The sequence below is a fragment of the Phragmites australis genome, chromosome 15 (genome assembly GCF_958298935.1).
Source record: "Phragmites australis chromosome 15, lpPhrAust1.1, whole genome shotgun sequence".
NCBI lineage: Eukaryota > Viridiplantae > Streptophyta > Magnoliopsida > Poales > Poaceae > Phragmites > Phragmites australis.
The window spans coordinates 26163767-26295142 of record NC_084935.1 but is presented as its reverse complement, the minus strand read 5'-3'; the positions used below and the strand labels follow the sequence as shown (position 1 = coordinate 26295142).

General features: G+C 44.7%; 6 protein-coding genes and 2 pseudogenes across 7 annotated transcripts; 4 read left to right on the top strand and 4 right to left on the bottom strand.

The window, feature by feature from the left end:
- The first annotated feature begins 8262 nt into the window (after positions 1 to 8262).
- Positions 8263 to 20373, top strand: LOC133892922 (DNA (cytosine-5)-methyltransferase 1B-like). 2 transcript variants are annotated; one of them, XM_062333914.1, is made up of 14 exons: positions 8263 to 8563; positions 9595 to 9721; positions 10757 to 10796; positions 14482 to 15952; positions 16119 to 17601; positions 17756 to 17920; positions 18006 to 18195; positions 18282 to 18393; positions 18468 to 18615; positions 18708 to 18905; positions 19004 to 19282; positions 19360 to 19521; positions 19621 to 19839; positions 19932 to 20373. In XM_062333914.1, exons 3-14 carry the CDS (start codon positions 10763 to 10765, stop codon positions 20079 to 20081), a joined length of 4611 nt encoding a protein of 1536 aa, XP_062189898.1. In that variant the 5' UTR covers positions 8263 to 8563; positions 9595 to 9721; positions 10757 to 10762; the 3' UTR covers positions 20082 to 20373. The 2 variants fall into 2 exon arrangements, with proteins under 2 accessions (XP_062189898.1, XP_062189899.1); XM_062333915.1 differs by having other exon boundaries at positions 8263 to 8588.
- A 4174-nt stretch (positions 20374 to 24547) lies between these two features.
- On the bottom strand, positions 24548 to 29057 carry LOC133892251 (uncharacterized; annotated as a pseudogene).
- Positions 29058 to 49170: 20113 nt separating this feature from the next.
- Positions 49171 to 51778, bottom strand: LOC133893179 (small ribosomal subunit protein uS19). The gene is made up of 4 exons (XM_062334152.1): positions 51651 to 51778; positions 51402 to 51556; positions 51265 to 51322; positions 49171 to 49681 (listed from the first exon to the last, which is right to left on the bottom strand). Exons 1-4 carry the CDS (start codon positions 51651 to 51653, stop codon positions 49433 to 49435), a joined length of 465 nt encoding a protein of 154 aa, XP_062190136.1. The 5' UTR covers positions 51654 to 51778; the 3' UTR covers positions 49171 to 49432.
- An 819-nt stretch (positions 51779 to 52597) lies between these two features.
- On the top strand, positions 52598 to 53632 carry LOC133892250 (uncharacterized). The gene has a single exon (XM_062332939.1). It carries the CDS (start codon positions 52598 to 52600, stop codon positions 53630 to 53632), a length of 1035 nt encoding a protein of 344 aa, XP_062188923.1.
- Positions 53633 to 74767: 21135 nt separating this feature from the next.
- On the top strand, positions 74768 to 75949 carry LOC133893104 (histone H1-like). Its single transcript, XM_062334068.1, has 2 exons — positions 74768 to 75059; positions 75174 to 75949. Exons 1-2 carry the CDS (start codon positions 74871 to 74873, stop codon positions 75690 to 75692), a joined length of 708 nt encoding a protein of 235 aa, XP_062190052.1. The 5' UTR covers positions 74768 to 74870; the 3' UTR covers positions 75693 to 75949.
- On the top strand, positions 75848 to 98281 carry LOC133892248 (ATP-dependent DNA helicase 2 subunit KU70-like; annotated as a pseudogene).
- A 6281-nt stretch (positions 98282 to 104562) lies between these two features.
- On the bottom strand, positions 104563 to 107389 carry LOC133893180 (probable serine/threonine-protein kinase WNK3). Its single transcript, XM_062334153.1, has 6 exons — positions 107035 to 107389; positions 106816 to 106853; positions 106440 to 106667; positions 106142 to 106362; positions 105898 to 106055; positions 104563 to 105769 (listed from the first exon to the last, which is right to left on the bottom strand). Exons 1-6 carry the CDS (start codon positions 107137 to 107139, stop codon positions 104870 to 104872), a joined length of 1650 nt encoding a protein of 549 aa, XP_062190137.1. The 5' UTR covers positions 107140 to 107389; the 3' UTR covers positions 104563 to 104869.
- Positions 107390 to 111755: 4366 nt separating this feature from the next.
- Positions 111756 to 115941, bottom strand: LOC133892884 (uncharacterized). The gene is made up of 6 exons (XM_062333871.1): positions 115493 to 115941; positions 114402 to 114561; positions 113682 to 113858; positions 113522 to 113605; positions 112566 to 112647; positions 111756 to 112432 (listed from the first exon to the last, which is right to left on the bottom strand). The coding sequence occupies exons 1-6, from the start codon at positions 115852 to 115854 to the stop codon at positions 111996 to 111998; spliced, it is 1302 nt and encodes a 433-aa protein (XP_062189855.1). The 5' UTR covers positions 115855 to 115941; the 3' UTR covers positions 111756 to 111995.
- Between the last annotated feature and the right edge of the window lie 15435 nt (positions 115942 to 131376).

Sequence of the window (131376 nt, the reverse complement as noted above, 5' to 3'; positions counted from 1 at the left end):
AGCATAGTTTGGATCTCGATCACAATTATCGAAGTCAAATCCTCACTCCCATGTTCATGAATGAAATTGTGAAGCACCATAGCAATAGCAACAATCATTTTTTTGCTTCTGGATTGGATAGATTGGCATCTTGAATAGAATTTTTCACTTCATCTTCAATACTCCAAATGATCTCTTGATTACATTATGCACAGATGAGTGAAGTCGATTGAATTTTTCCTTTGGGCTACTTGGTTCCAAACCTCTATGAAATTGAGGTAAATGATACGTTTCACCCTTGTATGGGGCTAGGTACCCCGGACGATTAGGATAGCCCACATCGACAATGTAGTAGTTACCTAATGATTGAAAACAAGTTATTTGTTGCCATATAGTATTTACTTGTCCAAGAAAATTTGGATTCACATAGATAAGAGTGTGATACCTAGTGGGGATGTGGAAAGACATTTCGATCAACTTGAATTGCATGGAAAAGCACACTTGTGTCATGCATAGATCCCAATTGACCCGTAGCCATATATTTGAAGCGCATGTTGAAGTCACATACCGCAAGAACGTTTTGAGTTGTTGTTCCAAATCTTCCAATATACTACACTTGCTCATCTAGTGGAAGAGATACACGTGTGTGAGTCCCATCAAGAGCACCAATGCAATCCTTGAAGTGAGGATAAACCCTACGGTCATCTCTAATCCTCTTACGGACAATGGAAAAGTTAGGGTCTTTAGGTCTTAGATAATATTCCGCCATTGCAATCACATAGTTAAGTACCTCATCAAACTTTCTACTAACCGTTTCACCTGGATGCTTGAATCAGTTTTGTGTACAACTATTGGACTGACATCCACCCAATGTGTATAGAAACATAGCAAGCATATCATAAGTACTCATGTGTACAGATGGTGTCTGTCCATAGCTTGAAAGGACAATGATGTCGCCTAGAGGAAGGGTGAATAGGCGTTTTTTCTAAAAATTCGTCCCCTTTTACCGTTGGCCTAAACTTGCAGCAGAATATAAACTAACGGATTTTTCACAAGTGAAAAACTTAAATATGCTAGGCTCAACTAGTGCACAATCACCCTAAATAAGTGTGAAAGTTACAATCCTAAGGTGACAAAAATTATTCAATTCTAGCGAAAGATATGCAATAAAACATTAATTGAAAAATCCTGAAAACACTGTTCACAGGAGTATCTGGGTTGATCCGGATACTCCGGGTTGTACAGTTCCGGAATCTCCGAGCAAATCTGGAATCTTCGGGGTCTATACAGAAACTTGCCCGAAACTAAAATTAAACAGCGGGTAAAGAGTTCTAGCTCAAACCAAATGAAGTCGTGTGTTCCAAGTGATGATTCCAAATAGATCCACGGAGAACCTACAATCAAATTCACACGAGCAAGTAGATAGAGCAATATGTATAAATATTGAGCAAGAACACAAGAACGAGGAAACAAAAGAGGAGACACAATGTTTGTTTCCCGAAGTTCAAACACCTCCTCTAGAGATTCCTATATCTCCGTTGAGGAAGCTCCAACGAGCCGGGTCTTTTTCAACCGCTTTCCTCGATCCACTAGCTTTATCTCTTCTTTTGCGGAGGCGAGATCGACCTTCACAAACTTTCCCACGGCTCACCACACGCACGGGAGCTCACCGGGCAACACCTAGCCGGCTACGAGGCTTCACCTCCAAAAGTAACAAATGCTTCACGAACTTCTTGCCGATGAACTCAAGTGCTTAAGAACGAATTTAGCTCACTTGCACTCAATCTTCCAATCTCACAACCCAACTCACTTTTCTTCTCAAATCACACACTAGATTGGAGTGAGAAGGAGTTCTTTTGGCTCTAAAAATATTTTTCTTTCGTGCTCTTGCAACAGCCCCAAAGGATGGGGTTGAGGGGGTATAAATAGTCCACCTCAAAAAACTAACCGTTACAGCACTTTTTTTACTGACCTGGAGTCTCCGTGTCAACCCGGAGTATCCGGGTAAGCTAAAGAAGGCAAAACCAAGCACCCAGACTCGGAACCTCACCTGGAGTATCCGGAACTCGGAGTATCCGGGTCAACTAAAAGTGGCCAAACCGAGAACTCTCCCTGGAACCTCACCCGGAGACTCCGGACAACCCGGATAATCCGGGTTAACCCAGAATATCCGGATTCAACACAGCTAACCTTCGAAAAACGGCGATAACTTTTGATCCTGAAGTCCGATTTCAACGATTTTGGACTCTATGGAAAGCTTATTCAGAGGGCTACACATACCAACTGAATTCATGACCTCAAACACATTGGATCAAATTAGAAACACTTTGAAATCTAATTTGGACACTTTCCACACGTTCCACACCGGGATTTCTAAAAAGAACTCTCACTTGGGTTTGGTTAGAAACTCTTGAGTACTGAGACACGACAATTAGTTCTACATTGCATTCCTCTTAATAGTGCGGCATACCTATACTCAAATTCAAAGATAAAACTCGTCTAAACCACCTTGAGCCTTTGAATAACTTTTAAGTACCGCTTCTTTCATTCAAATCTTGAGGGTTGCCAACTTTCATATAATCTTCACTCTATCTCTTCTTGATTCTTCATATGATTGATGCGAATCACTCATAGCTTCACATGGCCTCACACGGTCTATTGACGCAAAGCCTTCACTCGCTCTTCACCACCACCTTGGTCCTTCGGTGCCAAGCCATTTACTTGCCCTTCACCACCAGTTGGTTCATCGCAGCCGAGTCTTGCTTAACCTTTACCGTCTTGCCATAGAAAACCACTTTATAGTCGACATCTTCAAGAAATTCACTTTATCAAATATGGATTCCACTCTTGTTCTTCACTCTTGGCATATATGATTTCAATTCAACTGATACCTTCTTATGGATCCTAACCCCATCTCACTTTCAAGCACAAAACACATGGGTTAGTCCATAAAACATAATTGACAACTTTTATACTTTAAGTTACTTGATTTCCACATGTAACTTATGAGCCTTCATGCATATTGTCAATCTTCATATAGAACCTAACCCCACTTATTTTCAAGCACATAGTACACGGGTAAATCTATAAAACTCTATTGACAATGTCATACCTTTAGTTACTTGATCTCCACAAATAACTTAATCTTCAAGTTTATTGTCAATCTTATTGAGCTTTTCCTTCTCCTTATGAGCATCACTAGAAGCTCAATAACAACAATGTATTTCTTTTGTTCTCATGGCATTTCTCAGGAAATTCATGATTCATCACTTATGCATCTCCTATGAAATAACCTAGAGCTCATTTATTTTGATGCATTTTCAATCTCCCCATTAACCTAGAGCTCATGCATATCTCTCAATGCATTGCCTATGGAACAACCTACTAACAAACTCAACACCATTGTTAGTTCATAGGTATTGTCATTAATTACCAAAACTACACATAAGGGCTATATGCACTTTCATAGCTATCCACCAATAAGCCATGAAGATCCATGAAGATGTGGTCGTTCATATGAAGCATATTATGACATTCTCCAGGAGTGTTGAGTGTTTCTTGTAGCCAACCCATCCCACTCAGGTTTGATGTCCTTGGTGCTGCTTTATTAAGATACATGTCACAATGTATTTGTGCAACTGCAGCCCCACTTTGACAAAGATGAAAGAATTTCCTAGTCTCATCATTAGAGTCATCAAAATCATCACTATTATTATTTGATATATGTACATGAAACACAAATGCATATGAGTCAGCAATATAGATAACAAACACTATTTTATTAATAGAATTAACATGATAATCACATGAATATAGCATAAGGAGGTTCTCGAATACAAAATGTGACAACAAACAATAATAGGCTTACGATACATCACATGAATGGTCTTACAATACATCACATGATAGTACAACATTAGTTGCCATACTTGTCTTGATACTTCCTCTGAAGCCACTGAAACCTTATCTCAAGAGTGGGCAAGGTAATAAACATCTCCCTTCGCTCATTTTTCACAAACAAATTGGTGGCTATGTAATGCTCACTTGAACCATAGTTTGCACCACAAGAAAGCACAAGGTCCATCACTTTAATGATAGTGGTTGTTCCAACTTTATTAGTAGCGACAGAAGTGGCAGAATCAGTTGTGCTTTGGTTTGCTTGTTGAATGACCAATGCTGAACTTATCTTCGGCTTCTTGCCCTTGTCAAGAATAGCAGGAGCTGCTCGCCTGTCATTTGCATTCGCAGGAGAAACCTCATGAACCTCATCCTCATTCCCCTCACCGCCCTCTTGTTCCTATCCATCTATATTGTTTGCGCTAATACCTTCAATGGGTTGTGTCCCTATTGGACACCAATTGTAACATCCTGAGTTTAAGCATGTTGATTAATTACTAAATTCACTCCAAATAAAAACTTTTTATAATTAATTAAGGTAATTAAAGTCAAATGAGTATATGTGTATGTATGTATGTGTATCCCAGTATGTATACATTCATATGTGTGTTAAGGGTGTCAAGTTGAATAGGTATTCCCAAAATGCACTAGAATCAATTTCAAAATAATCTCTGCTTTAAGATGGATCATATGCATTAGTTGAGATTTTGTGGTTCTTTGTGTGGAGAATTGAAATTGAATGTCTCTCAATTTCAATTCTACTCGTAGATTCTATTCAACACAAATCCAAATTCGAGTTCGGATCCTTTGATTCAAATCATCTTAGAAAGTCTCGAGATCTAAGTTCAAATATTCCAAATGAAGTTGATCTGAATCCAAAGTAGAAACCAAATTCAAATTCTACAATTTAAATTATTCCAAAACCTTTTTCTTTCTCTCTTTCCTTTTCTCCTCCTATTTCTCTCTCGAGCCGGTTTTCTTTTCCCTCTCTCTTTCTTGGCCCGGCCCTTTCTCCTTCTCTCCCTCTCCTGCAACTGGGCCGCAGCCAAGCCACCGACCCACTCCACCGTTTCCCTCACTCTGGACGCCGGTCGGCTCGTGCGTGCGCTCACGCGCCCTCGACCGTCCGCTGGGCCACGTGTCGCTCATCCGATCGTCGCCCGCGCGCCTCCTCTCCCTCTCCTCCCTCCTTCCCTTTCCAGCGCATCACGCTCACCGCCGACCACCATTCCCTCTGGGAAAATCCCCTGACTGGCTTCCCCTTTCTCCGCTCTCTCTCTTCTCTCTCCCTCCCTCTCTCTCTCTATCGCCCATGCCTCTACATGTGCGACTTCTGCGCCCCACTTGCGCATGGACGGCGCAGAGCACGCCCATGCTCCGGGAAACAAGGTAGGCGTCGACCGCCACCTCACCGCTGACGTCCCGTGACGCCAGCAACTCGCACCGTCTCTCTCCAGCTCTCCCTCCCCTCTATAAATAGAGCCCGTCCACTACCTCTCTCTCTCTTTTCTCCATCTTGCCTCACCCCACGCTCCCGCCGTCACCATTGCCGCTGCTGCATCCTCACCGTCATCGTCTTGCCATTGACTTGCTGTCGAGGAGCCCTAGGAGCTCGACGCCATCCTTGTGCCACCACCTGTTCGCCGAAAGCCGACGTGAGCCGCCCGTGCAACGGAGCCGAGCCGCCCGTCGCCGCCTCTTCAACAAACGTCGGTCGCCGCGATCAACCCGCCGCCGTTCGTCCCCCCGGTGAGCCTCTTGTCCCCCTAGCACCGCGTAGATAGCATGTAGGCGTCCTCGTGCCCCTCTCTTAGCTAGATGTCGCGCGCCACTGTGAGCTTGCTTTCCACCGCTGTGTAGCTGTCACCGTCGGCATGTTCCTTGCCCTGTGTTGTCACCGGCCATCGCGTCGTGTTGCCGGGGGCCCAGTGGCCCCGTTTTCTTGCAAGTTGGCACTTCCACATGCAGGGGAGGTGCTATCCAAATTATGTTGTGCCGCTGTCTCCTCTCCGGCCGTGATCTGGCACCGCATTCGCCGCCGGCCGCCATCGAGATGCTCCCAACCGAGTCTGCCATGTTGAGTAGAAGCCCGGCGTCGAACTCCCGTCGATGAACTCCGACGAGAGCCTCCCTCTAGCGAGCTTTCTTGAACGCGTTGCCGTAGGATTCCTCGCCGCTGGCCAAATCCCCTCCCCTCCGCCGCTCTCACGCGCCCGCACACCTGCGTGCTCGCGCAGACCAACCAGTGGGCTATGACTCGGCCCAGTGGCTGGCTGGCTGGCCGAGCCGCCATGACGGGCCGCTTAGTGGACCGGCCTACCTCCGTGGCCCGTTGGCCAATCAGCCCAACCCGAGTGGGCCAATATTGTGTGGCCTAGTACTGTGCAGCCCAGGCCTGGATCCAGTCCAATCCAAGCTCATTTCGGCCCAACCAATTACTGTTCATGTGGGTCATATTGAGTTACTATTCACATGGGCCCAGGCTACTGTTTAGTGGGCCCCACCTATGGGTCCCACCTATGAACAGTACCATTTTGTAATTTTCCGATTTAATTTCTGATCAAATCTTTTGGGAGCAATAACTTTTTTGTTCTGGTTCTGATTTCGGTGATTCTTTTGTTGAAATTCATCTAAAATCAAGATCTACTCATCTATCACATTGTGATATCTATTATGGCTCATTTGGATTTTCATTTGGTATTATTTGATTCTTCTCTAGTATAGCTTGTTATTGATCGTGGTTATAACTGCAGAAAAGCACAACTTCTACGAGTTCTGCGCAGGAAGTGTCAAAAGCGTGTAAGATCCTGATTTCAACCAAGACTTCGAGGAAAACTCCGAAGAAGGCAAGTCCTAATTCCTTGATCATATTGAACCTATAATTTCAAATAATCTACATGAACAACTAAAACTTAACCTATTATCGCATGTGCTATGTATTGCGCTTTTACATACCACTTGCAGTAGTTAATCCTATTAAACACTTACTATGCTATGAATGTTATCATCTAGTATACATATCACCCTAGGATTACCTATTGTTAACTATAATAACAATAGACGATGTATTGATACTGAGCATGCTTAGGATTAAATACGTCTTCTCGGAGACGTTGCTTTTAAAATGCATCTCTTCGGAGATGACGATTTACCATAATCAATATTAACTCATATACCATGAATCGTTGATGGTTGTGAAATCTTTTGATGTCGTATGGGATATGTTGGGAGATATGTAAAAATGGGTGAAAACTGTTTTCGCGTGGGCAGACAGAGTGGTCCTCCAGGGAGGATACTGTTGGTGGTTTGAGATACCTGATAGTATTCATTGCAAATGAAGATGTCTGATCCGACCGCTCAAGGACCGAGTCTTGCGTTGTCTTGCTATAACATACTGAACAAAATTAGAAAAAACAACAGCATCAAAAGAATTCATTACTTAATTCCCTCTATCAATTTCCACCGATCAACCAGGCGAGAAAGGTCAAAGAATATAAAGAAACAAATACAACTGTCATGCTTATCTCATATCGAGAAAACACAAAAATAAACAACAAAGACCGGAGGCTAGAAAATAAAATCTATCGCGCACCCAACGTTTGAATTCTGAAACGCAGTAAACTTGGAACCAACTAACTCATACCCCCGAATCCAATACCAGGAATAGAATTAGAAAAATATGAACAAGGGATTCATTTATTTGTTGCCCTATGCCACTCTCTAGCGGTGAATCCAGCGAGTTGGGTCCTGGAAATAGGTACATAGAAACAAACTTTTGCCTTTTAATACAAATAAGCAACTCTTAACTCTCCTATATGGTTAGTTTAAAAAAAAATATAGAAACAAAAACGACTCATGGTTATCTCATCCCAAAAAACAGAACAGGCAACAAGACCATATAATCATCCAAGGGACGGGAAAATGGTACCCAGGCCCTAACGTTTGATTCGAAATTCGACAAAATTGGATCCAATTAATTCATCGGATTTACTATTTTTCAATCGACTGAAATCAGAGCTTTGTTTCACTCGACGCGTTATCCGTCCGATCGTACATCTATCTTTCGATCTGTACTTAGTCAAGTATTTTTATATGGCATGCATCAAAAAATTATATATATCTCTATTATAGAAAAATATTGTTTACTTGTGAATCAGTTTTTTTCAGCAATTACATCTTCATCCAACGATTATGATTGTTAAGTAAAATATACTCTTATTTTCACTCGATTAAAAATTAGAAACTCCCTTTCATACCCCAAATACTAATGAATTGGCAGAAACAAAACAAGGGGCGAATTAATTCATTCCCAAAACACCCCCCTCTAGTCAGCGCAAGGAGCCTGGCTGGCTGGCGTGGTTGGTTGGTGGCCAGCGCGCCCGTGGGAACGGAACGGGAAATTTTTGGGTTTTGGGGCGCGTCTCCCGCCAAAAGCCTCCGTCCACCCCCGCGTCTCCACGTGCTCCCCGCCCACCCTCGCCGCCGCGGCCGCGGCCGCGGCCGCGGCCGAAGCCGAAACCGAAACCCCCATACCGGGCGGGGGCTGCCTGGAGCACGCGCTCGCTCCGCTATAAATCGCCCGCTACCCAACGCTTCCCCGTTTCCCCCTTTCCGCTTGTCGCCTTGCCCCGCCCCAGCGCGCCTCCCGTGCCGCCTCGACGCCGACGGCGAGGGCGCCGCCGCGTCGGTAAGTCCGCCGGCCCGCCTCCTCGGTCAGTTCCCTTCCCCTCCTTTGTGGGCGTGCGTGGTTGTTCGGGGCTCTCCCCTGCGCGCTCCGGTAGGCGCTGTCCGTCCCGTTGGGTTGGGTTGGGGAAGTATCGGGGCTCTGTTGTCCCGTCGGCGAGCAGTGCCGCCCCCGCCGCTGCTCGGATTTTCCGTCCGTATGGGGGTTTAGCCGGAGCCGTTTCTGGATTATTTTTCCTGCTTACGTGCTGGTGCTGGTCAAGCTATGGTGCGATTTTGGGAGGGGATCCGCTAGGAGTCGCTTGAGGATTTTGTTGGTGCGTTGCTACGACAGAGTTCTGCTTCGCTCCGCGTTGGGGGGGGGGGGGGATGGGGGTTCAGGAGAAATTTCATGCTGTGGTGGTGTGATTCAGGCGAGATTTCATGCCGTTGCGATCGATTCGCGAGGGATCTTAGAAGGTGCAGGCTTTGGGGATGGATTAGCGAGCGGAATCGCATCGATTGCTCCGCTTTCCCTAATTCCACGGAACTGGAATGGGGAGCGTTTGGAGGAGTTGGGGGTTAATGCTTCTGTTGCCTCGGTAGTCGCGCATGCCCCATCTCGGCCATCTTTTGGTCGATTTTTTTACCCTGTGTGTCAAACCCCGTGGTTTCCGGCTTGTGATGTGGAGGTGTATCTAGTGGTCTTTGCGGTTTGGGAGCTGCCGATTTAGGGTTGCTTCAGCGTGCTTAACTTTGCGGAGTCCGCCACCGCCACTGTCTATCTGTGTAGTCCTCTCTTACCCCTTGTATTTGATACGCTCTTTGTAGGGGTTTAAGAGATTGTTTGGAGAGATCTTTTGGAGTGGTTGAGTGGAGATTTAGGGGTGGTGATTCAGGGCTGGATTAATTTAAGTTCTTGTCCATCCCGTCTTCCTCAGTAATAGTGCCGCTTCGCTTTCGCCATATTCGTCAACTCCTAGTGTCTGGTTTAGTAGATATTTTTTGCCCATTTACTGGTGTACTTTTCTTAAATTCTGTATTACTGCAATGCAGGAGCAGCGGATCTGTGCGTGGAATCTCTGACCTTCCCCATCAATCGTCTGCCACCATGATACCGTCCAGGATTTCCTGTCACTAATTGCCTGCAGCTGGTGATTTTGTTCTTCAGTCTACTCGCCAGGTGCACAATGCACTCTCTATCTCTTCAAACTGCCGAGCTATTTCATCGGTTTATGTTATAACGTGTAGAGATAGTGATTAGTAGGTTTGTTCGTGGAATGGGGCCACTCATGCTTGTTGTTTGTGCTGCTGACTGTTGAGTACCGTTGCCAAATCCAATTGATAACCTGATGTGATTATCTCGTGTCTTCTTGTGCTTTCCCAGTTCCTGTGATTAGATTGATTTCGTTCTTTTTGTTTTTGTAATTCGTTTGCCTTAGGTGTGAAGTGTACCAAGTGCAGATATAGAAATGCTGCTTTCATGATTTATGATACGTTTGGGAATGAACCAATCGGTCGGGTAGTTAATACTGCTACATTGCTTTCTGTTTTCTGGGTTTTCTAGTAACACCGTATGTACATGATTATTCTTGGAGTTCAGAGCAATTAAGGCGGAGGATGAGTCATGCTTCCATTTCTAAAAGTTCTTTTGTTGAATTTGAATGTGATCTCTTTCTGCATGTCTCGAGGAAAAAATATCCTTGATTTTACAACATTCTGTTCTGTTATCTGTGAAGTAATATGTGCACATGGAAAAATTAGTTCAGACCATAACACATTACAAAAGTCTAGCGTGCTTGATTTCTGTGCATGCTTTTACAAATGGAAGATATTATACTATTTATAGCTCTGTTGCCTTATAACTTCGCCTTTTCTATTAGTCCAATTTGCTGCTTGATTCAATGAAAACTGCAAATCACATTGAGTATCCAGATATTACTTCCATGCCATTGTAAACATAAATGATTACATTTTTTGTCTGATTTGCTGAAAGCAAAATCTCAACCCCTATAATAGATTATGTGTGGTCCCACCATTCTACTCCAGATTTTATTTTTGAGTACTAAAGAAGTATGCTGCTACATCTTTGTGCTTTTGATAACTTGTCTTGCTTATTTGATCATCTCACATATTTCCTTCAAATTGGAGCTGGTAATGAGTTTCCTGCTTTTATCTGCTAGTTCTTGGCATGGTTGACTAATATTAATATTTGCAGGGAGACATGGTGAAAAGTCCGCGATCTCCTCTTAGCACAGGTCTTGTTCTTAATTACCTAGTTTACTTGATTTGTATGACTTTAATTTTCAAACTATTACTGTTTCTGTTTATAGCATGCTTTAATCTTCTCCCTCTATTTTGAGGGATAAGTTGTAATATTTGTAATATATACTATTTCATTTCCACCTGATTGTATTAGTAGGGGTGAAGGGTAGTGTAGGCCATCTCAGCTCCGCCCCCCCAGCCCATGAAGACTTTTTGAGTAGCCATGTATACTACCGAGGGACCATAGGCTCACAGGCACTAGCAAAAGCCTAAGCTCGCTGCAAACTACAAACAAAAGGCTTTATGGCCTATGGATCTCCAGAGCAGCGAGACTTCACGCACAACCACATTGTCACACGGAGCAGAGTGGCGGCATGAGTCAGATCGTCAGGAGCTCGCTCGCCCTGCTCGTGTCCTCCACCTGGGCGTTGAGCGCCCAACTTCATTGCCTCTTATGACGCTTGTCGGCCACTTTATCGTCCGCGACGCTCGTCGGCTAGCAGGTGCCATCCGCTCGAGCACCCAATGCCATATTTGTCGTCACACTTTTGAGCCACATCGACATGGTTGTAGCGATAATTACCACCAGTGGCCCAATGGCACATGACGTCTGTCATGCTCATCCCTAGCACTCCTTGCCGCGCACCAAGATCCCCTTCATGCTTTAGGATAAGGCTAGCTTGTTGTGGAGCTTTAGGGTAACCTAGAGTCCATGGAGGGCATGTTGCAAGTTGTCTAGGTAGCGCTCAAGAACATTGTTCGACTGGTCCATTGTACCATTGAAGCCTTTCGAATACCAAAAATAATGGTAGTCTTGAAAATGTACAAGAATGCCTTTTTTGATAGTTCAACTAAGGCCCACATCTCAGTCTCCAACTCCGTCTAATCGTATATGCAAACTATTATACCAAACCAAAATTCCAGATGTTCCATGCTTCTACATGCATATATTTGAAGACATGAGCTATGCTTTACCGGAAGCCGCTGAGGCGCTCCACCTCATTTGAGCGAGGAGTGTATCCGTGAAGAGGTTGGAGGTGCGTTCTGCTCGGTTGGGCAGTGGTGGTGCCCATCGATGGCAAGGGCTTTACGCATTGGTAGTAAGGTGGATGAGAAGCTGAGATGAAGAGGAAGGAGAGCGTGACAGGTGATTTATACCGGTTTGCCGAGTTGAGGGGATTAGGCAACCGGTTGTGTACTTGAAGGTCCAATTGGACTTTGTGAAAGTAAAAGGGGCTAACGTGAATTTTTTCCTCATTGTTTGCTTTTGAAATGTAAATTGGTGATGGTGTTTCAATCTTGCTTCAGAGAAAGAGCCGAATGACAAAAACAAGGAAACAAAAGGGTTGGGTTGGCTCAATCGACATCTCCCAATAAGGTTGCCCTAGGGCACCCCTTGTTGCCTTTCATAATCTTGCTTGTGCACAATTGTGGTTGGTGGTGAAGTGGTCATCTTAGCGTCATTGATTGCCTTCTCACTAGAGATCTTGTGTCACTTGTTTTCTCTTAGTCGACTAGATCTAGCAACCATGGCCATTGTAGGTGTGGTAGGAGGCGATCGCAAGCTTTTGAGGGTAATAATGGCAAAGGCGAGGAAAGGCCAATCATTGGTGGTGATGGAGCAACAAGTACTAGATGTGGAGTAGTTGGCTAGTCATCTAGTCGCTACCTTGGCCTTTGGATTCACTACGATGAACGAACCTATGTAACACTTAAGTGGAAGTTTAGCATCGCACTTGCATAAAGTACTTATTCATTTATGTTCATGACGCAACAACGACACAATTTATCCATTCGTTATAGGCTTAAGCAACCTTTGTAAGAAATCTTTCTTCCAAAGCAATTTTTATGTGACGTTTTGAATGATAAGGATAGAAAAAAAAAAGAAGATACCGTATATTATATGTTAGGGAAAGGAACAACTAACAAAAATAGATTCCATATATCAATGAGTCACATATTATGAAACTAATAAGAATATTGGTCCCTTTGTGAAAACCCATGTTGTTTGGTTTGTCATGATTGATTTTTGAAAATATTTTCTGGTGACTCCTAGCAAATTTTTTTTTGGTGATTCCCTTGTCGCATAATGAAGGCCCACTCATGTGAATCCACTGCGACATGCACCATGGGCATCTTCTCCCCTTTCGAATAGAGGGCGATGCATGGTGACCATGCAGGTTTATAGAACCATGCCTCCCCTGTTCTTTGCTCCTACTCCACATCACGCTTCCACTGTTCAGTCATGTACTCATCAAAATACAAAAATGAAGAACATAGGGCAATGTCATAGTAAGGCAAAATATAACTATATGTGGAGTTAATGTTCCTTCCATAGGTGTGGTCTTGAAATCTTAGATTCATGTTCTAGTTAGTTGGAAGGGGTGGTATCCCAGCCGCCGACTATGGTCCGCCTCAATTCTTTTCTTGTCCACAATCTTGCCCATACTTGGCCCACCTAAATAGCTTTGTGTCTAAGGAGGGTAAAGATCAACTGTTGGGCTTTGATGACCTGTGAGAAATGACCGCTAAAGTACTCAACAGTAGTATGCATGTCGGTCCACCATCAACAATAGTGTCATTTTAAGGCAAAATCCTCGAAATTTACTCACCAATAGTATGCATGTTGGTCCATCCTTCAAATTTCACAGTGAACCTATTGGGGATGATGAATCCATTATGAGAAACACGAGGGTATGGTGAGTTTGGTAACTACGATACATACCATTGGTTGTAATATCTATTTGCCTTATCTTGGAGTGTAGAATGAACACTAAGATTTTGTGTGGCATTCTGCTGACTTCTATAAAAAGCTTCTTTTGTTTTCTAGTTTTGGATCAATCATATAGTTGGAAGCATCTTTATTTTGGAGTCTAATAGCAAATCCTTACTAGAATTATTAAAGGTTACCGTAACTAATTGGATTCTGCAGCCCACCAATTACCAACTAGCCCTTATGCGTTGCTTCCCATCATGTATCTAGCTCCAAACCTATTTATGCCCCGCTGCTTCTTTTTATATGAATGCTTCTTTGCTATTATATTTAGGACTACTTTCAATGTTCTGAATCATCATTATATTTCTACTCCTTTTCTGTTAATTGATTATACCAATGCACGTGACTTATTTTAGTGTGTTTCAAGTGAAAGTGATTAACACCGTATCGTGTATTTGACACTGATGTCTATATCGCTAAATCTGTGAGCTGAATATCAACTGTGTACCTTTTGGAACATGGCCTCCCGATGTAGTCTCGTGACTCATGTAGTTTTGAATTAGGTAAAGGAAGTGCCAGTTGCAACTGCATTTGTCACCATTGGATGTGGATCAGAAGAAATTTAGACTGTTCCACAGATATATTCATTGTTACTTTTTTCTTAAATATTTTCGCTGTTGCTGCACCTTCTACTTTCTACAGGCCTATATTTTGCTAGTTTACTTATAGCAGGCATTGATAACTGGTTGAGGCTTACTTGGTGAACATTTATTGTGTTGCTTTATTACAGTCAGCTACCTCTACCTTCCTATTTTGTTGAGTTTGTGTTTGTCTCTGCTCTGCATCTCTGTGCTCTGAGTGCTGTATTTTGCATTCTTAATTCTTCTCAATTTGTTCAGTGTTCTTAGTTTTCCTTTTGTTCCCTATCTAGTTGATTGATATGCTGAACACTGATTTTTCAGGAACAAAAAGGTGCAGAGCAAAGCCGCAAAAGAAGGGGAAGGAATCCACTGAAGACTGCGGATTGGAGAATGGATCTCAGCATGCTACAAAAGAGGTGCATCATGGAGTTGAAAATGGTGATGGCCCTGCTACCCGCAAAAGACCAAGGAGAGCAGCGGCTTGTTGTAATTTCAAAGAGAAATCCATACGCTTATCTGACAAAACCTCTGTTGTCACGGTCAAGAAAAATCGGATGGAAGAGGAGGAAATAGATGCTGTCAATCTGACAAAACATGGATCGGAAGATCAACCACCTTGCCGGAAATTGATTGATTTCATCTTGCATGATGCAGATGGGAATCTGCAACCCTTTGAAATGTCAGAAATTGATGACTTCTTTATAACAGCTCTTATCATGCCCATGGATGATGATCTAGAAAAAGAGCATGAACAAGGAGTACGCTGTGAAGGATTTGGGCGAATTGAGGACTGGGCAATATCTGGTTATGAAGAAGGTACTGCTGTTGTCTGGGTGTCGACGGAACTTGCTGACTACGAATGTGTGAAACCAGCAAGCAGTTACAAATCTTACTTTGACCATTTTTATGAGAAGGCACAGGTGTGTGTTGAAGTTTGCAGAAAGCTTACAAGATCAGCAGGTGGGAATCCTGACCAGAGTCTGGAAGAATTACTTGCCAGTGTTGTTCGTTCCATTAATGCCATCAAAGGATATAGTGGAACAATGAGCAAAGATTTGGTGATCTCCATCGGGGAGTTCATATACAACCAGCTTATTGGATTGGATCAGACAGCAGGCAATGATGATGAGAAGTTTGCTACCCTGCCAGTTCTTCTTGCTCTAAGAGATCAGTGCAAATCAAGGGTGGAATTAACCAAGCTGCCATCTAACATCTCGAATGCAAGTCTGAAAATTAAGGACACAGACTGTGAAGAGATAACTGAAGATGATGATGCGAAATTAGCTAGGTTACTGCAACAAGAAGAAGAATGGAAAATGATGAAGAATCAGAGAGGTAGACGTGGAACACCAGCCCAGAAAAACGTCTACATCAAAATTAGTGAAGCTGAGATTGCCAATGACTATCCTCTTCCTGCATACTATAAACCTTCGAGCCAAGAAATGGATGAATACATATTTGACAGTGATGACAACATGTTTTCTGATGATGTGCCAGCGAGAATACTCGATAACTGGGCTTTGTACAACGCGGATTCCAGGCTTATATCTTTGGAATTAATCCCTATGAAATCAGGAGCAGAGAATGATATAGTTGTCTTTGGGTCTGGTTTCATGAGAGAGGATGATGACAGTTGCTGTTCTACAGCTGAGTCTGCGAAATTATCTTCTTCCTCGAGCAAAGCTGACCAACTGGATGCAGGAGTCCCTATTTATCTGAGCCCAATAAAGGAATGGCTTATAGAATTTGGTGGCTCAATGATTTGTATAAGCATTCGAACAGATGTGGCCTGGTAAGTACCCAGCCACTTTCTGTAGCATACTACTTCATTATTCAGTTTTATTCAATTATATGCTCAGCAGTTGTGTCACTGAATCCTCTTATACCTTTTTGGGCATCAATTCTAATTCCTGTCCAGCTATACTCCATTAAAACTTACATTTGGCATGTGATTACAGGTACAAGCTACGCCAGCCAACAAAACAATATGCTCCTTGGTGTGAGCCTGTACTGAGAACAGCAAGGCTTGCTGTTAGCATCATCACCCTGTTAAAAGAGCAAAGTCGTGCTTCAAAGCTTTCTTTTGCTGATGTCATAAAAAAGGTGGCGGAATTTGACAAAGGGAACCCCTCATTTATATCGTCGAACATTGCACTAGTTGAGAGATATATTGTGGTACATGGACAGATAATACTTCAGCAGTTTGCAGATTTTCCAGATGAGACTATCCGTCGGAGTGCATTTGTCACTGGTCTTTTAATGAAGATGGAACAGAGGAGACATACAAAGTTGGTCATGAAGAAAAAAACTCAAGTAATGAGGGGAGAGAATCTGAACCCAAGTGCAGCTATTGGCCCAGCATCAAGAAGAAAAGTTATGCGTGCAACGACAACAAAGTTGATCAACAGGATATGGAGTGATTACTATGCACACCATTTCCCTGAAGATTCCAAGGAGGGAGATGGAAATGAAACAAAAGAAATCGATGAAGAACAAGAAGAAAATGAGGATGAGGATGCTGAAGAGGATGTACAGACTGAAGAGGAAAAAATCTCAAAGGCTCCACCTTCAACACGGTCTCGAAAGTTAGTGCCACAAACTTGTAAAGAAATTAGATGGGAAGGTGAAGCATCAGGGAAAACATCTTCTGGAGAATCTTTATACAAATGTGCTTATGTTAGAGAACTCAGGATAGCTGTTGGAGGAGTGGTGGCACTAGAAGATGATTCCAGAGAAACAGTCATGTGCTTTGTTGAGTACATGTTTCAGAAACTTGATGGTGCACAAATGGTTCATGGAAGGATACTGCAAAAAGGTTCGCATACAGTTCTTGGCAATGCTGCAAATGAGAGGGAGGTATTCTTAACTAATGATTGTTTAGAATTTGAATTAGACGACATCAAGGATTTGGTTACTGTCAATATCCAATCAATGCCTTGGGGTCACAAGTATAGAAAAGAGAATTCTGAAGCTGATAAAGTTGAGCAGGCCAAAGCGGAAGAGAGGAAGAAGAAGGGCCTGCCAATAGAATATTTCTGTAAAAGCTTATCCTGGCCTGAGAAGGGAGCCTTCTTCTCCCTTCCCTGTGATAAACTGGGTCTTGGTAGCGGTGTTTGTAGTTCTTGTGATCATGTAGAACCAGATTGTGATGGATTGAAAATACTCTCCAAGACCAGCTTCGTCTACAGAAAGGTTACCTATAATGTCAATGACTTTTTATACATTAGGCCTGATTTTTTCTCCCAAGATGAGGATCGTGCAACCTTCAAGGCTGGCAGAAACGTGGGCCTAAAGCCCTATGCAGTTTGCCATCTACTGGCCATCCACGAAGCAGCTGTATCTAAAAAACTTAATCCAGCATCAGCAAAAGTCAGTGCTAGAAGATTTTACAGACCAGATGACATTTCATCAGCCAAAGCTTATGCATCGGACATCAGAGAGGTCTTCTTCATTTTCCTTTTCCTATATGTTTTGTGTGTCATATTTATAGCATCTTTGCTACTTTATATTTTCAAACATTTGCGAGCAAATTGTAGAGTCCTGAGCAAGGTCATTCACATATTGTTTCTTGTTAACCTTTATTTTCTCAATTCAGGTCTACTATAGTGAAGATGTAGTTGATGTGCCTGTGGATATGATAGAGGGAAAATGCAAGGTCAGAAAGAAGGTTGATCTCTCAAATTCAGACCTTCCAGTGATGATTGAACATGTATTTTTCTGCGAACATTTGTATGATCGTGCCACTGGAGCTCTCAAGCAGGTTAGTTATAGTGAAGTTGTTCTGATTCAATAAGAGCTAGTTTCGATAGTTAACTGACTGAATTTGTATTGCGTATCTGGAGCAGTTGCCTCCAAATGTTATGTCCATGGTGCAAAAGACAACTGGTGCTTTGAGAAAGAACAAAGGAAAACAGATCTGTGAGAGTGATCAAGTAGATTCAGGTAAATGGGTGGATGTGCCCAAGGAGAACCGTCTAGCAACTCTTGACATTTTTGCTGGATGTGGAGGTTTATCAGAAGGACTGCAGCAAGCTGGTACGTATTGGTACTATTAATGCTGCATACCACAAACACAATGGACTTCAATCAAATCTTTTCCCCCTCATTGTTCAATTATGTAGGTGTATCTTTTACAAAATGGGCAATTGAATATGAGGAGCCGGCTGTTGAAGCATTTCGCAAAAATCATCCAGAGGCTGTGGTGTTTGTAGATAACTGCAATGTGATTCTGAAGTAAGAGCAATTTTCTTGATTTCATTAATGTTTTTTTTGTTGAGCTTAATCAATACTCCTTTGTGATCATGTAGGGCAATTATGGACAAATGTGGGGATACTGATGATTGCATTTCAACTTCTGATGCTGCTGAACAAGCAGCAAAACTTGGTGAAGAGAACATTAATAACCTTCCAGTCCCTGGTGAAGTAGAATTCATAAATGGTGGTCCTCCGTGTCAGGTTTTTTATTTTCTACACCTAGGCCAGAAAATTGTCGTCACTTGTTCAGTGCTGATCATATGCTTGACTTGTTTATCCTTTTCTCTCGTCAGGGCTTTTCTGGGATGAATAGATTCAATCAAAGCCCATGGAGTAAAGTTCAGTGTGAGATGATTCTAGCATTTCTCTCATTCGCAGAATATTTCCGTCCCAAATTCTTTCTTTTAGAAAATGTCCGGAACTTTGTTTCTTTCAACAAAGGGCAGACCTTCCGACTAGCAGTTGCATCTCTTCTGGAGATGGGATACCAGGTGTCAATTATTTTCATTCATTATCTACTAAAGAACTACAGCTTACTTTTTTCTGTGCGATTATGTGTATATTCAGAAGTTGTTTACCTTTTGGTTAGGTTCGGTTTGGAATTCTAGAAGCAGGGGCTTTCGGTGTTGCTCAGTCCAGGAAAAGGGCATTCATTTGGGCTGCCGCACCTGGAGAGACTCTTCCTGATTGGCCAGAGCCGATGCATGTGTTTGCTAGTCCTGAGCTAAAAATAACACTGCCTGATGGCCAATACTATGCAGCTGCCAGAAGCACTGCCGGTGGGGCACCTTTCCGTGCGATAACTGTTAGAGATACAATCGGGGATCTGCCTGAAGTGGAAAATGGTGCCAGTAAACTCACACTTGAGGTATTTGCTACCTCCAACCAACGATTTTCTTTTCGTTCTATGGTTTATATGCTAAATGAACTTTTTTTCTGATGCAGTATGTTGGTGAGCCTGTCTCTTGGTTCCAGAAGAAGATTCGAGGGAACATGATCGCCTTGAATGATCACATATCCAAGGAGATGAATGAACTGAATCTGATAAGGTGCCAACACATTCCTAAGCGACCTGGTTGCGATTGGCATAACCTGCCAGATGAGAAGGTACTGTTCTCCACCCTGCTGTTGCATTTCCTTGCTGTTTCTGTTGTTCTACACCTTCCTGCTGTCCGTGGAGTACTAACTCTGATGCTATGCTTACAGGTCAAGCTGTCAAGCGGGCAAATGGTGGACCTGATACCTTGGTGCCTGCCCAACACAGCCAAGAGGCACAATCAGTGGAAAGGCTTGTACGGGAGGCTGGATTGGGAGGGCAACTTCCCCACATCTGTAACAGATCCCCAGCCAATGGGCAAGGTCGGCATGTGCTTCCACCCTGACCAGGACAGGATCATCACCGTCCGTGAATGCGCTCGGTCTCAGGCAAGCTGATGCTCTGCACATCCATCCCCATCTGCAAAGAAATGGCACTCAGGATTATCTTTCGTTTAACCCAATCCATTCTGTGCGTGCAGGGCTTCCCTGACAGCTACCAGTTCGCGGGCAACATCCAGAGCAAGCACCGGCAGATTGGCAACGCCGTGCCGCCGCCTCTCGCCTACGCGCTCGGGAGGAAGCTGAAGGAGGCCGTCGACGCCAATTGCGACTCCGGCGAGACCGCATAGAGAAGCCTTTCTCCAGTGGCCCGTGAAGCTAAGGGCCGAGGCCGTCCTTTCTCCCGTACAAACAGCGAAGAGCAGAGTAGCTTACTTTAACAGAATTGCGCGCAGCTAGCACTGGAGCTGGCATGTGTGTGAACTGTAGTAACTCCGCGAGTTGATCGCGATTTTATCGTAGTCGAGTGGATCCCCCGAATGTATATGCTATACAAGTGTCTATTGCCGATTGCACCCTGATTCAGGGCTGTGGTTGTATTCATCGGAGTACCTAATAAGGAATTTTCGTCTAAAAAAACTTAAGAAACTTTAATTGTTGCCTTGTGCTCGTATGGTTGGTTGGGGATGGATGCAGGTGCAGGCAGCTTCTCATGGCATGTACAATAAATAGCGTAACTCACTTGTCCTAGTCTTATCATCTAAAACGTTTTGATTTGGGGACTCGCATCCTTTGATATTGCTAGAGCAATGTCACCTATGAACAGTAGTGGTGATATTAAACTTTCACCAATCTAAAGTAGAATCACTACAGTAAATAATATTATGATACTATTTATTCAAACTCAAATCACTGTTCATTCGGTTACATTGCTTAAACGATGTCAGAAGGTACGAGTTCATTTGGAGGAATCCCCCACTCCGCTCTACAATCACTGATTTCAGATGTATGTATGGTGTGGAAAAGGATAATAAAAGTGAATTTCGATCACGGATAGCATTAGAGGAATAGACTTCTACGCTTGCGCCAAGATGGTGATACAAGGAGCTATTCATTAGCAAATAAAGATTTTTACTGTATCAATTAACGTAGTGATAACTGAAATCGTCGCAGGCTGCTCAAATACTTCTACTTAAAACTCCTTGAAGCAAAAAACAAGTAATCCAAACTGCGCAGTCATCCTGCCATGGGAAGCGAGTAGCTGCTGTCCACGACGGAGGCGAGGTCACTTGCGGCGCCGGCGGCGACCGCTCCTCCTGGTCCACGTACACATCGACCCGGAACGCGGCGTGCAAGCCGATGACACCCGCGGCGAGGGCCAGCGACAGGAGCAGGTTGGCCGCGGCGCCGGTGAGCGCAAGCGCGAGGACGGTGGCGGCGCCGGTGCGTTGGCCGCGGCCGGAGTAGATGAGGGTCCACGCCACGAGGAGCGCGAGGAAGGCCAGCATGGACACCAGGCGCGCAGGAGGCCGAGGAAGTCGAGCACCAGAACCGGGACCGCGCCAACTACGCCGCGAAGGAGGCCAGATTCCGGCCGCGGCTCCCTGGGACCGCGAACGCCGAGGAGTCCATGACCTCCTCTCCGTTGACGGCGGTTACAGGAGGCAGGGAGGCATGGATTGTGCCGTAGCTCCGCGGCGTGGCTATTGTTACTGGTTGTGTTCGACGAAATGCTTCTTGACGTCGGTTCTCCGGTTATAAATACTTATGTATTAACAAAAATTCAATCCAACTTTTATAATTTTGATCGTTAATAGTTTTTAAAATTTAGTTTAAAAATATAAAAATCACACGTGTAAATTTGTATTGAAAAATATTTTTATAACATTATATTTTTTATTAGATATTATAACTATATTTTAATAAAAAGTAATAGTGAAAGCTGTAGTAACACTTAATGACCATAAAAAATAAAAAACCACAAATATTAATGACCGGGGAGTAAAACTTACTGTGCAGGGTAAGTAAATGGGAATCTGTCGAATGATTCGAATCTTGTATTCATGCGGGTGGTATACGGATGTGAATTTTGATACGGGTACACACGAGATGTATCCACAATGAGAGTCCGGCAATTATTAGGGATGGTTAAGACTTACTAGTAGCTGAATGGAAGATGAGAGTTAATCAAGAAACAGATTCAGATCACAGGGTTTTGGATCCCAATCCCATCTCTCTGCGAACATGCCCTTGGGAGGAGTGAAAGAAGATATACGAGGGACGTCAAGAGCGAGGCTACAATTCTTCAAATTTTGAAAATGATTTCGAGACAATGCATGAATATTTCTTAGAGTACATAGTAGGTAGCAGGGCTGAAGAATATGGACACGGATCCTCTGTAGTACTGCAGAGTGCATTGAAAGTTACTAACATATCGATTTGACCCACATATTAGCGACTATAGTACTATAGAGGATCCGGATCCGAAGAACATAGCGATTGAGGAGTGACCACCTAGAACAATTGGGACTTGAGTACGGATGGCAATGTTTACTCACGTGTTCGCGAGTAAAAATCTTAATGGGTACATACTTGGGAGGTATTCTTTACCCGTGAGTCTAGGTGCAGGTTTGATATTAAACCTAACGAGTAGAGAGAAACGAAGATGAAATAGTCGCACCCCTACCCAATTCACCTGTGTACCCGCTCCATACATTTGACATGTTGGCTCAAATCATTTGGTGGTATATAAACTAGCAACCGTGCCAGCCGCCCCGTCCACCCCATCGCGTTGGCCTTCGTCAGCCACCCCACCTCGTTGTCCCCCTCCCCTCGCATACGGGCGTGCTTTCGAGTATGTGATGCCCATGGGTGGCGGGTGAGAGTGTCAGTTCTTACCCGTAGTGGGTAATGGGTGCAGACGTGAATTTGGAAATTAGCTTACGGGTATAGGTTTGTATAGCTCCAACCCGCGAGTATTGTGTATGTTGCCATCTCTAAACTTGAGTGGTTCTACCAAAAATCGTTTAACTTCTATTTAAACACCCCAAATGAATAATAGTTTTCTGACGATTGAAAATAAGAGAGATTGCACTTTAAGTTGGAGGCAACATTTAGATTCGGGGGTTGGGGTTAGGGTTTGGGAGGTCCCTCAGAGGTTTGAGGGATGTCGGGGGGTCACAGCCGGACCAGTTTAGGTGGGCAGTGTCGGAGCCATGGGCGTTCAGATGGTGGTGGGCATTGCCAGTGAGGACGATTGCGGATCTGTTGGTAGGAGCGTCGCTAAAGATAGAGGAGGAAGGCAAGAGGGGCAAGGCATTGTTGTAGAAGTTGAGATAGAAAGAGACATGTGGCAGGAAGAAGATGAACAATAGTTGAGCTGACATGTGCAAATAAATGAATTAAAGTATGGACATCGAGTAGACATACAATGTGAAATCCACATCTACTCTATCTATTACTATTCTCATGTTTAGAGCGAAAAAAGGTATCATTGTTAGGAATAGAAAATAGCAATTCACAAAAAATCTCTGCTGGAACTGGCCAAGGATTCCTAGTGTGACCCGGTCTGACTCTAAGTCTAGAGTTGAGTACGAACCGGATTTGACCAAACCTCGACATGCACACATACATCAGTGCAAGCATTGTGCCATATGTAACATACTCCTGTAGGGGCAAGTACATTGTGTCGTCTTATAGGCCATCTCATGCATTGACAACTTATAGGCATGTCATAGGCTACATCTTCCACCACCTAGCTAAAACTCTTGGGTGATGGCCCCACCGTTTTCAACGAGCTGTAGTTGGGTCATGTCGGGGTTATTGCACCATAAGGACCGTGCACTCAATACCAGCACCCGTTGCTTCCTCGGCCTCACCGACTGGAAGCTAAATGACATCACCTTTCCACGTTCCGACCGTGGTGCGTGGTGCATCTGTAGTGCATGCGGGTGGGTCGTCATGCTTAGGAGGGGCACACCTAGCATAGCCGACGTTACGGGGACAGACACCATCCACGTCGTGCTCCCACTACTGCTAGGGTAGGAGGTCTAGCTCCTCGATGAGTTCTCTCTGAACTCTGTTTGAGGCCTAGGTCAGCCCGACGGAGGAGCGCCACATCATGTGCCCATTCTCCCCAGAGCATGCGTACAAGGTGGCCTCCCCATTGAGACTAATGATGAGCTGTTGTTGTGTGTGTTCAAGGCCGAGGAGGCTGCGTCAGCTACTACCCTTACATTTGTGAGATTGCGCTCTCGTGCAGCCCCGCCGTAGCGGTGTCCAGTGGCTTTGACTGTGTCGCACTCTGCGTCTACCGCATGCGTCACTGCGTATCATGGGTGCGCGTCAACGTGGGTTAGGAGTACATGTAGCCATGAGAGTACAACCACAACATCATAAGCGTGACACACGGCAAGGGAAACTTCTACGCCATATGCTCATGTGTCACTTCACCACAACTCAAGTAGAAGGATGGCCATGGTGCTAGCTTCAGCTCAGCACATGTGCCATTGCATTTGAACCCAGAAGGGGGTGGCCACAGTTGTACAAACTTCACCACCACACCTCTGCTGCTCCGACATGACTATGGATCAGGCCACGGTTTCATCACCACCTTAGCACTGAGCTTGTCGATGTCGATGATGTGATGGTCGTAGACGAGGACACCAACGGTCTTGGCGATGTCCCCGCACGCGTTCAGCACCACGTGAGGTGTCAATGTGTTGAGGTAAACTCCATGCTTTGTGACCATGCAGACCAGTGTCGACCAAGCACATGGCTGCAACGCACCTGTTGTGAGAAGGAATGCCTTTGCAGCCTAGTCGATGTCGTTGTCAACGTCGAGGTTGAACGTCGAACATTTGATGCACAACCCGGTGGGGATGCCGGTGTCAAGATGGTCGACGCCATGGATGAAAGGCTCGATGACGAGGTCGCTAATGGGTGATGGAATGACCTCGGGCGCGCTCGCCATGGGCAGGAGCACACCCGTGTCCAGGTTGGTGTCAATGCTGATGTTAGGGGTCAACATTGAATACTTGATGGGTGTCACCTTAGAGAGGTCGTTGGTACCACCATGCTTGGTGGATGCCGCCTCCATGGCCACTTTTCTGCTCCGTGGAGGCCACAGAAGTAGTGCTAGAGCAAGGAGACATCGCAGCCACAACAAGATCCTTGCCCATGGCGGGGGAAGTGGTGTTGGGGTTGATGTCACAGGTGCCCTCGTGCATGTGGGTCAGTGTGGTGAGTATCTTCATGCACAACTCTTGAACCGTATCCTTTGGCTCCTCCGAAACTTCATCCACATCACCCTCGTCATCATGAGTCAGAGACGCAACAATAGGCACATTTGACATCGTGGCTAGGGTAGTCATGGACGTCACCAAGATGGTCAGTAGCATGAGTGTTGCTGCTATCAGGGTATCCACATCCATCATCATGCCATCATCACAGCTCAGTCCTATCATCAAACACGTGATGAGCATCGTGACGATGCTAGCGTGGGGAAAGGGCTGCACATGCTGGATGTCCAACAGGTAGCACCCATCGTAGATGTTGTGCCCATGGGTGTCACGGCAAGCTTGCTCAGGGCCATGCCTTGTCTGGAACTAGACGAGAGCATCAACCTACAGAGCGTTCATCATTGCAAGCACTTGCACCGCCATTGCACCGTAGACATTGTAGACTTAGTGCAGCACCTCATTGATCACCGGGTAGAGCACATGGCTCACGGCGGTGAGAAGGCCAGTGCCCACGGAGCCCTCCAGCTAGCCTGACATTTCACCCAACACACGGTAGGCACCGACTCCATGAACACCATCACTGAGTTGCTGGCCACTGCTCCCGCAACTGGAGATCTCCCAATCCCTCCTTAAGCTCGTAATTCCATGGATCAATAGCTCTGATGCCATTGTTACAAACCCTTTCCATGATTCAACAGCAAATAGGTTGGATTAAATACAAATTGGATTACAATGACCTCAGAAAGACGGAGGTCTCGGTTAACAAGCAGGGGACCGGATCAGAGAAGCTCAGCAAAGGGGGTCTAGAGAAGGGGAGCACAACCAGGTTCTACAGAGGAAGAGTTACAGTAGAGATAAAACATCATTGCTAGAAGAGTAAGGCCAGCACGGGGAGGAAGAAGAACATGAGCTGGAGAGGTGGGATCGGTTCAATCCCATCATGGTTTGGTTCATTTGATTGCTCCCTTAATTTTGTAATGCCATTCCCTTCTTGTACTTCGCGTTCAGGCAAGCCCATCTCAGCACGGCCCAAGTATGGACCTATGTGATGGCTCACTCCAACATACACACATCCCTAATACAGAACCCCAGTGCCTCGTCCTACCAGTACATGTGGAGGAACCACGGCTCGTTGCTGATCAAGAAATAGTCCAACCCGACAAACATGTCACCGGCGAGCCATCACCGCTGGCTAAACAGGTACCACCAGTCCCTCTCTGGCTTGTCCGCGAACCTCTCCACTTGTGGCTCCCCAACGGGAGGGCACGGAGATGCGCAGCACAGTGCCCTCATAGTAGACAACGTAGAAGCTACCCCTGTGGTTCACCACGCTCAAGATCTGGTGCTCGCACTCGCGAGGCCGCATGTACTTCCAGGCCACATTGACGCGCGCCCATGATGCATCACCAAGGCGTGCGACGCCGAGGTAGCCGTGTTGGTTGTAGACGCAGAGCGCAACACAGTTAGAGCCTACCACCGTGGGACTGCACGAGAGCGTGATCTTGCTGATATAAGTGCAGCGGCTGGCCACCTCATCGTTCTTGAAGACTTGAACACGCACTGCAGAAACTCGGCTCTGGTCTCGATGTGCTCACCGGCCTTGTAATCCTGCTCTGACAAGAGGGACCATAGGAGGTGGCGCTCCTCCTCGGCGCTGACCTTGGCCATGAATAGTGAGAACTCATCGGGGAGCCGAAACTCCTACCATGGCAGAAGCGGGTGCATGACATGGATGGTGTCCGTGCCCACGGCGCTCGCAATGCCCAGGTCACCCCTCTTGATCATGATGACCCACCCGCGCGTGCTGCCGATGCAATGCACGCCGCAGCTGGCTTGCGGGAAGGCGACTGTAGAATGAGATTGGTGACTAGATGGGGTGAATAGGCGCCTCAACAAATTTCTTGCGAAATTGATGGCCTTCTCATATTTGGATCACCTAACACACTCAAAACTCAAGCGAAAACAAAATTGAGAGAAGTTTTAACAAGAGAAAATCATGGCAACACAACTCCACGAATGATATATGAACCATAAGTTCCATTTAAAATCAATCCATGTGTCTTAATACTCAAAAGATCACAACTAGCAAAGAGATAAGAAAAGATAAACACCGAACAACGAAACTCTCTAAGTTGATTGTCTAGAGGCAAGAGAATTCAAAACTCCATCACATAAGCATGTGTATACGAATTTTATACCTCTAGCAACAAGAAGAATAAACTCACGTGGTGCTGAAATTTTAGCTCAAAAACAAAAACAAAAATCAAAACCAAAAAAAAAAACTTGCACACAAGGCAAGAGAACCAAGAGAGTGAAACTAGAAGGAGGAGAATTCAAGCATATGAAATAAAATAAACTTCATTGCTCAAAGAGGTTAGCCCTATTTTAGACGGATTACAAAGATTTTTCTCTCAAAACTCTCACATATTACATAGCCTATGCACTCATCCCCCTCTCCATTAAAACCCTAGCACAATGCTCTCATATAGGTGGCACAAGTGTCTCAAATGGTTGGTTCTACCTATCCCATAGCTCTACCTCTCTATTTATAGGCCTAGGAAACAAGTTTCCTAGCTTTTTTCCAAAATACATTTCTCTTGTAGTATACTTTTACCTACCACCGAGGGCATTTTAGTCCATTTTCTTCTCCATTCATCGGACGGTCGCGACGCCTTTACAACTTAGCTACACCTCGACGCAAGCTTCGCGATGGTGCCATATACTCTTCCAGTCCTCCAACGTTTTTGAGGCAAAACCACGAAACCCTAGCACGCTTCTCAAAGCATGACTAGCCGCCACTTGTTTCCACCTGAAGCTAGCGCTTTGATGATGACACGTGTTCTCTGTCTTGCGATCTTGATCACCGGTCCCGCTCCTGATCCCTCAGGTCGCCTTATCACTTACACCAACATCTCATTCGCTTGACTTTGTCAACACGTCATCTTCATCCTCTATTTCATGCTTTGCTTGACCTTCATGTTTACAGCTAGAATCACCATTGACTCCGCTCGGCCCTCCTTGATTGTTCAGTACCAAGAACCCACTTAGCCCCGATCACCGCCGTCGACCGCCAAGTTGCATCCGTCACTTGCACACCTTGAAACAAGCAAACATATTTCTTCACACTCCAAAACATCTCCAGGTTAGCATTAAATCAAAAACTTCAACTCAAAGCACATCCTGCAAAAAAATGTGAACACCAGATGTTCCGGTGTGTTATGCTCCTGAACACCGGACCATCTGGTGAGTGTAACACTATCTGTTCCAGGAAAACTTTGCTCTCTGTAAGAAAAGGTCCGGTGAAAGCTTCCGGTGATCTCATGTCCATCACCAGATAATCTGGTATGTGCCAATCCACTGAACAACCCTTCTGCAATCTCTCTACAACAAAAGATCTGGTGCATTTTCTGATGTTCACAATCTCAGCACTGAAAATGCTCCAGTGATACCCTCCGGTGTAGCCACCACACTCATCAGACCTTCTGGTGCATTGATCTCCAATTTTGCCCAAAAAATTACTCTCTACAAGAAATAGTCTGGCGAGTATACACTGCCCACACCGGAACTTCCGGTGAACACTGGAACATCCAGTGTGTCTAATTTTTACGTACATAGAAGAATTCGCCAATTCCAAACACCGCCAACTCAAGTTAGACACGAACAAGAACAAGCATCCACAAACACATGCTCACCAAGTTCAAGATACATCAGCTATTGTCAATGTCTCATCACATGCAAACCAAGGCACTTCTCCACTTGGTTTCTTAGCAACATTGTGCCATCGTGGAGCCGCCCATCGGCGAGGCTGAGGAAGCGGCGGGCGGCAAGGTCGAGCGCGTGGTCCTTCGGGTGTAGTAGCCCTGGCATGACTCGCTGCGGGGCGACGACGGCGCCGTCATGTCCGGGCAGTGTGAGCCATGGCTTCCAGACGAAGGTGGCACCAGCGAAGTCTGGGTTGCGCGACAGCCAGTGGAATATGTTGGGCAGGATGTGTCGCGACGACAGCTCCCACCTGGTGGCTAGAAGGAGGTGGTGGCCATCGTCGTAGAAGTCTTCTTCTTGCCAATACGCTGCCGCCGCCACCATCAGAGCACGTAACAGCTACACATGCGTGTGCTCGGCGGGGTGTTCAATTTATAGGTGTACGAAGCGCAGGGCATGATGATGCTTGCATGGATGTGTCACGTGTGCGTGACAGAGTCCGGTTGAGTTTGGTTCGAACTCGAGTAAGGATGGACTAGAGTCGCACTAAGACCATCTTCAGTAGATATTTTAAAAATTAATCATCTAACACTATTATAACATCTCCTATTTTTTTTCATCTCCGGCAGCTACTCTATTTCCTAACTTTCATTACTCTTATCATTCCTTCAAACTCACATGTCAATCTCTGTGAATAGTGATGAGGGAAGGAAAGAGAGTACTCCCTCATCCATGTAGCACTAGAAAACCAGAGCTACTAGAGATGCTTACTGGTGCCCTTGATTGGCAAAAAGTGCAATAGTGATTCCACACAGTGCTTTGAGGGCTCTGCTGGCCAACAAGAGTAATATTGAAAATTTCTATTTTGATGTCCCAATAGCCAAATATAAAATTGCAGGACTTCATCGCTCTAAATAAATAATGTGATTCAAGATCTTTCATTCTAAACATGAGAACATTTATGATTACTCCATCGGCTGAAAACTCCATCCGATTTCAAATATAAGTCTACAAAACATATAGATTGACAAGATTGATTTGTTAGTCATCATGAAAAATACTTTCACAATGTATAACTCTTTCTATTTAAGATAACATATTTATAGAAATAATATTAATCAAAGTATCGCATCTGAGACCATGTCAATGCTTTAATGGATTTCTATTTGGACTATTATCTGCTCGTGCATTGCAACGAACGTCAAAAATTTGCAAGCTGGTCTTGTCCCATCGGAACGTTACAAACGAGGGCCGATGCAGTGCTTGTGGACGATCTGCATGACAGAAGGAAAGTTATGAATGAGGGCCAGTGTCGTGCTTGCGGATGATCTACGTTGGATTGCGGGCGTGAATTTGGGAGCCAATCTTCACGGATTTTCATGGGAAAAATTTGACGGGAGCGGAGGAGCCAAATGAGAGGATCATAGGAGATGCGGGGGAGTGGACGAGACGCACGAGGAGAAGAAAAGTTACAAATATTTTAAGTAGGAGAGATAATTTTTTGTTTGTGGATCTATCTTATCCGAAGTTCAAGTTTTAGATTGGGAGCCAATCTTCACGGATTTTCATGGGAAAAAATTGATGGGAGCGGAGGAGCCAAATGAGAGGAGCATAGGAGATGCGGGGGAGCGGACAAGACGCAAGAGGAGAAGGAAAGTTACAAATATTTTAAGTAGGAGAGAGAATTTTTTGTTTGTGGATCTATCTTATCCGAAGTTCAAGTTTTAGATAATATTATATTATAGAAATATATCGGAGGTTGGAGTTTGGTACAAATTTATATCTGTTCCATTAAAAATAATCTCTCTGCGGTGCATGTTGAAATCTGATAGTATATTTAATTCAATGGGTTAGGATTTTCCGCGTCACGCGAGACGTGACATCGTTCTTTCGCAAGATTTTCAGTTGCAGCTGAAATTTTCAGCTTGACTACATCGCCCTGCTCTGGATCCTCAACACTCCTATCCCGTTTTGTAGTTTCCTGCACCAATTTTACCGACTATTGTAGCCGTTTGATTGTACTACCAAGGCTGCATTGTTTGTTAGTCGGTAGCTCTTGTTCATAGAATTTATCAATGTTAAATTGTTGATGCGATCTCTCAAATCACGCTCAAAGTCAAGCCTCTGATCAGGATTGATCTAATTGGACGCAGAACCATCGAAGATCTCATTACAATACCTGAACAGTGATCAGTAAATATCAAGCCTTCTAGCAAGCAATGAATTTAGCTACCAGTGTCGAATTGGACAAAATTATTCTCTTGCATACTACCAGCATCAAAGTAGGATAAAAAAACATCTGTTTAACAAGCTTCTGATGGGTAAGCAAACCCTATCATATGTGTTAAACCTGCAAGGCAGTTGACCCGCACAAATGAAAATAACTAAAATTAGATGGATATAATTAAAAAAGCAAATCATGATTATAGAGAGTATAAATGACAAATAAGCAAGGAATACTTCACCTATGCCATAAGGACCTCTCTGTAGATGATGTTCCTCATGTATGTCCCGCTTTGCTTTGAGCATTTTTTTTTTGTCATCAGTCCGGACGACGAGGATCCTGATGTTCGCTTTGGCGGTGGCTCTAGATAGCATGACATATAACTGACCATGAGAGAACATTGGCTCGGGCAAGTAAATGTCGACGTTAGAGATGGTCTACCCCTGTGCCTTGTTGACTGTCATGGTGAAGCCGATACTAACAGAAAACTGCTTCCATTTAAGTTGGAAAGGGAACATCTCATCATCAGAGGGGCACAAGGGGATCCGAGGTAGAAAAACCCTCTTTCCAGCATGCGCCCCAGCATAATATCTGGATCGATGACATTTCTCTGGAACCCCTGGACCACCAGCCTCATCCCATTGCAAAGTCCGTTCACGGGGTCAATGTTCCTAAGTAATATGATAGGGTAGTTCATCTCTAGCTTCTGAACATGTGGAGACAACCTGTTAGGTGCCAGTGAGTTAAGAAATTCATGGGGGTAGTAGTTATGGGGATCGTCTTCTACACGATCAAAGCTATATAAGATACACCACCTCCTCCCCTCGGAAGCGGCCAATCATCTTCATGTTAATCCTATCCACACAATCATTCCGTGTGGACAAGATGAATCTCAAGGTGATGTAGTTTGGCTCCGACATATTATCATCAAGCATAAAAAAAATGTAATCTATCAGTTTATCAAGGTCAGTGTCCTCCCCTATATACGGCACGCATATCTCATCAGGAAGACGCACGTCACCATCACCATTGGCCTCCTCGATGCCACCACCGATGCGCAGAAGGTATTCCGCAAACCACAGCACGCGTACAAGTTTTAGGTGACGCATGCAACTCCATAGGTACGGCCTATGCAACGGTGCATTGATTATCTGAGCCCTTGACCCCTTTCTGACAATAGGGATGACCTGCCTGAAATCTCCACCAAACACACCCATCTTCCCACTAAACGACAGTTCTGGTTAGCTCATTATGTCACGCATGATGTTGTCTAATGCCTTCACCGTCTGTCTCTTAGTCATGGGGCCTAGTCCCAAATAATGAGTGAAGCCATCCGCATGAGCTTGGTAGCCCCACTCTGTTTTGTGAAGCTACAGAATGCACCATCGTCAAGACTCGGTGGTATTTGAAGCACGAGTGCGCGGTTTTTCCTCCATGCATTATGGAAGCTGCAACACCAGATGTAGTTGTTGCCACAGCAATCTTCTCATGCCCGCATATCTTTGTGAGCAACACTTTGTACAGAAAAGTCTTCCCTATCCCTCCTGTTCCATCCATAAAAAACACACCGCCCTCGTCACTGTCAACAACAGATAGAATCTCATCATAGGCACCCCTCTGTTCGGTGTCAAGGGAGTCCAACAGAGTTGTGTCCTCATGGTCAAGCTCGATGGTGGACTTGTCAAAGATCTCCCTAGGCAAACCGTTTGCCATGTCATGTGATGAGGGAAGAGGGAACGATCTTATGTCCTTCCTCATTGACTGTAGAATACTCCTGATATCTATCAAAACCATCTATTCTACATCGACTGTGCATGGATTATTGTGGCGATAGTCCTCCGACATTGCCTCTAGGTGCTTGTGCCAGAGTCCTCGCACGTCGTTGGGCTCACAGAATATCAATATTGTTGCAAAGAGCCTTCGAAGCGATGGTGGTATCCGGAATAACTCGGCTTCTGTAAGGCACTCGTCTAGTGTGTTTTCTGCTTTCATCAGGCCCCTTCTTTCTATAGCTTCATGAAAGGTTGGTAGGATCTCACTGTCAACCATCCTTAGATCATCGTAGGAGGTGGCGCCAGTCACATGATTTAGGAGAACCCGGAGATAGTAGTGTTCCCCCTCAGCTGGATGAGCTAGCACGATTCTACCAACCTGTCCATCTGTTTCTCGTACCCTTCTTTGTCAGATTTTTTTTCTTGCCTTTCTGCCAAGTATACCACTCGGGGAAATCTCAATACAAGATACCCCGAGCATGCTCATGTAATCTGTTAACCTCGAAGTACTATGTCAGCATTGACTTCTTAACACCTTCACAGTTTACCATTTGTCGGATATCTAGGCCCTCTTGAAACGAAACCATGTGCATGTTTGAGAGATGAAGTTGCAACTACATCACATGTGGCAAGTTCTTGCTCAATTCAAAGCCGTATATCCTCCACAAGGCTTCTGGAGTGGTCACCCACCTCGCATCTCTATACTGCCTGATCTCATCGATTGCCATTGCTATCTAGTTTGTCATCCTCGCTCACAGTCACAGATGACCGATCATGACCCTTGTATATATATTTGAATAGATATTTAATGGCCTTTATGCTCGAGCACGCCTTAACATTGATGTGGCAGTTGAATAGTCACATAAGGTAAGGGTTGTAAGGGATGAGCCACCTATTGTCCAGCAGGTGTTTTCAAACCATTGTACAACGACCATCTTCACGTCTCCTATGCACCGGGTAGGAGTCCTTGCCCTGTAAGGTAGTTGCATTAAAAGGACATGGACAATGATTCATGCATGATGCATGGTCCTCTGTGCACGGGCAATCACAGTTTAGCACACCACAAGGGCCATGTATCATATGCTTGACGACCATCTTTTACAGCTTTGGATACTTATGCTTGTTCTGGAGCTTGGCTGAGATGAGACAATCATACTGCTTGGGACACATGAGCTTGTACCACCGTGCATGATGAGCAGGAAGTGGGCATGCGGTAGACCCCCCTTCTAGAACTCCACCACATAGACATAGGCCCTCACCTTGCCAAGAATGTCTTTTTCAAGCAACTGCTTTTTTAATTCCTCTAGCTTCACCCTGAAAACATTCACAATGAGATCTAAACTATCCTGGGGTATCTGGCCAGGGTAGAGTTCGTGCGTGATCTCATCCTAGTTTGGGTTGCATGTCATTGTGAGGAAGACATCCAGCTTCTCGTACTTTTGCACTAAAGCCATGGCATCCATGTACCGATGTCTCTTGTCCCGAGGTCCTCCAATAAATGACGTAGCCAGAACAATCCATTTTCCAATAGTGTCTGCTCTTCCCTCACTGGCATGCAAGCTGTCCACCAAGCCCTGGTACAGGTGGGCCCTTAACTCCTTCTGATGAGCCTATATGTAGTCCAGCCACGAGCTCTCAATCTTGATGTATGGTCGACCCCGAATTTCTAAAAAAGACACTTGCCAAACAGCATTGGGTTGAATATCCCTGATCGAATATGGAATTTGTAGCAGTAGTAACCCTGCACGGACACACATATAGCCTGCCACCAAAATCTACATAGAGCATATGATGTTAGAAGTTAGTGTTGTACATAAGAGAGTACAATGCCAAGAATTGATAGTGCAAACACCATCTTTTGAGAACACTAACCTGGGTCCTCATCATGTTTACCACGAGCCTTACAAGCCACATGAGCTGTGTTCACATCTTTGATGGACACACCAACCTTTGGGATGTTGGTATGCCAGTCGAGTTTGCCTCTAGGGAAGAAGATGGAGTATGATAGTGCATCATAGCATCCATGATACGGTTGGATGTCATATACTTCCCTGTTCTTCCCTTGCAAGATAACGTTATTCTCAAACCACCTTTGACGTTCGCTCCCCTCAACTCAAACAACGACAACCTCTAAAGTGGCTGGCACGTTATATGTTCTTTGGTCCAACCTATGGTCAATGTTCAATGTCACACGAGAGTCATCAAGGTCCTTAACTTGTCCCATACTCCGGAGTTGTTCAGAGTACGGGTTGCCACAAAGTATGTCAACTGACTTTTTGATGATATCCTTGTCTTGCTGGTATTGCCCTTCGTGGCAGCAACGATACCAAAGCTCTAGACTAGGATCATCATTAAAGAAGTAAAGTTCCAGGTGCTTGGGTTCTGAAATATCTCTACCGAATGATCGTATGTTGTGGTACATTTGGCCATGGGCACGAAACGTGTAAATACCATATTTTCTCATTTTAGTGGTCTCACTGTCAAGGCGACAGTAAAGTGAGGTGAATGAGAAATGATCATTGAAAAACCTAATATTGTCATAGAAGTACCTAGCATCAGCATATGCACTCGACCAGAACCTCATGAGCTCGGGTGGCGTATCTGGGGTGGATAGTTTAATCTTTCCATTACGGCAATAGAACCCCTTTGTCTCATGCTCGAACTTCTTCGCATTGAAATATTGGCAGTTTTCAATAGGCTTCAGCATGTGCGTGGCTAGGGGTATATTGCTATACACATGGTCGTATGAATCGGGTACGCTAGAGATATAAGCAGATGCATCATCATCTTGATCGAATTCGACATCCTCGTTGGTTTCCCCGTATGAAGATATTTTTAGAATCAAGTAGTTAGATAAGGCTATACAAGATATGGACAGAAGGCGAAACAATGTCAAAAGTACCTTGACCACCGAACATGTAGCCCTCCTCCTCTTCGGAGTCCTCCTCGAATATGGCGCCATCATCATCACCTATCATGTAATATAATTTTTTATGAGGGTCTTGATTTCATTTGAAATATAAAATGAATACAATTAAGGAAATTAAAGTCATTGTTAACTGGTGGTCGTGTTGGAGGCGTGGTGGCGGTGTCAATTTGAGGGGTTGGAGGGGTATTTTCTATCAATACAAAACTAGTACCGTATATTAGTACCTATTGTATTGGATTTTGAGGAAAGAGCAACACAGGTAAGAACAATACCATTGTTAATGATGACTGATTGTGTTGTTGGTTCTAAACCATTGATGTCTTCTGCAGTCACAGTTGGATTTTATTCTATCAAGGCAGACTGTTTCTTGTCACGCCTTGTTGCAAAGTGATCGTTACGACGGGCTAGCAATGTTTGCCTTTCTCCAGGTGTTACACGTTGTCTATGTGATGAGTGGATTGCAGCCATATCAGGGATCTCCACATCCGGCATCTGCTCACAAGCTGATTGGATGCAAATAGGGGTACCTTTGACCGCAGGAATCAACCAATCACGTGTGATTGTAGATCCATGTGGACCAGATGCATCCACAGTGAGGGGAATAACCTCAGGGACATACATTGGGTTCTGCATGGTGATAGAATCTTGTCTTAGAGTGTTGTGGTGCAAATCTTTCCATGATTTTTTGCAATCCCTCTTTGCTTGCTCGTCATCGGGTGTCATATTATGCACCCTTTGACACTCGTGACTTGCTTCAATCTGCTCCTCACTAAGGGTTTTTCTTCGCATTGCATAGGACACCTTTTGATGAACGAGTCTTGCTTGCCTATGTTCAAGTGTCATATTTGCATATTGCGCACAATCCCTCACTCGTTTAGCTTCAACTTGCTTGTTTGCTAACTCTCCCATCTGTGAATTATTAGCCGGTGGAGTATGGGTGGCACAATCATCAACGGTCACTGTCTTGATGATACCAGTAGTACATTGTAGTGGTATTTGCTCTTCTGACATGGTACTATGTTGCTCTGAGATGCGAGCACACTTCTTTCCTAAAATGGGATCAGATGCCAACATCAGGAATTTAATAACGTGCATTTGTGTGTGTCACAATTGTGGGATGCTTACACACTACAAATTACCATCAAACGAATGACAACAATTTCAATATAGTAGCATGCAAAAATAGGTCAATATATGTACTTGAGATATGGCAGTTTGGAGTTGTAGTGACGTCAATGATGCTTTAGTGTCCACTTTCTACTCCAGATGTACATGTGCAAGTCACCTACAACATGTCCTACTTTTAATAGTCATGCAATTAACATTGAACCAGATAGTATGTTGAAATTTATAACATGAGCAGATAAATATTCATGGAACCTGGTAATTGATCAGAGTTGGTATTTGTTATCTTCGCACTATCCATGATGTTTTATTGACCCTTATACGATGTACAAACTTGTTGCCAATTTGTACTTTTGCTAGGAGCCACATTTTCTTGTTGATAATGTTGGGGTCAACTAAGAAAATACAACATGCATTTAGTTGCTTCAACTAATAAGTACAATCTTCCATAACAATAACGATCGTTGATTACTTTTCAAAGTACCTGGTAAATAGATAGAGGTATTTGTTGTAGTACTTTGATGCTGTTGGGCATTTATAAGGGTGGCTTTAGCTTTCTTTTGATGGTATGCTTCACATTGCTTCTTTAATGTTTCATCTTTTTTCCGTGTATTCCGTTCCCGCTCCTATTGGCTTTTACGTTCTTTAGGATTTGCGAGGGCCACCTGTGAACAAGTTGTGATTGGTCCACCAACATTGATATTGTTAACAGTACATATAAAGACACGACATGCATTTAGTTGTGAAGTATCAAACGATACATAATGCACTTGAAGTAGACAAGTTCTTTTACAATACCTGTGCTGGTGGTATTGGATATGTCTCTGAATGGTGTGCGACATCCGGGGACTTCTTTGAAGATGACATATGCGAGGAAGAACACTTATGGTAACAACATCTCCGCTGGGTAGATTAATATAAAACTAAGAAACCGATCAAAGTTTCGTATCCATCATTACATGTACAAGGTAATCATTTTAGTCTACATGGCTTTGGATACTAAAATTTTAAGCAAAAAGATACTAAAATACAGCTTTAGAACATGTAAAATAGGAATGAACATTTATGGTAGGAAAGGCAATTAGCCAACTAAACTATCGCATTGACATATTACACTCCAGTAAATAAACTAACAATATAGCTCTAGATCTCTGGCTGCAATTAGCCAACTAAACTATCGCATTGAAAATCTACAATGAAACTCTATTAATCTGAGCAAAAATTGACGGAACAAGAGCATAAATCGTTAAGCTCGAAACTTTATGCCACAGTCCTCAAATGTTATAAAAACATTATCCCATTCAGTACTCTAAGTAAAGAAGTGGGCCTACTCAAGCACTTGGTGCCAAAGTAGTCTACAAGACCCAGGTGTTTACATGCAATGTTTACATAGTGCTTTTCATCATAACAGAAGGTGCAGTTCAGAGGATTTGCAATGCAAATGATTAAATCTCCACAGCAGAAAAAATAAAGCCAACAGAAATAGACCAATGATGATTAAATTAGAGAACTTGTAATACACAGACAAGCAAGACAAGCAAATTTGCACAATTGCAATTCCAGCAACCGCAGTTCCTTCAGTGAGATGCGAACCAACTAAACTCTAGTTTTCCAGAATGGTCAACCACCTAGCAAATAAAAAAGAATTAAATGATCAATAGGCAAACATTCAGAGTTTTAGACAAAAAATGACCTGTGGCGAATCATTTTCAGTGGTATAAGTAGAATATATGCACATAAATGGGCACCTCAGCTCCCTGTTTCTACCCAAAAGAAATCAACACCCGGCTCCAAAAGACACCACACTCATGCAAATTTAGCTTCCGGGAAAGGTGCGGAATTCAAAATAATAACACCATGGAAGGAAAATTGTTTCAGCGAATTGTATCCTCTAACTTTTAAAAACCAGAGGAGAAACTTTTTCTTAAGAGAATATTCAAGAGTTCGGTATATAAGGAAGCCGTGAAGAAGATAAACAAATATATTGCTCACAGAAATCGGGGTTTTAAATTAAAGAATTTGAGAAATCATGTTGTTGTATAAAAAGTAAATTCGCTACAATCTCAGTTCACTGTTACCAAACCGTGATTGAATAAATATGTAACATCAAAATTATTGCCAAACTGTTGCTTCATTTTTCTAACAGAAAAAAATGAGGAAATTATGATATTGTTGTTGTGTGCTAACAGAAGATAAATCTGGAATAGTATGTAGGATTTCACATTCCAAAAGTAAGAATAAATTGATATACCAGTTTTCCAAAGCTTAACTCATACTTGAGATCTCCAACAAAAGAATATATTGCATTATTGCCTATCAGATTGAGTATACCAGAACCCATGTTTCTTAATCAGAATACATCCAAAGATTAGAACATATCTAGTGAAAATATCAACATGCAACAGTACTCATGTGCCTTTTTGAAGAACAGGTCCATAACTATTTCTATACAGCTTTGAGTAAAGCAATGATAAGTGGACATACAGGGCTTATAGTTTTTATTAAAACTGCATAGAAACAACGCCTTATGGAAGCGCCACATTGTCTCGATTTCAAGTGTCATATGCATTCCTCCTGGCCTTTAGCAGAATTCTAATTTGCATAGGGAAAAAAAAAGGCAAAATTCTAAGCTTGCGAGTCTCAGCCTAACACACACATATATCATGTATTCGTAGCACTTGTTGAAAAAGAAAGACACACATATGGATAACAAATATATAAATCATAATGAAATAAACAACCAAGGGAACAAGTTTGTGGACACTTTATAGAATTTTTTTAACAAGACATGATAATCAAAATTAGAAATCACAACAAAATAAACATCCATTTAAACAAATAAAAAAATATCATGTCTGACTTTAAATTACAAATCATTAACATTATCTAGCATCGTCTACTAAGAAATGCCTTCGAGTAGAACTTGCAGGCATTAGTCTCCAACATTAGCTCACACCATCGTTGTCAGGTATGCCCACCTTTTTTCTAAAAATCTATTCACAAAACTGAGGTTGATGGAGCCCGTGACTAACGATGACCGAAAGGCTGCATTATCCAATTAGACCTGTTTCAATTAATATATTTGGTTTGAAATAAGTTTCTTAGTTTGTACTTGGGTTCATGTAAAACAATTTATAAATAGTGTTGGAACTACTAACCCTGTAGTTCACGGGTTGCATGATGATATGGATTGAATGTCAAAATTGTATGATTTGAACTCTTCAAACACCCTGTTATAAAATGAATTTTTTTAGTACTAAGAAATTATATGTATAGAAATTTTATTAATTAGAGAGGAAGGTGGCGATGCATGACTTACTGTGTATCTTATTCTTTTTTAGCATAGTTCCAAGAATAATGTGTTTATTATCAGCCGCAGATGGCAAGCTTACCGCATATCGCACCAAAAGATTACACCATATGCCAACAACTATAAGGTTGAACCTACAATTTTAAAATCAAAAACATTTATTTTTAGATGAAATACATATCTTTACTATATATAGATGTTAACAATTTTTCATTCCTATCAACAAAAGTTTACCTAGTGTCCATGATTATGACCTCTTTGGGTCTCCCAATATGCTCAAGTTGACCCCAATGTACAATAATCCCAGCTATTTTTGTATGATGATTATCACTTATCAGTTTCTTTAATAAACATTCTACTCATCTTGTTATAGTAGGCAACATATAAGATTTCTATAATTAAAACTTACCTAGAAAAGTCTTGTTAGGACGTTGGCATGAGATGCTTCAGATATAGTGGAAATTGAATGACCACTGTACACGGCTCAACTCTAGTGCGGTGGCCGAAATAACACTCATAAGGGTGGGCAATATTATGAAATTCAACTTCCTCGTAATTAGGGTTGAATTTCACTTCATGCATTGTACAACTACACCCTTCTGTGAGTAACCCGTTGAATCTATTGACCTTTCTGTTTCACCCAATGACTTCAATTTTTGACCCCTTAAAATCAATAGCAAACAATATTAGCTTCTTATGGAATTTGTTTGTACATATTCTTATTGCTTCTATAAATATGCACAATGACTTACAATGATATCCATGAGGATAAATCGTTGCATATCACCATGATCTTTGACGGGGGATTTCATCTATCTGTAGAAAATAACAAGTTTTAGATCTATTTGTTTAAGATTTTTTTTTAGCTTCATGTTGATAGGTGAATGTTAATGCACCTAGGCACTACCGGTTTGTGAGAGAAGTCTGCATATGTTCTCTTTCAACTAAGATTCATTGATGCTATCTGTTCAAGTAGGAAGAATCATGCTCTAGAAAATAATATTGTGTAATCTTTGCACTCTTTTTCAGTCGACCAACAAAAAAAAGTACCACTAAAAAAACTCACACAAATTTGTAAGAGCAATTCATAAAAAAACAACACAAAGGCACTTAGTATAGCAGCCAAGTAAAAAATAATGCATCCAAATCAAACTATCTCAAAAAGCACTTAATCTCACCGCTCGCCCGCTAGGGCCGGCCCTCCCCTTTCTCTCTCTTGCCCCTCTCTATCTTTCCTGCCGCCGAGCGTCCCCTCCTCCCGAAATCTCTCATCGGCCAAGCTCCGCAATCGTTAGTATACTCAGTTTATAGTAGCAGTCAATTATGGCCCATTGCCCTCTTCGTCCCATCAATCGTTTAGTATACTCAATTTTATAATAGTAGTCTCATTTAGCCATCCATACTCCTCCCTAAATCTTTAAACAGGTAAAAACTAATCCTAAAGGCAGAGAGACTTCCATCCTCATCGGTATGTCATGATATTCCATCCTCACTGGTATGCCGCTATCGCTACAACACGTGCAAATTCTTTTTTTTTCTCGAACACGTAGGAGAGCTACGTATCATTATATTAAAAAAGGAGAAAGAGGGTAGGACCCCTTACAACACACACCCAAAACACCAAAGATTTAAAAGTTACATGCTCGCCCCTGATAATAAAAAAGAATGACCTCAAACTAAGAATGCTCCTCTACGTGCAAATTCAGCTAGTATAAATAAGCATTTAATTTGGCGTGGAAGGAGAGGGCACATTTTTTTTCGAGTTCTTGATGAATGATGACAACAACTTCTGTCATAATTCTTGATGAAACCACACCTTAGATCAAGCAAGCAGCAACATTGGCATACTCAGATGTCACTGTATTTGTTTGACTGTTTCCCTGATTTATCACATTGGCATAACAGTATGATGATGAGTTACATATATATCAACTTACCATCAACCATGTAACAAAGAGTTTATCAAGTCTGTTATTACAAACAAAACTAAGAATAGTTCTGATTATGCGAAGTGCATACAGTTGAAAGACACCTCAAACTAATTAACCCCTAAAACCTCACTTAAGATACTTTATGCTCCAGATGGATTAATGTAAATACAAAACGCTATCGATCATAAATCTACCAAGCAATCAACAGCAGGCGGACTGCACCATATATACCTATCCATCTCTACGATCCACATGTAAAACACACCCCTTTCTGCTCACCAGGGAATTCATCGAACACCTAGAGCACACTACAGTACATCACATCACATCACATCACTATCTATCACCACCACCAGACTGCACCTACACAAGTAACAAGATGAACGACAAAATAGAACAAGGAGAAGCAAAGCCACCTTCTCAGAGGAAGACAATCTTCAAATCAGCATAAATTGAGCAAACATCAATGCATGATAGTGTCATGATTTCATAGTACAACAAATTAAAATAGAAGCATTAGCAATTGTATCTTTTAAATGTACCTACAATTACTGATATACCAAGGGGCAATTACTGGCAAAGGCCCCAGGGCTTTGGGTCCATTCCTCAAACCCTTCTTGTATTTGGAGACCTGAAATGAACAAGAAAGTATAAGGGCGTCATCCAACATCATTGCCACAACAAGCATAACCAAAGAACAATTTTCTAAGAGCTAAAATCCACTATTGAAGCATATAAAGCTGACGAAATGATGCAGATTTTACTGAAGAACAAACATAAAGCAGGCAAAATTAAAATATGATTATCCTAGAAATAGTTGAGGTACAGAACTATAGATTCATATGTTGTTACGATAGAAGGCAGTACAAGTCAATTATTTGATTTCTCTCAAAAATCTGCCAGCTACATATATGAATGGCGAAATGTGTTATATGTTCATAACTTATGCCTGAAATCAGCATACTTTCTACATACTCAGATGTCACTGTATTTGTTTGACTGTTTCCCTGATTTATCACATTGGCATAATAGTATGATGATGAGTTACATATATATCGACTTACCATCAACCATGTAACAAAGAGTTTATCAAGTCTGTTATTACAAACAAAACTAAGAATAGTTCTAATTATGTGAAGTGCATACAGTTGAAAGGCACCTAAAACTAATTAACCACTAAAACCTCACTTAAGATACTTTATGCTCCAGCTGGATTAATGTAAATACAAAATACTATCGGTCATAAATCTACCAAGCAATCAACAGCAGGCGGAGTCGGCACCATATATACCTATCCATCTCTATGATCCACGGGTAAAACACACCCCTTTCTGCCCACCACGGAATTCATCGAACACCTAGAGCACAATACAATACATCACATCACATCACATCACCATCTATCACCATGACCAGACTGTACCTACACAAGTAACAAGACAAACGACGAAAGGGAACAAGGAGAAGCAAAGCCACCTTCTCAAAGGAAGGAAGACAATCTTCAAATCAACATAAACTGGGCAAACATCAATGCATGATAGTATCATGATTGCATAGTTGATATGAATATTGATTATGAGAAGGGGAATAGCAGATAGATAGAAAACTCACCCTCTCTTAGGGGCTCTGAGCCTTTTTTTTATCTATTTTCTACTTGCCTTTAACCGATACCTCTCCTCTCTCTATATAGAGAGGATTACTTGACTCCTAATGGCCTATTTGGAAGCCCAGTTTTGGATCCAAAACCGGTGTAAAACACGAGCCCTATCTTTTTTCCGAAGTAGACAGAAAAATTTGTTTGGATGACTGGTAGCACACTATATTTCCAGCTCGTTTTTGACCATTCCGTTAGATTAGGAAATAGAGCCCACGATGTCTGGAAAAGAAAATGATAACTATCAGGCTCGGGCGTGTCTCATCCTCGTCTCGTCCTCGCCTCGTCTCGGCTGCGAGGGCGGCGACCGGTGTGCGAGCGCACCGGACCGCCGTTCATCCGCCACCTCCCTCCCGAGACTTCCACGGCGACGACTCCAGTCAAGGAAGCGATAGCGACTCGGAGGGCGTGGAGAGCACAGAGCTCGACAAGGAGTACAGCGCCACCTCGACCTTCATCACGATCTCCGCCGCTTCTGGCACCAGTATCCCTGAGGAGGCGTAACTTCAGCCGTCCTCCCTCAAGCTCTCAAGCAGCACCACACCATAGCCGTCTTCCCTCAAGATCTCCACGGCCTCTACAAGATCTCCACCGAGGGGCCCTGCGGGGAGATCTACGGCCTCTACAAGATCTCCACCGAGGGGCTCTACAAGATCTACGGAGCTCTCAAGCTGAAGACTCATGCCAAGTGGTAAGATTACTTCCTCCCTTTCTGTTGCTAATATGTCCACCTCATTCCTGATTGCTGAAATAAAAAGAGCTTCCCGTGTGTTGTTCGTCCCTGATCAGCTCAAATCGAGTTCGTCCTGATAGAGGCCACCTTTGTTCTCGGAATTTCATCTCTAATTTGCACTCGAGAAAGGAAAACATTCTGATCACTAATTGCTGGACCGATCTCCACACTGATAGTTACCGATGTAAGCTTAGTTTCATAGTAGATTTTGCTCAGTTCCTGATCACCGTTACCAACATGGACATTAAGTTCTTTTCTGAGGTTGGTGTGTTTCTCACTCGGGTTTATAATGTTGTATTGCAGGTTGGCAGCTGTAAGCTATCGATTGTTCATACATGTGACATGGAAGATGATACATTCTTTTGCTTAGGCAGTACGGTTCAGTTTTGAATCAATGATGTACTTTTTTCTTTTCTTTTTGAGATCTAAATTAATGATGTACTGTCAACAAATTTTAGCTTTGCCCTTGTTATTGCTTTTTATTTAGTATATTTGCATGTATGTTCTAAAGTGGTATATTTGGAATTGAGGTGGTAATTGAGAGAAGGCTGCATGCGTGCTAATGTTAGCCACATTGCTTTGTATTCAGCATTTCCCATTGACGGTTCCCTTACCCAAACAACCTTTTCTAGGGGTAAAAGAATACCCTGCATTACAAGGGTTTTCTTGTGCACAAGGAAATACAAGTGTAATTTGATTACAGGTGAAAAAGATTACAGTGCTCCCAAACAAACCCTAAGTTATCAAATCTTAGCAATGCTTATCTAATTGATAGCAATCCTAACTAATCTAATATTATCCCTAATCTAACGTGGCACTACAACACTTGGTGCTGCAGTAATTCCAGACCATATAGACTAACTAACAACCTATATCTCAAGCCCAAGGCCCATAACATTACACCACCCCTCCAAGATAGCTCGTCCTCGAGCTGTGGTGGCAGATTATCCTCGAGCTATAGTTGGGCTACATGAGCACGGCCTTATCCTTCGTGAGGAGGAATGAGTCACCCACGGAGCTGTATGCTTGACTTGACATCGAACAGAAACAGTTGCCCACCAGCTCTTGAGAAGAAAAACAGAGCAGCTCCTCTGCTCTGTGTACTAGCAACAGATAACAGCAGTAGCAACACACCTACATCACCACCAAAAGACAGGTAGGCGGCACCAGAGGGCAGGCAGGCCAGAAGATGACCTCGACAGAAAGGTTGGCCGTGACATGCAGGGAAGATAGAGGGTGGCGAATCCACCCTAGAGCAGCTGCATGACGAGCGGCAAGTGGACATGTGGGAATGAATCCATCCTCGAGGAGCTCTGCGACAGGCGCCGATTGACCAAGCGACAAGGACCATGACCTGTGGTAGCAAACGGTCAATACCTCCTACGACAAGAAGGGGACGTGAAGGGTCCTGGTGAGACAGCGACGAAGGACAACAGTTTGGCCGAATCTGCGATGGATAGACGGCGGCTGACGGGGATTGCTCAAAGAAGATGACTTGCGACCGAATCCTCGATGGATCAACAATGGGCGACGATCACCCCGAAATGCAAGACGGTGGCGGGCGTAAGCGGGCTGCGCTGGCGGGAACTCAGCGGAAGGGCAACCCAGCCCGTAAGATCGACCACGCGGCAGCAGACTCGGGCAAATCCGCGCGGTGGTCGTGGTCGATGGAGCCGTGAAGTCGGGATGCCGTTGGTGCAGGGGCGGCCGACTAAGCAGGCAACGTGGAGAGGTTGGTTGGCGGTAGGAGCTGCGAGCGGAGCAGGAGGTGGAGCCACCTACGTGAAAGCGTCTGCTGGAGGCGGATCCACACAGGCAGCACCGGGCAGCGCAGGTGGTGTGCGCTCCTGATATGCTGGTCTGGGCGTGGATAAGGAGGCGGCGCCGGTGGATGAATCCATCAGAGCGAGTGGGCAGCGCCGGGTGGAGGAATGGCCCGTGGTGAAGCAGCAGCCAGCGCTGCAAAGGCCATGGCTGGGAGATCCGACGGGAGCGGAGCATCGAGGAGTGCCAGTGCACGGAGAGGCCAGAGAGGAGGCCCGGCTTGGGAGGCGTCCACCGTGCGTCAGAATCGGGCGGATCCACGCAGACTCGGGCGAATCTTCTTTGCAAAACTATGCAGCATCGGTTGGACGACGCTGGGCAGCGCAGGCAGCGATAGTGAAGGAGAGATCCGAGAATCTCGCAGGTCGAAGGTTGAGATCTGACAAGGGGCGACGGGAGATCCGGCGGGGTAGTAGGCTGCGAACGGAGGAGCAGCGACCGCTGCAGAGGATGGGCGGGGGTGACCGGCGTGCGGTGGAGATCCACTCAAGGCAGGTTAGGGGAATGGCGCCGGGAGGCACAGAGAAGTCAGGCAGCAGATCCCGCCGAGCCCAGCAGGCCAGCAGATCTGCGAGCAGAGCAGAGAGGTCGTCCTCCACTGTGTGCTCCTCGCGGGAGAAGAAGTCATTGAGGTGGAGGACCATCGTGTCCTCCATCGATTGGTACTCGGAGAAGCACCGGTCGGTATAGTGTTGCGTAGGGAATTCAGTGTAGCGTAGCTCGTGAAGGCAGAACTCCGTAGTGGCAAATGATATGAATGTTGATTATGGGAAGGGGAATAGCAGATAGATAGAAAAACTCGTCCTCTCTTGGAGGCTCTAAGCCTTTGTTATATCTATTTTCTACTTGCCTTTTACCGATATCTCTCCTCTCTCTATATATAGAGAGAATTACTTGACTCCTAAGTTATCAAATCCTAACAATCCTTATCTAATTGATAGTAATCCTAACTAATCTAATCTTATCCCTAATCTAACACGGCACTACAAGACTCGGCGCTACAATAATTCTAGCCCATACAAACTAACTAACAACCTATATCTCATGCCAAGGCCCATAACAATAGTACTTATTTGAGAGACAAATGTCAAGTACATATTTGAGAGAAAAACAAAACTCAATTATTACAATGCATGATACAGTAAAACAATACTCAATTTTGATTTATTGATGACATTAGAATCACTTTTTTTACGCCTAGGTGAGCGATAACGTTCTCCATGCAGTTCAAATTTTATTGTTTGGGTAGAGAGCAACATTTTAATCATTCTGTAATTTCTGTAAGCATCAATAATTTTCTATGAAAGAACAAGGGGACGGTTTAATTACTGACCAACTAAATAGAAAATTGTTTCTAAATGAAGTTGTCCATGGTTTGAATGCATCAGCTGGTGTAAAGCTCTTGAAGTTGTAAAAAACTTCATTTCTTTTATATAACAAAACATCTATAAGATCGAACTGATTTACTTCAACAAGGAGAGTGTAGTGCAAAAAACAGAGAACTCAAGAACTTTGGAAGTGTTATTTCTTCAGAGTTGTGCCCTTGTCTATCTATTTCAGAAGCTCATTAATAATCTGATGCATATTGAATTCAAATCTGGTAGGGCAGACCTGAACTCGTGAGCCTTGTACCTCTACTTTACATTGAGCCAAACAAGCTATCAAATAAATCAGTTTGCAGACTGATTAAATTGCTGTTTTGCATTTTTCTGTTTTGAAACTATATGGATTGGTGCTATGTGTCACCATCTCACCCATGGATGAATGATCTATTTGAGCATTGCATGAACCGATCAATCAACTTGCAGTGAAACATAATCCACTATTCTATTCCTTGTGCAAGAAAAGATTTTTTCACATCATTTGGCAATCAGATGGGATAATGATTTAATAGGTTGCTGTGGAGTTTAACTTTTGCTATTACCATATTGGCAAGATCAAACGAAATATCATTCTGAACAAATTTTCAGCGAGTAAAGGTCATAACGCCTTGTATTACATATTTGCACCTCATGCAACATCACACTAAGACCAAAGACAGCCACAAAATTCAAAGGGGGAAACAAAGCGTCTTACCTTAGTGATGGCGGAGTGGAAGATGCCGAGCCCGCACCTTGGCATCCTTCTTGCCAACCTCGCCTTCCTGCTTCTCATCCTCCTCGCAGTCCTCACCTTCCTCGCAGTCCAGGTTGAAATGTTGATCACCCAGGCTCACTATTAAAGTGGTATAATGCACTTCGAGAGGGTTCGCGCTTACCTCATTACGTTGTTATCGTCACTTCCAGATGGAAAGGAACAAACAACATACTTATAAGGGCGAGCTGAAGGGCGGGAGGGGGGGGGAGCGGAGAAGTTGTACGGTGGGGCTAACGGCGACGGATCGGATGCTGCGGTGTTTTCGACGGTGTTGGCGGGCGGGATAACCATCATGGGCCCACAACAAGGTGCAAAGAAGACAGAGGACGGGGGCACGAAGAAACCAAGGGCAGGGCTAGCGGCGATGGGTTGGAGTGTGCGCTGTGCATCGCGATAGGAGCGGGCTCTCCTCCTTGGGCCCACATGACGGCGAAGAAGTCGAGGGTGACGGAGGGGGGCACCGTTCATACACGCAATAAGGCAGGGTTTGCAGCGGAGGGTAGGTGGGGTGTTCGTGCACACGATGAGAATGAGACGAGATGAGAGTGGGACAGAGGAATCCAAAGGTGGACAGAACATGTCTTATGATTTTTTTTAAGTATGAGAGAATCAGAGGGAACAGCTGCATATCGCAGGAGCTACTAGACCAATTGAACTCTTAGACCCCCTTCAAGCTAGCCTAGAAGCTCCAGCTTCTTATGGAACCAGACAGAAAATGCTACCAAAACCTATGCTAATATTGGGCCATCGTATGGCCGAGCGCAACAGAAAGAGGGAGGGTCAACATCCAAAGTTCCAAACGATCGCAAACAGTCAGACAATACTAACCCTTCGAACCCAAGCCAGAAAAACAACAATATCAATAAAGTTACCATTCGAAATTTCATTACCATCAAACGATATGTAGAAACCAAACTATCCATCACAATGTAGAACCATCACATTGAATAAGATTAACTCGCATGCTTTCAACAAAATAGCATCGTTGTGCAAGGTGCTTGGCTAAGGTACTAGAGCTGAAACTGAACAAAGGGTCTTTGGTGGCAGGTAACTCGTCCAAAAGTAGCAACACAACTGAAACATTTTATGCTGAACTCTGGGAGATTACAAAGCTGTGTAACTCATTTGAGAGGAATGAACCGCGACGAGTGGGTGGCACCAATACCGGGCCTACCGTGCTTGACCGGCTTGTAGGAGATAGAGAACTCTGCAAGGTAGTGGCCAATCATCTCGGGCTTGATTTCAACCTGGTTGAAGGTCTTGCCGTTGTAGACTCCGATGATGCTTCCAATCATCTCAGGCACAATGATCATGTTGCGAAGATGGGTCCTCACTGGCTCAGGCTTCTCACCAGCAGGAGCATCCTTTTTCTGTTCAAGGGAAGTAAGAAAAATAAAGTTCAACAAATACAAATCAGCACTGTATCTTACATCAACCATATTTTACTAGCATAAAACGGAAGGAAGTACTATCGATATCCCACTGTTCATTCACCACAGATAGCTAGCCATGCACAACGATCAGGCAAGTCTTACATTGTCAGGAGAATTACCAAACTTCAACACTCGCAAGACACAACGAAAACAATGAACCATCTTGCCATTCCAAAAGATTATTTCCATGCAATTTCTTATGGAAAAAGTTTATTTGCCTAGCAAATCCAGGTTAGAAACGACAGAATGCAGGAAACATAAGCTTGCCTAGCAATTTTCCCTCCTAGCCACAATTAGCATGATAATTCAGGATTCAGAATTGCAGTGCGCAACTCTTGCCATCCTATTTCCTCTTATAAATTCAAGGGACAGAATGGGATTTTTTTTGTTCGGTCCAATACTAATATAACAATTAAGGGTGTGTTTGGTTGCATGGATGAGTCCATCCGGGAGATGGTCATCCAGTTTTTGTGACGTTTGGTTTGAGGGATGAAGCGGATAGGGTGGCTAGGATGAGAGTATATTCTCTCAGATGCTGGACAGAGCCATCCAGGCAAAACAGGCGGACAGAGCGATCCAAGTTTGTGCTCGTCCGTACGTTCGTGACCGTGTGTATTGTGTTTTTTCATTTAACTCTGGATTTTATCTGAGAATGTATTAGTGGTCCAAAAATTCTAGATGTTTTTATAAGCAAAGTAGAGCTCACTAGCAACCCGTTTTAATTGGTTTGATACAAAAAACCCTAAGCTAATATTTAATTAAAATTCTCCAAAAAAGCCTACTTTTATAACTTCTAGAAATGTTTAATGCCTCAAATAAATTCCCAAAAATCTAAAAAAAATTGCTAATATTCTTCTCATTTGATGTACTAACTTATAAAAATATTTCCAACCCTAGGTTATTTGGTGAAAAAAGTAACTTCCTTTGTAATGCTCCATTTATGTGCATTTTTATCATTTTATGTCATACTCTCTTTTTAATTCAATTTAAATTCAAACAAATTAAAAACATGCACAAATTCATCCAAATACTTGTAAAATACATATAAATATGAATGAATCATCTTATCCACCCTAATCCCACCAACCAAACAGAAATTTGAATCATCCATCCAGAAAAACATGGATGGCCCTACCCCATCTAACCTCACCCTCTAACCAAATGCACCCTAAATTCCTTCCAGACATAGACAAACACTAATCACGGCCGATGGGATCAGTTCAAAGTACAACTACTAATCTGATCGCAAAATCATGAAAGCAGTATACAACACTGCACGGCCAGATCCTCAATACAGAGAACAAGTATTAAAATCATTCCAAAGAGCCACATTTCTAATTCCTCGAATTAAATTAGCATGTCCCGCCAACTAGGAGAGAAGACATAAACATGACCAAATACCAGAGGAATCTAACAGGCATCACTTAATCATGAGAGCATATCAGATCCACGCAATAATCTAGATCAGACCACACAAAAATAAAAAAAAAGGATCTAAAAGTAAGTGGTCCGAAACTGACCGCCTTGCGCAGCTTCTTGATGAGGGCCATGGGCTTCCTCTTCAGGCCCCTCTGGAACCTAACCAAGCACAAATCACATCAGATCCAGGCCAACCAGAACCCCCACCGAAACAAACGAATCGTAGCACGAATGATGCCTTCTCCTGGCGCGCGCGGGGAAGAGCTGGACGAGGTCGTCGGTGGACATGTCGAGCAGCGCGTCGAGGTCGACGCCGCGGTAGCTGTACTTGCGGAACGTCCTCTTCTTCGGCTGCGCGCTGGCGGCGACCTCCGTCTCGACATCGGCGTCCGCCTGTGCTCAAGGCCACACGAATTAGTCCTTACGTGAGTCGTATGGAACGCGCTGGATCTGGGAGCTAGCTGTGGTTTCGCGGGGGAGAACTCACCATGGTTGTAGCCGGTCGGTGCTCGAGGGGTGCGGCGGCGGCGGCTGGCGATTCGAGGAGGGGGCGGCGGCGGCGGCGGCGGCAGGGAGTAGGGTTTAAAGAGAGGGGCGTGTGGGAGTGGGAGATTATATATAGTTGCGCGTGGTGGCCAGGACGTGAAGGGCATTCGTCGAGTTCAATTGGGCTGGGCTGGATATTTGCTGGGCCGTATGGTACTCATGAGTGGGCCGAATGCAGCCCAATCGTAGTTGGGTCAAATTCTACGCGGCCCAATTGGGCTTGTGGTGATCTTATAAGGCCTTTTAACCATGGTCCATGGATTATCAGCTCAAAAAACGGAAAGGTGTAGGTGTGCTAACACATACTCGTATGTATCGGCGCCTAGGGCTCTCCTAGGCGACTCGAGGGAGGTTTCCGGCGAATAGGTTTCTTGTTCCTGTTTTCCCGCCCACTTCCTCGGATCTCGATCTGGTCTCGCATCGTGACCGGTCTGAGATCTTCCACGCCCCACGCCAACTGAGTCCACGAACTTTCTCCGACGATCGGAGCCCGCAACCCCTTCTGCTAGCCTCTGTAGTCGTCGCCTCCATTCTGCTCGTTGGGGTGATCTGTGATCTTGGCAGTGTGTGGTGAAGATGGAAGGTGTGGAGGGTCTGATGGGGAAGCTGAGACTGTCGGAGGCGGAGCGCGGTGGGGTGAAGATCGGCGGCGGTGGTGGGCGGAGATCTCGGGTGCTGGAACCGCAGGCCGTGGGGAAGGTTTTGGCGGACCGACTGATTGCGCCAGAAACCCTAGAGCGGTCCCTGGGGAAGATCTAGTGCCTGATCAAAGGAGTAACGTGCAAGGATCTGGGTGAGAACCATTTTTTATTCACATTCTTGCAATCATCTGGAAAAAGGAGGGCTTTGGAAGATGGACCGTGGATGATTTCCAAGGATTTGGTTGCGATGGCGGATTTTGATGAGTCCAAGACACTGGAGGAGATGGAGTTCAATCATGTGCCAATCTGGGTGCGTGTGTCGAACCTACCACTCGGGATGATGGATGAGGAGACTGGGGCAATCCTGGGAGAGAAGATTGGAGTGTTCAAGGAGGTGGATGTTGGAGATGATGGCCTGGCGGTGGGCAGGGTGTTAAGGATCAAAGTGGTGATCGATATTCGCAAGCCGCTTATGCGCGGCATCATGATCAAGGTGGGCAGCGAGGAGAGGGAGAAATGGTGTTCCTTTGCATACGAATTCCTTCCGGACTTTTGCTACATTTGTGGCTGTATCGGCCATATTGATAAGCACTGCGAAGTCCAGCTGGAGAAGGGTGAGGCTCAGCAGTTCTCTAGAAATCTCCGCTACATCCCGGAGAAAAAGAAGGGGGAGGGCTTTGAAGAGAGGAGGCTTGTGAGTGGTCGGTCGAGGGGCCTGTGGCATGGTGGAAGCTCGGGGAGTAAAGGATCCCAGGATGCCCGCGGTGGTCGCTGGGCATCGTCAGGATCGGCCAGTGACGCTCTGACATGGAAAAAGAAGGAAGGTGATGGGGAGGAGAAAGGGGAAGAAGTCACTAGTCCCCCGAAAGCTCCTAGCAATGTGAAGGACCGGGACAGTGGGGCAAAGAAGACCTTGTTATCGGCGCTCTCTGACCCTATGCCCGACCAGAAGGAGGCGATGGCGCATGGGGATGCTGTCCACGTGAACAGTCCCATGCACGAGAACAGTACAGCAGTGGGAGATGATTTGGGCGCTGGCGGGAGGTTGGAGGAAAAGGGGAGAGATAACCGTCGCCGTTACAAGAAGCACCAACGTCGTGAGGTGACTCCTGGGGAGAAGGTGTCGGTGTCTCCAGGAAAAAGGAAGAGGGTGCAGACGGAGGTGGAGGAGATGGATGTCGATAAGCAGAGGTTGCAAAAAGTAGGCAGGAAGGAGCATGAGGTGATGTTGTCCACTACAAAAGAAGCGGGGCCGACAAATCGGTCCTGCGAGGACAAATGAGGATCATGGTGTGGAACTACCGGGGGTTGGGAAACGCCCCGGCAGTTCGGGGGCTTCTGCGTTGTCAGAAGTCCGTAGAGGCGGATATTCTTTTCTTGTCCGAGACAAAGATGGTTGAGAAGAGGATGTTGGTGATGAGAAAGAAGCTGGGGATTGAGCACATGGAGGTGGTGGATTTTGAAGGCAAAGGGGGAGGGGGAATAGCTGTGTTGTGGAGGAGTGGAGTCAATTTGGTATTGCGAAGCAAATCTAAATACCACATTGACATGGAGGTCTTGGTGACTGGGGGAGATAATTGGAGGTTCACGGATATCTATGGTGATGCGAGGACTGAGTTCAAGTATAAAACTTGGGATCTGATGGGGGTGATCCATTCAGAAAATACTGTACCAATTCCGTGGCTTTGTGCGGGAGATTTTAATGAGGTGCTTTTTCACCATGAAAAGGAGGGGGGCATTCCGAGGTCCCAAGCTTGCTTGGACCGGTTTAAGGGTGCTTTGGAAACATGTGATCTCCATGATCTGGGCTTCACTGGAGATGTTTTTACCTGGCGAAACAAACAAACAAAAGGGAGTACACACATTCGTGAAAGATTGGATAGAGCGGTGGCAAATCCGGAGTGGAGAATGAAGTTTCCGCTTGTACAGGTCAAAAATGGTGATCCCTATCATTCTGACCACCGCCCGGTTATCATCGACCTAGAAGAAGTTGTGGAGAGGGGGAGAGCCGGAGGTGGAGACCGGGCTTTTAGATTTGAAGCTTCCTGGCTCCAAGAGAGGTGGTGGAGGATGCGTGGGGTGAACGGGCTGGTGCAGGAAGTAGTTTGGGGGAGAGTATCAAAGGCGTGGCTACAAGCCTGAATGAATGGAGTGTAAATGTCCTCGGCGATCTTGAGAAGAGGTTGAGGAAAGCAAAGAGGGAGCTTGAGAGGTGGAGGAGAGAGCCGATCAGTGATGTTTCAGTAGGCCGGGAAGCTGTTTGGAGCTTCAAAGTGGATAGGCTGGAGGAGCAAATAGATTTGTATTGGAAGCAACGTGCACACGTGAATTGGTTGCGTTATGGTGATCGTAACACAACTTATTTTCACAATGCCTGCTCCGCTCGGCGTAGGAGAAACCGGATTGGACGGCTTTTGAGAGACGATGGAAGTTGGGTGGAGGGGGAGGAAGAAAAGAAAATGTTTATTTCTAATTATTTTGTGCAACTTTTCAGCTCCTCAGAGGTGGCCGGCGCAGGGCAGCTGCAGCACCTACTTGATGCTGTTCAGCCGAGTGTCACGGCCGCCATGAATGAGTATCTGAAGAAGGAGTTCACCAGAGAAGAGATAAAACAGGCGCTGGATTCCATCGGGGATTTGAAAGCGCCTGGATCGGACGGGATGCCGGCCATTTTCTACAAGAATTTCTGGGACGTGGTGGGTGAACAGGTGACAAAGGAGGTGATGGGGGTGCTAAAAGGGGGTCCGATGCCTGCTGGATGGAATGATACGGTGATCGCTCTTATACCAAAGGTGGAAAAACCGGAGAAGGTAACAGAGTTGCGGCCCATAAGTTTGTGCAATGTTATATATAAGGTTGTGTCCAAAGTTTTATCAAACAGATTGAGAAATGTTTTGCCCGAGATCATTACTCCAATCAAAGTGCGTTTGTGCCCGGGAGACTGATCTCAGACAACATAATTGTGGCTTATGATCTGACTCATTATCTGTTGAATAAAAGGGAGGGTGATTTGGGGTATGCGGCTTTGAAGCTTGACATGAGTAAAGCGTATGATAGGGTTGAATGGAATTTCTTAGAAAGTATGATGAGGAGACTGGGGTTTGATGAAGTGTGGATTCAGCTAATTATAAATTGTGTTACCACAGTGTCTTACAGAGTTAAGGTGAATGGAGAGCTTTCAGCAAGCTTTATACCACAGAGAGGGTTGAGGCAGGGCGACCCCCTGTCACCATACCTTTTCCTCCTTTGTGCTGAAGCCTTCTCGGCTTTGCTTAAGAAAGGAGAGAGGGATGGTTCATTAGCCGGAGTGAAAACCTGTCAGAATGCGCCAAGCATATCACACCTTCTGTTTGCCGATGACTCACTTATCCTGATTCGTGCAACAGAGGGGGATAGCAGGTAGCTGCAGAATATACTCCAGCTTTATGAACAGTTCTCGGGACAAATGATTAATAAAGCGAAGTTAGCTGTGCTATTTAGTCGGAATACAAAGCCACGGCAGAAAAAGTTAGTCTGTGATATACTACAGGTAACAAAGGAGACTATGAGTGAAAGGTATTTGGGCCTACCGGTTCATGTGGGTCGGTCGAAGTCAGGTACATTTGCGTACTTAAAAGACCGTATCTGGAAAAGAATGCAAGGATGGAATGAAAAATTCTTGTCTCGGGCCGGTAAGGAGATCTTAATTAAGGCGGTTGCTCAGGCGATTCCAACTTTTGCTATGGGTTGTTTTGACCTTTCCAAAGGTCTATGTGACCAAATTAGCACGATGATCTGCCGGTTTTGGTGGAACCAGCAGGAAGGTAAACACAAGATACACTGGTTAAGCAAGGATCGACTGATGGCAACAAAAGATGAGGGTGGTTTGGGCTTCAGGGATATCCATGGTTTTAACATAGCTATGCTAGCAAAGCAAGCCTGGCGTTTGTGGAACAACCCAGACTCACTGTGTGCGCGTGTGTTGAAAGCAAAGTATTATGCAAATTCAAATGTCCTAGAAGCCAAGCCAAAGGCCGGAATGTCATATTGTTGGCGAAGCATTCTTCGCGGGTTAGAGCTGATTAAAAAGGGCATAATTTGGCGTGTCGGGGATGGGCACAACCTGAATATTTGGAAGGATTCGTGGCTTCCGAGGGACTTCTCAAGAAGGCCGATCACGCCAAGAGGTGCTTCTCTACTCACCCGGGTCTCTGAACTCTTTGATCCTGTAGTCGGCGGATGGGATCGAGATCTGGTACAGGAGACCTTCTGGTCTGAGGACGCGGCACTGATATTGGCACTACCTGTACATGAGGGCAGGGAAGATACACTGGCATGGCACTTTTATGAGCACGGCCGGTTCAGTGTGAGAAGCGCATACAGGGTTTTTTGGACCAGCCTATTGCGTGATAGATGCAGAGCAGGGGCGCAGGGAGGGAGTAGCAATGCCCCTGATCCGGTTTGGAAAAGGATATGGCAACTCAAATGCCCAAATAAGCTGAAGCATTTCTTTTGGCGTATGACACACAACTCACATCCCCTCAGAAGCAATCTTGTTCATCGAGGTATGAAAGTCGAGGAAAGATGTGTAATATGTAATAGCGTTGGGGAGGATGGAGGGCACTTGTTCTTTAAGTGCAATCTGGCAAAGCAAGTATGGGGTCTACTAAACATGGAGGTTGAGAGATCGGAGCTGGCAAATCTTCACTGTCCCCCAGATGTAGCCGACTACATTCTGAAAAGGAAGGAGAATCGGTGTTTGCTGATTATCACTGCACTTTGGAACATCTGGAATGAACGAAATAACATCAGGGAAGAGGGACGATGGCGCGGTGCTGAAATTATCGCCAGAAGCACAAAGGCCTATGTGGCGGAGGCGGAGTCTCTTCTGAAGGGGGAGGCGAACATTACCACTGGTGGACCGGCAAGGCGAAGAGATCGATGGAGCAAACCACAGCCGGGAGTTCTGAAGCTAAATTGTGACGGCTCGTTCTTACCCGATTCAGGGTCGGGTAGTTGGGGATTTCTGGTCAGGGACAGTGATGGGGATGTGGTCTCAGCCGGGAGGGGAAAGGTCGATCACCTGTTAAGCGCTTTTCATGCAGAGCTCCTCGCATGTCTTCAGGGGATTCAAACGGCTGTCGACCTGGGTATCAGGCACCTCATCGTGGAGTCAGATTCACTGAAGGCGGTGCGAGCGATCAACTCCGACGATTTTGATGACACTGCAGTTGGACATTTGGCGGAGGAAATAAAGTCTCTAGCCTCATCTTCGTTTCTTAGTTTTGTTTGCCAGTTCAAAGGTAGACACTGTAATCAAGCTGCTCATGAGCTAGCTGTTCTGGGTCATTCGTGCATCGAGGGGGAAGAACGAATTATAAGTTCTTTCCCTGAGAGCGTCCGTGTAATCGTTGCTAACGATCTGTTAGTGTCTGAGTAATGGAAATTTCCCAGGTTCAAAAAAAAAAAAAACACATACTCATTCGAATGTGTAGTTGTGAATAATTTATACTTAAAACTCTATCATCTCCGAACTTTACAGCTTCTAGCGTTACACCTAGCCGTAGAAGTGGCAAATACCAAACTATCTTTTTCTTACTTGTAGGTGTCGGACAAGAAATCAGAATTCAAGGTCTTGTGATACTTTCTTTTTTGTAGTCGACTTGTTAGGCGGCGTGCGTCATGCAAGCATAGCATATTTGGGAAAATATCTGGTGGAAGCCATTCATCCGGTACAACTAGCAGCTACACCTATATTTCACACACGTATAATCAATACAGGATATCCAGTGAAAGCCATTCATTCAGTACAACTAGCAACTGCATATATATTTCACATACATAGAACCAATACATGATATTACAATCTGAAGAAGTAAAAAATATAGGATAACAAAAGAAAGATTTGCATTCATAATATAATCATGTAATTTTAGAAAAGAAGGGATCGAATTCAGAGTTGATCATCCGTAGCAAAAAGTGGATAAAGTACAGAAGGTGACGCACCATTTGGAGAAACCTAATGCTGTAGGCAAAGTGCGGGAGGCGGTACACCTTCTAAAAAAACCCGGCGGTAAATATATGAAAGACTTTAGATGTCTAAGTATGAAAAGCAAATGATGAGAAATAGATATATTTTTAGAAGTATAAAAGGTAAATATTGGACGTCTAGGTATGAAAAATAAATAATGAGATATTAAATATATTTTTAGAAGGAGGAACGAGATCTAACTTTGACCGTTTGATCAATTTAGGTGGATAATAAAAATCGATCGGATATGCTATAACTCGTATATTTTATAAGAGTATAAATGATGTTTGTACTATACTACTATTTCATAACTTTGTGTTTAATTGTTTGCCATTTTCATCTCTTATGGATGATTTCAAGTTTGATCTTGCAAATTTACTTCTAGACATGATTTTAGGAGGGTTTTCACCATTCAGGTTTCCACCGGATATTACCTGACCTCTTTGGTCTATCCTTTACATTTTTTCAAACAAGAATTATTCCTAGGTGTAGCGAAGAAAATATGAATACTACAACCTGACGTCTTTGATCTATCCTCTCCAATTCTTTAAAGAAGAATTGTTCCTAGACGCAGCGAGAAAATGTAAATACTATAATCTAATTATACGGATAGTCGAGTGAAAAATTAGTGCTATATTACAACAGAGTTGATACCGGGCTGATTTTCCGGGTGTTTCTGAAAAAGTTATTGCTCAAGAATGTTAAGTGACAAGGAAGTATAAATACTAAATCTCAGAATCTCCCTGACTCCCTCCTATGGTGGGTCAAAGTGTATAGAGCTCGCATCCCAAATTAGGAGCCAGAAAACCAGCCCTGCAAGTAAAAAGAAAACGACATATTTGACAAAAGGTTTGCATAAAGAACAATAATAGGTATATGGACGCAAAAAATGGGGTTATCCATGGGAAGATAATTTCTAGACTTCTACTTTAGCACCACAAGGATCATCTGATCAGGGTGGGATAGCTTAAAGATGTTCGATCAAGGCCAAAGCCTATGCAAATGCAAACTCATGTCCTGTAGTTATATAAGCCCAATACATATCTCATATTTTTATTCTAGCTTTCGTTCCCCCTTCCTTTGGCAGCTCGTAAGATTGGCACCGCAAATCGCTAGGCTCATCCTTTGCCCTTTGGTCGTGGATGAGTTTAACACTTCAGCACCCGGTCACCTCTTTCGAGCCACTGCAACATCCCCCATTCAAAGATACACGCGAGCAATTTCATTTGAATTTAGTACAATTTGAAAGTTCACTCAAGATTTGGTTTTCTACTAGAGAGCCTTTAATATAGTTGTTCGGCACTCTAGAAGAGAGCCTTTAATACAGTTGATCGATTTTAGAACATCACTCCCCGTTAAATTGATTTTATCTTCAATTTGTTGTTGAAAGCCCCCAGTTCAAGTTGGTAGCTAGCCTATTTATTTTGGCTAAAACCCCTAATTTCCTATTTGAAAATTGTTCTTGTTTTAATTCAAAGACACCAATTCCAATTCAGATAACACTATAAGACGTGCTTAATGTTAGTGCTTGTTTGGACAAGCACATATCATGCTGGAATTTTGCCCATGAATCTGAGTCTATTCTGAAATTCCAAAGGAAAAGGTGCATGGGTTTAGTCCTACCTTGCCAATGCAAGGTGGTGTACACAACATAAATAATTGAGCTCTCTCGTCTTTTGAAATAAAGAAACAAGGACGAGATTGTGACTACGGCTAGACACACGCGTGACCGTGGCGTGGCGAACAACCAAGTAAGCAATATCTTTTTGACACCCGTGCATGTCTCCTCCTCTCTATTTTTGAAACGATCAGGAGTACAATTGTGGTTTATGTCATAATATCTGATTGTTCACCAATTATGAAAACACTATCCAGGTTCATACCCACAAAAACCACCCTATCCTACCATCTTCCTCCTACTAGTGAACTTAGTTGTGCTGTTGTGCTGCTGGATCTTGCTAGCCCTTCTTCTCGGTGTGCACCGGAGCGAAGGGCGAGCGGTATCTCTGAGATATTGCCGTCGAGAAGGATGCATGAGGTGCGACAATAAGGATTCTAGGCAATGCATCTGCACGACTACTCCGCTTGCTTGACGATATACACTGCTTTGTCTTCGATCTACATAGCTATGAGTCGTCACTACATCGAACTTGTGCTACTCCCTTGCCATCATCAAGCCCGACGTAAGTCCCAATCAATCTTGATGGATCTAAGGTGTAGCCACTTGTTACTATTGTTAGTTTATATTGCATCGCTATTTATGAACGAAACATCGTTATTTCGTACATTTCCAATATATTAAGGCATTAAACCCAATTTCTGCATAATGGATGATAGTGCGAGTGAGAAAACAATGAGAACAAAAGTTTGAGGCTACAAATAAGGGTTACACGGTTTGCATCATTTCTTCTATTATTTTTCTAATGTTTCTTTAATCGAGTAACTTTTTCTGAGGGGGGGGGGGGAGGGGCATAAAACCATTATCTGGAGCCACAATGCAAGGGCAAAAAAGAATTATTATAAAACTGAAGCTTGTAAGCCTATAACTCCAAAGATAGAAAGATGTCTCTATTTTTTTCATGTGGTGGACCCATCTCGAAGAGAAAGGGAAACAACGGAATGACACGTGATAACTTATCTCTAGTTTTCAACTCCCACATTTGAGACACCATGAAGCAAGCATGGGTATGTTTTGGTTGGGTGGATAGGCCCAATGGAAACAGCTAAAATCCACGTTCTTGGGTGGCTAGCATCTACGTGGATGGCCTAAGTTGTGCAACATGTGCACCGCCCCGCATATAGATATACCCTCACTCCCGTTAGGGTTACCTCTCGCCCTCCTCATTTGTGCCGCCACAGTCCACTCGCTCTCACCTCTTACTCTGTTCCTTTGCTACCAGTGCCTCTCGCTCTCCTCCCCGAGTTGCTGTGAAAGATTTTTCCTTCTCCCATCGGTGCTTGTCGGAGGCACTCCTTGGTACAGTGCGCCCCAAATTTGTGCCATCCTCCTCTGCCCTCCCCTACCTCCTCTATTTTTTGTGATTTTTGTTTGCCGATTGGATCTGGTTTTTTGTTCTTGTTGTGGGGGTGAGGTTTTTCCTTTTTGCATTGTTAGATTTGTACAACTGTTGCGTGATTGATGTGCGAATTTTTGCTGTCCTGAGCTTCTAGCTACAGATTAATGTGTGAATGTTGCCTAATGCGTGGTAACTAGTTTAACTGTTGAAATGTGATATCCTAAGAGAGGGGATTATGACACTTAAAACTATTTGGTTCCAAAAGATTCACAAGATAAATATATATCAATTTCTATTTAAATATTTTTTAGGTTCATCTAGTGTGTCTATTCTACCGTTCAAAGGTTCGCAACCTATAGCCAATCCTAACAAACTACTCTATGAAGGTAAACATGCAAGGATAATTTACAACAAGTAAATGCGGAAACGTAAATAAGGTAGAGAGAGCAAACTTGGCATAAGAGATTTTTATCACGTTGTATCAACGACATAAACGTCACCCTTAGTCCACGTTGAAGCAGTCACCTCGGCTATAGCTCCCGGATGACACCCAGTCACGGTTCTTGAGCCACATAGATCTCAAGTAGTTTAAGCCGCTAAGCCACCAAGATAAGGTCTCACCAAGACAAACTAGATATTGGAACTTCACTCAAATCCATTTGTGAACACCAAATATTTTGGTGTAACCTTCAACTCCTTCACCAGACCATCCGGTGTGTAGACTTAAGCCTGATCGAGCCACTTCTTTACTGTTTATTTTCTGGTGTGTGTAATCTTTTGATCACTGGACCATTCGGTGTGTACAACTTCTCACACCTCTGAAAACCTTAGGAAAATCCTCGATTGAAGCCTCCAATATATTCTTCTCTTCATCGTCGGACCATCCGGTGAGTTCAAAGCTCTTCTGCATTGAAAAACTTTCTCCTGAAAAATGCTCCAATGTGCACTTCTCCTTAACACTAGACCATCCAATGCGGTGAATTGCAGAACCCTCTCTGAGACAAAATGCTCCAGTGTATGCACCAATCAGAACACTGGACCATCTAGTGTACTCTTCTCATTTTTCTCCTCTAAGCTGAAAAATACTCTGGCGTGTTCAATAGCCAGAGCATCGAACCATCTGGTGAGTTCTTCTTTCTGAACACCGGACCATCCGGTGAGTGCATTTTCTTCTAAACTCGTCCAATTCAACCATTCTTGAGTTCGGCTTTGGTGACTTCTTAATGTATTGCATCCATGAAACCTACTAAGGTATATACTTGATAACTATGTTAGTCTCATTGACTATGCTATCACTAACCATCAAAAATCACTACCCTAAGAGAGCCATGTTCACTACAAATTGTTCATGTGTTGATCTATGAGGTTGTCTACTTGCTCATTATTGTAGGTTGCGTGTAGATTTGGTCTACTCATATGGCAAGTTCTTCTGATACTTTAGATCTAGAGTGTATTGGCACCCTTATACATGATTTCCATGTACATGGTCGATGATGCTCAATGCTAGCAGGACCATCTAATGGGTGTCGCAGCCGTACCATCCTTTTATTAGTGTTACATATGATGTCTAGTAAGTAATACGGTACTGTCGGTGGATGAACACCGCGAGCAGGGATCCTGAAGGACCCCCTTTGAGATTTGGCTGGGGGGCTGGTCCTGGAACTACCTCGTACGCGAGGTTAATGCGAGTGGAACTTAGGCAGGATGGATCGTCAGCTAGTAGAAATGAATGCATCAAGAATTTAGACAGATTCAGGCCACGCAGAGACGTAATACCCTACTCCTGTGTGTCCCGTATGTTATCAATGCTCCTCTCCTTTTGTCTCTCTCTCTCTCTTTTTCTCCATTCCCTTTACAAAGTGTCCCCCCCCTTATCTACCGGGGGAGGCCCTTCAGGGAGTGCCCAGAACGAGGGCACAAGTTCCCGTAAATAATAAATGGAAAGTGACCATCATTGGTCTACAGTTGATGTTACAGAGGGTTGAAAATACATCCTTCGGACGGTTCCATCAGTCTTCGCGTTCTAGCTTTAGCAGGCGCAGGGGCGTCCATCGGCCAGCTTCTGAATACTCTCTCATGCCCGTTTGGTCAGAATAGGTCTGACGTGGTCTGATGTAACAGGACGATAAGCCTCAAGCCCATCAAGGATATCTTCAAGCCGTCTTTCTTCATAGGCCCCGCGAGGGGACATGCGATGGGACCTGCTGTATTAATTGTGCCCACACCTTCCTACCAGCAGCGGCAGAGCCTGACATATTCAGAACAGCAGACGTAGGGGGGAGTGGTTGGACGTGACCGTCCACGCTCCCCATTAAATGTGGCATCGGGCCTCCCACTGACCGACACCTCATCGTGGAGTCCCTGCGGGGTCCACCAGCATGGGGCTTGCCGGGTGCTCGGAGACCAACTGTTCTTGACCCCGAGCACCCACTCCCGGACCGTGCTGCCCTCGGGTCCTCGGGGAGGTGGTCCCCGACGGAAGGTGCCATGTGGTACCGCGCTGTCCTGACCTCGAGACTCGGGAACCCCTGGATCCCATATCACCGATAGGTACATTTACTACCAATTTCACCAATACTTATGCATTAAATTTGCCAATAGAAATGGATCTTGCTAATAGATGCTAACATCTAATTGTAAGGGGTGTTGCTCTTGTTGTTGTAGCTGCTAGTTAGATGTTTGTAAGGTTTAGACGCCTTTTGCATGCTACTGGTGTCCTAGTGAGTTATGGTCCAATGCTTGAAATAGATCGTGATAAGCACAATGCTTGACACTGAAAGTGCATCTAGACCCCCTATGTGGGTTTTGGATAATTGATGACAAACGATTAAGGGACTAATAGATTTGTTGAAGCTATAAATAGGTTTTAAGTCCGTTCGGATAAGTTAAGAGACGTTGGCGTCCCTCAAAAAGAAAAGAGAAGCGATATGTAGTTACTCAATAGGCGTTAATTCATTTTATTTTGAATTTGAGTTCAGGATAGCCGTACTATCAAGAAAGATACGTGTTAATAGTCTTGAAGGTGTCTCATTGCTTAAAGTATCTTTTTAGAACTGAAAGTTGAGAGACACAATCACCCACGGACACCGGGAAAAATGCTTTTGTTGTCTGAGCCCGGAGCCTCCAGGTTAGCCTGGCTACTCCGGACCCTGATCAGTAGGTTGGAGTCTCTGGGTGAGACTCTGGCAGAGAGTCTCGGTTTGAGCTTGAGAGCTCAACCTGGAGTCTCTGAGTTAGCCCGGATACTCCGGAGTCTGGTATGTGGCTAGAGTCTCCGAGCCAGAGTCTCGGGTAGGCTTTAAGTGCTTAACCCGGAGTCTCCGAGTTGACCCGGATACTTCGGGTTCTGGACCCTCCGAGTAAGCTTTGGATAGTGATTCTGCATGTGTGCCCAAGAGTTACCCAGAGTCTCCGGGTGAACCCGGATACTCCGGGTCAGTATAAAATGCACAGTAACAACTAGTTTTTTAAGTGGACTATAAATACCCCTCACCCTCTCCTTCACTTGCTGCTGAACCACTCGTGGATAAACTCATTCAAATCCATTCAATAGCCATCCTAACTCCTCTAGAACTTTGATTCTTGCAAGATTTGGATATTAGGGTTTGGGAAGAGAGACTGAGTGCTAGAGAGCTAAAATCCATTCTTCAGCACTTGAGGTCATCGCCAAGCTTTTGATTCGCGTTCTTTACTCTTGGAGCTTTGAGTTTCTAGACAGCAAGACATCACCCTGAGAGCACCCAAGTTTGTGGAGTCCCCCGAAAAGTTTGTAGTACCCTTTGATTTGAGTAAGAACCCTAATTTGATCTTTGTGGTCGCTTGAGTGAGAAAAGGGTTGAGAGAGAGCCGGCTCTTTGTGAACTTCTCAACGGAGACGTAGACACTTCTTTGTGAGGTGCCCGAACTTCGGGAACAAATCCTTGTCTACTTTACTTTATTGCACATTCACTTGTTCTAGTTGATTTTTGGGGATTTTTCCGATCTTCTTGCTTGTGTGCTGTGACTGCAGGTTGTTGGTGATAAGGTATTTAGATATCTCTTAGAATCTGTGTTAACTTATATACTCATTTAGATTTGCTCAAAAGTTCATAAGTTTCGATTTCCTGCTTCATCCGAATTATCCGGGTAAGCCTGGAGTATCCGGATTCTGTATAACCCAGACTCTCCGGATTGACCCAGAGTATCCGAACTCAGTAATCCGCTGCGAAGTCTTAAATTTCAGAAAACGCCTATTCATCCCCCTCTAGACGACATCACATACATTTCAGACACACAAGCAGGTCCAAGTGTGACATCCATTAGAGCAGATGACATGTGATGCTAGAGTATGGAAATCTGGAATGGATGAAGCTACACGTGCCAATTCCAATTTACTAAAAAAATATTATACATGACATACTATGGTACATAGTTGACTTCTTTCTTTCTTTTTTAATTTGGTGATCACCTATGGGGAACATATGTTTGTAAAACATCTTAGACGACATTTGGACACTCTATACGAGGATGCTCGTTTTATCACATTCCGTAAGAAAAAAAGGACAATTTTTTAGACTGTTGATCTAGATCAGATGTTCCATATTGCCCCCTCCTCCCTTGTATATGCCCCTCTCCCTCACCTTAACCTAAAAACCGTTTTTGCCTTGCGCTTGCACGCCGCTACCGCCTCCGCTACCTTGCTACTCTAGTTCATGGAGTCACCACCGCTGTGCACTCTGCGGGATCTTTGATTCTCCACTATTATCTTGTGCAATCCCTTTCATGTCAGCACACCTACTCACGCGCCTCCGCCAATCTTCAATTTTAGCTAGAAAAGGGGGGGGGGGGGATTCGAAATCGATCAACCAAATAAGCGGCAGCACACCTGCACGGAGATTCATTTCAGTTTGCCATAGAAATGAATCTTGCTAATAGATGCTAACGTCTGATTGCGAGGGATGATGCTCTTGTTGCTGTAGCTGCTAGTTGGATGCTTGTAATATTTAGACGCCTTTTGCATGCTCCTGGTGTCCGAGTGACTTATGGTCCAATCTTGCAAGAGATCGTGATAAGCACAATGTATGACACACAAGCAGTCCCAAGTGTGTCATCCAATAGAGCAAGTGCCAGGTGATGCTAGCGAATGGAAGCTGGATTGGATGAAGCTACACGTGCCAATTCCAATTTACTAAAAAATATTATTTTCCGAACACACATGGGAGCGCGATAGTTTCAAAACTAGAGAGGAAAAGGGATCTTATTTTTGTTGGATGGCCCCACCATGTAATTAGCACCGAAGCTATACATGGAAAGACAAGCAAATTTAGCGCTTGTGTGATGCGAAGAATTTGGTTTCATCTACGTTCGTTTTGACAATTCAAAGGACGATGTAATGCATGTCGTGTATTGTATGAGGCAATGTAAAGGCTTCTTTAGAACGCAAGAGTGGAAAACACAATGTCTTAGTTTGAATGCAAGTACAAATGAAAAAGAATTATGATAAACACACGACTAACCCCTCATCATTACTGATTCAAAAATTATATTGCTGCCTGTTAAAAAACGGTAGTGATTAAGCAGCAGCTGGCTTCGAAACTAACAATGATAGTAAGTATCACTACCGATTCAAGATTTGAACCAGCAGTGATAACCTAACTATCACCGTCGATTCATACATTAAACCGATAGTTATAACCTAACTATATGTGCAAAAATATTTTACCAAGAACTTTTCAACATGAGGATATGTCTCAAGTTTGAGATCAAACCCCATATTGAAATATTCCTAGTACAGTATTTTAAATCTAAATAAATGGTGATAACACAATTTGAAATCACTGTAACAATGATCAATCTAAATGAATAACAAAAATGTAATTATCTTGAAGGGAATGTGTTTTCTGCCACTCATTTAGATCATCTTATTGACAGAATCTTGAATGGGGACGACGATGAGGTCGACGACAGGAGAAGATGAGCCCGAGGGGGGTGAGATGGGGAATGAGGTGACGTGGTCGTGGTAGTTATGGGTGTAATCGGATCGGATACGAATGAATATCACTGATCTTATAACCTATCTCATATTTTTTTCATTGGAATCGGATCCGGACACGGATAGTGTCAGATACAGATATGGATGCGGATAGTCTCGATCACAAATACGAATCGATACGTATCGAATATGTGACGAGTCAGATGCAGACAATATCAATCACAAATATTTATTCAGGTATTGAGTAGAAGCAACAACCATATATATCGCATATGTTATAATTGTTTGACCATTCCACATACCAACTATATTAGAGGCCCAACAAGCAAATCAGCAATATAGTCCCACAGAAGGAATTATGTTAGAGCGAAATCATAGAAGTTACGAGTGTCCAGTATGCTGACTGAAGCTTCTATTAATTATTTGAAAATGTTAATAACTTCAAATGAAAAAAAATATCAAGTACAAACTTGTAGATCTTATCGAGGGCTATAATTTTCATATAAAGATTGTCTTCATCCGACTCTGTATAAAAAAGTTACAACCTCGAGAAGATAGACTTGTATAGTTGTCAGATAGTCTTCGGATATGTCCAATTTTATTCTCAGATATCCGATATCCGATAGATACCTAACTCCCCACATCCGAATCCAATATCTGATACAACTATCTGAGATCTGGTCCAATATCCGAGATTTCTTTTGGATATCCGATATCTGAGATTCGATTAGCATCTAAACCGGTTCGGACGATCAGGCGAGTAGGAAAAATCTGACCCATTTTCACCCCTAAAGGTAGGCGACGGGGATGGCGATGAGGTCGATGAAGGGCCCAAAGGGAGTGATACAGGGAGCGGGGCGGCGCGACATCGGTAGGTGACGAGGACTACAACGAGGTTGGCGATGGGCCCGAGGGGAGTGAGATAGGGAAATTGGGAGTGGCGTGGCAAGGTCAACAATAGGCCCGAGGGGAGTGATATAGGGATGGTGAGCGATGTTGTGTGTCCGTGGTCAGTGCGGTCGCGGTAGGCGACGAGGATGGCAGCGAGGTCGACGATCGGAGAAGACGCGTCCAAGGGGTAGCGACGCTTAATGTGGCAATGATGATTATCACACCACTTCGACCATCACTACCCGTCGGGATCGATATTTTGGAGTGGAGTGATCAAGATATAGAAGGGATTATCATTGTCGGTTCATAACGACTCAATCATTGATTTGTCGGTTGAACTTATGAACCAGCAACGATGTATCATTGTCAGTTCATAGCTAAAAACGGCAATGATAATGGCTATCACTGTTGTTTCTTAACGGCTTAATGTTAGATTTACTAATTCAGCTTATAAATTGGCAACGATACCTTATCATTGCCTGTTATTACCAAACTGACAGTAAAAGAGGGGTAGGGATGACCCTTTCTATAGTAGTTACGGAAAATATGCATAAACCCTGTACAATGGAATGTAGTAAAAACCAAGAACGAAGACAAGGGGAGGGGGCGCAGGGGCTGGTCCCCCTAGCCAATAAGAGAGCCCTCATTAATTTACATGATAATTAAATGCTTAATTAGGTACTTAATTAAGTATGTCCTCATGTGTTGCACTTCTAAGCCTAATAAGAAAATTAGCCCAACCAAACAAGGCTTTTGTTCATGGTCAACAATTTACACTCGTTTTGCATCGCATGTTCGACTTCCTCTATTTCTTCGCGTCGTTGCCACCCGCATATCGCTTGTGCATGTGCTCCGCTCACTACTTGTTGTTGCTTCAATATTAGGGCTATGAAGCCACAAACTCTAGGAAGGTACGTCTCGTGCTCCCTCTCAACCATCCTAATCTCTAATTGTTGTATGAAACTTTGTTTTAGGATTAGATTAATCGGTTACATGTAGAGTTAATTATAGTATGTATTCTTTAGTTGTGATGAATGAATTGATGATGCGATGAAAAATCTAATTCCCTATTTCTTTTTCCAAATTTAGTATACTTGTGATAGTCTTTACATATTGACTTGTTTAGCTATGATGAAGAGGTTAAGGACAATTGATATTTTTTATAAGTCAGTTGTTTCAAGTTTTGGTTGTGCTAAAAATACTAATACGACAATTGATCAAAATTTCGAACTAGTTGATATGCAAATTCTTAATTAGAATAATTATGCACCATCGTAAGATCAATAAGGAAGAATTATAACTACAATATTTGAGAGGTACACAAGTAAACACCTTCAAATTTGAGATACTTGTTAGCTAATTAGTAGATAAAACAATTAGTTTTCTTTTATATCACAAAACATATGTTGTTTATACTTGTGATTTATGCTCCCATTGAGTTAGTATATATGCATATATACCACTATTTTATATTTATTATCAGATGATTATTGTTAATATTTGCGACTTGGCCCTTTATGGTTCAATCCTAGCTCCGCCCATGGGGAAAACACTAGAATTACAACAGGGAAGAGAAAAATATCCATCTGGTACACATCATGTTATAAATCGTCAAGAATAAGCCATTTCACATAAGTTTAATAAGAATTCTGCAGACCATTCCATTGCTCCAAAAGGCTACATAATGAAATTTCTATCCCTTTTTTCCCTTCGTTCGAGAGAGGTCCCAAATGGTTTACAATGCAATGCGGAAAACCTTCCAAAAATCTTCTAATGTATCAAAGGGGATCGATTATATCGATTTTGTTCAGTTTATAAGTAATAAATGCACACAAGCTCACTCGTATATATAGACATAGTCATAGAATTGTAGCTATGGAAATGCAAAACTTGTCTGATATGCTCGTGCTTTCCACTCCTCATTCTCTTGCATGCATCTACTAGACTTTTATCTGAATTTTAGTGAAAACCATGCTGGGGTCTTCCCTCCCCACTTCCTATAAAAAATTGTAGACGATGATTGAAGAGCATGCTCTTGCTAATGTGTCAACAAGGCCAGGGCAACCGAGTCTAAATTGCTACTACAACAGCTAAACAAGGTTGGAATGAACTGTCTATAACTGTGGGCTAACATCTACCTTTTTCTTTTCAGGGGAAGATATAATATAGAGAGCAGTAGAGCACTCACCATACACACGCTACTTTTACAGTTTACTCTAGGAGCGAAAAAGGTACTAGTTACACAATACACATTACCAGTTTGCAACAAGATCTGGACTTCCGGATCCATGAATGAAGAAAAAAGTAGGAACAACAAGTCAATACTATTTGTAGAATAATTGTCCAAAATAAGATTTTATTCCTCTTACGGAAATTTTGCAAGAGTTTAAAGAGGGAGGCTTAGATGGAAAACATTAGAAAATGTTTGATGATGTTAAACCCTGCTGTTAGAATTCCTTCAAAATTTGAAGCTGTCATTTCGTGGGAGTTTAAGGAGTTCTAAGCCCTTTTCTTTTGTCCCTCGTTGTGATCTATACTTAAACAACTCAACTTCGTTAGTATTATCTCTAGTGAAATCAGCATGCTTTAAATGGACTAAAAATGTTGAACATCTTAAGTGGCACACCTTATGCACGCTTCAACTCTTGCTAATATGATGTCACAGCTCCTTGAGGGAGGCTGTTGCCCTGTATTAGACCCTGGATAGAGGCATGCAAGAGGGACGGCAATAAGACTTTTAGACAGCACATCTGTGTGACTATTTCGCTTGCTCGACAATCTGCATTGCTTCATCTTCAATCTACATGGTTGCGAGTCGTCACTGCATCGAACTTGCGTTTCTTCGATCTACACGGTCGCAAGTCATCATTGCATCGAACTTGCACTACTTCCTTGCCATCATCAAGCTCGACGTAAGTCCCAATCAACCTACATAGATCTAATATGTAGCCGCATATTACTATTTTTAGTATATATTGCATCGCTATTTATGAATGAAACATGCCTCCTAGTAGAATTTGGATCTAGATTATTTCTCACATTTCCAACAAATTAAGGCATTAAGCCCAATTCCTGCATATGGGGTGATAGTGTGAGTGAGAAAGCAACTAGAACAAAAAGTTTGAGGCTACAGGTAATGGGAACCCGTGCTTGCATCATTTCTTCCATTACTTTCCTGATGATTCTTTAATCAACTAACTTTTTCTTTCTTTCTCTTTCTTTCTCTTTTTTGGGAGGGAGGGGGAGGGGAGGGGAGGGGGAGAGGGGATATAAAGTCATTATCTTTAGGCACCTACTGTGTGGTTATGGAGCCACAATGCAAGGGCAATGAAGAATTATTATAAAATCGAAGCTTGCAAACATATAACTCGAAAGATAGAAATGTGTCTCTGTTTTTTGTCATAGGGTGGGCCCATCTTGAAGAAAAAAAGGAAACAATAAAATGGCACGTGATAACTTATCTTTATTGAGGACACCATGATGCAAGCATGGGTGTGTTTTGATTGGGGTGGGCAAGCCTAATGCCCACATAGCGAGGTCCGGTGGAAATGGCCAAAATCCACATTCTTGGGTGGCTAGCATCCACGTGGGTGGCCCAAGTTATGGAACATGTGCATTGCCCCTGCACACAGATATACCCCACTCCCGTTAGGGTTACCTCTCGCCCTCCTCATTTGTGGCGCCGCAATCCACTCACTCTCACCTCTTACTCCCCTCCTCTGCTACCCGGTGCCTCTCACTCTTCTCCCTGATCTGCTGTGAAAGATTTACCCTTCTCCCGTCAGTGCTTGTTGGAGGCGCTTCTCGGTACGATGCACCCCAAATTTGTGTCATCCTCCTCTGCCCTCCCCTCCCTCCTCTATTTTTTTTTTTTGCTATTTCTGTTTGCCTATTGAACCTTTTTTTGTTGTTGTTGTTGTGGGGATGAGCTTCTTTCTTTTTGCATTGTTAGATCTGTACAACTGTTGCTTGATTGATATGCAAATTTTTGTTGTTGTCCCGTGCTTCTAGCTGCAGATTGATGTGTGAATGTTGCCTAATGCATGGTAATTAGATTAACTGTACATGTGTTGATTTATGTGGTTACCTTTTTGCTCATTGTTGTGGGTTATGTATAGATCTGGCCTACTCATATGACAAGTTCTTCCAATACTTTAGATCTGAAATGTATTGGCACCCTTATACACGATTTTCATGTCATGACAATGAAATTGGTTGCCTTTTTTGAGTTTTAGTACATAGTCGATGATGCTCTGCCACTAGCAGGCCCATCTAATGGGTGTCACAGCCGTACCATCCTTTTGTTGGCCTTACATATGATGTCTAGCAAGTAGCAAAATACATTCACTATCAATTTCACTAAAACTTATGCATTCACTTTGCCCTTAGAAAGAGTAAATTTAAAAAATCTATAACTATTTTGATATATGTTAAAAAAACTACAACTTTTATTGCCTATTTCAAAAACCTACAACAATTTTGACACATGTTTCAAAAAACTACAACTTCTGTAAGGTTGTCTACTTGCTCATTGTTGTGGGTTACGTGTAGATCTGGTCTACTCATATGATAAGTTCTTCCAATACTTTAGATCTAGAGTGTATTGACACTCTTATACATAATTTCCATATACATGATTGATGATGCTCAATGCTGATAGGACCATCTAATGGGTGTTAGCCGACCATCCTTTTATTAGTGTTACATATGATGTCCAGCAAGTAGTACGGTATATTCACTACCAATTTCACTAATACTTATGCATTCAATTTGATCTTGCTAATAGGCGCTAACATCTGATAGCGAGGGGTGCTGCTCTTGTTCTAGCTGCTAGTTGGATGTTTGTAAGGTTTATACGTCTTTTGCATGCTCCTGGTGTCCCATTGACATATGGTCCGATGCTTGAAAGAGGTCGTGATAAGCACAATGCATGACACACAAGCAGATCCAAGTGTGTCATCGATTAGAGAAGGTGCTAGGTGATGCTAGAGTATGGAAAGATGAAATGGATAAAGCTACACGTGCCAATTCCAATTTATTAAAAATATTATGTATGACATACTATGGTACAGAGTTAACTTCTTTCTTTCTTTTTTTTCTTTTAATTTGGTGACCACTTATGAGGACCATGTGTTTGTAAAATATCTTAGAATGCATTTGAACATTTTATATGAGGATGCTCACTTTATCACATTCTATAAGAAAAAAATGGATAATTTTTTTACCGTCGGTCTAGATCAAATATAATATATTGTTCCCCCCCCGGCCGCCTTTATACAACCCTCTCCCTCACCTGAACCTTAAGAATCATTTTTGCCTTGTGCTTGCACGCCGCCGCCGCCACCTTGCTACTCTAGTTCATGGAGCCACCACCGTCATGCTCTCTTCGAGATCTTTGATTCTCCACTGTTGTCTTGCGCAAACCCTTTCACACCGTCACGCCTATTCGTGTGCCGCCATCACTTTTTTCAATTTTGCTGAAGAAGGGAGGGTTCGGCTATGGTGGTTACATGTCATTGTCGTCAAAGATGGAGATGCAAGCTTTGCCACGGAAATTTGCCGTCATCGCACCAGGTCAACTTGGCATGAACCAAGTAAGAAATCCGATCATTTCTCGAAATATTTTCTTGTTTAATATCTAGCAATTTCATTCTAGGCATGCTACCACTTATTTGGTCGAATTCGAATCCGACCATCTTGGTTTTCCAATTGTTCGAAAATCTGAACACTTTGAAGAAATTCTGGGCGATAGAAATTGTTTATTCCCCATCTGTTGAATCTAGAAGTTATCCTCTTATTTAATTTTCGTTACCATGCCTAAGTGCTACATCATCCTTAATCCGGTTTATTTGGCGTGTAATTAAGCGTGCACTCTGGTTGGGCACACGACAAAGCAAGCCCGTGCACGCTCCTCGTAACAGTCACTCAAAACCACAGTCCGGACCGGCCATCACTCGAACACCAATTTCTCTCTCAGATCTCAACCAAATCGAACGAAATCACTCTCGTTCGAAAGGTAATTTCTTCCACTACAAAAGCAACAAAAATTCATCCAGAAGGGTCGAGCAGATAGCGAGATATTGTGGCCCAAAGTTGAGAGAGAAGCACACCTGCACGGAGATTCCCCAGCCCTGACCATCGATCACTTAACGGCCGATTTTTACCTGTATCCTCAACCAAATCCCACAAAACCACTCCCATTCGAAACCTAATTTCCTCCCCTAAAAACCTCACAAAACCCCATCAAAATCCGTCCATCACGTCGGGAGAAATGAGCTCGCAAATTCAGGCCAGAAGCACACATTGGAACAGGTTTCGGCCGCCGCCGCCGACCCGGGGGCAGTATCCGAGCCACTGGGCAGAGAGCGCCCCCACCGTCGGATGATGTCGAATCCAAGGGCCAGCGACGAGCCCCAGGCGCGGCGGGGGTTCGATCCGCGTGAGAGGCCCCTCGGCCAATCAGAGCGTGTAGTCCGTTCGACGAGTTGGCCCCCACTCCCCACGCTATTTAAACCCCCTCGTCCTCGCCTCCGGCATCCTCATCACCCACCGCCGCCGCCGACGCACCAAGAGCGACCGTTCGAGAGCACGCGCATTTCGGAGAGGGTTTGAGTGGGAGTGAGACCGAGTGATGGCGACGGAGGAAGCTGCTGCGACCGAGGTCCCGGCGACCGAGGTGGAGGCTCCGGCCGCCGCGGAGGCGGAGGCGAAGCCCGCGAAGAAGGCGGCCAAGGCCGTGAAGGAGAAGAAGGCAAAGGAGCCCAAGGCCAAGAAGGCCGCCGCCCCGAGGAAGCCGGCAGCCCACCCGCCGTACGCCGAGGTAAGGACGCAGGCGGTCGTTTGCGATGGTTTCGTCGTAGCCTCGATTCGTTATTTCGTTTGCTTCTAGCTTTGCGTGATTGGTGATTTGATCTGAGATGGGCTCGTCGTGCAGATGATCATCGAGGCGATTGCGGCGCTGAAGGAGAGGACCGGGTCGAGCTCGGTGGCCATCGGCAAGTACGTGGAGGAGAAGCACAGCGGGAAGCTGCCGCCCAACTTCCGCAAGCAGCTCGCCGTGCAGCTGAAGAAGCTCGCCGCCGCTGGGAAGCTGACCAGGGTCAAGAACTCCTTCAAGCTACCCGCCGCTGCCGACGCCAAGCCGAAGCCCGTCGCCGCCGCCAAGCCGAAGCCCAAGGCCGCCGCCAAGCCCAAGGCGTCCCCGAAGGCCAAGGCCAAGACCGCTGCCAAGCCCAAGGCGGCGTCCCCCAAGGCGAAGGCCAAGACTGCGGCCCCGAAGCCCAGGGGCCGCCCCCCGAAGGCTGCCAAGACCTCCGCCAAGGACTCGCCGGCCAAGAAGCCCGCGGCTGCAGCCAAGAAGAAGGCCGCGGCGGCGCCCAAGAAGCCCGGGACCCCCAAGAAGGCGGCCGCCGCGCCGTCCAGGAAGGGCGCGGCGAGGAAGGCCAAGAAGTAGACACCCACCGACGCCGGCGACCCTCCCTTCCCCGCCCTTCGCCTATAGATGCTCCCTTCCTTTTTGATCCATCCATAGCGTTCTCAGATGGAACCATGCCTAGCTCTAGATTTGTCAGTAGCATCAGCGGCAGTAGTCATCTGTAAAAACTTGAGATGTCGATCGCGCCTCCCAAGCTCGTCGTCATGCTCCTCCTGCTCGCCTGTATGATGAACAAGTTATAATAGTATGTTATGCTCCTGGGTTTGCTACCCTAACATATGTGTCAATTCTGTTTGATTCGTCCGTAGCTAATTTTGCCGCCTGTTTAGTGGCGATTAACCGGCAATTGTTGATCTCCATCCTAGATTGATTAATTTCTTTCTACAACAGAAGGTTTGGAGGTATTATCACCGGCAGAGCGGCGGCGCAATTGGATGGATCTGTTCGAAAGGGACGCTGGAATCTGGACGGAACCCCTCGTATCCGAATCCGGATCCTTGACTTCACTTTGTGAACAGGAGCGCTACAGCGATTTACGATGCTATACTGTTTATACGAACCTGTTTACGTTAATACTGTAACTCGTGGGCCGGTGCCTGCTCCCGTTTCAGCCCGGACCACGAGCCGGCTCTTGCGATAGTTTTCCCGGGTCTTTTTATAGCTACTTTCCCTGGTATTGGTTCATTAAAAATCCTTCTTGTTGACTAAAAAGATTCTCATCCTCTCAAAACAAAACATGTTAACCTAAAACCAACAGGAAAAAAGGGCCGGCCTACCAGGGTTGAAACTGGTTAATTTGGTTCGTATGAATTTTGAATCTGACTGGTTTTGAATATAAAATTAAAAAAATTCAATTTTTTAGAAAATATAAAAATATATAAAAACACTAGAGACAATTTTAAGATTTTATGTGTTTTTTAAAAATAATAAGAAAAAAATTTAAATTGGTCATATGAACAGTATTTTGAGACAAATCTACACATGGTTTTAGATATCCAGTTTAAGTATTAACAGAAAAATATCAATAGCCAAAGTTTAAAATCCTGTTTGCATGCGTTTCAGTGTCTGCATGGAGCAGTTACTAAGCCTGATGCATAAGAAATGAACTTGGAAAACTAAAATAAGACATTTAAAGTGCAGTTGCATTCAGTATTGAACGAAAGGATCAGCGTTGGGAATGACGAGTTCTGTAAGATAGAACGTTGCTCTATTTTGGATGCTTTTCGTAAAGGTGAAAAACTGAGCTAACTATGCATAATTATTCACAGTTTATATTAGATTATTAGTCTTTTTTCAACAATATGCAACATTGCCTGCTTATGTTCCTTATACTATCCATTAATTTTGCATGATAGCATTATAAAGTAGAACCAATGCGCTGATAATGCAAAGTATGCTGCCGATTGCCTTGATCCAACTTACTCACAACTCTTGTAGAAAGAGAAGAAGAATTTACAGGATTTGGCTGGTGTTTATGTTTATAATGTTGGAGACAGAGATCCACTCGATAGACCCACTGCAAGACTGATTAAAGATTTTTCTTCCATAGAAGGTAATACCAGTATACCACTATATGAATTATTCCTTGGTCACACGTGTTCAAAGTTTGAGGGACATGCATGCTCAACTTCTTTCATCTACTAAATATTATGTAAATTGTGGTTCACAGATAATAGTTTTGCTCAAAATATAAACTGTTTAGTGGAATGCCTGATTTACTTTTATGAGTTCTTTTTTTTTTGGCTCGAGCTGGTTTTGCAAGACCTTTCTGTTTAGTAGTAGTTATGCTATCTTCTCTACACAAGAGTCTTTGTTTGGGTCTTCCTGTTTTTCCCATGTCGCTAGTATTGCTTCCACCCACTTTCTCAAGTAGAGAAAGTCTGCTGCCTTCTATTTTACCTTTAGTTCTTAACTCATGTAGCAAACTACATATGCCTAAAAATCAGTCTAGAAGACTTAATAAAAACAGGAATCTCGAATTTGTTTTAGTCTCTAGACCAGGTTGGTTTCATGTTCTCTTAGAAATTTAATTTGTTGCGGTGGCTAAGCAGTACGTCCTGTCTATTATCACAATCATCAGGTTTTGTAGTCAATCTTATTTTGGCCTGGACAAACAGGCTTGATGGATTAGATCATAAGATTATAGAAACTATGTGAGATATTTATGTATAGAAAGGAAACCAGCAAATCCTGTTTTTTTTTTTTTTTCTAGTTCTAAAGCTTGTTTCAACTTATAGCAGATTCTTTTACGAGCAACATTGGAAGTCAATATGGAATCACTGCTGGATCTCGGGAGAATACTCTGTACAGTGCTCTTTGAGTGGCACAGGCTGCTGCGCAAAGGGTGTGGCCACTTCCACTCCTTTGTCTTTTGTGTAGTTTCATAGTTTGTATCCAGTAACAAATTCCTGTGGGCTATCAACATGTTCTGTAGCCCCTTTGTACCTCTGCCTTTCCTGGAGGAGCACTCGGTGAAGCCAAAATTTCTGCACACTGTGTAAACTAATCTATTTTGCATCAGCTCATGTTGAATGTTGATGTAGACTTTTGTGTAATAAAAATAAATGAATGTAGCATGCCATGAGCGCTTCTACTTCCTTTTAATGCACTGCTTAATACCAATTTGGACTTAGTGATTCCACATTTGTCCTTTGAAAATTTTCAGATCTGCGAAGATCGTCAGCAAGCGAATTCTTATGTTCACCAACGAAGATGACCCTTTTGGTGTTATTACAGGAGCAGTGAAGACTGATATGATTCGGACAACAGTTCAATGAGCAAAGGTATGCCTATATCACAGATATATATTCTATTTCATACTGCACGCTGCCCACATATTCAAAATGAGATAGTATGTTCTTTTTGATCCTTTGTTTACCATATCAGTACTTGTTTTTTCCAGGATGCACAAGATCTTGGCCTGTCTATTGAGCTTCTTCCATTGGGCCGGCCTGATGAGGAGTTCAACATGTCCCTGTTTTATGCAGTAAGTCCCTGCTATTGCTTTTCCTGTTCTCTAAGTGCTAACTGCTAACTATCTCCGAATACCCAGGGTTTGATTGGTCTGGACGGAGATGAGATAACGGAGTATCTGTCATCTACTGGTGAAAAGTACTGTTCTTGAAGAGTTAACATTACTTGTTGATTTTTTTAGATTCAGTTGATACATATTTGATTGGCATTTCATTCTTATTATCTCCTTGCACAAATAAAACAAATGTTCAGACTTGAGTTGTGAATGGAGATAGCTTGTTTACAGAATCAAAATTGACCCTTTTTTGTTTCCATGTGGACTTGTCCTTTTCTTTTTTGGACGAGTGGCAAGAGCTTTGCCAGTTCATTGAAGGGAGTGCTAGAATTTTTCATTACAACACCCAGCCCACTATGCACCATACCTTCATAGCAAAGCATCTCATCTAAACTTGTCCTTGACCTCCGCGAAGAAGTCTGTCATGGAGGGCACTTTTGTGCAGAGTTCTCTGTGTGTTTTGAGAGCATACGATACAAAGATGAAAGCACCCTTTAGCTGTATTCGAGCACACAAATGTTTTCATTAAGTTTTGTGGGTTTCTTGCATGAACTAATCAAATAGTAGAACTTGAATTGCATGGTTCTTGGTGCATGTATAGAGGTTTTGGAGACTCCTGCTATGCCAAAGTGTGTTGATTATTTGTTCTTTGTTATGCTACTGGTCTGTTGATCTCTAATCATTTGAGAAGGCTGTACTTCCTTTGAATCAACATTTTCAGTTACACCCCCTTACTTTCACATAATTTCTTATTGTATTTGAAGGCTGGAGGATATGACTGATCAACTGAGAAAACGAATAATAAAGAAGCATAGAGTGAAAACTCTTTCTTTTGCGATTACCAATGATGTATGCATAGAAGTGAATACATATGCAATGATCCATCCTACTACACCAGGCATGCTCTGACTTCTGTCTATTATATGCTTCTTTGAGAAATGTTGTTGTGACAACATCTAAGTACATGCTTGTTACTTCTTTTTGTAGGGACAATCACATGGCTTGATTCACTCAGTAACCTTCCGTTAAAGGTGAGATAATTGTTAAAAATAAATTCCGTGTTGCCTTTTCTTTGGTGAAATTTCTACTCCTGTGCTATTGAAGTGTTTTTTTTTTTACTACTTTTGGTTCCTATCTTTCATGGCAAAAGTTGCCTCCAATTCGCCAGCCACACCAATACAGAACATACTGGGCATGCAATTTTATTCCTGGCATAATACTTTAGTTCTAAGGTTGTTGGTTTGATTCTCTAGCAATGCTGTCATTGTTGACATTACGTAATCATCTAAAAAGTACAATACTGTGTTGCTCATAAATCCATATTATGAATGACATTAATTTGTCATGAGGGGAAAGAAGATGGAGGAAGCAAACTTGCCCATATGATTATGTCAGATATTCGAGAAATGTCCCTATATTGTTTTCCTTGTTAGGTTTTGGTTATCGAGTGTCCTTTTGTCAAGTGTTTCGTTGGTGTCCACCAAAGTATCCAAAGGTGAAGACATAGTTTGGTCTGGTGCAGATGGCCCAACAGCTTGAGTGAAATCACCTCAAGGGCTTTAAGTCGAGGTGGACTCCCTTATGGTGCCGTCTCTACGAGTCTGAGTGCATCGTGCCCCAGTCCTCTTGCTGCAAAATGATATTCCTTGTGTTTGTTTGAATTTGAATGACTTAATCTTTTAATTCAGACAAGTCATATGGACCTGCTGAAAACTGTTCATACTTCATACGAGTCAAGAAAGGAATAGATAATTAGCAAGCGTGTTGGTGGAGTGGGACAACTATGCACTACAGTGAATATTATTGTGATTTTCTTAGAAATGATGGAGCAGCATCTCACAATCAGATAATAAACAATATACAAAAACTAGTGATAGTCAAACTGAAAGCTGTACGGACACATACGTTAGGATCTGGTGAAATTGTATTGAGCTAATGGATGGAAACAGGCAGCAAAGGAATATTAGACACGTGATTATAGAGCAGAGGTTATCAAAGATCTGATTGGTATGTAAGGCTACTGTTTTTATTTTTGTTATGGTCACACAATCTTAAACATCATCTAGGAAATTGATTGTTTAGATGAGATGTGTGTGCCTCACCAAAAAATAAATAGATTCAGAACTCATAAAAGGTGTATTTCTTTGTGAACTATTGTAGTGCCTAGGAGACTTGTTACATAACGCAAAAGTCTATTCATATGATCGCATGCATACACAATCATATACAATTAAGAAGTGACTACTAGAGTCACCCCTGTAAGGATCGATGATGCCGGGGGGGGGGGGAGGGGGGGGGTGAATTATGATCACTTAAAACTAAGGCTCAAAACTACAAGATAAACCTATTTCAATTTATATCTAAATGTACTTTAGGTTTATGTAGTATTTCTACTCTACTAAAACAAAATTTTGCACCCTAGGAACCAATCCTACCAACTACACATGACAATTCTAGGAAAGGTAAATACGGAATAGTAAGTGCAAGAAATAGGTGCGCAATGTAAAGGGTATCGAGAATGCAAACACTTGGCATGACGACTTTTTCCCGTGGTATCAGTGAATTGCCACTCACTCCTAGTCCACGTTGGAGCCCCTTGCAAGGGTCAAGCTCCTCGGTCGGATGACTCCGTAGATAGCCGTCAGAGCTCCCCACTCGCAAATGGGTCTTCTACTAAGCCTCTCTTGGATGCTCACCACCATCTTCACTATGATAGTGCTTTATCACACCTGATTTTAAAACCAAACCGAATGTAAACTATATGTATGTCAGGATCAAATTACATTCATATAGTGGTGTCATAAGTGGGTAGTAGACACAATATCCATTATTACAACATTAACTTATTACATCAACGACCCCAAGGGTCTAAAAGGAAATTACACAGCAGCAAAAGACTCAGAGCAATGCCTAGCTTCACAAGCAATCGACCGAAAAGTCTCACGTCTAGAACTCAACTTCGTCTTTCGAAAACTCATCGAATTCTTCGCCTTCTGAGCAGCAACAAGATGATGGGAGAGAGCTAGTGTGAGTATATGGGAGAGAGCAAGTGTAGGAAAATATAACATGTGGGCCAAAGTCAAGATATGCATTTTGTAGTCAAGATAGCAAAATACTCAGGGGTTTATTTGCATAAATGCCATTTTGTAGTCAAATTTTTATAAACGCAACCTATTTACTAAGTGAAAGATTCTCTAAACCTTGAGTCAAAGTTTCAACCACCTTGCTTCACAAGCAATCGATCGAAAAGTCACACGCTTAGAATTCAACTTCGTCTTTCGAAAACTCCTCGAATTCTTCGCCTTCTGAGTAGCAACAAGATGATGAGAGAGAGTAAGTGTGAGTATATGGGGGAGAGCAAGTGTGGGAAAATATGACATGTGGGTCAAAGTCAAGATAGGCATTTTGTAGTTAAGATAGGAAAATACTCAAGGGTTTATTTGCATAAATACCATTTTGTAGTCAAGTTTTATAAACTTAACCTATTTACTAAGTGAAAGATTCTCTAAAACTTGAGTAAAGGTTCCAACCACCTCTAAACAAGCTTAAACTCAAATCACAGTTTTCACCATTGTGATCCACCAGAACCAACCAAAAATCAACTCGAAACCACTCGACTAATCATATGAGGGTCCATGCCGCTCATGACTGTGAGCACGTCTGATATATTAGTTTTCACTCTGCAAAGGTCGTACACTTTGCCCACAAGACGTGTCTTCCTATTTTGTTGAGTACCCGTTGGCCGACGGATGACACTTACACATTTCCAAGTGTGCATTAGGAATCCACTGTAAAGTCTTTACATCGCCTCTCTCAGCACATGTCGACCTGCTAAGGTTTTACCGTCATGGGAGTACACCCTCAACTCCAGAAGCCCCCTTGCGCCTTACAGATCCAGGAAGTATACCTTCCATCCCCGTACCACCAAATGTTGAGAGGATAGTGAATTACTCGGTTAGACCTGTTTCATACCAAGCTGGTGGTTGTACTGTTTTTATGGGTGATTGCTCTATGAACCAGTCTTTAACATAGTCTGGGTAAGACCGTTATCATCCAACACAAGGTAATCAACAAATATTAGTCAAAGCCCACAATTTTTGCTCGGACCACATCCACAGTCCAATCATCATGCCACACTTTTCCAGACCCTAACTTCTATGTGTCTAAACACTTCACCAAGAATTAACCCTATGTTCTATATAATCGTTATTCAAATTCATCATTTGCCTATGCTACCCATGACTAAGCAACACTAAGCATATTGTACCCATAACATGTTAACCATACTACGGCTACAAGGAATGTTGGGGAAAATACTAGTAAACCCTAACAATAGGTTAACTACACAAGTTCGACAAGCATGCAATTTTATAAAATAAACACTTTATAAAACTAGGCGCAAGATGTTCAAGTATACTTTTCTTCGAAGTTTTGCTCAAAATCACTGAGGCCCTGGTCTTGAACGTTCTTGGCTAGGGCACTATTTTATAAACATTTGGGCGCAAGGTTCGCCCAAATCAGAGCTACAACGTAAGAACTACAGCTAAATGAATAAATGGCCAAAAAATGTGAAAATTATTTTTCTAGAATTAAAACTAATTTACTTGAATTTATAAGAGGTCTAAAACATTTATTTACAATTTTCTAGAATTATTTTACAACATAAAACTAATTAAAAACAGTTTTATAGAATTTATTTACAATTTTAGGAATTAAAACTAATTATATGCACAAAAACAGATTAAAAATATTATTATAATTATTCTAGATTTTCTAAACCTAATTTTCTAATTAAAACATTTATTCTAACATTATTTGCATTATTTTTAATACTAAAAAGTAAGTACAAAATTTAAAACATATTAAAAATATTTATTTAATCTATTATCTAATTTACTTGATTTTTCTAATAAAGAAAAACCTTACGTTGGTGAAGTCATCTAAAGGAAAAACCTAATTACTGCGCAAGGCGGACGTCATCTAGCTGGCTGAACGCGTTGATGAGGCACATCGAACGAATATGCACACGTGGGTTGATGACATGGCGATGTTGAGTCATATAAATGTATTTGAATCTAACGCGTTGGTATAAGATCGGACGACCGAGATCGGTTTTACGCGAAAGGGTATCTAGCTTCTAATCCTAACCGTCTATTCAAGATTCTATGACGAGGGAGACTTCATACCTAGGCTTCGGCGCGGGTGTACGCCAGCGGTGGCTCGAGACAACGAAGAATGATCAGAGAAGGATGGAGACGGCGATGCAGCGCTCGGAATACGACATCGAACAACGGAACGCGACAAGATGCCGACGACGAGCTCGTTTGAAGGGTCGTGGAGATGAAGGGTCGTGGAGAGCCAGGGAAGATCAGGCGGCTTGGCGACAATGAGTTTTAACGACGAAGATTCGGCGGCCTCTGGAGGTTTGTGCGGTGGCCGAAAACTCGACGGCAAGTGGCGGACGACGTTGAGATGCCGACGGTGAACGCGGTTGTGAGTTCGGACAGCAGGGAGGTGTGGAGTAGCACGGCAACGAGCTCTTCAGGTGGGTGGATCTCGACGGGAAACGAGGGCTTGAGCGCGGTGAGGCAAATGGGAGCTCGACCGGGGGGGGCGGAGGTCTTTGCTGCTTATATAGATGGAGGAGGGGAAATCGACTCAGCTGGTCGGTTCTTAATGTGGTGGCGAAACGTTAGGGTTTGGTTTCCTCTAATCCTATCCAATTCCTTCGCGATTTGATTGCTTCTGTGCAATTGCTCCTCGCAACGGTTTCTATCCGAGGTTGAAGCGTTGTTTAAATCTGGTGCAAATCTGGAAGGGAAATTAGTAGGTGGAGGGAGGAAATGACAGGTGGAGTCCATAAGGCAGCGACACAGAGAGAGTAGAGAGGGAGAAGGAAAAATGGATGTTACATGCTTCGCCACTCCGGCACGTGCCACTCTCGCTCACTGAAAGTGCATCTATGCCCCTTAAGTGGGTTTTGGCTTATTGATGACAAAATAATTAAGGAACTAATATGTTTATCGAAACTATGAACATGTTTTAGTCTCATTTGTGAAGACTCATGATGATTGACGGTCCTCGAAAAGAAAAGAGAAGCGGTTTGTAGTACTCAATAGAATTTAAATTATTCTATCTTTGAAATTGAGTCTAGGATAGCCGTACTATTAAGAGGGATGCAATTGTTAGCTTTTATGGCGTCTCAATGCTCAAAGTAACCTATTAGAACCAATAGTTGAGAGACACATTCACCCACGGATACGGGGAGAAATAGGCAGATTGTGCTGAGCCCGGAGTCTCCAGTGTTCACCGGATACTCTGGTACTTAGTGTTTTAAGCCGGAGTCTCCGAGAAAGACCATGCAAGAGAGCCTCGGTTCCGAATATTTTTTAATTGTCCGGAGTCTCCGAGAAAGTCTTCGGCAGAGAGCCTCGGTTAAGCTTTTATTTTTTTAATAGAAAAAGACCGGAGTCTCCGGTGTTCACCGGATACTCCGGGTAGAAAAAGTTTTTGGCCGGAGTCTCCAAGAGAGACTCCGCCAGAGAGTCTCGATTAGCATTTAATTTAAATGACCGGAGTATCCGGTGTTCACCTGGAGAGGCCGGAGAGTTCGGCAAGTCTCCAGACTGTTTCTTCGTGGTGACTAAGTCTTGCCCGGAGACTCCGGTGTTCACCGGATACTTCGGGCAGTTCAACAGTACCGTAACGGCTAGTTCTGACACCGTTCTGAGCCCGTTTTGGATTTCAGGTCGGAGACTCCGGTGTTCACCGGATACTCCGAGGTAGGTAAGTCAGAACAGTAACAACTAGTTTTTTAGGGTTAGCTATATATACCCCCACACCTCCTAGCATTTATTGCTTGTTGTTGCTGTTGAACTCCACCTTCAAAAAGCTTTCCAAGAGCATTTAAGAGTCCTCCAAACATCTTTAGTGCTTAGTTTTGCGCTAAATTTGAGAGATTGTATTTGGAAGTGAAATTGAGTTGTTGAGCATTGAGTTCGTCATCAAGCATATATTTGTGATCGTTTCTCTTGGAGCCTCGTGCTCCTAGACGGCACGACGTGGCCCGTAGAGCACCCAACCATTGTGGAGTGCCACGGGAAGTTTGTAATCGACATCGACTTGAGTAAGAAAATCTAGCTTGATCTTTGTGGTCGTTAGAAGAGGATAGAGTTGAAAAAAACCCGGCTCTTTGTGAGCTCCTCAACGGAGACATAGACACTTCTTTGTGAGGTGGTCGAACTCCGGGATAATTTCTTGTCTCATCATTTGTGCAAGTTTTACTAGTCGTTGTAGTTTTGGGATTTTTCCCATATATTAGTATTTGTGAGTATCTTGCTGTTAGCTCTTGTTGTTTAAGCATTTTACTAATAATAGAACTAGTGTTATCTTTTAGTTTCTAGTTATACTTGCTTAGCTTCAATTGTTCTCGAGATCCTGTATAGCCTGGATATTCCGGACTAGACCAGATACTCCGGACAGACCGGAGTATCTGACCTTCACCGGAGTATCCGGCATCTGTTTAATCCGTTGTTAAATTTTAATTTTCAGAATTACCTATTCACCCCCCCTCTAGGCAACTTTAAGTACATTCACTCACAAAGCTTGCGGCTCCACAACCATCTTGGAGGGTCTCGAAAGACAAGAACGCCGCCAAGCTGTCTAGATGCTGGCAAACACCAAGAGTAATAAGAATGGATCACTCACTTGATCCAACCCTAGACTAATCATCTAGCTAGATGCACACTAGGCTTAAACTAGCATTAATCAAGTTATTAATCTTGTGCTAATTGCTTTGGCCTTCCATGTGCTAACTTTGGTGACAAGAACTCTCAAGTGTATGTGTATGCTCTTGAGCTCTATCACCCTTAAATGGCTAAGTGAGGGGTTTATTTATAGCCCTAACTCCTAAAACTAGTCGTTGCCTCTCGGGCTCAAAAAACTGTGAACACCGGATGATCCGGTGAGCACATTTTCCTTAGCACGGGAACATCCTGTAAGTGCAATAGAAACTAGCCGTTAGAGTCCACAGTCATGTCATCGGGTCATCTGATGGTCTTCAATCTTCATCACCAGAACATTCGGTGAGTGTATCTCGCCAACCCCAAGCCGAGCAACCTCTCCAGTGAATCCTTCGATGTGCTCATCGGAACATCCGGTGAGTGCATTGTTCATTTTTCGGCGAGAACAGCAGATCATCTGAAGAGTGTTGGCCCATGGACTTCTTCATTTCAGCCCTCTCTGGAAAATTGCCATTTCCAATGATCACTCTATTTCAAATGTTTTGTTAGTCAAGCCTCTTAATTATAATTTGTTATCTGTATCACAATTATGTGAGATATGTTATAATTATTTTTTTACTAATGAGGGTGTGATCGTCTCTAGAAGAGAAGACGCCTCAATAGCTTTCACCGGTAAGTTAAAAGGTAAACTTTATCTTATTGATTTTTCAACGGATGAAGTGAAGCCTAAAACTTGCTTGATTGCTAAGTGTAGCATGGGTTGGCTTTGGCATCGCCGACTAGACCATGTTGACCTGAGGAATTTGTCTAAACTTTAAAAGGGCGAGCACATCCTAGGACTAACAAATATTTCTTTTGAGAAAAATAGAATTTGTAGTGCTTGTCAAGCGGAAAAATAAGTCGGAGCACCTCATCCCGCCAAGAACGTGATGATAACTACAAGACCATTGGAGCTTCTCCACATGGACTTATTTGGGCCGATTGCCTACATAAGTATTGGCGGTAACAAATATGGTTTAGTTATTATTGATGACTATTCACGTTTCACTTGGGTATTCTTTTTGCGTGATAAAAGTGAAACACAAGCCATATTCAAGAAATTTGTAAAAAGAGCCCAAAATGAGTTTAAAGTGAAGATCAAAAGGTTGAGAAGCGACAACGGAGGCGAGTTCAAGAATATACAAGTTGAAGAGTTTCTTGACGAAGAAGGGATCAAGTATGAATTCTCGACACCCTACTCCCTCCAACAAAATGGAGTTGTCGAGAAGAAGAATAGGACTCTAATTGAGTCGGCAAGAACAATGCTTGATGAATATAAAATGTCGGATCAATTTTGGGGGGAAGCTTGTATCTCCATCAATCAGTTGTATCTCCACAAGATCTTGAATAAGACCGCATATGAGTTCCTAATCTGTAACAAACCGAATGTTTCTTACTTTAAAGTCTTTAGTAGCAAATGCTTTATTTTGAATAAGAAAGCAAAAAGTTCATAGGCTTGATTTTGTTCTTGAGGTTGTTTATCGCCTTGATCTTGCATTGATGTTGATGGTTCCACTTGCATTGATGAAGATGGTTGATCTTGATCATTTTGAGGCACTTGTAGCTTTTGTGGTTCTAGAGGCTTGATTTCACCAATTATCATCTTCTTAATTGGTTCGCTTGGAATTTCTTCATCACCTAACACATTAGGATCAATTTGCTCCACTTGGGAGTCATTAAATTCATCAAATGTCACGTCTCTCGCAATTTCAACACAACCGGTGGTTTTGTTGAAAACACGATAGGCGTAGGCATTTGATCCATAACCAAGCATAAAGCCTTCATCTACTTTTGGAGTAAATTTAGAACTCTTTGTTTTCTTATTCAAAATAAAGCATTTGCTACCAAAGACTTTAAAGTAAGAAACATTCGGTTTGTTACTGGTTAGTAGCTCATATGTGGTCTTGTTCAAGATCTTGTGGAGATACAACCGATTAATGGCATGGCATGCGGTGTTGATTACTTCCGCCTAAAATTGATCCGATATTTTGTATTCATCAAGCATTGTTCTTGTCGACTCAATTAGAGTCATATTCTTCCTCTCGACCACTCCATTTTGTTGGGGGAGTAGGGTGCCGAGAATTCATTCTTGATCCCTTCTTCATCAAGAAATTCTTCAACTTGTATATTCTTAAACTCGCTTCCGTTGTCGTTTCTCACCCTTTTGATCTTCACTTCAAATTTATTTTGGGCTCTTCTTACAAATTTCTTGAATATGACTTATGTTTCACTTTTGTCATGCAAAAATAATACCCATGTTAAACGTGAAAAGTCATCAACAATAACTAAACCATATTTGTTACCGCCAATACGTATGTAGGCAATCGGCCCCAAAAAGTTCATGTGAAGAAGCTCCAATGGTCTTGTAGTTGTCATCACGTTCTTGGCGGGATGAGGTGCTCCGACTTATTTTCCCGCTTGACAAAACTACAAATTCTATTTTTCTCAAAAAAAAACATTTATTAGTCATAGGATGTGCTTGCCCTTTTGAAGTTTAAACAAATTCCTCATACCAGCATGGGCTAGTCGGCGATGCCAAAGCCAGCCCATGCTAGACTTAGCAATCAAGCAAGTTTTAGGTTTTACTTCATTCATTGAAAAATAAACAAGATAAAATTTACCTTTTAACTTACTGGTGAAAGCTATTGAGGCGTCTTCCCTTCTAGAGACGATCACACCCTCATTAGTAAAAAACAATTATAACTTATCTCACATAATTATAACACGGATAACAAATTATAATTAAGAGACTTAACTAACAAAACATTTGAAATAGAGTAATCATTGAAAATGAGAATTTTACCTAAGCCTATTACCTCTCCTTTTCCATCATTGCCAAAGACGATGTTTTCATGAGGTCCTCTATCTTCTTTAAAAGATGAAAACATACTCTTTTCTCTGGTCATGTGATTTGTACATGCACTATCAATGACCCAACTTGATCCACCAGAGGAGTATGCCTACAAAACAAAGTTATGTCTTTATTTTAGGTACCCAAATTTGTTTGGGTCCTTTAGCGTTAGTCACAAGCACCTTTGGTACTCACATATTTCTTTTTGACAAGTCTATCTTTTGTGCGGTGACCAACATAGAGAGCAACCACTTTACCATGGTGGTTTCTCTTGAGCATATAAAAGGTATATAATGTGGATTGAGGAGCATGAGCCTTTGGTTGTTTTGCTTGAGCCGTGTAACCATCTTGCTTGCCTCCCTTGACAAACTTGAGGTATTCCACTCTATTCATTATCACACGACCATTTGGCTTGCTCGTGTATTGGTCAAATTCAAGCCCTCTCTTTAGCTTGTTGTATTTGGCTTGAATGGTCTTGTAGAGTGCATCTTTTGATTTATAAGTTTTGATGCATCCATACTTGACCAAGGCATTTAGCTTCTCATTCTCTTTTTGTAATGCTTGCAAGGATTCAACATTAGTGGTACAAGCATTTATATTAATATTGAAACAACGAGAGCATCCATTGCTAGTGGATGCACTAGATAGCAAGTTTGCTTCATTAGAGTTGGATGAGTCACTCTTAAGGGTATCAATTTGCATTTCAAGAGTTTTATAATTTTTATTCAAACATGATAATTTCTCTTGAAGCATAGAATTGTTACTCTTAAGATTAGCAATTGAGGAATTGGCCAAATCACAATCATTTGACAATTTCTCAACTTTCTCCTTCTCTTTAGCAAAGAGCTTCTCGAGTTCAAGGTTTCTCTCCTTTTCAAGGATGAGCAAGTCCTCTTGTCTCTCGAGGGTCTCCTCATGACTATCTATTGTATCTATTAGCTCATTTATCTTAGCCATAATATTTTTATTTAAGCCTTTAAACAAGCTATCGCAATCACTATCATACTCACTATCGCTATCTAGGAGCTTGGATTGAGATTTTACCTTGCGGCCTTTAGCCATGAAGCACTTGGGGGAGTCATCATCATCATCACTCATTAAGAGTGATTTTCTTGGTGTAGGCTCGCGGATGGCAATGGTGGCAACCCCTTCATCATCGGAGTCGGAGTCGGAATTTGAATCTCATTCCTCTCCAATGTGTGCTTAACCCGAATATTTCTTCTTATAGGTCTTGTATTTGTCCTTCTTGTATGACTTGCTCTTATTATCTTGCTTGTCTTTTCCCTTCTTCTTGTTGGAACAATCGGCTATGAAATAGCCAATTTCGTCACATTCATAGCATGCCTTTCTAGATGTTCTCTTCTTGGCATATCTCTCTTGTATTTGGAGTAGTCTCCCTTCCTCATGAATTTCTTGAATCTTTTCACAAAGAAGGCCATCTCTTCATCTTTGGAGCTTTTTTCTTCACTTGTACTTGATTCTTGAATTTGTTTGCTTTTGCTTGCCTTGAATGCAACATCCTTGTTCTTGGAGGTTGAGCTTTCCTTAGCATGAATCTTTACTTCATTAGCTTCTTCCATGAGCTCATGGGCAAGTATCCTTCCAAGCACATCGCTTGGTGTGAGCATTTTGTAGTCTCTTCTCTTTCGGAGAAGTGTCACCAAAGTGGGATTCCTAGGAGCAAAAGCTCTAAGCAATCTTTTCACCACTTTGTGATCATCAATGTCTTCACTTTCAAGCCCTCTTAGCTTGTTTACAAGCACCATCATCTGATCATATATGGCTTGAGCAGTTTCATGATCTTCCATGACGAATCTTCCTAGCTTGCCCTCAAGTAACTCTATCTTGGACTCTCTCACGCTTGTAGTACCTTCATGAGCAACTTGGAGAGTGTCCCAAATTTGCTTAGCCTCCTCAAGTCCATCTACTTTGTTGAACTCCTCCGGACTGAAGGCACTAAGCAGGACACTTGTGGCTTGAGCATTGCGGTGCATATTTTGCTCTTCATTTGAAATGAGCTCTTAATCTTCATCCGGCAAGTTGAAAGTGCATCTAGCCCCTATGTGTGATTTTGGTAATTAATGACAATACCTATGGACTAACAATGGTGTTGAGTTTGTTAGTAGGTTGTTCCATAGGTGATGCATGGATGAGAGATATGCATGAGCTCTAGGTAAATGGGGAGATTGAAAATGCATCAAGATGAATGAGCTCTAGGTGATGCTCGTAAATGCCATGAGTTCAAAGAATTGCATCAAAAATCATTGAGATTTTAGTGATGCTCATAAGAAGAACAAGGAGCTCAATAAGATTAGTAATAAGCTTGAAGGCTAAGTTACTTGTGGAGATTAAGTAACTAAAGGTATGACTTGTCAATAGAGTTTTATTGACTAACCCGTGTGCTATGTGTTTAAGAATGAGTGGGGTTAGGTTCTATACGAAGATTGACAATATGCATGAAGGCTAATAAGTTACTTGTGGAGATCAAGTAACTTAAGGTATAAATGTTGTCATTTAGGTTTTATGGACTAACACATGTGCTTTGTGTTTGAGAGTGAGTTGGGGTTAGGATCCATAAGAAGGCATAAGTTGAATTGAAATCATATATGCCAAGAGTGAAGAACAAGAGTGGACTCCATATTTGATAAAATGAATTCCTTGAAGATGTCGAATACAAAGTGGTTTTCTATGGCAAGACGGTGAAGGGCAAGCAAGGCTCGGCTGCGATGGACCATCCGTGGTGAAGGGCAAGCAAATGGCTTGGCGCCGAAGGACCAAGGCGGTGGTGAAGAGCGAGTAAAGGCTTTGCACCGATGGACCGTGCGAGGCCATGGGGAGCTATGGATGATTCACATCAATCATATGAAGAATCAGTAAGAGATGGAGTGAAGAATATATGAAAGTTGGCAACCCTCAAGGTTTGAAAGAAAGAAGCGGTACTTGAAAGTTTTTCAAAAGCTCAAAATGGTTCAAACAAGTTTTATCTTTGAATTTGAGTATAGGTATGCCGCACTATTAAGAGGGATACAACGTGAGCTAGTTGTCGCGTCTCAATGCTCAAGAGTTCCCAACCAAATCCAAAGTGAGAGTTTGTTGTTAAGAGTCCGGAGCGAAAAGTATGGAAGTGTCCAAAATGGGTTTTGGAGTGTTCCTAGTTTAATCCTATGTGTTTTAGGTTATGAATTCAGTTGGGATGTGTAGCCCTCTGAATAAGATTTCTATAGAGTCCAAAATCGTTGAAATCGGACTCCGGGATCAAAAGTTATCGCCGTTTTTCGGAGGCCAGCTGTGCTGTGGCCGGAGACTCCGGTGTAGGCCGGATACTCCGGTACCTGGAAAGGCCGGAGACTCCGGGAAGTCTCCGGGGCTGTTTTCTGTGTTAAGTGCCGACCGGATACTCCGGTGTAGGCCAGATACTCCGGTAAAAGTCCAGAGAAGAGCATAACGGCTAGTTCTGACACGTTCTGTGACCGTTCTGACGCTGTTTTTGGAATTGGGACCGGATACTCCGGTGTTCACCGGATACTCCGGGGTAGGTGTGTCAGAACAGTAACGGCTAGTTCTTTGGAGTGGGCTATTTATACCCCACTCACCCCATTCTTTGGAGCTGCTACAAGGGCACGAAAAGAACATCCTCTAGAGCCAAAAGAACCTCTCCCACTCCATTCTAGTGTGTGATTTGAGAAGAAAAGTGAGTTGGGTTGAGAGATTAGAAGATTGAGTGCAAGTGAGCTAAAATCCAATCTTGAGCACTTGAGTTCTCGATAAGAAGTTCTCGAAGCGTTTGTTACTCTTGGAGGTGAAGCCTCCTAGCCGGCTACGTGTCGCCGGTGAGCTCCCGTGCTTGTGGTGAGCCGCGGGAAAGTTTGTGAAGGGCTCGATTTCGCCTCCGCAAGGGAAGAAATCAAGAGTGGATCGAGGAAAGCGGTTGAAAGAGACCCGGCTCGTTGGAGCTTTCTCAATGGAGATGTAGGATTCACGGTGGTGAATCCGAACTTCGGGAAACAAATCTTGTGTCTCCTCTCTTGTTTCTTTCCTTTTGAGTTTTTGCTCAAATCTTTGTGCATATTGCTCGATCTACTTGTTTGTGTGTATTTGAGTATAGATTCTCCGTGGATCTACTTGGAATCATCTCCGGGAACACACGACATCATTTGGTTTGAGCTAGAACTCTCTATCCATCCATTATATTCAGTTTCGGGCTCAGTTCTGTACAGAATCCAGAGAATACGGACTTTACTGGAGATTCCAGACCTGTACAACTCGGAGACTCCGGTCTATCCGGTGAACAGTAATTTCAGACATATGAACAATATTTTCAGCCTTTTTCAATTTAAGTTTTATTGCATATCTCTCGCTAGATTATAGTAATTTTTGTCACCTTAGGATTGTAATTTTCACACTTATTTAGGGTGATTGTGCACTAGTTGGGCCTAGCATATTTAGGTTTTTCACTTGTGAAAAACCCGTTAGTTTATATTCCGCTGCAAGTTTAGGCCATCGGTAAAAGGGGACGAATTTTTGTAAAACACCTATTCACCCCCCTCTAGGCGACATCATTGTCCTTTCACAAGTCAAAACCTGTGTAAACGATCTTCCAAATACTTGGATGAAAAGATATTAAATGCATTTTCATTTTGTGCCTCCAAACGGCATAATGTGTACTATCAAAGAATGGTGCACGCCCGGATGGCACGGAGATGTAATTGCTCGAAGAATTTAAACGATCATAATTAAAAGAAACTTAACTTCTCATTCCCTTACCACTACCGTCGTCGTTTTTCAACGGATTATCTTTTAGACCCCTCGGGCTTCCAGATGTTGACATATCGATTTCCTCCAAGCGGTGAAGCCTTATAGAAGGTTAGGCGCTGATACCAATTGAATGTACTTAAAGTTGCGTAAAGGGGGGGGGGGTGAATAGGCTTTTCTGAAAATTTTAACAGCGGATTAAACAGATGCTGGATACTCCGGTGAAGGTCGGATACTCCGGTCTGTCCGGAGTATCCGGTCTATATAGGATCTCGAGAACAACTGAAGCTAAGCAAGTATAACTAGAGACTAAAAGATAATACTAGTTCTATTATCAGTACAATGCTTAAACAACAAGAGTTAACAGCAAGATAATCACAAAAACTAATATATGGGAAAAATCCCAAGACTACACAACTAGTAAAACTTGCACAAGTGATGAGACAAGATATTATCCCGGAGTTCGGCCACCTCACAAGAAGTGCCTACGTCTCTGTTGAGGAGCTCACAAAGAGCCGGGTCTTTTCCAACCCTATCCTCTTCTAGCGACCACAAAGATCAAGCTAGATTTTCTTACTCAAGTCGATGTCGATTACAAACTTCCTGTAGCACTCCACAATGATTGGGTGCTCTATGGGCGACGTCTTGCCGTCTAGGAGCACGAGGCTCCAAGAGAAATGATCACAAATGTATGCTCGATGATGAACTCAATACTCAATGACTCAATTTCACTTCCAAACACAATCTCTCAAATTTGGCGCAAAATTAAGCGCTAGAGATGTTTGAAGGGCTCTTAAATGCTCTTGGGAAGCTTTTTGAAGGTGGAGCTCAGCAGTAACAGCAAGCCATAAATGGTAGGGAGTGTGGGGTTATATATAGCTCACCCTAAAAAACTAGTCGTTACTGTTCTGCCTTACCTACCCCGGAGTATTCCGTGAACACCGGAGTCTCCGGCCTGCAATCCAAAACGGGCTCAGAACGGCGTCAGAACTAGCCGTTACGGTTCTGTTGAACTGTCCGGAGTATCCGGTGAACACCAGAGTCTCCAGGCAAGACTTAGTCACCACGAAGAAACAGTCCGGAGACTTGCCGGACTCTCCGGCCTCTCCAGGTACCGGAGTATCCAGTGAACACCGGAAACTCCGATAGTTGGGGAATTTTTGGTCGGAGTCTCCGAGAAAGTCTCCGACAGAGACAGTTAAAAATATTCGGAACCGAGGCTCTCTAGCGGAGTCTTTTTCGGAGACTCCGGCCTAAAACACTGAGTACCGGAGTATCCGGTGAACACTGGAAACTCCGAACTCAGTACAAACTACCTACTTTTTTCGGTGTCCGTGGGTGAATGTGTCTCTCAACTATTGATTCTAATAGGTTGAGACTCCCCAACTACATGCTATGCTAATTGCACTAATAAAATTTGCTTCACTTTTGTCAATTTGATTTGATTGCTTCGTTGCTTAAGCTTAGCCTGGCACCACATATGTCTGGAATATTTCGGTTTTAGGATGCCAGGCAAAATGACCATGTAATATTGTAAGGCAAAATGACCATGTAATTTCTTGCTTTAATCTTAATTCAAATAATTACCTGGATGTATCTCTGTATGTCAGATTGTTTATAAAACCCAAAATGAGTAGGCGTCTTGCAAAAGAAAGATAATTTTTGCTAACATTTTTTTAATAAGGTAATACTTTTTGTCTGAATTTCTTTGTCTGGGATTTGCTAGCATAGAGATATATCATTCTGAAGTGAAGTCTGGAATTTAAAAATAAACAGGAAGAGGTTACTTCCTCTGGTGGTCAAGTTGAGCCACCTGGCATGCACATGATCTATCTTCCATACTCCGATGATATTAGATATCCTGAAGAGGTAAGGACTGGCATTGCATTTATACTTTATCGTCACAGTAAGCTAATTATCTTAATTTGATCTGCAGGTTCATGTGATTTCTGATGATGCGCCGCGTGCAACAGATGAACAAATCAAGAAAGCTTCAAATCTATTGAAACGCTTTGATCTGAGGAATTTCTCTGTATGCCAATTTGCTAACCCAGGCTAGTAGCTATGAAGTCATTATTGACAATATTGCTTGTAAGCTATCTTGTCATATTAAAGCTGAGTGTAAAAAGAAGCACAATAGAGTGCTACATTCTCTCGAATGTTTCATGCCGTCAGAAAACTATCCAACAGTCTAAAGTCTTCTTTTCAATTAGAGTATAAACCTCGATATAAACTTCTACAGAATTCACCTTTAGAGTCTAGGCTCAACTAGAAGCCCACAGCTTCTAGAATTATCTCCTTTAGTGTAGGATCCACTATGAACTAACTCCATATTTTCGAAAACTATTTACATTTACCAGATGTCACTCTAATGTAGACCGGTAGATCTGTTGCGAATTTATATGGTCTTGGGATATGGGTGTCAAATTCTTAGAGACGAACCGGAAAAGTACAAGCTGTAAATCCTGAGTAGGTTACAAAAGGTTTTGATCCTTTCGTTCTAGAGGAATAGCTTTGCATCATATTGCTGCGGGTACATTGGGCATATTAGCGGGCCTATTCCATGTTAGTTTCTGTCTGCCTCAACACCTATACAAAGGGCTGGTAATACCACTTACAGCTCTTATTTTATTTGTTCCTTGTGCGCCTATACAAAGGGTGGAGATCAACATCAGAGGATCAATCGAATAGCCAACTCTCCTGCCCCGCTGCCGCTACAGCTCGGAAGCCAACAAATGCGCTTGCTCATCCCAAGCATCACTTTCTGCAAATAGTACCCAGCGTGTGCCTAGCCGCTGAGGGCACTCCACTTGAGGAGGCAGTTTTCGAATCCGATCTTCCTGTCTGCCCATAAGGGTGCTTATTGCACATGTCCTATTACTCAAAATTCAGTGACTTCTAAATGCTCTGATGTGGCTTCTGTTCTCCAACATCAAACAGCTTTGCAAAGACACTATGGAGGCCCTAGCTTTAGGCGAAGATGAGATGCCAGATATAAAGGATGAGACCCTGCCTGACGAAGAAGGCATGGCTAGGTACTTGCTTTTATTTGTTTATTTGTACCCCTTTTCCTTGCACATACAAATTCTTGAATAACTATAGGCAATTGTGTTTGTGATGCCACTCCACCCAAACATGGCACACAAAAGATGAGAGAATGATCTACTGAACACTAAAATAAGTTAAAGACATGAGGGTTGTGTAAAAGCAACACGCAATATTCAGCTCTTATTTTATTTGTTCCTTGTGTGGCATGTTCCTTGCCACTCTTATCTCAGGCCTGGAGTAGTTAAAGATATCGAGGAATTTAAGGCTTCAGTCTATGGTGAAAATTATGACCAAGAGGAGGCCGAAGCAGCAGCAGCAAAAGCTTCCCGTGGTGAGGCTTCAAAGAAGCGGAAGGCAATCACTGATGCAGTTTCACAGAAAAGTACAGCTTATGATTGGGAAGAACTTGCAGATAACGGAAAGGTGAGTCGTAATGTCCTCGTACCATGATCATATCTCCATAGAGGCGGAAGGCAATGAAGTTATTCTTTAAGCACTAAATGCCATGAAAAATCCACAAGCTGAAGTTGATTAGAAATGTTTTCTGACGGTAAATATGCAACTAGAATTCAACATATAGCTTTTCAGTGCAATATGCCAATGTATTTAGAGATCATTAGTGCCTGCAAATGCTAATAGTCAATTGCATGCTCTGCAACATTGATGTGCCTAAACTGAGATGGCTGTACAGCTCAAGCTAATATTGTCAGCAAGGAGCTCTGTGGCAGGAGCACACAGATGGATCACTATCCTCTGAACTCTGAAGAACACCATTCGTCTTAAATCATAATTGACCATGCCAATGATTGTTTTCTAAATTCCGCGTTTGCCAGTTGCAGCTGAAGGACATGACGGTAGTGGAGTTGAAATCCTACCTGACTGCACATGACCTTCCAGTTTCTGGTAAGAAAGAGGCACTTAGCAGCAGGATCTTGACTCATCTGGGCAAGTAAAGCCACTTAGCTGAACTTAGTTTTCCCAAAGCGGACTGTCATCTGTAGTGCTGTCTGATGTCTATAACTTGGAAGCTTGTCTACCATATGATCCTCCCTCCTAGTGCAGGCCATGTGCCAATCTTGTATAGCAATATGACTAGCACCATTTGCCAATGTAACTTCCGTGTTATTTTTATCTTGAGATCATGCGCTTTTGCCTGTTGCAACATAGATCATCATGTTTCTCTTTAATGGTTGGAGACCCACTAGATATAATATTACTGAAGGAGTCGTATTGAAGTGAAACAGTTGCAACCGAAAGGTACAACAACATATGAAAACTAAAAGGACAAGACAATAGGAAAACAGAAAAAAAAGAAGAGCTCATGAGATGCACGTAGACAGCAACTGTAATTTGACATGTTTGTGAAAAGTTGCTTACCGGACAAGCCCCCCAGCCAGAGATGGCTAAATATGCTATGCTTATTGGGTCGGTCTGAGGTCTGGTATTGTAGGCACGGCTAAGGGGCCTAGTATTGTAGGCACGGCTAAGGTACAGCATGGCTCGAGTTGGGTCAGGTAGGTATGGCACGAGAATATGGGCCGTACCTGGGTCGAGCGCGAGGGTCGGCACGATACGGTCCGATTAAGTCAGACCGGTACGGACACGGACGGGTACGACCCGGCACGTCTGGATCTGACTATTTTGTATTTTCTATATATATTTTTAATTTTATAGCTATTTTTATCTATTTTTTATATTTTTATCTCATTTTAATCTATTTTCTATATATTTTTTAAATTTTTAGCTATTTTTATTTTTATTTTTTCGGGCCGTCGGATCGCCCGTGGCACCGTGCCCACCGAACCGACTGTGCCGCTGGGTCGTAATCGTGTTCGAACTGATCCAACACGGTACGATGCATGACGGATCGTGCCGTAAGCCGAGGGTGTGACACGCGAGTCGACACAACACAACTCATTACACTAGTCAGACTTATCAAACCATATCTAATCGAACATGTACCGGACCGATCCGACTAACCCATTTATTCATCTCTGCCCCAACCTCCCCCTAGCAGGATTTCAAGGAATGGTGGAATGAGACTGTGGCCCCGGTCACGTCAAAGCGGCGTCGAATCACGGCGGCGGTCATCGTGTTCACGCGCCGTGATCATCATGTACACGGCGTGGAACATTTGGAATGAGCAGAATTTTCCAAAATCAGTCGCTCACGCCACCACAAGTATTCATTAGAATAAAAGCAGGCATCAGGCAACACGAGCTAGCGTGCAGGCAGCCCAAGATAGGGGTGGCTTAGCTATGATATTTAAGAGGAGTTCTTCTAGATTCCTATATAATCAAACCTATATAAACCCGATTAATTCTCTTCTTCTTAAATGAAAGAGCAGTTAAAAAAAAGAAAGATAATAATACCCATCCGTACGCACACCATTTTAGAAAGAAGATCTACTATAAACCAACAAAATAGGCAATCCAACTTCAACATCACCTTCGCTCACCACACAAACAATATATAATAGAAGAGTGATGTAGACAAAAGCACAAGGTAATTTTCGTTTCCTTCCGGTCTTCTCAACGGAGTAATCCGAAACATAGCTCATCGAAATTTCGAAGCCGGTGCAATATCTTTTAATACTGTGCTTCCAACAAGATATCTTGTCCAGAATTTCCCCTTTTTGTCTCTTCGTAAAATACAGAACCACCTGTTACTGACCGCTAAAGCGCTTTAATATTATTTATCCTGGAATATTGCAGTTATTATCTTCGTAATAGATGTTAATCGGCAATATGGGTGCGAAAACCATTCTCTCTCTCCGTTGTCGTACGAAAAGGAAGAAAAAGGTGAAAACGAAAGTCCTGCTGGCCATTTTACCGCCAAAAAATAAAAGACCGTAGGGACACTAGGTAGAGATTTTGTTGTTCAAACTTGGTGGCTATACTTTTATCAAATCAAATATTATATGATAAGTAATTGAGTACTAACTTATAAATGTCCAGTGCACGTGCAAAGAATTCAACAGCATATCTCACTTTGCTCTATCCCTTCCTTAGTCTTAGTTTTGAACTAGATCAAGTACCTACTTTTTATTGTATTGCTTTGACCAAAATCGGGTCAAATTTTAAAACTTTGACCATCAATAACTTCTAAAATATTTATTTTGTAAATCTAAAAATATAATATTATAAAACTATTTTTCAAGATAAATTTTATGTTTCGAAAGTAAATATTTTAGAAACTATTGATGGTCAAAATTTTAAAAATTTGATTGGATTTTGATCAAAGCTATATATTTAAAACCAGAGGGAGTAGCAAAGAGTCAAGATATGGTCATTAGCACTACACTAACCTGCAGTTCGTTTAACATGAGTATTATATTGCAACGAGCAACCCACAAATACATCATCGAGCCTAAAGGTTGGAACATGGATCTGATACGTAACATAACTTGATAAGAAAAAGGAAGTGGTTCCAGCCTCTGCATCGTTTGATACATACAACCTTGTTCATTATCCGCTCTCTGTAGTAATTTAGTTGTTTCTTGTGAAATTTTCTTCCACCGATAGACTGGATTTTTTCATCGATCTATTTCTAATGCGGCACTAGTAAAGCTCGTTGTGTCGTGTGCTTGATCGGGAGCTTGGCTGCCTACATGATCTCGGCCATGCAGCTATCACAGGCCTGCAGTACTGCATGAGGTAAGGTCCTACTCAAATCTTCTCTACGATTGTAGAGACGGAGAAAAGCGTAGCATCAATCCACATCTTGGCTGCACGATGTGTTGATCTTTGAATTTGAAAGGCAGCTAGTAGCCTGGTCCATTGGCCTTCTTGTCGAGCGAATTGACAAAGTGTCTATGCTTGTTTCAAGGCAAACAAAGAGAAAGAAAGGCAAGTTTGCTACTCATCCCTTGGCGTGGTGTTGCAATCCATCCCCCGTACAAAAGGAGGAAGCAGTGGAGGTAATGAGATACCCACAAATTAGGCCAAAATTTAGCAATGTGTAATTTGTGTAATTGCATTGTGAAATCTCAGTATCTACTTTTTTTAAAAAAAGAGAGAGAGAGAGAGATATTTTTCTCCTTTTTATAGAAAAAATCTTATTGGTTTTCAAAACTACTTTCCTATACTAATAAGGGTATTTAGAATTAGAAATTTTCTAAAGCAAATGTAATATCGAAAGGAGATAAAATCCTATCGAGATGGCCTAACATCACCATCTCCAAACGCGCCTACTTTAGTGCTGAACGAACATGAAATTTCAAGGAAAGTACCATTAAACCAAATTATTTGCCGCATGGACTTTTATTCTATTCTTAGAGTCTAGTATGGAAACGTAATATTTGTGTCATTATGATTGACTGAAATTCTTACGATTAGCAATGTAATAAATTATCCAACTAATCGTTCATGTATTTTTTTCTTCACGCTTATGTTCCACTGAATGATAAAATATGACGATGTGGCGCTTTCTAGTGCTATCTTTTGTGTCCAGCTTGTCCGAATTTAAGAGTAGCAAAGCTTAGATTGTCAATAGAATTAGTTTTGTCATGAGAAATCCAACAGCGATACCTTGCAACTTTTCTGATAAATGATATTCTCCAGAACATGCAGATGCTATTGTTGTTTAAATAGCTACGAAATATAGTTGGGAACCGGCCGGCAGAAAAACTAGTAGACCAGTAAAAGTGATGTGCATAATTGGAAATTTTAGGTTTATGTCACGGGCTCAATTGCCGTTTCGGTTTTTACCATTGTATTTTAAATTATTAGGTTCATGCTCTACTAATAGGCACGTTTGGACCGAAAAACTTGTTCGGTTTATGCCACTAGTATGATCTAACTAGCGGCATGAGCCTAACAAGTTTTGAAACTAGTAGTATGAATCGAATAATTAAAAAATAATGATAAAAACTCAAATTACAATTGACACGATAGCATAAATCTAAATTTCTCATAGATAAATTAGGCACCAGCATATGCATGTGCATTCACGCAATGTCGTGCCACCTAGATGCAAGCTAGCCAAGCAAGAGAGGAGCCTCCTCCTCCTGGCCCCAAAAATAGTGACCTTCGGTTCATCGTGGGCCATGAGATGAGCTCAATAATTCAATGAGCATAGCATGCACGCATATGCCTTTCATCGATACCCTACCATGCCTGGTGTCGCCTTGATGCTTATCTGAAAAACTTGCGAGCCTACCATTACACAAGGTTGCTCTCAGCTGCCTAATCATGCATATACAATGGACCTTTCTAACTGTCACCAAGTCATTTTCAATTGATTGGCAGTCAAGGTTGTCACTTCGAATCTTTGATGAAACCAAAATCTTTGGCCTCTGATTTAGCCATTTTAAAAGTGCATGCCCTGCAAAATAAAAATACTAGTGTAGAATTTGCATGGTTCACATGATTACTAAGTTTAAGTGTAGAAAGAAAATGTCCTAAAAAAATGTTGAAAGAAGAATGATGACAAGATCTAAAGAACGAAAGAAAATATACTGGGCAAATGGGAGTAAAGTGACTACATACTTTTATCTTTTTATGCAAATAATGCATGCAATTTGTACATCCATGGATTTTTCAGGCATCACATCTGCGCCCATACAAGATCACCGACTTTTGGCCATAAAGTATCCCTGGATGGAAACCCATTTCTCCTGCTTCTAGATCAGCCCGATAGATTATGGCAGGCCTGCAAATCTGATGTCATGACCAATGCCATCATCCTTTAGACTCTAGAAAATTAAATAAATATTTTGAGAAAACTAGAAATAAATTTACAGGAAGTGGGTAGTTTATCGAATGGCAAAAAGTGTTAAGTGGCTTGCTTGGTTTGATGCCCAAGAGTGCCACCTGTTGCCTCATCAAAATTTTGCAACTTCGATCGGTTTTGGTCACCGTTGTTCCAATGCGCAAATTTTGGTAAAGCAGCCCCTTATTTGGCCACTCATTCACTTTGAATCCAAAGTTTAGTTAAAACCTGGGCACTAATTCGGTGGCCCAGCCCGATTTCGGCACGGCTTTCATGTGCTACATTTGAGCACAAACCAAACAAGCCAAAATACCTCATAAAAAGATGACCATCTTTTTTTTTTTTAAAGAGAGAGCTTTATTAACCCTCGGTATTACATCGAGTGATACAACACCAGAGTGTCTTCCCGAACTCTGCATAGCTAAGATGTACATAGCCAAAACAAAAAACCAAAGTGGCAAAGCCAAAAAGGAAGTCAACAAGCTAGAATGAAAACTTAGACACGATTATTAAGGTTGGCTTCAATGTGTATCCTAGACTGTCATCCAAACCAGCTGAAGAGCTCTTGAAACACTCGCTCCAAACATGTTGTCGCTGTAGTAAGCAGCACGCGATGCTCGTGCCAGTGCAACATAGACCACGAGCGGAGCCAGTGTATACGTGTAAAAATAACATGCAATGGAGAAATATATTTCTTCTTGTTAAAGACAATATCATTTCTGCATAGCCATATGGACCAACAAAAAGTGGTTGCTATCGTCAATATATTAGCTTTCAAATTTTTACTAATACCTTGAAGCTAATTCCTAAACATATTCGGTGTACTTTATGGTGGGCAAAGATTTGATGCCACATAAACTATGAACCATACAGAACGGACGAAACGATAATCATAAAAGAGGTGCTTAATTGTCTCATTTTTTAACAAAAGCAATAATTATGATTCCCTACGTATTATCTTTTAATCAGGTTATCTTTTGTTAAAAGAAATCCTTTCTGAAGGTATCAGAGAAAAATCTTTATTTTTAACGGTAATTTAAGCTTTCATATTGGGTTGTTTAAGATTGGTTCGTCACCTCGCACAAGAACCTTATAAAAGGAGTTGATGGAAAATATTTCGGACTGAGTTAAGCTCCATCGAAATTCGTCATGTTCATGTTGACCATCTTTTTTTGTACAAATGATGAAATAATAATATATCCCTTTGTGCATTATTGAGCTTCCAACTGAACAAATTGGAATTGTGTGATAAAAAGCATCAGTCAGTGGATACCTCTCTCCAAAAACTGGCAATGTGGAACTTTGCATGGTTGATATCTTTACCTGAATGCACATCAACTTGGCATGGATGTACTTATCATATTTCTAGGCTCCATTCCACTAGGCTGTGCAGGGAAGAGTTCAATTCCAGATTTGCTCTTGGGATGCAGCTTGGATAACTTCTTGTTTCTCTAACTATTCCTGCCTAATTTAGTACATAAAGGTACATACCAACTTGCCATATTTCATATGTCAGCTCAGGAAAAATTTCAGCCAAATACACCTTTGCCTTGCTGCATCTCAGCTAAGCATGTCACTCTCCATGTTGCGTTTTGGGAACACTGAATAGGATCATGAATGAATGATTGAAATATGCAACTGTCCTGATTATTTTTTCATCTATTTATTTTTTAAAACTTTGCAGAACTTGTTTAGAGTGAAAAGGCTAGATTCAGGTTAGTGAACCACTTGTCTGTTCAAATTATATGCCTTTTGAGATTCGTAACTTAAAAAGAAGTGCAAGCGCAATTTTTTTCCTATCAGCAAGCTGATCGGTGCTCTGATCCCATACCGACACGCGAAAATTCGGTCCGTATCGACGTCGGATGACTTGCTCGATCTTGCTTTGATCATAGCGATCAGGAAAAAAACAGGATTGCTCCTGTGAGGAAAGCAAATCAAGGCTGTTCTGAACATTCATTCAGTAATACCATTCTGTACCAGACCATGCATGTCCATGAGCTCCTTGTCTTTGGCGCACTGCTCAGCCTGGCCGGCCGCCTCCATCGTCGGAGCTGCACCCTGAACCCTGGAATTGCACCTGCTCCCCGTCAGCTTGGAACGTGATCTCCTCGAACCGGCCGTGCAGCTCCGCGCACCGGCAGCCACGCCGCGCCGCCGCCGACATGTAGTCGTCGAGCGAGCCGCTGGAGGACGCGCTGGACCGGCAGTTCTGGCAATAGCTAGCGCCTGACGCGTCCGGAGCATCGGCGTTGCCGCCGCCGCCGCCGTCGTCGTCGTCCATGCCAGGACCTGGCCTCCAGTGTGGCAGCAGCGCACCGACCTCGCCGTCGATCATCTCGGCGATGCGGGTCACCTCGTGGTCGGTGATGTCCAGCTCCGCAACCATCTCGGTGGCGACGCTCAGCGCGGTGTCGGCCTCGACGTCGAACGGGAAGTGGATGTTTCGGACTCGCCCTGTGTCATCACCTGTGCGGCCTTTGTCGGCGATGCGCAGCCGGAGGAAGATGCTCCCATCCCCCATTATCTTCCCCTTGATTGTGATGTACACACCAGCAATGTGCTCATCTTCATGCTCATTGAACAACTGGTCGATGCCATGGAACATGCTCCCTTCATCATCCTCGGAATCCCATCTGTCGCCGTCTTTGACGACGGCACCGCCATTGGACACCCCGTTGCTCGCCGTGGAGCCGTTGCTGCCGGCATGGTGGTGGTCCAGGCAATCAGGCTGGTGCAGGTAATTGTACATCGCTCTGTAGTCCCCAACTCCATAACAGAAGCAATCGTCTTCAATCTGCAGGAAAAGATCGTTGAGCAGCTCGATCGCTGTTGGCCGCCGCGACGCCGGCGCCAAGCACTTGTCGATGAACCGCCGCACCGCGGGATCTTTCACCTTGTGCAAAGCCGCCGGCTTTATACCCTGACCAGAGGCAGCATAAACGCTACTATGAATCTATGATCAATCGATCGATCAAACAAAGAAAAAGATTCAGAAATGTTAATCGAAGAACTCGAATCAGAAATCAATCACACAGGCAAAGATCGTACGGAGGTGACTTTCTTGTAGATTTGCACGGGGTGTGCGCACTCGCTGTAGGGGTACTCGAGGGTGAACATCTCTAGGACGCACATGCCGAAGGAGTAGACGTCGGCGAGCTCGTCGTATGCCTCCGCGTACACCTCCGGCGCCATGAACTCCGGCGTGCCTGCAGGCCGCCGAGCGCAAGAACACACCTCCGGCCATCAGAAAGATTTCACCTAAAAGGCATAAGCTCGTAGGTTGGTTACCTACCTACGCAGTGGGCGGCGTGGGGCGAGGTGCGGCGGCGGACGGCGGCGAGGCCGAGGTCGCCGATCTTGACCTGGCCCTGGCTGCCGTTGACGAAGATGTTATCGCACTTGAGGTCCCGGTGGATGATGCCGTGGCTGTGCAGGTACGCGAGGCCTTCCAGGATTTGCCGGCACCAGTGCTTGATCGCCGCCGCGCTGACTCTCCGGTGCTTCTGCCGGTACCTGTCATGCCGCACCCGCCATTGGCACCACCGCGATCAAACCAAGAAACGCACGGTCGATAAGCTAGGCGAGCTTACTGCCGGAGTGTGCCGGAGGTGAAGAGCTCGGTGACGAAGTTGACGGCACGGCGTGGGGCGTCGACCCAGGAGGCGTGGAGGCGCATGACGGCGCGGTGGCGGAGGGACTTGAGCAGGTGGATCTCACTGTAGAGGCGCTCCAGCTCGCCGGGGCTACGCAGGAAGTCGTGCAGCTGCACCTGGTTCCACGCCACCTCCATGCCCCGGTGCTCATCGAACCCCCTGTACCTGATCACGACCATCAACACGCACAAGAAAAGAGAAGAAGAAATCAATCACACAACCAAACATCGATGCTAACTACTAGTAGTTTGGATCGGAGGAAAGGCTCAAAGAGATCAAATTTAACATCAAAGAGGAGTTGTGATAATCTTACACAGTCTTTGAGGAGCCCTTGCCAAGAATCTCATCGTACTGCAGTAGCGCAAACAGGGGAGGAGAGCAAAAAACGAAAGAACAGTATGAGAGTTTGGTGAAGAAGATGAACTGATCAAGAACGACCAAGGCAGTATGCCAGGATCATGACAAAGACGACGAGGATGAGAAGATGATTGAACTGATGGCGAAGAAGAAGAAGAAGAACATCTCAGCTTACCCTGCCATATCTCCCTGAATGATCAACCTCTGCATACCCAAGGTCAGGGAAGAACCTGTCACCACCATCATCACCATTGCTCTGCACATGCAGAGCTCCCATCATCCTCTGCCGCACTGCACTTCGCTGCACCTCCACCTTCAGATCACACACAAGCAAATAACCATAGCCTCACTTGCTCAAACATTTCCTGCATTTATTCCAGCTCCTCCCAACTATGCATGCATGAACCTCAAATCTCTCTCTCTCTCTCTCTCTCTCTCTCGTACAGGTGAGAAAGAGGCTGCGTGGCATGCAGTGTGGGATCTCGAGGGCAGGAGAGTTGCTCGGCTTAAATATATGAGTATATCTTGGGTAAGATGATCAGTACTCTCTTCTTCTGCAATAAATATCATTTTAGATATTGATACAGGCCAAAATGATTAGTACTCTCTAATTTTAACTACTATCTTTTGTTTTAATATATCAATTAAATATAGTAAAAATATAAAATAGTTGACTACATACAACTTTGCTATTATGTTATAAAAGTATTTTCAAGTATCAAACTCAATAGATGAAAATTAATTTGTAACCAAATTTTAAAATAGTTGACTATACACAACTCAAAACAACATTTATTTTGGATTGAATGGAGTACTTATGATTTGTGGAGGCAGAGGCGCCGCGGCGCTACCTAGGAAGAAGATTGGCTTGGACCCTCTGAAGATGAAGATGGTAAGATGGTCGGCGCCGGGCGTAGAATCCTGGAGCTGAGGAATTAGGACAGGGGGAATCTAACTGTGATCGGATCAGTTATATAATAAGCTTGGGAGTAGATTTCCATGGTCAGCTGCACACAAATTCAGTTTTTTATTTACCAAAGGGTAAAGATTTGTTACATCCGTGAGTAGATTTTTGGGTCTACCAAGGCTCTCCTGTGCATGTAGACTCGTAAGATGGCAAGATAGAACACCTGTTCAGGTTTGCCTTTTGACACGGTTGAGCAACCAAGGTCATTCCAACAAATAATATGCTTGTCTTCGTGGCAAAACGTGAAGAAAAAGTCCAGATGTTGGCTCCGTTTCTTTCTGTTTGTTCATGGGCATAGTAATCACGGTGACGGCAGGAATTATGAAAATTGACCCGAGTACCTGACGGCTAAGGATAATATATTGGTAAAATTAGATACATACCATCATAAAAGTGTTTATATTAAAAAAAATTATTGGCTGTGAGGAAAACAAAAGGGATCAAGTCCTATATGTCATCCTTACACTGATAGTATTTTTCAACTTTTATAATCTATATTGATCACTTTCTATTTTGCTTCGTACATGAAATGTCATAAAGAAACAACCATAGGTCTCTAAACTTGTCTGGTTATCTCATCTACCTCCTGATTTTTTGCCAGTATCGATAACGGCGATCTCCTCGAGCATCGTTCTCCTCTTTAGAGACATTATCTTGGCATCTCTCCACTCCCCTCCCCTAGAACTTCCAAGTGAAAACCTAGTTCGGGCAACTTGACGGGTGATGGCGGCGACTCGACGTCGTATCCTCCTTGAACGTGTCGCCCTGGAGGTCCACTTATCACACCACAGTGTCCTTGGCTTAATGGTGGCTTCGTTGGTTTCGCTTTGGACTAGCGCTTCTTCTATAGGTTTTACCCCTACGTCATCGATTCATGCCGCCTCTTCATTCTTGATTGGTGCTTCACAATAACGTTTTGTTCCAATGCACACTCCTCCGAAGCGACGCGTTGCTGACTTGTGTGACAGAGAGGTGCAGTGTGAGAGTAGGGCTCCGCTGACCAAGTTGTATGGGAGTCAGTTATTTGGTTGGTTAGCGCGCGAGTTAAGTTGGGTTGGACTTATCTGTTGTCTGGTTGTGCCATTTGGTGTGGACGTTATCTATTTGAGTTGAGTTTGTGTTGTCATCTCGGGGTTGTCTGATGACTTTCTTTTAAACCGCGCAGTTGTGAGGTTTTTAGACCCGTTTTTCCTCGTAAACTAGGTCGATTCTCTTCTTCTATAAAAAATATCGGTACTGCCCTTGCCGCCCTTTCGAGAGAGAGAAAACAATTGCGCTAGTTCAAGGTGTCGAGGAAGTAAGAGGATGTGTTTTTTAGATGCCTGATTTATTTATTTATTTTTCAGGCGACGACTGTGAGCATTTGGATGGGTATCTAATGGCTCACAGTCGTCTTCAACCTCATGCCGCCCGCGCCCGACGCCTGCCATCCTCCTCCGGTGACGGACCCATCGTTGCATCCGCAGCCGTCATCCCTCCCTCGCTAACATCTCATTTCCCGCTCCTGCCTCGGTCCCGCCCACCGGTCGTCCTCTGCCACCCGCGGCCGACAGCAGGACCCGCCGCCCCTCCCTAGAGCCCGTCTCCTTCTCCGGGCCAGCCTACCTCCCCCAGAGCTTCCTCCGCCAGAATTCACTGCCGGGAACCAGAATCTTAACCCCGCCGTCGCTAATTCGTCGTATGAAACACTTCCTAATTTTCAGGCATCTGAAATTTAGGAAGTGTGAGGAAGTAAACTGTACGCGGAGGGATCTAGCTGAGACAACTGTGCAAATAAGGGGCTAGTGTGAGGAACGGTGACATCCTAAGAGGGCAGGGTAAATTAGGACACTTAAAAAAACTAATGGCTCTAAAAACTTCATAAGATAAACCTATATCAATTTATATTTAAATGTACTCTAGATTTATCTAGTGTATCTACTCTAACATTCAAAAGGTTTACAACCTATTCTAGGAGGGTAAATTGTAAGTATGTAAATGCGGAAACGTAAATAAGGTAGAAAGAGCAAACTCAGTATAAGGGATTTTTATCCCGTGGTATCGGTGGCACGCAAGCCACCCCTAGTCCATGTTGGAGCTTAACAAAGGATATACTCCTGATCGCCAAGACTCTTCCGTCACTACTCTTGAGCTCCTAAGCAATCAAGGTAAGGCCCCAAGCACGATGAGCCATCAAGGCAATATCTCACCACTAACCTATCTTCCGATCACTTGTATTCCGTCTTCACTTCGGAGTTTTAGCCACCAAGGCAAAGGCCTCCGTGTCCCCGTACATGCTTCTTGCCGCCACTTCATACTAAGTCGGAGGGTTGACAAGCTTAGCCACCAAAGCTCAAGGTGTCAACGAGTCACCAAGACTCCAAGACGTCGGTGTACCTCTCAGTATAATGTTATATCACTCCTTTATCTATTCTCTAGGTTATAGCACCTAGCAACACTTCTCTCTAGACCTATAAGTACTAATCACTCTCTAATCTTGTGCTTAATCACCTTAGATGATCACTTTTAGCACTTTGATGGCTTGGATGTCTTCTCAAATGTATATGGACTTATCTAGACTCCAGCACCTTCAAATGGCCGAGTAGGTGAGTATTTATATCTTCAACCTTGTGGGCTAGTCATTGCTCCAACAGCTCAACTTTACTATGAACACCGGATATTCTGGCAGTTACAATGATACAAGTACCGGAACATCCGGTTTGTACAACCTCATAAACTAGCCGTTAGAATCTCACTCAGAACCATTGTGAACACCGGATATTTCAGTGTAACTGCAACTTTATCATCGGACTATCCAGTGAGTTGTCTTGAGCCAACCGAGCCACTTCTCTCTGTGCATTAGTCCGATATGTAGACCCTCTAATCACCGAACCTTTCGGTGTGTTGACCTTCATCTTCTACTGAGGTTTTGATATCTTGGTGAAAAACATCCGGTATGTTAACTTCTTCATCACCGGACTATTCGGTGAGTTGAAATCTTTCCTTCCCTTATTTGCACAGCTTCTGTAAAATACTTCTGTGTAGGCATCTGGTGTGTAGCACTCTAATCATCGGACCATCCGGTGAGTATAACACACCCATGAGGAATACTCCGGTGTGTACAATGTCTTGAGCACCGGACCATCCGGTGTAGTTATTTTCTTGAGACTTGTCCAATTTAGTCCGAAATTTGTTACAGCTTCGATGACTTCTTCATGTATTATATCTATGAGACCTATTAACATATATACTTGATAATCATATTAGTCTCATTAGCTATATTAACATTAATCACTAAAATCATATATATAGCCTAATAGGGTCATTCACTATAACTAGAAAAATAAATTGCAAGTTTTAGGACTTAGGTGTGAGAATGGTACAAATTTAGAGGCCTATGGTGCAATTTTCTACCAAAAAAAGGACTATAGCGCATGACGATAATTCATGGGGTAATTTACTAGATACCATCGCAAATCATAAAAGTTAGAAAATACCACCGGTGATCTTAAGTCCACATGTTGTCCTCACACCGATAGTAATTTTTAATATAGTTACTTTTATGATGGTATACTTCTAATTTTGTGATAATTCATTAGACATTTGTTAGTTTTTCCCTTCGCGAGATTCAAATGACGGTATCTGTTGACAGGGATGACAGCTCCTAGACATTGTTTAACTTTTCCTTTTGTTTTGAAGGAAAACAGTGTTTAACTCGGCTTAGGGCATGTTTGGAAGCAGGCCTTGTCTGGGATGCTTTCAAACAAGGCCTTGTCTGCTTCCAAACAAGGCCTAAGGCCTGCAGTGACCCATGAATTACGCGGTGCATCTTCAGCTTACATATGTGAGCAATCTTCTTACACCAGCCTCACAACGAGGGGTACAGATTTATGCAGTGTCAGGGATTTTCTCAAATAGGTTTGAATATAGAAGGCTGAAAACATGCAATATAATAGCAAAATCTTTTAATAACCTCTTAGATCTCCAGATACATTAGCCAGCGATTCCTGATACCACGGAATCTGTTATGGTAACAAACACGTGAACTACTGCATAAACGCACGATCCAAAATTACGCACTGTAAATTATCTTCCTCCCGTCGAACCACATCCATTTCTTATCATGTTTCGCCTGTACGGTTGCAGCTACGATCTGAGCCTTCTGCGGAGGCTGAAAGGTGCCCGTGACATCACTTCTTTGCCTGCCTTCTTGCTGCCCCAAGTAAGAGGACCTTTCCGACCAGGCCGGTGTTGAGCACAAAAACCGCGGCCACTGCACCACCAACCATCACCCATTTCCAGTCGAAACCATGTTGAACTGACCTGGAGCTGTCATCTTCATCACTGAATTTATCTGCTCTGGAGAGTTCTTGATCCAGGAGACCATTTGAGCCAGCAATGGATATCTTGGTGGTCACTCGAGCCATGATGGTGCTGTGCGACAGGGTGTTCTCTGTTTTTCTCATTTGCTGATAGGCTCTAAACCCGGACTGCAGCTTCTTTACAGCACCCCACATGCCGTGCCGAACACCAACCTTGGCAACATCTTTTGGTATGCCCATATCCTCATAGTGAACCAAAGTCACTTCACAAGCGGATTGCTGGCCATCTTGTTTGGGCGATTGAACTGCATTTCACAAACAGATATATGAATAAAGCATCAAGGTTTGAGCATTTGCATTCATGCATCATTGAAAACTTGCAGCATTCAGAATGAACACAATTCAAGGTGCCATAATGATAGTACGAAAAAGAGTTACCAGCTCTGATGCGCCAACTTGAAAAGTACAACTCCACACGCCTTGGTTTTTCTTTCTTGGGCAAAGATGGATAAGGAACGCCCTGCAAATGGAGGTTGTTGAGCACTCACAAGTCACAACAAACATATATGCCCTTACATAGGATAGGCTGTTGATGAACATTTTCTACAGACAGTAGTACTAACATATTAAAATCACTGTGAAGCTTCTCCTGATTACGCAAGCATGTTAGACAAGGAGGTGCTTGGCTCTATGAGCAGAGGGCGAGGGTTTGATCCCAGCAAGATGTGTGTGAGAATTCTCTAATAATAGTTAAAAATAAGATGTTTGTCACTTGCCAGTATGTTGGTTCAATCTTTGACTCGCATCAGTTAGATTTTCTATGCCTTCAATACTATAGGGTATGCGCTCCAATCAGCTACTCTAAGAAGTAGATGACCAAGTGAAATGTTCTATTCATGTGATACAAGCCCATCTTTTGTTTCCTATTAGTCTATCACATACCAAAAAAAAAAAGAACATTGCCATTAAGGAATATTCATCTCTTCCTAGACCTAGAAACCTTGTAACCTGATATCTCACAAAAGATGCTGACGAAATTATGAAAGCAGTTTAGTTATAAAAAAATGCTGATATATAATAACTTCAACAGGCATCATGCTGACAGATCATAAAATGGTTTAATATCTGAACCCCTACCTTTGGGAAAAGATTATTACTGTTTTCATGTTTTGTGGATCGAAAAAAAAAATATCATAACTATCATTCTTTGGGAAAGGGGGTGTTTATATTGGGTCTAGATCAATTACAAACTGCTGCTGAAAACTTTCTAAGCTGAAACAGTACAGAAGTGAAGAACAAGCCTATATATATATTTAATAGAGTAGATAATGGAGGGAACATAAAATCACATGAGTAAAAGTATCTATTCAGAAAAGCTTTTTGCATATATATACCTTTGTAACACAATAGTAAGTCTTCCCAAATTCCCATATGCGCCCTCCAAAGATGTATTCACGGTCACTGCAAAAGAATGGGAACTGGAAAGCAAACAACATGTTGGTATTGTGAAGTTCAACATGAAGGTACACAAGGCACAACAGAAGCTAGCCAAACCTTTTTTATCCAGTGGACAATCGTGGTTCCATTCTGAGAGAACTCATCCAAAGTTTTAGAGTATGCAAGCATGGGATCCCACTTTAGACGAAAATCACCATCCCAGAAGAAATCTCTAACCAGTTCAGGAGTAGCATCCTCAAAAATGGTGCGGCTGCAATACATTATAGGTCCCACCTAAGAGATTTAAGAATAAACTTAGTAGATGTATACAAAGCTATATGATAAAACATTTAGTCATGATACAGATTTTACTGTAATTTTCTAATTTTTATGTCAAATTATGTAGGTTCAGTAACCAAAAAAAAAAATAAAGGTGATCAAATTATGTAGTCTTGGAGTTCTTGTTTGTGTTCAAAAGCTAATACACCACCTCTCATTCTACTTCTTGGTTCCTCAATCATTTTACAATATACTATGTTCTCCATCTGCTTTTCTTTCAGATCATGCAGATTCAGTACAGAAGTAGCTAGAATCTAACAGAAACTAATAAACAGATTGACAGTGTGTATAATGCTGAAGGCCAATGAACTGATAATATTAGCATGAGGGAAAGGACATGACTTGATTTTTAAAATTAAAATCCTCATCCTTCGTCTATTTATTTAACACCTAGAATTATCCTTTACATTTAGAAACCAATTTGTTTATACACCACCTCTCATTTTGTGGTGCCTGTAACCTTTTATAAAATCTTACAACCCCACTGGCAAAACTAACCTCAGGCTCACGCCTCCAGGCCTTGTAGGTCATGTTGGAAGCTGTGCGCTCCATCAAATGCTGCCATGTTGTATCCCCACTCTCCTTGTTATCTAAAAGTTGCAGGAGATGTTCTAGGTCCTTCTCAGTGACAATATCATGCTCCCCATCAAAAATTGTCCTACCATTCAAGAAAAATAATGAACTTAACAAATTTTTCATTGCAGAAAGCTAAATCAGAATTTTTTATTTTACAAGATGGGACTTCCTATTGCATTCATATGTGGAAAGCACGAGTTGTGTGTTTTTGTGCTATTTGTATCTATTGTAACAAAATAACAAATTAATTAATTAAAACATCGCAAAACAAGAACCAACAAAGTCATGATAAATCCCAAACAGCAGTTAAGTTTAAGTTGCAAATCCTTCTTAGAGCATCCCCAACCATTTTCCTTTCATTTCGTTCTCTTTCTAATTCTCTTACATGTTCCTATTCCCTTTATTTTCCCTCATCTCCAACAGCTTTCCTTCGAAGAGATTCATAAAAGGAAAGGAGAGAGAATCCCGTTCTAGAGGGAATGACCTTGGGAATCCCTTCGTGAAAGGAACCGTGAAGAAAAACCATTGAAGCGCTGAAGGGAAGGAAAATCCCTTCGCGAAAGGATTCTGGGTCGCGAAGGGAATCCGTTGGGCATGGTCTTACAAATCTAACCAATCATTAAAACCCCACAATACACCAGGCAAGTTTTCACCGATCCGATAAATCCACAAACTGTATCATTTAGCACCTATACACTCTCAGATCAGCTGCAACCAACATGTCATCAATTCAAAATGCAGAAACGCATTCCAGTCCAATCTCACCCTGTCAACTCTATTACTCCATCATCAATTCAGTTAAAATGCAATAATCTCACATAAGAAATGATCAAATATCCTAAACCACTTCCGACATTTGTCATCGCACAATAAATTGCAAGGAACATTGAATTTAGTTCCAAACTGATGAGCACGCCTTGTCTACAGCAGATACCCTCAACAAGGCAAATGCTACCACCAACCCACAGCCAGCCCGCAGTCATAGACAGATTCAACCCCAACACCCTCCTCACCTGCCATCAACGCAATCCCCGGCGGCCTCATCCTCGGGGGAGACTTTATCCTGGCTCTTGCCTCGTCGTCGGCGGAAGGCGGAGGAGAGCAGCCTGGGCGCGACGGAGCAGGCGGAGAGCGCGGTGCAGGCGAGCCAGAGCCGGCGAGCGCCGAGCCCGGGGGGCACCCAGAGGATGCGGAGGCGGCTGCGGAAGCCGAGGAAGAGCAGCCCCGTCCAGCGCGGGCGCCAGGACCAGCCGACGACGAGCCCGATCATGACCGCCGCCCAGATCGGCACCGCGCACAGTAGCACGTCCACCGCCATCTCTGCCACCGCCGGCCGCCGCAGCAGCCCCACCGCCTCCTCGCACCACCCCGCCATTGCTGGCCGCTAGGGCTCCAAGCTTCTTCCGTCCCTCTTTCACAATTTCTTTTTCCTCCCAAAAAAAATAGAGGAGAGGGAAAGAGGAGACCCGAGCCGAGAGGGGAATCTTCTATGGAGGAGGCGTCGGTGATGCTGACCAGTGTGGGCCCACCTGTCGGCGGCAGCAGGAGGGGATATACGGTTGGTGAGGTGGGCTCACGTGTCATTAGGTGAGGGGCGGGCCGTATATGCCTCGGTTGAGGGTTTGAAAAATCGTTGAAAATCACTTGATATTCGTGAATATCGTCTAATTCGATCGGTCTTGTATTTAGAAATCGATTGATTTTTTAATTTGAATTTAAAAGATTTTTAAAAATTATAAAAAAATCTAAAAATACTAGAGACAATTCTAAGGTCTTATATGAAAAAAAATCAAAAATAATGTCGATACATCATATTTTATGGAGAAAAAGTTTAAAAAAACAAAAAAAAATACTAAAATGGATCGTATGAATATGATGATTTAGCTCATCATGTTAAGGAAAAGCTTTATGTGCTGACATATTTTTTATGTAAGACGTATCTTAAAAATATCTTTAAAATTGGTTTCACTTTACTTATTAATTTCTCCATAATTTTTTATAAAGTTCATAAACATAAAGTGAACATGTTAATAAATAACATTGCAATTAAATTTTTTATGTCTACCATTATTTTTCCTATATAAAACATAGTATAAGTAAATTAATAAAAGTGATTTCACTAATTTTAGAGATGTGACAGGTTAGTTATGAATTAATCTAGTTACAATATATTTACATAATTATGCATGTTACAATAACTATTTTGTGAGTTCATGTATTTTTAAAAGATATAGGTCATATTTGTTTCAGCTTATTGCTGACTTCTGTTTCTTATAAGATAAAAACTGAAACATATAGGTTGTCTTATTATTGGTTTTAAAAAGCTGAAAAGCTGGTTTTTAATGAAATAAACTAAAAGCTAATAAGCTGATTAAGAGTGATTTTTCTAGTTTTTGGTGTGCTAAGAACCTAAAAAATTCTCATAAAAGCCAACAACCAAAAACTAAAAGTTATAAATAGTTTTCAACAAAAACCCTTAAATTTCAGCTATGCCAAATAGGACCGTAGGATCATGTAAAAAGACTAATAAAATTGGTTTCGTGATTTTTGGATTAGCAAAGAATTAACTATGCATTTAACCAGATTTAGCGAATACATTTTCTCACAGAAAATATACAACTTTTTTATGAGTTTAAATACTTTTATCATGTAGATCATGTTACAAGGAAACCAACAAAATTTGTTTTATTTGATTTGAAGCTCAGATGAATTAGTTATCGATTTTATAAGATTGGGCTTTTTTTGTTATTCTTGAACTTGAACGGTTTTTGATAAAACCGAGAGGTTTTCGATTGAATTCGAGCAGTTTTTTATCATAAACGAAATGCGAAAAATACGGTCGATTTTCAATGGAATTCGAGTGGTTTTCAGCTCAAATCAAGCGGTTACCAAATCATCAATTCAGTCAGTTTTTGCTTCTGATTTACAAATTTGACCGAGTGAATTTGAGTGAATTCTCACCGAATTTTGAGCAGTTTTCACGATATTTGTGAATTTTGGAAAATTGTCAAGTAGTAATTTCTGGATCTCAAATGATTTTGTTAACCCTGCTCGGGACATAGGTTGCCAGGCGAGCTATGGCACAGGCATGTTTATCTTTATCCACCGTGGATTAACTTGGGTTGTTTGGTTTAACGACCTGTTTATTTTTGGCCCACACCTATCCGTCAAACCTGGCCAAGCCAATTAGTTAGCAGAGGAATCAATCTGTTGAGAAACCGTTACTACCGGGCATAGTCTAGCAATTTCTCTAGAACAATTGCAAAAGGTGACACAAGCGTAGGGGAAAAACTGTCTATTCTTTATTCATCTATGTTTACAATGAGGTGTGTTGTCCCGTATATATAGTGCCAAAAACCCTTAAGAGATAGAATCGAATCTTTCAAGAGATCGAGACAGGCCCACATTCGGTTATGAAACTCCAGGTTTCCTAACACTCCCCCTTGTGCACTTCTTGCGAAATGCATATGTCTCATCAAAACTCCCCAAAAACCCAATGGGAAAAATTGGGAGAAAGAGTATATAGCTCGCGATATGGTTACACGAATTACCTCGTTAAAAACCTTAACATGAGAAACTTCAAGAAAACTCATCTAAGGGAAAAAGAGTACAATCCACCCAAAATACTTCATATAATCTTCATGATTAACTTTGGACACTTAATCTTCTTGACTAAAATTTAATTCTTAATATCGGTATATGTGAAAATTCTCCCCCTGAAATATGCAACTCTCTAAGCATCATCATCCCAATGCCACAGACACATCTTTCAAAACTAGATCCAGGGAGAGATTTAGTGAATAAATCTGCAAGATTTTCACATGACTTTATATGCATTACCTTTATTTCATTCATTTTATGCAATTCATGAGCATAAAAGAACTTGGGGTTGATATGTTTCGTTAAGTTGCTTTTCACATATTCCGACTGCACTTGTGCAACACATGCAGCATTATCTTCATAGATAATGGTAGGGGTGTTAGTAGTATTCAAACCACATGACTACTGGATATGATTGATCACTCTTCTAAGCCATGCGCATTCCCGTGCGGCTTCATATAAAGCTATTATTTCTGAGTGGTTCGTCGAACTAGATACAAGACTTTGCTTCGATGATTTTCAGGATATTGCAGTTCCACCACATAAGAAAACATAGCCAGTCTGTGATTTCGCTGTATGCGGGTCTGACAGGTACTCAACATTTGCGTATCCAACCAGACTTAGATCCTGATTCTTTCTGTAGAACAGGCCTAGATCTTTGCTACCTTGCAAGTAGCGCAGAATATCCTTCAAGCCCTTCCAATACCTTTTAGTGGGCTCTACACTGTATCATGCAAGTAGGTTTACTGCAAACGCTATGTCTGGCATGGTGCAATTAGCCAGATACATCAGCGCGCCTATTGCACTTAAATATGGGAATTCCGGTCCCAATACTTCCTCCCCCTCTTCTCTAGGTCTATAGGGATCTTGATCTTTTTGTAATGACCTTCCGACCATGGGGGTTTTAACAGGAAATGATTTTTCAAAACCAAACCTGTCGGTGTATCAGGAACCGGGGGTCCCCGAATCCCGAGGCCAGGCCAGCCATCCGCCACATGGCGCCATCCCGCGGGGTCTCTCCTGCAAGATGAGAAAAGATCAAGTTCTGAGAGAAAGGCACTTGGGGCCACAGTCAGTGGCCCCTGAGTACCCCAGCTCCCAGATGATCCATGAAATCTAAGTACCGGGAAGAAAGTGCTCGGGAAGAAAGTGCTCGGGAAGGTATACGGTAGCCCCCGAGCACCCTAGTCCCCCGACGATCAGGAGAGTTAAGAACCGGGAGAAACATGCCCTGGGCCGCCGACAGTGGCCCCTGGGCACCCAAGTATCCCGAGGACTCACCGAAGGAAGTTCCGGGAGAGAGTGCTTGGGGCTGCGTGCAGCGGCCCCCGAGCACTCGGTTCCCCGAGGATCCGTACAAGTGTGCCCAGGAGAGAGTGCTCGGGGGAGGTGACAGTACCCCCCAGCACTCGGTCCTCCGAGGACAAGAAAGGGCGTTCTCGGGAGAGAGTGCTCGGGGAGGTGAACAGTGCCCCCGAGCACTCGGTACCCCGACGACCCAGAAAGGCCCCCGAGGGGCCCACCGATGAGGTGTCAACCAGTCAAAGGCCCGAGGCCACATTGAATGAGCGTGCGTGGCCTGTCACCTCCAACTGCTCCCGCCGCGCTCAGTGTCAGTTCCTGCCATGTTCTGGCAGAGAGGCGTGGGGTTATTAATTGCACGGGTCCCGTCCCGTGCCATCCGGCTTGTCTCAGGATAACATCGTAAGAACCAAGGCGTTCCGTCTGCCGCGCTACTGTGGCAGGGGAACAAGACAGGGCGGGCACGCCGGGTCGCTCTGCGGCTGCCCGGTGGGCCCTCTCCACGGCGCCTGTTGCAAGGGCATTTATTGTGACGGATGACCGGGCGTGTGCCGTATTTTCCACCCCCGGTCACTTCGCCCAGAGGAAATTATGACGCCCTTTCCATTTATGGTGTCTCGGAACTCGTGCCCCCCTCCCGTTCGGGGCACGTTGCGGCCGCCGGATACTTAAAGCAGCCGGCGGCACAAAAGAAATAGGACAAGAGAGAGCATAGCTGAAGAGGACGGTTGAGAGGCAACGAATAGACAAGAACACAGCACAAGAGAAACACGGCCGAGAAGCGAGCAGCATGAGATAGGCCGAAGAACAAGGAGCCCCAGGCTCTTACATAGATCAAGATTCTTGTAACCAGCAACATCCTTGAGGGACTTCCTCAGGATAGTTATAGTATCCATACAGGAGTAGGGTATTACGCCCCCGTTCGGTATGGCCGATCACCCCGCCAGTACTGCAGGCATGGGGCGACTACCCTTGGTAGTGTCCCCCATCATCTGCAATGTAAGGGTCGGCCAGGTGCTGATCGACGGGGGCGCAGGCCTCAACCTCCTCTCCAAGGAGGCCTTCGAGAAGCTGCAGGTGCCCTCTAGGCGCCTAAAGTCGTCGCTTCCGTTCTACGGGGTGACACCCGGGCACTCCCTGCCCCTCGGGCAGGTTGAGCTGCCCGTGACTTTCGGGAGTCAGGATAACTTCCGCACGGAGAGCGACCTCTTCGACGTCATGGAGCTCCCCCTCCCCTACAACGCCATCCTTGGGCGCCCGGCGCTCGCTAGGTTCATGATGGCTACGCACTATGCGTACCTCACGGTCAAGATGCCGGGCCCAGCAGGCCCCATCTCCGTGACCGCTGACGCCGGTGGTGCTGTCTCCTGCGCCGAGCAGTCATACCTGGCCTTGGTCTCAGCTCAGGCCGAGGTCGAAGGCTGTCCAGGGGGCCCGGGACCCTCTTCATCCAAACCCCGACTCGCCGCCGATGCCTCCGTTCCTACGAAGGAGGTCGTGGTGGGCGAAGATGCCTCCCAGGTCATCCGAATCGGCGGTGACCTGGACGGCAAATAGGAAAGCGCGCTTGTCACCTTCCTCCGGGCTAACGCCGATGTGATTGCATGGCAGCCGTCCGACATGCCCGGGATCCCTAGGGAGGTGATCGAGCACCACTTGGCTGTGCGTCCGGACGCACGCCCGGTGAAGCAAAAGGTCCGGCGGCAGGCGCCTGAGCGCCAGGAATTCATCCGGGAGCAAGTCAGCAAGCTCCTTGACGCCGGATTTATCCGAGAAGTCCTCCACCCCGAGTGGCTGGCGAACCTAGTTATCGTCCCGAAGGCCAACGGTAAGCTCCGCATGTGCGTGGACTACACCGATCTAAACAAGGCTTGCCCCAAAGATCCTTTTCCTTTGCCCCGTATAGACCAAATTGTAGATGCAACCGCGGGATGTGATCTTTTGTGTTTTTTAGATGCAAACTCTGGTTATCACCAGATTCACATGGCCGTAGAGGATGAAGAAAAAACTGCTTTCACCACCCTTGTGGGGACTTATTGCTATATGTCAATGCCTTTTGGTTTGCGCAACGCTGGCTCTTCTTTCCAGCGCGCTATCCGCATCACCCTTGATTCGCAGGTTGGCCGCAACGTCGAGGCCTACATCGATGATCTCATGGTCAAGTCCCGAGACCGCGCCACCCTGCTCGAGGACCTTGCCGAGACTTTCAACAGTCTCCGCACCACCCACCTGAAGCTCAACCCCGAGAAGTGTGTCTTTGGGGTACCTGCGGGCAAGCTCCTCGGTTTCTTGGTTTCCAGCCGAGGGATCGAGGCCAATCCAGAGAAGATCTGGGCCATCGAGCAGATGCGACCCCCGGCTCGACTCAAGGAGGTCCAGCGTCTCGCCGGCTGCATGGCGGCTCTCGGGCGCTTCATCTCCAAACTTGGGAAGCGGGGGCTCCCCCTCTTCAAGCTTCTGAAGAAGACCGGTCGTTTCGACTGAACGCCGAAAGCTGAGCAGGCCTTCCGCGATCTGAAGAAGTATCTCACCTCACCACCCGTGCTGGTGGTCCCGTCCGAAGACGAGCCACTACTACTCTACGTATCGGCCACCCCTCAGGTCGTAAGCATGGTGCTGGTGGTGGAGCACGATGAGTGCACGGGGTCAGGTGCTGGATCCCAACTCCCGGTCGCCCCTGGGCACTCCCCGTCCTCGCGGCTCCCCCCGAGCAGGGGGTCGAGCCCGAGCACTTGGCTCCTCCCGAGCAGGGAGTCGAGTCCGAGCACCCGGTCAGCCCCGACCACGTCGCCGAGCCTGGGGGCTGTAGCAGGCCCTTGGGTGAGGCCGCAATCTGGGCCCGCCGGGTACAACGACCAGTGTACTTCATCAGTGAAGTCCTCCGGGAGGCAAAAACAAGATACCCCTAGGCTCAGAAGTTGCTCTACACCGTGCTCATCGCTTCCCGAAAGCTGCACCACTACTTCCAAGCGCACAAGGTCTCGGTGGTTACCACGTACCCACTGGGGCCCATCCTCCGGAACCAAGAAGGCACTGGGCGTGTAGTCAAGTGGGCGGTAGAGCTGGCGGAGTTCGACCTGCACTTTGTCAGCCGCCAGGCGATCAAAAACCAGGCACTCTCTGACTTCGTGGTAGAGTGGACGCCCGTCTCTGAGGTCGTCCCAGAAGAGATCTCTACATATCCCAGGCACGATGCGCCCGGGTACTGGATCATGCATTTCGACGGTTCCCTCTCGCTGAAAGGTGCGGGGGCCAGAGTGGTTCTCACCTCCCCAACGGGTGAAGAACTCCGGTACGTCGTGCAGCTGCAGTTCCACGCATCCAACAACATGGCGGAATATGAGGGTCTCATCGCTGGCCTCCGAGCCGCGGTGGGCCTCGGGATTCGTCGCCTTCTGGTCAAGGGAGACTCCCAGCTGGTGGTCAACCAGGTACCCAAAGAGTACCAGTGCACGGATCCTCAAATGGCGGTGTACGTGGCGGCAGTCAGGAAGTTGGAGAAGCGCTTCGACGGCCTGGAGCTGCGGTACATCCCGCGCCGCAACAACGCTCTGGCCGACGACCTCTCCCGCCTGGCCTCCTCCCGTGCGCGCGTCCCTGCCGGATTCTTTGAAGAAAGACTCACACGGCCTTCCGTCCTGCCTGCCGAACAGGGCGAAGGGGAAACCTCGAACTCAATTCAGGGGACCCCGGCGGCGCCCTCAGTGGGAAGCCCCGTCAGGGTGCCGCCGTCCGGTGAGTGCGCTGCGCTTGCTGAATGTTCTCAAGATGCCTCGTGGATGGACGATATCCGAGGGTACTTGAAGGAAAAGTTCCTCCCCGGGGATGAGGCGTCTGCCGAAAGAGTTGCTCGGCAGTCAAAACGCTATGCCATAGTAGATGGGGATCTCTACCGGCGTAGCGCAGGCGGCATCCTCCTGAAATGCATCACCCGGGCAGAAGGCGGCGAGCTTCTCGCTGAGATCCACGAGGGCGAGTGCGGTGGCCATGCATCATTCCGCACGCTGGTCGGGAAGGCCTTCCGGCAAGGTTTCTACTGGCCTACAGCTCTCCAGGATGCTTCCGAGCTGGTTCGGCGCTGCAGAGCGTGCCAGTTCCACGCAAAGCAAATTCACCAGCCAGCTCAGGCTCTTCACACCATCCCCCTGTCATGGCCTTTCGCGGTCTGGGGGCTGGACATTCTGGGTCCATTCCCCCGAGCAATCGGGGGCTATGAGTACCTCTACGTCGCCATCGATAAGTTCACCAAGTGGCCGGAGGCGGTCCCAGTCATCAAGGTGACCAAGAACACGGCGCTCCAGTTCATCCGCGGCATCACCAGTCGCTTTGGTGTCCCGAACCGGATCATCACCAACAACGGCACTCAGTTTACAAGTGCCCTGTTCGGGGACTACTGCGAAGACCTCGGCATCTAGCTCTGCTTCGCCTCCATCGCTCATCCTCGGAGCAACGGGCAGGTCGAGCGTGCCAATGTGGAAATACTGAAGGGGCTCAAAACCCGGACCTACGACGTGCTCGCAAAGCACGGGAAGGGGTGGGTCGACGAGTTGCCTGCCGTGCTATGGGCCAACCGGACCACGCCAAGCCGCGCTACCGGGGAGACTCCTTTCTTCCTCGTGTACGGTGCTGAGGTGGTCCTCCCCTCCGAGCTCACTCTAGGCTCCCCTCGGGTGCATGCCTACTCCGAAGGCGAACAGGAGCAGCAGAGGCGCGACGATGTCGACTATTTGGAGGAGCGCCGGCAGCGTGCCGCCGTCCGAGCAGCCCGCTACCAGCAAAGCTTGCGGCACTACCATCAGTGCCACGTCCGGGCCCGGTCTCTCGAGGTGGGGGATCTAGTTCTCCGATGCGTCCAGTCGCGCGAAGGAAGGAATAAGCTGTCCCCTATGTGGGAAGGCCCCTTCACCGTGATCAGTGTCCCGCGAGAAGACTCTTTCCGGTTGGCAGCAGAAGATGGGCAGCCGCTCCCCAACCCGTGGAACATCGAGCACCTACGCAAGTTCTACCCGTAGATGGCCATGCTCGCGGCTCAGGTCAACCAGGCCGGGGGCTTCCCCCCCCCCCCCCGGCCAAGTTGACCGGGGGCTACCACTAACTGGGTAAGTCACCTAACCTTGTAAAAAAATTGTCAATACAGTATGTGTATCAATGTGCAATCCTATGTCAATTTCATTTTTCTGGATTCCATATGTTTAATCTGTCTGGTGAGATGCTCGATTGTGCAAGAAAAGTTCGCTCTCTCATTTTCCCCGCTGATAAAAGAATCCCGATCGGTATGCGCGCGGGCAGTTGCCACTGACTTACGTCTGTCGTGGTAGGCTGTGGTGTTCGGTGTCGTGGCAGGCTCCCGGGCACTACCGAGTCCCTGGGGTTCTCGGGTAATCTTATCGCTCGAGCTGCTCGAGTAGTCCGGAGCCTAGGCCCCAGGGGCGGGCTGTCAGTGCTCGGTCTGGTCTATCATACCCGGGCGCCACCGAACCATAGGACCTCTGGGTTATGCCTCTGCCTGCTCTTGTCCGCCGGTCTAGGTATTCGAGAGGTCTCGGGTCGAAAACGAGAGTAGTCTATAATGAGTACCGCACTAACAGAGCGCACCAGGCAAAGAATTTCTCCATTTTTTTCTCAAGTCACAGATCGACAATCAAAAGCAAAAGCAGCTCGACCGCGAGGGCCTCCGTGCCCAGGTCGCTGCTCGGCCCCAAGGGTCCTCGGGTGGTCCTACCGCTCAAGCGTGAGTGGTCGAGATCGCCTGACCCCGGGCTCCTCATGGGCTCCTTGGTGCTCGGGCGCCCCGGCCGTGGGAACCAAGTCCCCGGGCACCCCGAGCTCGGAGCGCGTGCCCCTCCTGGATTGGTTGGCCGAAAGGCCGACAGCTGTCCGGTGAGTGGTTAAATTCAGACGATTTTACATTCAATAATATCTTGTTCCCGAGTCATCCTCGGGGGCCCTCGTACTCTAATCTGTTCGGTGAGATGGTCTCCTCGCGCACAAAACCCTACCGCGTGTCCACTTTTTCCTAGAACGACAAAACGGTCCATAGAAAGGTGTACCGTACGTGCGGTAATGTCCGATCGAAGTCTTTCATGGTGGTCATGGTGTTCGGTCCGCTTATAGGGCCCCGAGTAATACCGAGTCCCTGGGTGCCCCGGGTAATCCTATCGCTCGAGCCGCTCGAGTAGTCCGGAGCCTAGGCCCCAGGGACGGGTTGTCGGTGCTCGGTCCGGTCTGTCCTAAGCCCGAGCACCACCGAACCATGGGGACTCTTGATCACATTCCCGCCCGCACGTGTCTCCAGTCTGCTGACTGAGTGGTCGCAAGGTGGAGAAGTGTTCACCGGTCATGGCATGCTTCGTGCTGGATCGATCTATCTCCCGAGCAAGGAAGTACGTGCCTTTGTCTTTTGACTTAGCCGTTGCGGACTCGCGGGGGCTCGGGGGCTGAACGTACCGAGAAGGACGGTCGGGGCGATTTTGTTCTCGGGGAAGGAAAGGTCGGGGTCGGTCCGACTGAGTACTCCTCGGGGCATCAAGTGAAAACAGCAGAAACTACATCAAGCACTCAGAAGAATACCGGAGTTGCGACCCCAAAGAAAGGCCTCCATTATATTCACAAAAGAGGGACAACGTTTCTGAGGGATCACTCCCATATTTACATCAAGTCAAAAAGAAAAGAAGAAGAAAAAACTACTACAAAAGCCTAGTCGGAGTCGGAGTCGGAGCCTTCGCTGTTGCTCCTCGGGACTGGGGGCGGCGGCGCCTCCCACTTGAAGCCGGCCGCCACCGCAGCGGCGGTGCTCTGAACTGCCTCCCGGGCGGCCTCCTCCTCGGCTTCAACCACCCCTTCCTGAGCTGGCTCCAGCGGGAAGTTCGGGTCCCGGCTCCGGTAGCAAGCCAGGACGTGTTCGGCCACTGCTTGAGCCAAGCCACGCCCCTCCCGGGCGGCGAGTTCCTGGACAGCCCAGGGCAGCGCCTCGAGGCGCTCGCAGACCTTCTGGAAGCCTAGGGCGAACCGGCCGGGGCCCGCCCCTTCTCCTCCACGAGGATTTGCCCGAGCCCGGCCGCCATCACGGACCGCTGCATCCGCCGGAGGGTGTCATCTAGCATCAGCTACAGGCTGGCCCGTTCGACCGAGGTGGCCTCGAGCTCCTCCGTCGCAGTCCGCAGCTGCTCCTCGAGCCCCTTGCCCCCGACCGCACCGGCAGAGCCAGCACCGGGTGCCTGGCCCGCAGCCAGCTTCACCTGCCCCGCCAGGACGGACAGGGCCTGCTCGCGGGCAGCCAGCTCCGCCATCATCTCGGCATCGGTCTCCCGGATCGCGGCGTCCTCCTCCCGGCGTTGAAGCTCCCCCTCGACGTGCTGGAGTTCCTCCGTCCAGTATTGGAGCTCGGCGCGGGTTCGGTCGACCTCGCCTTTCTAGTGAGCTAGGTCGGCCTGGAAGGCCTCTGCTGCCCTCTCGCGGTTCACCGCCGCCTCCTCCCGCTCCTGCCCCTGCCTCTCCCTGGCAAGGGCCTCGGCAGCCTGCTGCCGCGATGCCTCGGCCAGGCGGGCGGCGTCTTCCCGCTCCCGTGCGACCTCCACGCGACTGTCTTCCAGAGTCTTCCACTCCCGTGCGACCTCCGCGCGGGCCTCCTCCAAGGCCTTCCGGCCCTCCTCCATGGAGTGCTGCTCGTCCTCGTTGGCGGCGCGTGCTGTGGCAAGGCGGGAGTCAAAAACGCGCCAAGCCGCGGTAAGCTGCGCTCTCTCCGAGGCCAGAGCGGCGAGCTCCGCCTCTCGCTGCGCCATCTCCTCCGCTACGACCGCCTCCAGCCGCCCGATCACCTCCCGGGCGCTCCCAAGCACGACCGGGAGAGGGTTGGCGGGCTGGCTAGGCGGCGGCTGGGCGCTGGGCCCCCTGCGAGCCTCCTCCGGGGGGCTCGGGGTCCCCGAAAATTTCCACGCGGTCACCCGCCCCGCGCTCGGGGCAGGCTCGGACGGCGCCAAACGCTCGGGCGGTGGCTGCGTCTCTGTCACGACTGCCGCGTCCGCCGGCCCTGGCTCCGCCGCCGCGCCCGCCGGTCTCGGCTCCGCCGCCGCCACTGGCCCCAGCTCCACATCCGCGCTCGCGAGCCCTGGCTCCGCCGGTGCACTCGGCTCGGGCGCGCTTGGCTCGAGGACTGGCGCCTCCGGCTGCCCCTGGCTCTCAGCGGCGCCCGTAGGCGGCCTGCAAGAGAAGAATGAGATCAAAACTCAGAATTCAGTCCGGGCAAAGCACGCCCAGGAAGGAATGGAGGACGAAACTTACGTGGTTGTGGGTCTTCGGTACTGCCACCTTGCTGCCGGAATCCTGAACTCCGGGCTCGATGGCATTGGCCCGGAGTCCTCCCTCCTTCTCTTCCTCCGGGGGTTCTGCGGGGCCGTCACGTGGTCTCCGGGCGCCAAATCGGGCCCAAGCAGACCAAAGTGCGGGTCCAGAACCACAGATGCCGCCCCCACCGACGGCCCCGCGCTGGACAACTGGCCGTCCCGGCTTCCCCCCTCGCCTGGCAACGGCAACGGCGGGGACTCCGGGACAGGAATAAAGAGCCGGGGGCGCTTCCCCCGGTCCTCCGGCGCCGTCGCCGCCCCGCTGCCGGCGGTGCCTCCTCCTCTGGTGCTGCGGCTGCTGCCCGCAGCAGCCCTACTGCTGGCCTACGGCTCGCCGCTTGCGGCGCCCGGGCCACCAGTCTGCGCTGGACCGCTTGCGGCCTCCTCGCCGGCCGCCTCATCCACCCCGGGGGTCTCGGTGGTCTCAGGACTCCGGCGCCTCGGCCGGTCAAACAACCCCTGGGCGTCGAACTCCGGCAGCTTAGCCTGAATCACCACCCAGTCAGGATTGGCACAGAGCGCCATCTCTTTCCACGGGAGCTCCACCCGGCCCAGGTCATCCACCCCAGTCACCACCCGGAGCATGCCCCTCAACTCCGGCGTGCCCAGATCCCAATCCTTGCCGATCTGGGTCCGGGTGATGTCCTCGGGGCCGGTGTAGAACCAGCAAGGCCGGGCCCGCTCCCGTAGGGGAGCCAGACGACGGCGCTGGAAGTCCACCACCACCATCACCGAGGTGAGCCCGGCATCGCGCAGGAACCCGATGCGCTCCAAGACCGGCTCCAGCCGCGCGTCCATCGGCGGTGGCACCTCCCAGGTCGCCTTCTGGGGCTCCACCGCCACCTCCGGCAGGGTCAGACCGTCGTGGGGGTCGACGTCGACGTAGAACCAATTGTTCCGCCATATCTCCCACTTGCTTCGCAGCACCTGGGGAATGTATCGCTCCCTCAGGCCGTTCCACAGCCGGAAGCTGCAGCAGCCGACGACATCCACGATGGAGAAGCCCCTTTTCTTCCCGGCCGACCGCAGCGCGAAGAAGTGCCTAAAAAGCGTCACCGACGGCGGCACCCCCACGAACATCTCGCATAAGTGGGTGAAGACCGCCAGGATGACTACGAAGTTGGGGCTGAGGTGCACCAACTGGATCCCGTAGGTGTTGAGGATTTGGAGGAAGAACGTTGAGAACGGCGGCACCAGCCCGGCCACCACAAAGGAGGTGAAGAGGACGATGCGCCCCGGGCGGTTTGTCACCGGCGGGAAGCTCGCCGGCGTCACCACCAAGGCCCCCTTCTGGCCTTCGGGGACCAGCAACTTCCGAATCTTCCCCGCCTCCTCCTCGTTCGACAGGCGGGACTCCGGCAGCACGCCGTCGGGAGTCCTGTCGCGGCGGCTTCCTCCTGCTCGTGGCATTTCGTCGAGGCAGGGGATGATCTGAACGGTGGATAATGGAAGATGCTCTGATCGCCTAAGGAGAGTCTAGGGCTTAGGAGCGCAAAGAGGGCAAGAGCTTGATCGCGAGATGGTGTAAAGAGGGGGACGGTTCGCTCCCCTCCTCCTTTTATACCCCAGGGAATTCAAACATCTACTGCCACAGCACACTCGGAGGAACAGTTTCCTCGATCGACGCAACCGCCAGGCGAGTCTCCCACGGGTCGTACGATGTCAGCGGTTGCCAGGCGTATTTTCCTCGATTTGCGCAGCTGCCACGCGTGCCGCCTGCTCCGTCATCACGCGCCGCCTGTCCCGTTGTCACACCCTTCGGGAGTTGTGTGGACGCGCGTCCATTCGGTTTCCCGTTGGGTCGTCCGGAAGACCTGAACCGCAGGACCACCCTCTGGAAGCTCGCCACGTGGCGTCAGTATCGGCCTCGGCCTCGTTGGCGACGAAGGGCCCATTCGCAGTCTCTAGGCCATTACCTGCCAATGGGCCCGGGGGCTTCTGTCGGTTTATCAGGAACCGGGGGTCCCCGAATCCCGAGGTCAGGCCAGCCATCCGCCACATGGCGCCATCCCGCGGGGTCTCTCCTGCAAGATGAGAAAAGATCAAGTCTCGGGAGAAAGGCGCTCGGGGCCACAGTCAGTGGCCCCCGAGTACCCCAGCTTCCCGATGATCCATGAAATCTAAGTACCGGGAAGAAAGTGCTCGGGAAGGTATACGGTAGCCCCCGAGCACCCTAGTCCCTCGACGACCAGGAGATTTAAGTACCGGGAGAAACATACCGGGGGTCACCGGCGGTGGCCCCTGGGCACCCAAGTATCCCGATGACTCACCGAAGGAAGTTCCGGGAGAGAGTGCTCGAGGTTGCGTCCAGCGGCCCCCGAGCACTAGGTTCACCGAGGAGCCGTACAAGTGTGCCCGGGAGAGAGTGCTCGGGGGAGGTGAACAGTACCCCCGAGCACTCGGTCCCCCGAGGACAAGAAAGGGCGTTCTCGGGAGAGAATGCTCAAGGAGGTGAACAGTGCCCCCGAGCACTCGGTACCCCGACACCCAGAAAGGCCCCCGAGGGGCCCACCGATGAGGTGTCAACCAGTCAAAGGCCCGAGGCCGCATTGAATGAGCATGCGTGGCCTGTCACCTCCAACTGCTCCCGTCGCGCTCAGCGTCAGTTCCTGCCACGTTCTGGCAGAGAGGCGTGGGGTTATTAATTGCACGGGTCCCGTCCCGTGCCATCCGGCCTGTCTCAGGATAACGTCGTAAGGACCAAGGCGTTCCGTCTGCCGCGCTGCTGTGGCAGGAGAACAAGACAGGGCGGGCACACAGGGTCGCTTTGCGGCTGCCCAGTGGGCCCTCTCCACGACGCCCGTTGCAAGGGCATTTATTGTGACGGATGACCGGGCGTGTGCCGTATTTTCCACCCCCGGTCACTTCATCCAAAGGAAATGATGATGCCCTTTCCATTTATGGTGTCTTGGAACTCGTGCCCCCCCTCCCGTTCAGGGCACGTTGCGGCCGGCGGATACTTAAAGCAGTCGGCGGCACAAAAGAAATAGGACAAGAGAGAGCATAGCTGAAGAGGACGGTTGAGAGGCAACGAATAGACAAGAACACAGGACAAGAGAAACACGGCCGAGAAGCGAGCAGCACGAGATAGGCCGAAGAATAAGGAGCCCCAGGCTCTTACATAGATCAAGATTCTTGTAACCAGCAACATCCTTGAGAGACTTCCTCAGGACAGTTATAGTATCCATATAGGAGTAGGGTATTACGCCCCCGTGCGGCCCGAACCTGTCTAAATTCCGGTGCATTTACTTCTTTTTGCACTAGGCCAACACCCCCACCACTGGCCATTGCATTCATTCCCATTTATTTCTCCGACGAACGTATTCAGGATCATCCCCCCGGCCGAATCTCTAAAAAGGGGTCTCTCGGGATTCCTGCGACTGGAGTTAATCCTCCGACAAAACCGCTCTAACACCTTCTGAGTGTAGTTTGACTGATGTCCAAAGATTCCATCTGCCATATGCTCTAGCTGCAGGCCCAAGCAAAATTTGGTTCTACCCAAATCTTTCATTTCAAATTCAGATTTCAAGTAGGAACTTGCTTCTTCTATATCTTCTTTTGTACCAATGATATTCAGATCATCTACATATACAGATATTATGCAAAATCCATTCCGGGACCTTCTTATGAATACACAGGGACAATCCGTGCTA

What these genes read in the sequence shown, in the direction of transcription:
- LOC133893180 (XM_062334153.1), bottom strand. Translation starts at nt 107,139, where the DNA reads ATGATGGGAGCTCTGCATGTGCAGAGCAATGGTGATGATGGTGGTGAC. An exon ending in ATTCAGGGAGATATGGCAGG is followed by an intron (nt 106,854 to 107,034) that starts GTAAGCTGAGAT and finishes GCGCTACTGCAG; the next exon opens with TACGATGAGATTCTTGGCAA. An exon ending in CCACGCCGCCCACTGCGTAG is followed by an intron (nt 106,056 to 106,141) that starts GTAGGTAACCAA and finishes GGCGGCCTGCAG; the next exon opens with GCACGCCGGAGTTCATGGCG.
- LOC133892250 (XM_062332939.1), top strand. Translation starts at nt 52,598, where the DNA reads ATGGCGGATTTTGATGAGTCCAAGACACTGGAGGAGATGGAGTTCAAT.
- LOC133892922 (XM_062333914.1), top strand. Translation starts at nt 10,763, where the DNA reads ATGGTGAAAAGTCCGCGATCTCCTCTTAGCACAG. An exon ending in ATTCGAACAGATGTGGCCTG is followed by an intron (nt 15,953 to 16,118) that starts GTAAGTACCCAG and finishes ATGTGATTACAG; the next exon opens with GTACAAGCTACGCCAGCCAA. An exon ending in CCACTGGAGCTCTCAAGCAG is followed by an intron (nt 17,921 to 18,005) that starts GTTAGTTATAGT and finishes TATCTGGAGCAG; the next exon opens with TTGCCTCCAAATGTTATGTC.
- LOC133893179 (XM_062334152.1), bottom strand. An exon ending in CCCGCGCGCGCCAGGAGAAG is followed by an intron (nt 51,323 to 51,401) that starts GCATCATTCGTG and finishes GTGCTTGGTTAG; the next exon opens with GTTCCAGAGGGGCCTGAAGA. An exon ending in TCAAGAAGCTGCGCAAGGCG is followed by an intron (nt 49,682 to 51,264) that starts GTCAGTTTCGGA and finishes TCCCTTGAACAG; the next exon opens with AAAAAGGATGCTCCTGCTGG.
- LOC133893104 (XM_062334068.1), top strand. Translation starts at nt 74,871, where the DNA reads ATGGCGACGGAGGAAGCTGCTGCGACCGAGGTCCCGGCGACCGAGGTG. An exon ending in CCCACCCGCCGTACGCCGAG is followed by an intron (nt 75,060 to 75,173) that starts GTAAGGACGCAG and finishes CTCGTCGTGCAG; the next exon opens with ATGATCATCGAGGCGATTGC.
- LOC133892884 (XM_062333871.1), bottom strand. Translation starts at nt 115,854, where the DNA reads ATGGCGGGGTGGTGCGAGGAGGCGGTGGGGCTGCTGCGGCGGCCGGCG. An exon ending in CCTGGAGGCGTGAGCCTGAG is followed by an intron (nt 113,859 to 114,401) that starts GTTAGTTTTGCC and finishes TAAATCTCTTAG; the next exon opens with GTGGGACCTATAATGTATTG. An exon ending in AAGTTGGCGCATCAGAGCTG is followed by an intron (nt 112,433 to 112,565) that starts GTAACTCTTTTT and finishes TGTGAAATGCAG; the next exon opens with TTCAATCGCCCAAACAAGAT.